General features: G+C 39.1%; 3 protein-coding genes across 3 annotated transcripts; 1 reads left to right on the forward strand and 2 right to left on the reverse strand.

The window, feature by feature from the left end:
- Positions 1 to 313: 313 nt before the first annotated feature.
- LOC124775068 (coatomer subunit alpha) lies at positions 314 to 4,967 on the reverse strand. Its single transcript, XM_047249871.1, has one exon. The coding sequence runs from the start codon at positions 4,902 to 4,904 to the stop codon at positions 1,236 to 1,238; it is 3,669 nt and encodes a 1,222-aa protein (XP_047105827.1). The 5' UTR covers positions 4,905 to 4,967; the 3' UTR covers positions 314 to 1,235.
- Positions 4,968 to 5,223: 256 nt separating this feature from the next.
- Positions 5,224 to 61,137, forward strand: LOC124777009 (cyclin-dependent kinase 8). The gene is made up of 10 exons (XM_047252257.1): positions 5,224 to 5,497; positions 5,721 to 5,796; positions 5,932 to 6,042; positions 6,149 to 6,289; positions 19,285 to 19,474; positions 35,252 to 35,465; positions 35,551 to 35,623; positions 43,947 to 44,044; positions 54,074 to 54,179; positions 60,450 to 61,137. The coding sequence occupies exons 1-10, from the start codon at positions 5,370 to 5,372 to the stop codon at positions 60,777 to 60,779; spliced, it is 1,467 nt and encodes a 488-aa protein (XP_047108213.1). The 5' UTR covers positions 5,224 to 5,369; the 3' UTR covers positions 60,780 to 61,137.
- Positions 61,138 to 79,299: 18,162 nt separating this feature from the next.
- LOC124776495 (transmembrane protein 147) lies at positions 79,300 to 98,536 on the reverse strand. Its single transcript, XM_047251513.1, has 4 exons — positions 98,306 to 98,536; positions 97,947 to 98,076; positions 81,278 to 81,499; positions 79,300 to 79,814 (listed from the first exon to the last, which is right to left on the reverse strand). Exons 1-4 carry the CDS (start codon positions 98,380 to 98,382, stop codon positions 79,569 to 79,571), a joined length of 675 nt encoding a protein of 224 aa, XP_047107469.1. The 5' UTR covers positions 98,383 to 98,536; the 3' UTR covers positions 79,300 to 79,568.
- Between the last annotated feature and the right edge of the window lie 4,544 nt (positions 98,537 to 103,080).

Raw genomic sequence — 103,080 nt, forward strand, 5'->3', positions numbered from 1 at the left:
TTGTTCGTACAACCATTCATATGCCATTACCTTATACTTTTTAATGTGTTTGCCATTGGAATAGCAGCTTAAGAAAATAAAAACTTAAGAATTCCACAATGAATACAATATTAACAACATGTGAACCAAACAACACAGACAGCACAACTGCATGCAAAGTTTTAAAAATTACAGGGTTTGTGAAATTAAATCAATCAAGTACGAATAGCGCCTTTCATTAAACAAACAATACCATTTAGTGTAACAAAGTAACATTCTTGGATATTATTAAACTACAAGATGTCTGAGCAAGAATGTGAAGGAAACACAGGCATGTAAAATAATTGTTTATTGGCAGAGTATGTTATAAAAATGTTCATTCTTATCCATTTATGAAACTAAAGTAGCATACAGAATAAATACTGATATGAAGTATTCATGGAAACTGAAATGTTTTGTACACCTGACTCATATTCACTCATCAGACATTCACATTAGTCACTTCCTGAAGTCACAGTTTTTCCACTGGAAATATAATGGCAACATAATTTGCAAAAAGTTCCACACTTGTGACAATAAGATGATATTTTGAAGTATTCACAAAGTTGTTCACATTATATTACATTTATGTTTATTTTATAACATTTTATTCTCTTAACGAATCACTAGATTTCAGAAGTTTATTGTGACACGCAGCATTGAAAAATTTACAAAGTATCTTTTGGTGCACAAACAGTTACATATTTTGATTTGACTACACAGACTGATGTTCTTGCTGAAATAATTTTATGATGTCATCATGACAAGAAGGTAGCATTTGAATACAGACGTGGAAAATAAACTGACTGGTAGTGACAAGAATGATATTGTGAGCATAATAACAGTGAACAATATACTATATAATTACTAACATAATTTCTATAAATGAAATATACATACATAGATATGACAATAAGTAACAACTTCAAAATGTAGCAAAGATAGGTCACAATAAATTTTAGTCCCCCTTACAAGAGAACAACAACATCAGATAAAAAGAAAACAAGGTCAGTGACAGCTGGTGAGGCTATTATGGCAGCATAAGAACATAGTGCCTCTAATTAACTGTGGTGACACACTCCGGCAGCTAGTGTTCAGATGAGATACAAACATTTACTTCTTCATGGCTTTCATCAAAATGACACACACACACCCCAACAGAGGTGTACCAATACAAAATAATATCAACCAACTCATAACAGTTGACAAAATTACAGTCAACGCCGACTGAGGCATATTCTTAGACCACTGGCACTGTGACCAACCTTTGAAATAGTACATACAGTGCATATAGTGCCCTTGAATTGTGGCATAAACGTTGCTTGGCAGAGTGGGCATCGAACTTCAGGTTTCCCACGATATACTGGCTGGAATGTGCGTGCACAGAGCGAAAACGGGTTGTGTTCATCATACACCAGTTGGTGTTCATCGACAGGATTTTTATCACATGCTTGTAATATTTTCCTTGCTTGCTGAGCCACTTCAGGCCTTGGACCCAACTCGAGGAGACGTCGAGCAAAAGATGCAGCTGTCTTGTAGTTTTTGAGACGGAAAAACAAATTCAATGCTGTACGGAGGGTCAAAATCTGGTGAACAGGTTGAAGGTTGCAGTGAGTGAAGTACGCAGCCATTTCACAAACCCTCTTCTGCTGTTCAAATGTTTCCTTTGGGTGTTCTTTACGTTCTAGTTCCATGAGCATTCCAGTAATATATTCTTTACATATCTCTAAAAGCTGATCAGCTTCAGCCACTTCTTGCTTAGTGTCAACAACCAGCAGTGGGACCCTCCATATGATGGATCGCATCTTCTGTATAGCATCTGTAAATTTTCCCAGGGTGACAAGTTGGTAGCTCATTTGCAGTGCAGATACGAGAGTACTAAGTTTGAGGCCTATTGCTGGAAGCCCATTTCTGGGTCCCGCATCCTTCCAGTTACGTTGTGGGTAAGCACTGAGAGACTGCAGAGATGGCAATGCAGCATATGATGTACGTCGACAAGCGTAGGACTTCATCACCCAGTACTTGATGGGTTCAAAGACTACAATTGCAGCCTGATCGAATAAGAGTCTACAAAGAGACTCAAAGTTTCCTGCGAGCAAATGGTCCATTGGCAAACCAGAATTGTTCAACCAATGCTGAGGTGGAGCAAGTCCCCTGTGAGGTGTAGCAAAATAGCCTTCTCCACCAGATGGACCAGTTTCTTCAAGTTCAGGCGGTAGTTCCAAATCGTCATCACCAACATCCCATCCACCACCCTCTGTGGCTGTTGGTCCCTTTACATCAGTTTCACCACCTGCACCTTCCTCCTCTTCTTCCCAGCCCAATTCAGCATCAGCACCCCAACCACCTGCATGCACAGGTTCTTCTGCTGCATCTTGCATTACCACAGCAGAGACAGTCTTTCCACGTGAAAGAGCTGTCCCATCAAAGAACCCTCTTGAAATTGTGAGAAGTGGCCAATTAGTTTCAGCTTGTAGAATTGGTACTGGTGGTTTGAGAAAAGTTGCATTTGGTAAGACATCTGGTATTTGTTCTTTCTCTGGATCAAATTCAGTCGCCAAAGCTTCAGCTGCTGCAGTAAATCCATGTGTTGCTGCTGTAAGATATGCTAGAGTTTTTTGCCCACATGTCTTTAATATTTGTATTCTCTCTGCAATATTTCCCAGCACCAAAGCTCCTTGATATTGGCCAGAATAATCTTTCCGTATTTCAGCAATCTTTGTCATTTTGCGAAGTTTTTCAAGATTTCCGGTAATTAAATACAAAAATGAAAGTTTATCAAAGTTTTTAGTTCTCTGGTAGCACATTTCAACCACTTGGTGATTACCTTGCATTAGTGCAGCCTGTCCCAATTTATCCCAGCAAGCTTTATCATCTAAAGCTCGTGCTGCTTCCAGTGCAACTTCAATGTTGCCACATTCCAAAGCTAGGCCAAATCTAGTTTTCTCCTCTTTTACAAAATGTAAAGCAACCTCCGGGTATCCCTTCTGTTGAAGGTAGGCAATGATTGACTGACCAACAAGACGGGCATTTCTAACCATGTGAAGCACTTCCTCATATCTGCGATTAATCAGTGCAAGCTTGAATTTAAACTCTGTTGGATCAATGCTCAAAACACGTGGTTTGCACTCTCGATCAAGGCAGAATACTTGATTACCTTTCACTCTAGTTATATAGATAGGGAGATCCAATGTACGTATTATTCCATAATCCCCATTTGATATGGCATACTTAATGTGATTGCTTGTAGTATAAATAAAAACACCACTGTCGTCCCATGCCCCAGACTTCACACGTGCTGTCTCATGAATAGAGCACAATGATTTCAATTTGCGGTTGCATATATTGACAGTATGTTTTGCAAGCAAGGCAACATGAGTCATATCCACTGACCATACAACATAACGACATTTGCTTATTTTTACCTGTGCTAGTGTTCTTTTCTGCTGCACATCAAATAATGTCACCCCATCTGCATCACTAAGCAACAGCATGCCTGTTCCAGCATAGAATATTTCATCACAGTTTGGGGTCTGAATCTTCTTCGTTACTTCATTTTTCAGATTTTTGATAAGAAGTGAATGTGTTCTGTCCAACACAGCAAATCTGTTCCTTGCAACCCATATTGCAGTGACACCTGAAGATCTTTTACCATCTGGTGAATCAGGGTTTTGATTATCAGTTTCTTTGGGTATCGTATACAATTCATATGTGCAATTATCAACACTTGCACTGCGAGTACACAACAGTATAGCATTCTCTGCAGGATTGTAAGACATGCTGTGGACTGGTGCACGGGTTCCACCTCTCATGTGCATTACTGCTACATCTTTGGTGCTAGTGAATTCAAGTTTGCGCAGATAACGATCTTTAACATAGAAGAGCACATTTCCATGGACAGCGTATGCTGGACGTTCACGCTCTAATTTAAAAATTATCATGCCAGAGTCATGTCCTGCAGCAAAAAGATTCAGTGATGGATGTGCAGCCAGCACCCAGAACCGCTCATGTTCTCGGCGGAAAGTGTGCAAGCATGTTCGCTTTGTGACATCCCAAACGCGGATGCTCTTGTCCTCGGAATTTGAAAGTATCAGTTCCTGACGGGGGTGAAACAGTACGCATGACACATTATTGTAATGACCGCGGCATGTATCTACTTCCCATGCTTTTGCATCGTTGGTGCGCCAAAGCTTGATCTGGCGGTCGTCAGCCCCGGAGATAATTAGCGGCACTGTGGGGTGGAATGCAGCCCAGTTGACACCACGATCATGGCCTTCTAAAACATGCTTAACCACAGCATCAGCCTGCCCAAATAGGTCAGTTGCAGCCGGATTCTTCAAATGCTCGTCCAGTCCTCCTGGTCCAGGAGCAACGTTTTTCTTCCTTAATCCTGATATGTCCCACACTCTGACTGTTTGATCCAGGGAAGCAGACACCACCGTATCTTCAGAAGGGTGAAACTGGGCACACATCACATAATGATTGTGACCAGTTAGAACACAGATACATGTACGGCTTTGCCAATTCCATATACGTATTGTCTGGTCGTCGGAAGCACTTAATATCCATGGATATTCGTGGTGGAAAAAAGTTGTACGGATGTAATCCAAATGCCCTAGTAATGTAAATATGCAACGTCGCTGTTTGTAATTCCATACTTTAATCTTGTAGTCATCACCTCCGGATACGAAGAGCGGTTGTTGGTTATGGAAGCATATACCTCTTACCGGTCCGTCGTGTTCATCGAACTTGTCCAGCAGCGTGCACATACGATAATCCCACAACTGAATAACGCCACTGTGTAAGCTTGCGAGGACCCATGGTCTCTTCGGGTGAAATGACAGGCCTTTCACACGAGCTGATTTAGTTTCGAACTTCGTCAACATTGTTACTTCACCAGCTACAAACACAGTTGACACATCACACAAAACGTACGTGTGCAGGTTGTATCATCTTTGGCAATCAAAGTCTATAAAACAGAGAACCCCAGTTTCCATAGAGCCTCGGCTTTCTTGCGATATGACACAGTTGTATTTTAAAGTGAGTTATTGATGTTGCCACATGGACTACAGAGAGATATTGTATCCTAACTTGTACCTTTAATTATTTATTTATTCAGATTACATTCAGGAAAAAATAAATACATCAGACGAATAGGTAGGTTTGAGCATGTCAAAGATTTTATTTTACTTTCAAAGGTTTTAATGTGAACATGTAAACTGTAAAGTTTACCAAACAATATGTAAACAAGATTTGCGTCCGGTGTGAAGCAATGAATGAAATATATTTTACGTCTTTATGCATTTTTTTCTGTCATCGTTAGCGAAGTGCGCGTCGGAAAATAGAGAACGATGGATTACGATTTTAAAGTTAAAACGGCAGCGGAGCGCATCAAAGTAGAAGATTTATTCGAATTTGAAGGCTGTAAGGTCGGGCGAGGGACATACGGTCATGTTTACAAAGCACGGAGAAAAGACGGGTATTAACATTCAGCTATTAGTGTTGTAATTGTAACAGATAAATATTTTGGATTAGCCATACACTTTAAAGATGACAAAACATCAGACTGTGCTGTCTCCAATTCAGATATTGTGTAGTTCGTCTGCCAATAACGAATTTTTTGTTTACAGTTATTTGTTGTATTGTATTGTATTGCTTAGTTCTCAACACTTTCTCATTGTTCTTTCTTTAAATTTACATAGGACAGATACCAAAGACTACGCCTTAAAACAAATCGAAGGAACAGGTCTATCTATGTCGGCTTGTAGAGAAATAGCGGTAAGTACAGCCCGTCTGTTCGGGAGATACATCTTATGCCGCTTATTGTTTACTAGTTTTTTTTAGGTCTATGAATAGCCAAAGTTATATTTCAATTTTGTTGCAATGTTTATGCTTTGTTGCATCTCCTTTCAGCTTCTACGTGAACTGAAGCATTCAAATGTCATTAATCTTATTCGAGTATTCCTTTCTCATAACGATCGTAAGGTATGGCTGTTGTTTGATTATGCGGAACATGATTTGTGGGTGAGTAAGCGCAGTAATATTTTAGAGATTTGATCTAATGCCAATGATTCCATTATATCGAACAAACAACTAATAAAACAAACAACTAATAATTGTTGTTTTTCAGCATATAATAAAGTATCATCGTGCAGCGAAAGCAAATAAGAAGCCAGTAATGGTACCAAAGGGCATGGTTAAATCATTGTTGTATCAAATTTTGGATGGTATTCACTACTTACATTCGAACTGGGTTCTGCATAGAGATCTGGTGAGTAGCATATTGACATGAATATATAAAAAAGTACATGGAATTCTGTTTTCTTCTAACTTACATTGTACTGAGGTGAAACAAAGCAGCTCAGTCTTCACATTTCCATAAATCATTTACTCGTTCTTTGGACTTAATTCAGACCAAATAAGCCTTGCTGTTATTTGTCAAATTCTCTATTCTACTATAATTTTGATTATTCCTCAACCGGAAAAATCCACTTAAAGGACACAGTTTAAACCAAGAGAAATATTATTTGCAATACAAGAGTTTTGCTGTGTGCCGTTCCAATAGATGCATTGGATTGGATTGATTTGGGGGGAGGAGACCAAACGGTGAGACCATTAGTCTCATTGGATTAGGGAAGGAAGTTGGCCTTGCACTTTCAAAGGAACCATCCCGGCATTTGCCTGAAGCGATTTAGGGAAATTATAGAAAACCTAAATCAGGATGGCTGGACATGGGATTGAACTGTCGTCCTCCCCAATGCGAGTCCAGTGTGCTAACCACTGTACCACTTCGCCCGGTCCCAATAGGTGCATTCTAGTATGTGTCCAAATGACAGAACTCCAAAGAAGATTGCGACTTTTAAGTGATTTAGTGTTTCAGAAGTTCAAATCAGTAACTGCCTCTTTGCAAATGAATGTTTTAATATTTCAGTAGAATTTGAACAGATCTCCATGTATTTCCTCTTTTTAAACATTGTCTATAAACACACACATACATTTCGTATAAAGCCATAACACAACTACTTCAACCTCCAATCAGTCTTGCTTCTACAACTTCAAGCCATCCAGTTCTGTCTCCATGCTTTTCGCTTCTTATGGCAGCAGTACCTTATTACCTTGTAATTAACCTGCTGAACCAGCCATTAAGCAATATTTGTGTCATGTTAAGGCAAATGTTATCTTGATATGGCAAAACTATATTTTTATTCATTCCATGTAGGCTTTCACGGCCGGCGTCTTTATCAGTAAACTCTTCCGGGCTAAGTTGCCGTGGTCGATCTGTAGAACTTCTTCTCCCTGACGTTTCGTTCTCAACTACGGAGAACATCTTCCGAGGTGAGTCGACGACTGGCTGCTAGGAGCTGGGGCCGCCGCTTATATAGAGATCGTAGGGGGCGCCACCACACGTCACGTGGCGTCGATGTGCAGCTATCTCTGGCTATCGTCTGTTCTCTCGATTGCAGGCAATCGATTGTCACGTGATGATATATTTTTATTACTCAATGTGACTTTATCTTTTTTCTGTGCATTTGTAGGATTATGTCTTTTTTGTTTCATTACAGTGAATTTCCAGCTTATGAGTCCTGTAGATGTTGTCGTTGTTGTCTTCAGTCCAGAGACTGGTTTGATGCAGCTCTCCATCTCTTGAGTAACTACTGCAACCTACATCCTTCTGCATCTGCTCACAATTTTCATTTCATCTCTTTGTCCTCCCTCCTCTACAAACCCCCCCCCACACACACACACACGCTTCCTCCAGTACTAAATTGGTAATCCCTTGATACCTCAGAATGTGTCCTACCAACCGATCTCATATTTTAGTCATGTTGTATCACAAATTTCTCTTCTCCCCAATTCAGTTCAGAACCCCCCTCATTAGTCACATGATCTACCCATCTAATCTTCAGCATACTTCTTTAGCATCACATTTCAGAAGCTTCTATTCTCTTCATGTCTAAACTATTTACTGCCCATGTTTCACTTCCATACATGGTCAACACTCCATACAAATACTTTCAGAAAGGACTTCCTGACACTTAAATCTATACTCAATGTTAAAAAATCTCTCTTCTTCAGAAACATTTTTCTTGCCATTGCCAGTCTACATTGAATATCCTCCCTGTTTGGACCATCATCAGTTATTTTGCTTCCCAAATAGCGAAACTCATTTACTCCTTTAAGTGTCTCATTTCCAAATCTAGTTCTCTCAGCGTCACTTGATTTAATTTGATTATGTTCCATTATCCGCATTTTGGTTTTGTTGATGTTCATCTTATATCTTTCTTTTAAGATACTGTCCATTCTGATCAACTGCTCTTCTGAGTCCTTCACTGTTTCTGACAGAATTAAAATGTCGTCAACAAACCTCAGAAGTTTTTATTTCATCTCCTGGGTCTTTAATTCATGCTCCAAATTTTTCTTTTGTTTCCTTTACTGCTTGCTCAGTATACAGATTAAATAACATTAGGGAATAGGCTACAACCCTGTCTCACTACCTTCTCAACACTACTTCCCTTTCAGGCCTCTCGTCTCCTATAACTGCCATCTAGTTTCTGTACAGATTGTAAATAGCCTGTTGCTCCCTCTATTTTACTCCTTCCACCTTTAAAATTTCAAATAGAGTATTACAGTCAACATTGTCAAAAGCTTCCTCTAAATCTACAAATGTTATAAACATAGGTTTGCCTTTCCTTAACCTATCTGCAGTGAGAAGTCGTGGGGTCAGTATTGCCTCATTTGTCCCTATATTTCTCTGGAATCCAAACTGATCTTCCTCGAGGTCAGCTTCTACCAGTTTTTCCATTCTTCTGTAAAGGATTCATGTCAGTATTTTGCAACTGTGACTTGTAATATACAGCCACTTTAAAGAATCTTCTAAAGAAATGGAGATTACTGCATAATAGGTGTTGGTGGTGGTGAGGGGGGGGGGGGGGTTGTTTGGGGGAGGAGACCAGACAGTGAGGTCATCGGTCTCATTGGATTAGGGAAGGACAGGGAAGGAAGTCGGCCATGCCATTTCAAAGGAACCATCCTGGCATTTGCCTGGAGTGATTTAGGGAAATCACAGAAAACCCAAATCAGAATGGCTGCATGCGGGATTGAACCATCATCCTCTCGAATATGAGTCCAGTGTGCTAGCCACTGCACCACCTCTCTCGGTCATAATAGGTGTAAAATAAAGTGTAGGGCTATAGATAGAGAGATGCTGAATAAAACCCATTGTGCTGTTGAGAGAGCAATGCGTTATGCCTTCAGTGAATACCATAGCAGAGTATTATCAAATGACATTTCACAGAATCCAAAGAAATTCTGGTCATATGTAAAGGTGGTTAATAGCACCAAAGTTAGTGTCCAGTCCTTAGTGAATGAGACGGGAACTGAAATTGAGGGTAGCAAAGCAAAAGGCGAAATGCTTCACTCTGTTTTCAAATGTTTCTTTACAAAGAGGTACCCAGGAGAATTGCCCCAATTTAATCCTCGTACCACTGAAAAAACGAAATAAATAAATATTAGCGTCAGTGATGTTGAGAAACAGCTGAAATGTTAAAACTGAACAAGGCTCCATGCCCCGATTGAATCCCTCTTAGAATCTATACTGAATTTGTGGCTGAGTTAGCCCCTCTTCTCACAATAATCTGTCAAAGATCCTTTTAACAAAGAACTGTTCCAAGATTTAGGGAAAAGGCACAGGTCGCACCCGCCTACAAGAAGGGTAGTAGAAGTGATTCACAAAACTACCGTCCAATACCCTTGACATTAATATGTTGTAGAATCTTGGAACTGTCAAAACATCGATCATGTGAAACCCAGCTTTCACTTTTCTCACGGGACATACTGAAAGCTTTGATCAAGGTAACCAGGTACATGCAGTCTTTCTTGATTTCCAAAAAGCATTTGACTCAGTTCAGCACCTATGCGTTTTGTCAAAAGTATGATCATATGGGGTATCAAATGCAATTTATGACTGGATTGAGGACTTTTTGGTAGGGAGGACACAGCATGTTGTGTTGGATGGAGATTCATCATTAGATATAGAAGTAACCTCGGATGTGCCCGAGGGAAGTGTGTTGGAACCAATGGCTGTTCTTGTTGTATATTAATGACCTTGCAGACAGTATTAATAGTAAAATCAGGTTTTTCATAGAGGATGCAGTTATCTATAATGAAGAACTATCTGAGAGAAGCTGCACAAGTATTCAGTCAGATCATCTTGATTAGATTTCAACATGGAGCAGAGATTGGCAACTTGCTCTAAAAGTCAGAAATATAAAATTTTGCACTTCGCAAAATGAAAAAAATGTAGGGATATGGAATGGAATGATCACGTAGGTTCAGTCTTGGGTAAAGCAGGTGGTAGACTTTGCTTTATTGAGAGAGTACTGGGGAAGAGCAATCAGTCTACAAAAGAGATTGCTTACAAATCACTTGTGCGACCCATCCTAGAATATTGCTCAAGTGTGTGGGACCCATGCCCAATAGAACTAAGAGGGGATATCGAATGTATACAGAGAAGGGCAGCATGAATGTTCACAGGTTTGTTTAATCCATAGGAGAGTGTCACAGAGATACTGAAGGAAATGAACTGGCAGAGTCTTGAAGACTGACGTAAACTATCCTGAGAAAGTCTATTAACAAAGTTTTAAGAACCAGCTTTAAATGACTACTCAAGGAATAACAACCCCTATGCATTGCTCACACAGGGATCGTGAGGATAAGATTAGAATAATTCTGATTGCACAGAGGCATTCAAATGATCGTTCTTCCAACACTCTATATGTGAATGGAACAGGAAGAAACCCCAATAACTGATACAATGTTTTGCAGAGTGTAGATGTAGATGTAGAACTCGTGACATTTTGCAGTGACGCTGTGAGGTACCGTTCACACAGGCCGTGCAAATTTTATGATGTAGTAGTGCAATTTGCAAAATGGTGTCATCCGTCTCACCTGACATGATTCAGGCATGTGTTAATGTAGTAGATGTACTCCTTCTGTTACCTGATCCCATGATGGTCCCAAAATGAAACTTTCAGAGGTGTAAGAGTATAGTGCAAGGAAATTTTATGATTTTTTTTCAAAATTTTAAAAATATGACCCTTTTAGAAATTTTTAAGCACCATCATGTTGCATATCAAATAAAAGCACATCTAAAGAGCGTTAAAATTCTGTATCTCATCTGATTCCTGAGAAAATGGCAATTTACTACTCCAGGATGCAGCAATTTAAACAAAAGAAATTGAAAATTCAAGGCTTCATAAATGTTTAGTTAAATTACGAAAAAAAAATTTGTGGTTTCCATTCATAACTATGTAGGGACACAAGATAACTAAGTTTCATCAAAATCTAAGGGGTCAAGGTAAATTTTCATTCAAAATTGTGTTGATTTGACTCAGAATGATTCCATTCAGTTATTGATGCAACTCTGTGACACTGTAAATTATGGCTAATACTTCCTTTTCCAGCTGACTGTAGTTGATTCCAGTTTTGTTCAACATTTTAGGCACGAAAGCTATGGTCTGTTTCATGTTGTCAACATTGTGGGATAAAAGTGCACTTGTTGCATATGGTGATACATCAACTGCAAGGACTACTGGATTTTGTGGGTCAAAATACGTAAGACATGGGTCACTAAGCAGTGCATGTTTCAGTTTATGAAAATATTGGTTTGCATTTCAAGCCCATTTAAACGGAACACTTTTACATCAGGGGCAATGCAGAGGAATAACAATTTGTGCTGTGTTCAGAATGAATTTGATGTAGTATGTCGTGCCAAGAACAGCTTGGAGTTGTCTTACATTTCTAGGACAAGGTAATCTCCACATGGTCTCCAATTGCTTAATCAAGGGACAAGCATCATGGGTGCCAATGACATGTCCCAAATATTCAATTTCAGTATTGAAAAATGAACATTACACTCGAGTCCTGCATCAGTCAAAACATGAAAGGGAGACTCCCAACTTTTGAGAGTCTGTTCTGGTGTTTGTGTGGATAAAACTATGTCATCTAAATAGTTTGAACAGGGAGGAACTTTTGATGTCATTTGTTGCAGGAAGCACTTAAACGATGAAGGAGCAGAGGCATTTCTGAAGGGGAGGTGCTGGTATTGATACAATCTGACCAGTGTATTTACCACCACAAATGGTTTTGTTTGTTCATCAAGGGGAAGTTGAGGATAAACATTGACTAAAGCAATTGTTGAAAAAATTGTTCTGCTAGGCTATCCATAAACTCATCATTTCATGGAAGCGTGAAGGAATAAGCCACTGTTTGAGCATTAACTGTAGCTTTAAACTCAGCACAAATTCTGATCTTCTCATTCTTTTTTCTTGTGATCACAAGGGGAGATGCCCACTGACTTGCAGAAATAGATTTCATTAATCTCCAAGAACACTTGCAAATGATATATCTCAAATCATGACTACCATGTCACCAGATATCAATGTTACGAAACAAAATTGCTATCTGGGGCCGTGATGATCACATATTCAATATATGTCACCTGCAAGTGTTCTTGGAAATTACAGAGGTTCCAAAACTCAGATTTGTTCTACGCTGCTGAGTTCAGAATCAACTTCATCACAAATGGCATAGGATACCGGACAAGTGTGATAAAACTTAGGTTTTTCAATGACCGTGGGAGTAATATATGTGAAAAATGGTTTGCATGTCCAGATGTGCCAAGAAACAAATGTCCATATTTTCCACACACTTGATGAGTACTGACATGATATCTAAACCAAATACGGGACATAATGTGACTGGACTACTGTGAATGGCACTGGGATAGCCATGTGAAGGTGTGATTTTTGTAGTTGAGTGTGTCCCAAATGCTCATAAGTATCTTGATTAACCAGTGTTACTCAAACAGCGATATTGCAAATCTGCAGACAGATGAACAGATTGTAGTCTGTCCTCTGAATGGGACTACCTGTCTTTATTTGCAGAAGACTGTCTTTGTCCAAATTGTGATTGATGAAGCTTTTAGTTGTATGTCTGTTGGAGGAGGATTGGTTAGAATGTCGCATGTTTTACACTGAGCACTTGGCTGTACAGTTCTGTTGCCTTCATCCACTGTTTCTGTGTGCGTTGGCAGGAGGAGGGGGTACAGATTCAGAATATCGTATTTATTTCCTTTTTCTCAAGTGGAGATTTATGTGGAACTGAATTACATGTGTCTTGAACTTCTTGAGCTTCAATTATTTTAAGCACCTCATGCGACGAGGATTGCAATGTTCTAAAATCTCAGCCTGTATTCATTTACCAAGGTTTTGAATAATGGCATCGCGAAGGATTTCATCTTGAAATTAGATTCAACAGGAGCAGTTAAATTTACAGTTCCTAGTCATGCCCTTGAGTTCAGCGATCCATTCCTTATAAGATTGATTGTTATGGTGACGTACAAAAACATTTCAAACTGGCAGCTGCTACATGAATCTGAATTTTGAAGAAGTTGTGTAATACTCAAATGATGTTTTCATAGGGTAGGGTTTGGGGCTCTAACTGAGTGAACAACTTGTGACACAGTTGGAAAATATGCACTGTTACCCATGAAAAGAGAAAGAGTGCTGTGATTCACCTGATATGTTGTATCCAGCAGTGTGTTGCTCTAGCCGCATGTGGTACTCTGTGTTCTTGTTGTGCATCAAAATAGGGGAAGGATTGAAGAAGCGGCATCTGGCCACAGATATTCTGTGCTACGTTGGTGATGTTTACTGTGGTGATTGTGCTTCCATCAGTATGCCAATAGCTGCTAATAATGATCTCATTTGTTGACCCTGAAAGTAAATAAGTCCAGGGATTGCTCTCCAGAAGTTGCCATTGCACACACTGTTTAAAGACACCTGAAATAAATTTCAGTTCTACACACAAAAAATTATGAAAAAATTTTATGATTTTCTGAACACTGCCAACTCAAGCACCAGACAAATCACCAACAGGTGGAAAGAATCAGACTTGTTGCCAATTGATGTCTGTTGTGGAGGCGACCAATAGACAGTTAGACAGCTATGGAAAGGTAACACATGTATCTTCACCTACACCTACATCTACATGCATATTCCACAATCCACCATATGGTGCGTGGTGTAGGGTACCTTGTATCACTACTAGTTATTTCCTTTTCTGTTTCATTTGCATATACAGGGTGTCCCAGCTATCTTGTCCACCCAAAATATCTCTGGAACAGTAACAGCTATTGGAAAACGACTTTCACCGGTATCAATGTAGGGCTGGGGCCCATGAATATACATATTTGGAAACATTATAAAACGAAAGCATATGTGTTTTTTAACACAAACTAATGGTTTTTTAAATGGACCTCCTATATTTTTTCTTCAGCAATCCATAGCATGACAAAGCACATACACAATGGCGTTGATTGCATCACAATATTCCCATTACATCCCAAGACATTGAGACGTGAAGTTGACACTTGAAACACCCGACATGCGCTGCTAGCGCACATCCTGAGGCTCAGGCGTGAACCCCATGCTGCCCGTAATCATTCACGCTTGAGCCTCAGGATGTGCACTAGCAGCGCATGTCGGGTGTCTCAAGTGTCAACTTCGCGTCATAATATATCGGGATGTAATGGGAATATTGCGATGCAATCAATGCCATTGTGTATGTGCTTTGTCATGCTATGGATTGCTGAAGAAAAAATATAGGAGGACCATTTAAAAAAACATAAGTTTGTGTTAAAAAACACATATGCTTTCGTTTTAGAATGTTTCCAAATACGTACATTCATGGGCCCCAGCCCTACGTTGATACCGGTGAAAGTCGTTTTCCAATAGCTGTTATTGTTCCAGAGATATTTTGGATGGACAAGATAGCTGGGACACGCTGTATAGCAAGGGAAAAATAACTGTCTGTACTCTGCGACGCAAGCCCTAATCTCTCTAATCTTATCTTCATAATCCTTACACGAAATATACATTGGTGGCAGTTGAATTATTCTGCAGTCGACCTCAAATGACAGTTCTCTACGTTTTCTCAATATTGCTCCTTGTAAAGAATGTTGTGTACGCTCCAGTGACTCCCATTTGAGTTCCCAAAGTATCTGCGTAATACTTGCTTGTTGTTTGAACATACTGTTAACAAATCTATAGGCCACCTCTGAATTGCTTCAATGGCCTCCTTTAATCCAACCTGATGTGTATCCCAAACACTCGAACAGTACTCAACAGTGGGTCGCACTAGTGTCCTATATGCAGGCTACTTTACAGATGAACCACACTTCCCTAAAATTCTCCCAATAAACTGAAGTCGACCATTTGCCTTCCCTACTAATGACCTTACATGCTTGTACCATTTCATGTTCTTCCACAATGTTACATCTAGATATTTAATTGACATGTCAAGCAGCACACTGATAATGCTGTACTCTAACATTACGGGTTTGTTTTTCCTATTCATCTGCATTAACTGGCATTTTTCAGCATTTAGAGCTAGCTGTCATTCATCACACCAACTAGAAATTTTGCCTAAGTCATCTTGTATCCTCCTACAGTCAGTCAACGACTCCTTCCCATACACCCCACCATCATCAGCAACAGCTGCAGACTGTTGCGTGTCTGTCAACCAAATCATTTATGTATATAGAAAATTTGGGAATTTAAGGAGATGGGACCTGGATAAACTGACAGAACCAGAGTTTGTAGTGAGTTTCAGGGAGAGCATTAGGGAATGATTGACAGGAATGGGGGAAAGAAATACATTAGAAGAAGAATGGGTAGCTTTGAGGGACGAAATAGTAAAGGCAGCAGAGGATCAAGTAGGTAAAACAACAAGGGCTAGTAGAAATCCTTGGGTAACAGAAGATATATTGAATTTAATTGATGAAAGGAGAAAATATGAAAATGCATTAAATGAAGCAGGCAAAAAGGAATACAAACATCTCAAAAATGAGGTAGACAGGAAGTTCAAAATGGCTAAGCAGGGATCGCTAGAGGACAAATGTAAGGATGTAGAGGCATATCTCACTAGAGATAAGATAGATACTGCCTGCGGGAAAATTAAAGAGACCTTTGGAGAAAAGAGAACCACTTGTATGAATATCAGGAGCTCAGATGGAAACCCAGTTCTAAGCAAAGAAGGGAAAGCAGAAAGGTGGAAGGAGTATATAGAAGGTCTATACAAGGACGATGTACTTGAGGACAATATTATGGAAATGGAAGAGGATATAAATGAAGATGAAATGGGAGATGTGATACTGCGTGAAGAGTTTGACAGAGCACTGAAAGACCTAAGTCGAAACTAGGCCCCGGGAGCAGACAACATTCCTTTAGAACTACTGACAGCCTTGGGAGAACCAGCCCTGACAAAACTCTTCCATCTGGTGAGCAAGATGTATGAGACGGGTGTCATACCCTCAGACTTCAAGAAGAATATAATAATTCCAATCCCAAAGAAAGCAGGTGTTGACAGATGTGAAAATTACTGAACTGTCAGTTTAATAAGTCACAGCTACAAAATACTAACGTGAATTCTTTACAGATAAATGGAAAGCCTGCCGACCTCGGGGAAGATCAGTTTGGATTCCGGAGAAATATAGCAACAAATGAGGCAATACTGACCCCACGACTTCTCACAGAAGATAGGTTAAGGAAAGGCAAACTTACATATCTAGCATTTGTAGAGTTAGAGAAAGCTTTTGTCAATGTTGACTGGAATACTCTATTTCAAATTCTGGAAGTGGCAGGGGTAAAATACAAGGAGCGAAAGGCTATTTACAGTTTGCACAGGACCCAGATGGCAGTTATAAGACTTGAAGGGCATGAAAAGAAAACAGTGGTTGGGAAGGGAGTGAGATGGGGTTGTAGGCTTTCCCCGATGTTATTCAATCTGTATATTGAGCAAGCAGTAAAGGAAACAAAAGAAAAATTCATAATAGGAATTAAAATCCATGGAGAAGAAATAAAAACTTCTAAGGTTTGCCGATGACATTGTAATTCTATCAGAGACAGCAAAGGACCTGGAAGAGCAGTTGAACGGAATGGACAGTGTCTTGAAAGGAGGATATAAGATGAAAATCAACAAAAGCAAAACGAGGATAATGGAATGTAGTCGAATTAAGTCGGGTGACACTGAGGGAATTAGATTAGGAAATGAGACACTTAAAGTAGTAGATGAGTTTTGCTATTTGGGGAGCAAAATAATTGATGATGGCGAAGTAGAGAGGATATAAAATGTAGACTGGTTATGGCAAGGAAAACGTTTCTGAAGAACAGAAATTTGTTGACATTGAGTATTGATTTGTGTGTCAGGAAGGCGTTTCTGAAAGTATTTGTATGGAGTGTAGCCATGTATGGAAGTGAAACATGGACGATTAATAGTTTAGACAAGTTTGGACTAGAAGAGAATAGAAGCTTTCGAAATGTGGTGCTATGGAATAATGCTGAAGATTAGATGGGTAGATAACATAACTAATGAGGAGGTATTGAATAGAATTGGGGAGAAGATAAATTTATGTCACAACTTGACTAGAAGAAGGGATCGGTTGGTAGGACATATTCTGAGGCATCAAGGGTTCACCAATTTAGTGTTGGATGGAAGCGTGGAGGGTAAAAATCATAGAGGGAGACCAAGAGATGAATACACTAAGCAGATTCAGAAGGATGTAGGTTGCAGTAGGTACTGGGAGATGAAGAACCTTGCACAGGATAGAGTAGCATGGATAGTTGTATCAAACCAGTCTCTGGACTGAAGACCACAACAAACAACATATAGAAAATAAGAATGAGCCCATCACACTTCTGTGGGGCACTCGTGATGAAACCCTTGTCTCTGATGAATACCCACTGTCGACGACAACATACTGAGTTCTGTTATTTAAGAAGTCTTCAAGCCACTCAAATACGAGGGAACCCTTTCTGTATGCTTGTACCTTTATTAACAGTCAGCAGTGGGGCACTGTGTCAAATGCGTTACTGGAATCTAGGAATATGGGATCTCCCTGTTGCCCTACATCCATGGTTCACAGGATCTCATGCGAGAAAAGGGCAAGATGAGTTTTGCACTAGCGATAGTGTCTAAAACCTTGCTGATTGTCGACAGAGGCTTTATCCTCTCAAGGAAATACCTATATAAGTTTCCTTACAATATGTACACTTAATAATTGAGATACACGTAACTTTGAAGTGCTGTAGGTTCTTCTGTGATGCTGAGTTATATTCCAAGGGTATAAAAGTTTTTGATTGTAACAAATAGTCTCGAATGCTGATACAATTATGTAAGGCTTAGTAGCCTTATACTGTGTTGATGTAATCTCCTCACAGCAGTTTTCCGTACTCATGTTGATAATGTAGTTAGTGTGTTACTTAGTCAGTCAGTCAGTCAGTCACAGTCAGTCAGTCAGTTGCATGTTCCATTCATCATTTTGCATGATAAATTGTAATGATGTAGGACAAAAGAGTCTATAGGTCATCGAATCTGGGGACAAGCTCTGAAGTGTAGCTGCTTAAAAGAATTTGTCAGCCAGTCAGAGTTGTGTGCAGTGAAGTGATGTCAGTTTAGTGTCCCCTGGTGGTGTGTGTGCATGTTGCCACCTGATGGAGAACAGTGAGTGACGGAAACATGTATCCGCCCGGTGGAGGGCCGACAGGAAGTTTAAAAATCTGTCTCCCACATGGCTGTGAGCAGCACCCCACATGCAGGTAATGAAGATGCCATCGACACTGCAGTTCCTTAAAGTAAGTAAAGCTGATTGACCTTAGTAGAACTCTGAACATAAACATGGCAGGAGAAGGAGGTGAGTTTCAAAACACTTGGAACATGTAATGTAAATCCCATGATGTTATTGCTACTTACTTTGTGATGTAGTGTGCGTGCAACACCTCTCCATAGGTCACACTTCCTTACTTCTTTTTGCCTGTTGTTGAAGTAATTTTCATTTTTTTCTCTTTGTTTTGGAACATCTCTCTTTGTTATTTTCTGAATATCTCTCTTTCAGCAACAACATTTCATTGCAGCTTCCTTTCTTTTCCAGAATACATGTGTCTTAACTCCCGGAAAATGGGAAAACTTTGAGAATTTTCTGTAACTTTTATTTGATGTTGGCTACACCATAGGTGTTTTCAATTTATGTGATTGTCAGCTGTGGTCTTAAATCAGTTGTTTGATGTTTAACAGTAAGATATGTGTGAAACATACATATAGCTTCTAGCTGCATATTGGTTTGTGGCTATAATCAATTGTATTTGCTTGTACATTAGGCAGAAAAGTCAAGTGTATGTAACTGATCTTTCTTTAATAATTTATTTTCAGAAACCAGCAAATATCCTTGTAATGGGAGAAGGACCTGAGCGAGGCCGTGTGAAGATTGCTGATATGGGGTTTGCACGTCTCTTTAATGCTCCACTCAAGCCTCTAGCTGACCTTGACCCTGTGGTAGTCACATTTTGGTACAGAGCTCCTGAGCTGCTACTGGGTGCACGCCACTACACAAAAGCCATTGGTAAGGTTCTCTTGGTACACTACTTGTTAGACTTATTTGTTTGTTGTGCTTTCTTACCTGCTTAATGAGGAAATAACTTTAAGTATTGCTCTACTTACAACACAGGCTGTATTTATAACTACTGAAAGTAGAATTGACATAATCAGTTTTGAACCAAGTCACTAGATGTACACATTTTTACTTAGGCCAAGTTATAAATGAAGTATTGTGAAATATAATAAGCAATTGACATAACACGAAATCAGTTTTGTGGAAAATTTTACTGAGCAGTCTAGAACTGTCTGCTTTCTGTAGATTCCTGGTACAAGAGACAACAAACGACGCTAACTGAACTTCACTGCACAGAAGGAGAGGTACTGAATTAGGTGTTTCTCATGACATACACATTACGAAACTAAATTTTGAAACTACAGATGGGCCATGTTGGTGAGGGAGGTGTGTACACTTACATGAACTTCACCACATGACTTACATGTTAGGAAAGTAAATTTGGGATGCTGGTGAGTCTTATGAGGGAGGGGAGGTTTGTACCTTATGTTAACTTTGTAATAAATTGCAACTTTTAAAATTACCAGAAAATGTACAAACTAAGTTAAATAATTCAAAAGTGTGCTTTCTTGTAGCAGTTCGTATAAACAGCTAAGCATTTGTTTTGAATGACTAGAAATGGTTTTGCTTCAACACAAGTGGTGGTAAATGTGAAATGTCATGAATGTTGACACCATCTCGAGGGGTCTCTATGCTGATTTCCAAAATATATACACTTTTTTCCTATTTTGTTACTTTCTATTTGTAATCATTGTCTGCTGTGGTGGCCATTTTTATTGACTAGGGAACAAAACAAACACAACATTTTGTCTAGAATTAGGGATCAGTGACATTCATCGTAAAGTGATTGAAGGTTGTGTCCTGTGCCAACCAGAATGAACATATTGTTGTAACCTAATGATATGGCACAGTGGTAAGACACTGATCTCATATTAGGAAAGATAGCAGGTCAGATCCCTGTTTGGCCATCCAGATTTAGGTTTTCTGTGATTTACCTAAATTATTTAAGACAGATGTTTGTTTGAAAGGTGCAGCCAGTTTCCTTCCCAGTCCTTTCCCTATCCAGGATTGAGCTATATCTGTAATGACTTCATTGTTGGTGGGACCTTAAACCCTAATCTTCCCATCTTTGTTATACTGTTATGGATGAAATGACTTGTGGCTGAACCCAGACCGAGAAGACTCTTCATAATATTCTACGAAACACATAAATATTTAAATCTCTACATAGTATCGTATAAAGTTATATCACCTTTATGTATGTATGTATGTTTTGTATCCATATACAAGATATTGCTTATGGTTAGTAACAGCAGGAATGCAAATCTGTTGCCTCTCTTGACCAGGACATATCCACACCATCGTCATCTATTTGAATGTGTTGCTGTATGGATTCAATCATCTACACTGCATCACATTTTGTTCATTCACCTCTCTTCTGTAATTTAGCTGGTATTGTGTCGATCATCCCACTACATTTTTGGGTATTCCACCTATAAAATAATGTAGACAAAAATGTGTTCATTTTAGCTGCTTGAGCCATAAACTATTTCCAACAGTGAGACCAGATATTACAATGTAAATGTCTTCATTCTTGTGAGTACAGAAATCAAATTGATACATCCTGTATGAATTGTGTTTGTGAGCAAATGGTGGTAGAAGAAATGGACCAACACCTTTATCATGATTCATGAAGAGAATTTATTTATCACTTGAAGCCACAAGTTATATTGACTTGTGAAGCACATTTGATAGCTACTGAAACTAGGTGAGCCATTTTATTTGGTTTTATTTTGTGCTTTTGGATTATGGCTTTGTGGCACTATGACTGAAACATAGCTAACATTTTTCCTCCACACTTGTATGAATTATTCTAACTGTAAAATGACAATGTTTGTAGATCATGTTTCTGGTACAAATCTTTGCACTTGTAAGCTAAACTTTATGTTTAAAAACTATGTAGTTATTTGAACTAAAGGTACTCTAGTTTGAGTTCTAGTTATCAATTGCTTTCTGCTTTAGGATGATTATTGGCCAAGTTAATGTACCAGTATGAGCCAAAGGAGCTCTGCCGGATGTAAGTACACTAAAACTCAACAGCCATTAATGTTATTTATGTTAGTGCCTGTGGTACTTTTACTTTCAGGAAAAATGATGTTAGGCACAAATTCTTATGTTTATGACAATATATCTGTGCCTTGATTTGGCATTTATGTTCATCTGTTTCTGTTATGTCACTGAACATTTGCCAATATGTTAAAACAGTTATTAGAAACTCTTATTTTTAATATTTTCCTGTTTTATTAATATAAAACACACTAAATACACACAAAAAATTCAAACGTGTAAGTGAAACTTATTCATTATGCTTGGTGAAATGGGTTCACTGTTCTGATTTAGCACTGTTTTTAGGAAATGTAAAACAATAAATCTGTAGCTTAAATTTTTGAAATATTATTAAACAGAGTATGTTAGGTTTACATATGCTCCTTTCATTATTTCTTTTCCACCAAAGACTTTCCATTACTGTATCATAAAAATCATCATGGCTTTGAACCCTCTTGTCCTGTATATGGTTGCAGTGTCTTAAGCAGTGTGCCACCTGATTGGATAAGAAATACCAACAAACTCTTTCATACCAAATTTTAAATAGTACTGTCAGATGGCATTTAAAAGCTAATTCACGCGTGAGAATAGTACTGCCATACCATTGTTAATTGTGGCTAAGTGTGTAAGTATCAGGCCACAAATCCAAGGATCCGTGGTTCAGTTCTTACTGAATCCTAAGATTTTTGTGTTATTTATGATTTATTTCAACTTTATAGATTATTTGTCTATGTGAAAAATCCGCAATTGCACCATGGTTTCAAGTCCATGTTTAACTTATTTTTCCATGTAACTAGCTGGTTAAGTCGTGTCACAGGTTGAAGTAAGGTAAGGGCATACAAACTCCAATAAAAACCATAGTTAGTTAAGCATTGCTGGAGTCAAAGGAGCCATTGATTTCAAGTAAGTATTAGCTGTTTCATTGTTAGTCACTTACCGAGAAAGCCGGCCGGTGTAGCCGTGCAGTTCTAGGCGCTTCAGTCTGGAACCGCGTGACCGCTACGGTCGCAGGTTCGAATCCTGCCTCAGGCATGGATGTGTGTGATGTCCTTAGGCTAGTTAGGTTTAAGTAGTTCTAAGTTCTAGGGGACTGATGGCCACAGATGTTAAGTCCCATAGTGCTCAGAGCCATTTGAACTATTTTTGAACTTACTGAGAAAGGTGGCACAGTGGTTAGCACACTGGACTTGCATTCGGGAGAACGACGGTTCTAACCCACATCCGGCCATCCAGATTTAGGTTTTCTGTGATTTCCCTATGTCGCTCCAAGCAAATGCTGGGATGGTTCTTTTGAAAGAGCACGGCTGATTACCTTCCCCGTCCTTGGCACAATCCGAGCTTATGCTGTCTCTAATGGCCTCAGTGTCAACTGGACATTAAACCCAATCTTCCTGCCTTACTTCCTTCCATTGTTGGTCACTGTTCACACTCAAAAGTGAGATATTAAAATAAGCAATTGTGCTATTGAAAAACTGTTAATACTAATCGTAGTGGGCAAAATAGCTGACTTAGGCAAAATTTCTAGTAGGTTTTACATTGAGTATGCTGTTAATAGTTCAGTGTGACAGGAAGAGGAACATCGGTCACTCCAGTTTATACAGAAGCTAAAAGAATGGATATGCAAAATGACAGACAAGTAGATGGTGTGTATGTGAAAGTAGAAGTGCCACATCAACCTATTGTGGCCTAACACTGTTCACAAGTATGTCTACAGTACCACCATCATTGAAACTTGGAGTTTGAGGATAGTGCCAGGTATTGGTTGCGACCGGCACCCGTGCCCATAGACAGGCACTACAGCCAGAAACAGTATTGCATCAGAAAAGTGCTGCTGCTCCTCTAGGCAGAGGAGGTGAAATATTGTCCTTGACTAGCACTTGTGCGGGTTCTGAGTACTTGTGTTCTTCATATTCATTGGTATTGTGTGCTTGTGAACTGCATAACTAGGATATTGTAATTTGCCTCTTGTAGTGCTCTTGCCATTTTTACCTTGAAGATACCACAAAGTCTTTCATCTAAACTGTTCAGTGAAGGATTTAATGAAGATGAGAAGAGATGGCAAAAGTCATTTAATCAGCAAATGATAGTGAATGTGTGGCATGCAATTGAGTCCCATTGTTGGAGATTATCATTTGTTGTAACCCACCTTTGCCTAAAATATATTCCAAGGCTCTTGTCAGTGTTTGTACTGACATTGATTACATCTGCACAAAGTGGGAGATATATGATAAGGCATCCACAGAATGAGCTACAGGGGATAGGCAAAATAATGCGAACAGTGGTAGTAATGGGATGGTCGTGTTTGATGGTCAACAACACGGGTAAGGCACGTGTCACACTGGACTGTGCATGTTCAGTACAGGCTAGGCATCAGTGCAGGTTGTTAATGAGTAGTGCACACTTTGTATTTGCATTCAGAGGTTGAGGTCAATGTGCAATGAAAGACATAAGAGAGGTCAGATTGTGGGGGCCTGATTAGCTGGAGCATCAGTAACCAAGACAGCCAACTTATTGAATGTTTCAAAAGCAACTGTTTCAACAGTCATGACAGCCTACACAAAACATGGAAAAACATCATCATATAAACGTAATAGTGGGCACAAATTGAAACCAAATAACAGAGATCATCGTATGCTAACACGAATTGTGTCACAACAACACAAAACTAAGGTGGCTAAAGTGACTGCAGAGCTCATTAGCCATCTTCAAACTGGAGTGAGGAAAAAATGACTGTCTATAAGCCTAAGTATGAGTTCTAATTTCTCTTATCTTGTCCTTACGGTCCTTAAGCAAAATGTATGTTGGTGGCAGTAGAATTGTTGATATGTGAATTGCTTTGATATCTTCTTTTAATCTGACATGGTAGTGATCCCAAACACTCAAGAGGTACTCAAGAATGAGTCACACTGGTATTCTGTATGTAGTCTCCTTTGGGAATTAGCTACACTTTCCTAAAATCCTTCCAATGAACTGAACTTGGCTGTTCACTTTTCTTACTCCTGACCTTACATGTTTGTTCCATTTGATGTCGCTTTGAAGAATTTAGCATATAAATTTAACTGACATGATTGTGCCAAGCAACACACCACTAATACTGTATTCTGACATTTGAAAATTGTGTTTCCCCAATCACCTGCATTAGCTTACATTTTTCTACAGTTAGAGCAAGCATCACAGGAAACAAAAATTGTGTCTAAGTCATCCTGTATCCTCCTGCAGTCACTCAACAACAGCACTTTCCTGTACAATACAGTATTATCAACAAAGAGTCACAGATTTCTTTTCACTCTCTACACCAGATCATTTATGTTATCTGGGGAACTCCTGAAAATACCTGCATCTCTGGTGAACACAGCCATCCAGTCTGACATACAGAGTTCTATCAGTAAAGAAGTCTTCTAGCCACTAATATACCTGGGAACATATTCTATATTCCTGGACCTTTGTTAACAGTCTGCAGTAGAGCACTGTATCAAATGATTTCTGAAAATACAGGAATATGGAATCTGCCTGTTCCTGATGTAAGATATCATGAGAGAAATGGCCAAGCAGAGTTTTGCACAAGTGATGCTTTCTAAATCCATGCTGATTTGTGGACAGAAGTTTTCTTGTCTCAAGGAAATTTATTGTATTCAAACTTAGAATGTGCTGGATAATTCTGCAGCAAACTGATATTAAGGAGATTGGTCTGTAATTTTGTGGCTCTGCTCTTTTACTCTTTGTATCTAAGGGTCACCTGCAATTTTTCACTTGGGACTTCACACTGGGCGAGAGATTCACTATAAATGCAAGCTAATTAAGGAACCATAGTCAGAGAGTACCCTCTGTTAAACCAAATTGGGATTCCATCCAGACCTGACAACTTATTTGTTTCCAACTCTTTCAGTCACTTCTCAACAGCAGGGGCACCTGTTTCTGTGCCCTCCCTGAAGGAGGCCTGCTACACCAACCAGCATTTTGGAGTCTTTCTCTCAGCAATTGTATTTTGAAACTTCATGTTTTGGATGTTGCGTTACATCTTCATTGTATCATTTCGGGTAAATGCTGAGTTGTTCTCTGTCTAAAACTTAGTGTGCTGTAGGAAAAAAAAAATCTGAAGTAGAAATTTATCACAGTGAAAAACCCAGTTACAGAAAACATATGTTTCTCAATTGTTCTGTTGAAACTGATCAAATTGCAGTACTTCCTTAGTGAATTTTTTTTCTCCCACCTTGCCCTACCAAAGGACAGGTCTCTGTTTATAATATTATCCTCAGCAAAATGTCTAACTCTAACCTACTTCCACCTTATTTGTAGTGATAGTCTAAATTATATTTGAAGTTCTTGTAATGTTTCAGCATTAACGACTTTCCATCTACAGAACTATTTTGTAACTTTCTTGTTCTTAAACTGTTTTCATCAGTTTTGTGCCTTGTCTTTGTGCATCCTCTGCATTCTGTACTTAGAATTTCTATCACTTTACCTACCCATGCAATTGCAGAAAGATTTGTGTGTAACATAGCCAGGAATCAAGTTATTCTAGAATTTTTACTGCATTTACATGAAAGGCATTTTAGAAATTCAGTGCTCATACTTTTACTTGGAAATAAAGATTATCTATATGTCAGAAAACAGTACCTTCCAGATAACAGTAGATTTGAAGTTGGTAAATGTACCTCGTGTGAGACAGTAATTCTAACAACCTAGACGGTTCTCATTAAATTTTAGATCATTAATGTGTGTCTACTTAATGATCATTTTGTTGAATTGAGTTGTACTGTAATCTATAGTGCACCATTAGACTGTAGTAAAAGATACTTCAGTAATTCATTTGTCATGGGTTTCTTCACTTGACTTGTATGTCAAGCTGACATAAATTTTGATAAAAAAAGCAGTCAACTTCTTCAAAAGAATGTAGGACAGGCTGTATTAGTTTTGTTAACTGAGATAGATTATAACAAGAACTTGTGACAAAATACTGAATAAGGAAAAGGAAAATGTTTTTGAAAGAGTTAGACAATTTCAAAACAGAAAAGTAATTGTTTTTACATCTCACTTCTTTCACATATTGGTAGGTGTCTCTAGACCTGGAGTTTGAGAGGTTTTCAGCTTTTTCTGTTTTGTTTACAGTTTACAACGAAGCAACCAACAGTTCCAAAAGATAGTTTTACGTTTTTTTAGTGTGTGGTTCAGACTATTCATTATGATTGATTGCTTGTTGATAAGTAATAGTTGGATCACACCATTGAATGGATTCATATAAATAAAAGGGTTCCTTACATCTGACTGGGTGATCCTATTCTGAAGTTAGAACAAAGCAAGGGCATAACGCCTCCAATAAGACTGCGTCAAGTAATGTGTTGTGATATTCATATTCAAAGCAACATTTGGGTTGAGCACACTTTACTTTTTTTTGTCACATTTTTAATGCTTCCACTTTAAGATTATGATTCCCGGATTATCTTGCATTAGAAATTTGTTGTTTTGTATTAAAATTATTGATGCTTTCTTAAATATTTATTATTATAAATTATGCACAAATTAATTTAGAAGTTTGTATACATCTTCCACATATCTCACAATGTTCTTTTCAATTTACTGCTGCATTATTTGGGGCTTTTCAGATCCCTAATTCTGCAAGGACCTATATAAATATGGAATAGTTTCTATTTTCCTGTATTGGTACTAGCAGAATTAAAATGCGATTGCACTAATTCTAAATCCTCTTTTTGATAAGTACACACATCAAAAAAAGTTTTGCATCACCCAGGTTCCCAGAACTCTTGAAGATAAATGTTCACTGTGGATATTGTATCATGGACACAGTCCCTTTGACTGTTCAGAGATGTCACTAAAACCACCCAGAGATGTAAACAACTATGCATAAGCAGCACCTATTAGATGGAGGGGTCCGACAGCCGATCAGTTCCAGTCATTCCACCAGGAAGGAGGTACACGGCCCATGTTGTCTGTAGTTCAACCATGCCTAGATGGACGATACCATGGTTTGAGCATGTCCGCATTGTTACTTTGTGCCAGGAAGGGCTCTCAACAAGGGAAGTGTCCTGGCATCTCGGAGTGAACCAAAGTGATGTTGTTCGGACATGGAGGAGATACAGAGAGACAGTAACTGTCGATTACATGCCTTGCTCAGGCTGCCCAAGCGCTATTACTGCAGTGGATGACTGCTACCTATGGATTATGGTTCGGAGGAACACTGACAGCAACGCCACCATGTTGAATAATGCCTTTCGTGCAGCCACAGGACATTGTGTTACGACTCAAACTGTACACAATAGGCTGCATGATGCGCAATTTCACTCCCAACGTCCATGGCGATATCCATCTTTGCATCCACGACACCATGCAGTGCAGTACAGATGGGCCCAACAATGTGCCGAATTGACCGCTCAGGATTGGCATCACGTTCTCTTCACCGATGAGTGTTGCATATGCCTTCAACCAGACAGTCATCAGAGATGTGTTTGGAGGCAACCCGGTCAGACTGACCGAGCTAGGTGGTGCAGTGGTTAGCACACTGGACTCGCATTTGGGAGGACGATGGTTCAATCCCACGTCCAGCCATCCTGATTTAGGTTTTCCATGATTTCCCTAAATCGCTCCAGGCAAATGCCAGGACGGTTCCTTTGAAAGGGCACACCCGACTTCCTTCCCTGTCCTTCCCTAATCTGATGAGACCGATGACCTCACTGTCTGGTCTCCTCCCCCAAAACAACCCAACCTGGTCGGGTTGAACGCCTTAGACACATTGTCCAGTGAGTGCGGCAAGGTGGAGGTTCCCAGCTGTTTTAGGGTGGCATTATGTGGGGCTGACGTATGCCGCTGGTGGCCATGGAAGGCGCCGTAACGGCCATACGATATGTGAATGCCATCTTCTGACCAATAGTGCAACCATATCACCAGCATATTGGCAAGGCATTCATCTTCATGGAAGACAATTTGTGCCCCTATCGTGCATATCTTGTGTTATCTTCAGGATAACGACATTGCTCGACTAGAGTGTCTAGCATGTTCTCAAGACATGAACCCTGTCAAACATGCCTGGGATAGATTGAAAAGGGCTGTTTATGGACAATGTGTGACCCACCAACCACTCTGAGGGATCTATGCCGAATCGCTGTTGAGGAGTGGGACAATCTGGACCAACAGTGCCTTGATGAACTTGTGGATAGTATGTCACGATGAATACAGGCATGTGTCAATGCAAGAGGACGTGCTACTGGGTATTAGAGGTACCAGTGTGTACAGTAATCTGGACCACAACCTCTGAAGGTCCCACTGGTGGTACAACATGCAATGTGTGGTTTTCATGAGCAGTAAAAAGGGTGGAAATGATGTTTATGTTGATCTTTATTCCAATTTTCTGTACAGTTTCCGGAACTCTCAGAATTGAGGTGAGGCAAAACTTTTTTTGATGTGTGTATTTTCTTTTATCATGTTCAGTTCTTTTTCCATAGGTTTCAGCCTGCAGCATGTAACTTCTCTGCCAACTCTATTTGCTGTCTAGAGTGTATGCAACTTGATTTATTGATATACTCCAGGGCCTTTCCTTTATTAAATGTCGACACAGTAGAAATCCTGTTAGTGAGTGGCCTATATTATTAATTATGAGCTCAATGTATTCTTAATACTTTTCCTGTATGTTTATGTTGTGTCTCTCACGGCAATATATCCTGCAAAATCTTCGTAACTCTGGCTTTACTCTTTCATTGGATTGGAGTTGGGGGAGGGGTGGGGGAGTACATGGAAGTATATATTTCCTAATGTATTTCTCTGATAGCATAATTTCCCAATGTTTTTACACAAATTGACTTGCTTGTCGGAACACACTTTGGTGTACTGTAATTTATAAAATAACTCTTAGCTTTTTTCACATGTCTTGCAGTCAGTGTGTCCCTGGAGATAGAACTTCACTAATGTGTCTACATAGACATTATCTATAGTTTTAGGATGTAGCAATAACATCGTGTAACACTTTTAAGCTGCTGTTCAATTTATTCTTTATTGTGTGAGTGGTTTCTCTCGGAGACCTTTTTACAGCTAGAGTTATGTCATTGTTGTGGTCTTCAGTCCAAAGAGTGGTTGGAACAGCTCTCCGTGCTAGTCTGTCGTGTGCATGACTAACACAACCTACATCCATTTTGAACCTCATTGTTTTCAAGCTCCGAGGATTTGTCCAGTGTTACCTAATGCTCCCTCTGAAACTCTCAGCGGTCTTTGTTTCCTTCAGATTATCTAAGTCCTTTCTCCTGAATTTCTTACCTTTTTGTGGTTTATTCAGTTTCAGTCTTCAGTTCATAAACAGTAAATTATGTCAGGATCCACATCTGCCTCCAAAAATGTCTTACAGTTTAAAATCTGGTTTGAAATATGTGCTTTACTGTTTTATAACCGCTGTGAAACTTTCTAGTACCTCCTGGCCTCTTCCACATATACAACTTTATTTCAAAATTCTAAAAAAAGTGTTATGAATTATGCTCCGTGCTACAGGTGGCTTCCTGTTTTTGTTCCGTTCCCCCAGTCCATTTTCTCCTTCTGTTTTTCCTTCTCTTCCGCTTCCTATTACCCAGTTCCACTCATCCTTCATGATTACAATTTCATCACATTTAACTATCTAAATCATTTTCTATATCTCATAAGTTCTTTCAGTTTCTTCATAATCTGCTAAGCTAGTTGCTCACTATAAAGATGACATGTCAAGTTGCAGACATGCACAATTAAAAGGCACTCACATATAGCTTTTGGCCACAGCCTTCATCAGAAAACACACACACACACACACACACACACACACACACACACACACACAATTCAGACACAAACAAGCAAGCACATCTCACCCACACAAATTGGAACTCTGCTTCCATTTCACCAGATCAGAGCTCTTGGTTGTTCTGGTTGCATCTTTGAACCTTTCTTATCATTATTGACAGACATTTCATCACAGGCTGTCAGTGACTGTAACTTATAAAAACATTTTTGTTATTACTACACTGTCTTTAGTCATAAAGTTTTATTTTTCTATTTTAGTCCAACACGTTTGGGAACTACATTTCCACTATCAAGGACTACTTTGATGTTTTTGGGTGTTACTTTTTGGGTAAATGAAATAAATAACCTGTTTCTCACCATATAGCGGAGATGCTGAGTTGCAGATAGGCACAAGTAAAAGACTGTTCCAAATAAAGCTTTTGGCCCGTAAGGCCTGCGTCAAAAATGACGGCGCGCGCGCGCGCGCACACACACACACACACACACACACACACACACACACACACGCACACGCACACGTGACTCATATATAATTATATTATTTTATATTACATTACATTATATTACATATAATATCATAATATTGCTACATTCCATCCTGGATTTTCCATTGTTTGAAATAAACTGTTTCATTATTTGAAGTGTAAGTGTGGAAGTTTTTCACAATTGCATTCTATCATTGCAAAATGAAGTGCATCAATGGAAGCAGATGTAATGACTGAAGAAAAATCAGTGTAGTCCTTGAGAAGTGTGTTGGTCTGATGTCTGTCGTTTTTTGCAGTCTCTGAAAGGTACCATTTCGCAGGACTTTATTTATGACTGAGACTGCCTACTTTCTTTCCTTGTTGCATCAGTTTCTGTTTTTAGTCAACATGTTCACCTGTTTTCTCCTGTAATTTTCAAGTTGCTCATACTTTTCCTCCTCCATTCTGTTATTTACCTGTAGTACTGCTGTACATATCTGTAAGATTCCTGTATGCTTCCTGTCACACTCCCCTCTCACCCCCACCAGCTGCATGGGTAATCCCATTATACTCAACTTCCTTTCCTCCACTTCAGCTGTACAGTTACTTTCCACCCCATTTAGAGCTTTCTTCGACTCTATAGTACTGCCTATTATTATTTGCACCATGTGTTCTAAACTGTGGGATGGCATTTCAGTCATGGTTTTCTCCTTTGCATGTAATTGCCTCTTTACTGACTACAAAACTCTCTGGTTTGGTAGAGTCTACTTCTGAATCACAAACTGTCTGACAACTCAGAAAAAAGTATTTCTTCTTGATCTTGACATATTTGCAGAAACAGTCAATTACCAAAAATAATAAATGAAATTAAACAAAAGGATGCAATACATCACTCAAATACCACTTAAGGGAATCAGGAAATGAAAATCTGCCAAAATAACAATTTTTTTTATTGTGTTAAGCTATACCTCATTCCTTCCTGAACCAGAATATGTATGGCTTTTTATGTTTGGTATATATTAATTGGTGAGAAAGAGCATTTCTAAACAATGACATGCCCCCTTCTGTCACCTGTCAATTGAGCTGTGTTTATCCCGGTTGCAGCAGCCTATCTTTGTCTTTACTATATATATTATTTGACCACTACTTTGGAAAATGTTTAACCTGATGCTGAGTGAATGTAGGTAACAGCTAAACATCAGTTCAGTGTTCTGTTTTTGTTTTATGCATCATAGTGATTTGAAGTAATACTTAAGTTTAGAAAGTAATCTTATTGTGTTTATAGTTATATTTTATCTGCCGCATGGAGTGGCCGCGCGGTTAGAGGTGCCATGTCACAGATTTCATGGCCCCTTCCGCCGGAGGTTCAAGTCCTCCCTCGGGCATGGCTGTGTGTGTTGTTCTTAGCATAAGTTAGTTTAAGCTAGTTTCAATAGTGGGTAAGTCTAGGGACTGATGACCTCAGCAGTTTGGTCCCTTAGAAATTCATATACATTTGAACATATTTAATCTGTGCAGATTGTGAATATGAACAGTTTAACAAAGTTTAACAGTAGTAGTAAATTTAAAGGTAACAGAGGGCCCTTGTCATTCTCTCTGTCCAAAGAACCCCGAGTCACGGTCTATAAGAGCGCTGGTATAACTGGTGATGGATATAGAGATAACCATCCTCCAGCAATGTCAATAGTAGATGTTACAAAACTTATCTATAGAAAGTTGGCTACCAAAAACTTGATTGCCAAATGTATCCATGGGAGAACTCAAATTCCCAATAAAAGTCTTAGTAGCTGTGTGTGGGAACATTTACCTAAAATAGTATTTGTGGACCTCACAGCCCAAAAAACTGGTGTCATGGATGCAGTGTTGTGTTTCAGTGATGGGTCAGCCAATAGGCTGAAAGTTTTTACTGGTATGGGTGTAGAACCTGTGGTGAACATGAAGAATGCACTTCTATCAGTTGACCTGCTGAGGGTGCGAGATGCTGAGAAAAATGCCCTACTTAAAAAAAAGAATCCAGAATTGAACAGAGGGCCTCCAAACATATGCTGGAGGATACAGAAACCCACAGTGATGACAGCTATTGACCTGGCGAGTTTTAACTTTGAGTATCAATTGAAAAGACTGTATAGAAACTTTAAATATATATCCCCGAAAGTATGAAATTTTTAGATTTAGATACAATTTTCTCTGAAAACAATACATGTATGTCAATGACACTTGGTGCAGAGATTAAGTACACCACTTCCATTAAAATGTACTAGAATTATGGCAGTCACATAAAAGGTTTGACAAATACTTGTTTTGTAGATAAAACTGCCTTTTATTGCTGTTAGTTGCTTTATTTATCCCATACGCATTTCACCTTCTCCTGTTCTAAGGCATCATCAGTGGGATCTATAATGATACAGTTTTGTTAGTTTTAGGTTATTAAACAGTTCACTTTGCGATATACGAGGTGTGGCTAGAAAAAAACCGGACTAGTACTGGTGAAACAATAAAACGAATGCAATAAGGCTGAAAGTCGCGTGGCCTGTCACGTGACTCTCGCTCCGCCTACTGCTCGAGTTTCATCTGCCTCCTGCACTCAGTCTGCCCGTGGCGTCTGTTTTAAGTAGTTGACGTTTTGTCTGTGGGTCGGAAAATGTTGAGTGTACAGAAAGAACAGCATGTTAACATCAAATTTTGTTTCAAACTAGGAAAATCTGCAAGTGAAACGTTTGTAATGTTACAACAAGTGTACAGCGATGATTGTTGATCGCGAACACAAGTGTTTGAGTGGTTTAAACGATTTAAAGATGGCCGCGAAGACACCAGTGATGACACTCGCACTGGCAGACCATTGTCAGCAAAAACTGATGCAAACATTGAAAAAATTGGTAAACTTGTTCGACAAGATCGCCGTTTAACAATCAGAGCAGTGTCTGAGTTAACAGGAGTTGACAAGGAAAGTGTTAGGCGGATTCTTCATGAAAGTTTCAACATGAACAAAGTGCGTTCAAAAATGGTTCCAAAGTGTCTCACAATTGAACAGAAGGAACGCCGAAGAATGATTTGTTCTGACATCCTGGAAAACATTGAAAGTGATCCCACCTTCTTACAAAATATTATTACTTGCAATGAATCGTGGTTTTTTACTTACAATCCCGAAACTAAACGCCAATCGATGCATTAGAAAACTCCTGGTTCTCCACGACAAAAAAAAGCACGAATGTCAAAATCTAAATTCAAGGCAATGATGATTGTTTTTTTTTGACATCAAAGGGATTGTGCACATTGATTGGGTACCAGAGGGACAAACAGTGAATCAGCATTACTACATTAGCGTCCTGGCTACCCTACGTTAGCGAGTACGGAGAAAACGGAACGATTTGTGGAGAAAAAAGTCATGGATCCTTCACCAAGACAATGCCCCAGCTCACAGTGCGTTGTCAGTGAAGACGTTTTTGGCAAAACACAACATTCCCATCTTAGATCATCCACCCTACTCACCTGATTTGGCCCCCTGTGACTTTTTTCTTTTCCCTAAAGTCAAGTCAGCTTTGAAAGGAACTAGATTTGAGACTGTTGAAGCAGTAAAAGAAAAAGCGACGGAAGTAATGTATGGACTTACCGAAAATGATCTGCAGCATTGCTATGAACAGTGGAAAATTCGTATGGAGCAATGTAGAGACCGAGGAGGAGAGTACATTGAAGGAGATATCATGAAATTGTAAATAAATGTTTTTTCCAGCATCAGTCCGGTTTTTTTCTAGCCGCACCTCGTATATATATTCCACGTGGGAAAAATATATCTAAAAACAAAGATGATGTAACTTACCAAACGAAAGCGCTGGCATGTTGATAGACATACAAACAAACGCAAACATACACACAAAATTCAAGCTTTCGCAGCAAACGGTTGCTTCATCAGGAAAGAGGGGAGGAGAGGGAAAGACGAAAGGATGTGGGTTTTAAGAACTAAATTTCTACTCTTGTGAAAACAATAAGTTAATGTACAGCTTGACTGTAATTTGTCTAACATCTTCTGTGAAAAGTCTTACTTCTCTCTCTCTCTCTCTCTCTCTCTCTCTCTCTCTCTCACACACACACACACACACACACACACACACACACACACACACAGCTTGACTGTAATTTGTCCAACATCTTCTGTGAAAATCCTTACTTCTCTCTCTCTCTCTCTCTCTCTCACACACACACACACACACACACACACACACACACACACACACACACACACACACACTCTTATTGATAAAACGTATCGGTCTTGGGTGTAATGAAAAATGTATCATACATTTTATTTTTTCATGTACGCTTTAATGTAAAAATGCTGCAATATTCTTGGCATTTTTGTGAGGCATGACATGTTTTTATTTTGTTGTAGATATATGGGCAATAGGCTGCATATTTGCTGAGTTGTTAACATCAGAACCAATTTTCCATTGCCGGCAAGAGGATATCAAAACAAGTAACCCGTATCATCATGATCAGCTGGACAGAATATTTAATGTGATGGGATTTCCATTGGAGAAGGATTGGGAAGATATTAAGAAGATGCCAGAACATCCAACACTTCTTAAAGATTTTAAACGAGCCAAGTATGTGGATCTGTGGTATAATTTTCCTCTTGATTAATGTGTCCGAATAATTTTCAGTTGTTAATAATGTACTTTTTGTTTCCAGCTATTCAAACTGCTCATTGGTGAAGTATATGGATCGACACAAAATTAAACCTGATAGCAAAGCATTCCATTTGGTAAGCACTTATATGTGACAAATATTGTTAATCTTTTACTTGTATGATCTGTGACAGGAAGTTTCTGGAAATATGACTATTCATGATCTTTTTTCTGATATTTTTACAGTCTTAACTCTCTTCCCCTTTTACTTGCACACACCTCCCCTTTGTGTATTTAGAAGGGAGTTGTTTACTGTGTTATTGTTTACTCACACCTCGTGTCAGTTGGTGTTGTGCGTCGGGGAGAGCTTCTCTCTGCGATTGAGTCCTGAAAGCCCTACATGTCGCTTGGACTGACATGTGGCCTGATTTTCTGCCTCTTTTTACATTTCCTGAAACTGCTTTTAGCTCTTAGCATTGTCAGAGTTCCTGACATCTATTCCTTATATTCTCCTTTGTCTGTGTGGAAGATTGTTATTTATTAGATCACGGTTTTACGCACCTCTCGTGTTGGCGGGGGGGGGGGGGGGGGGTCAGGATTGGCATGGGAGAGAGGGGTATCTCTCACCACAGATGAGCCCTGAGCGGCCTTCATCTGGTTCAGACTAACTTGCTGGCGTGATTTTAAGTGCCTTTATACATTTATGGAAATTCGTTTTAATTCTCAGCACTGTCAATGTTCTAGACATCCCTGTCATATTGTGGTATGGTATGCTAACACCTTCTCTCATGAATGACAATCTGATGAACTTATTGTTGGACTCTTAAGGTGTCATAGGATACAAGGGAAATGACAAATTAGGTGTCTTTGCAGTTTTTAAATACTAGTTACAGGTTAACAGCTATACAAATTTAAAGCAAATGTAACCATCATCTCTAGTTTCCAGCATGGTTAATATATCAAATTCAGAGCAGGAGAACCATTGGTCTCAGCTGTCTATGTAAGTTGAAATATATCTGTCTTTCTTAACAGTATGGTTTGTGGTGTAATAGCTTGGCTGGGTGGAAATATATGTTGTTGAAGCAAATGGGAACCACTGGTACTATTGAAAAGTGTTGGAAAACAAGCAGAAAAAGAAACATATATTGTTGTTTAGAGTGATGCCATATGCTACAGGAGGTGAAAAAATTCTATTTTCTAGAGCAGTACTTTATTATCTTTAAAAATGAAAAAAAAAAAAGAAAAAACGGTGCATCCTATGACTAAAATGTCAAAGAGTAATACTTGGAACTGGTCAGCTCTTACAAATATCTGGTGTAACAGTTTGTAGGAATAGGAAATGGAATGATCACATAGCATCAGTCACAGGTAAAGCAGCTGTCAGACTTTGGTATATTGGTAGTTGTGTTGTTGTTGTTGTCTTCAGTCCAGAGACTGGTTTGATGCAGCTCTTTATGCTACTCTATCCTGTGCAAGCTTCTTCATCTCCCAGTACCTACTGCAACCTACATCCTTCTGCATCTGCTTAGTGTATTGATCTCTTGGTCTCCCTCTACGATTTTTACCCTCCACGCTGCCCTCCAATGCTAAATTTGTGATCCCTTGATGCCTCAAAACATGTCCTACCAACCGATCCCTTCTTCTAATCAAGTTGTGCCACAAACATCTCTTCTCCCCAATCCTATTCAATACCTCCTCATTAGTTACGCGATCTACCCACCTTATCTTCAGCATTCTTCTGTAGCACCACATTTCGAAAGCTTCTATTCTCTTCTTGTCCAAACTGGTTATCGTCCATGTTTCACTTCCATACATGGCTACACTCCATACAAATACTTTCAGAAACGACTTCCTGACACTTAAATCTATACTCGATGTTAACAAATTTCTCTTCTTCAGAAACGCTTTCCTTGCCATTGCCAGTCTACATTTTATATCCTCTCTACTTCGACCATCCTCAGTTATTTTGCTCCCTAAATAGCAAAACTCCTTTACTACTTTAAGTGTCTCATTTCCTAATCTAATCCCCTCAGCATCACCTGATTTAATTTGACTACATTCCATTATCCTCGTTTTGCTTTTGTTGATGTTCATCTTATATCCTCCTTTCAAGACACTGTCCATTCCATTCAACTGCTCTTGCAAGTCCTTTGCTGTCTCTGACAGAATTACAATGTCATCGGCGAACCTCAAAGTTTTTACTTCTTCTCCATCAATTTTAATACCTACTCCGAATTTTTCTTTTGTTTCCTTTACTGCGTGCTCAATATACAGATTGAATAACATCGGGGAGAGGCTACAACCCTGTCTCACTCCCTTCCCAACCACTGCTTCCCTTTCATGCCCCTCGACTCTTATAACTGCCATCTGGTTTCTGTACAAATTGTAAATAGCCTTTCGCTCCCTGTATTTTACCCCTGCCACCTTCATAATTTGAAAGAGAGTATTCCAGTTAACGTTGTCAAAAGCTTTCTGTAAGTCTACAAATGCTAGAAACGTAGGTTTGACTTTTCTTAATCTTTCTTCTAAGATACGTCGTAAGGTTAGTATTGCCTCACGTGTTCCAACATTTCTACGGGATCCAAACTGATCTTCCCCGAGGTCCGCTTCTACCAGTTTTTCCATTCGTCTGTAAAGAATTTGCGTTAGTATTTTGCAGCTGTGACTTATTAAACTGATAGTTCAGTAATTTTCTCGTCTGTCAACACCTGCTTTCTTTGGGATTGGAATTATTATATTCTTCTTGAAGTCTGTGGGTGTTTCGCCTGTCTCATACATCTTGCTCACCAGATGGTAGAGTTTTGTCATGACTGGCTCTCCCAAGGCCATCAGTAGTTCTAATGGAATGTTGTCTACTCCCGGGGCCTTGTTTTGACTCAGGTCTTTCAGTGCTCTGTCAAACTCTTCACGCAGTATCGTATCTCCCATTTCATCTTCATCTACATCCTCTTCCATTTCCATAATATTGTCCTCAAGTACATCGCCCTTGTATAGACCTTCTATATACTCCTTCCACCTTTCTGCTTTCCCTTCTTTGCTTAGAACTGGGTTTCCATCTGAGCTCCTGATATTCATACAAGTGGTTCTCTTCTCTCCAAAGGTCTCTTTAATTTTCCTGTAGGCAGTATCTATCTTACCCCTAGTGAGACAAGCCTCTACATCCTTACATTTGTCCTCTAGCCATCCCTGCTTAGCCATTTTGCACTTCCTGTCGATCTCATATTTGAGACGTTTGTATTCCTTTTTGCCTGCTTCATTTACTGCATTTTTATATTTTCTCCTTTCATCAATTAAATTCAATATTTCTTCTGTTACCCAAGGATTTCTACTAGCCCTCGTCTTTTTACCTACTTGATCCTCTGCTGCCTTCACTACTTCATCCCTCAGAGCTACACATTCTTCTTCTACTGTATTTCTTTCCCCCATTCCTGTCAATTGTTCCCTTATGCTCTCCCTGAAACTCTGTACAACCTCTGGTTCTTTCAGTTTATCCAGGTCCCACCTCCTTAAAATCTTACTTTTTTGCAGTTTCTTCAGTTTTATTTTACAGTTCATAACCAATAGATTGCGATCAGAGCCCACATCTGCCCCTGGAAATGTCTTACAATTTAAAACCTGATTCCTAAATCTCTGTCTTACCATTATATAATCTATCTGATACCTTTTAGTATCTCCAGGATTCTTCCATGTATACAACCTTTTTTTATGATTCTTGAACCAAGTGTTAGCTATGATTAAGTTATGCTCTGCGCAAAATTCTACAAGGCGGCTTCCTCTTTCGTTTCTTCCCCCCAATCCATATTCACCTACTATGTTTCCTTCTCTCCCTTTTCCTACTGACGAATTCCAGTCACCCATGACTATTAAATTTTTGTCTCCCTTCACTACCTGAATAATTTCTTTTATCTCGTCATACATTTCATCAATTTCTTCATCATCTGCAGAGCTAGTTGGCATATAAACTTGTACTACTGTAGTAGGCATGGGCTTTGTGTCTATCTTGGCCACAATAATGCGTTCACTATGCTGTTTGTAGTAGCTAACCCGCACTCCTATTTTTTATTCATTATTAAACCTACTCCTGCATTACCCCTATTTGATTTTGTATTTATAGCCCTGTAATCACCTGACCAAAAGTCTTGTTCCTCCTGCCACCGAACTTCACCAATTCCCACTATATCTAACTTTAACCTATCCATTTCCCTTTTTAAATTTTCTAACCTACTTGCCCGATTAAGGGATCTGACATTCCACGCTCCGATCCGTAGAATGCCAGTTTTCTTTCTCCTGATAACGACGTCCTCTTGAGTAGTCCCCGTCCGGAGATCCGAATGGGGGACTATTTTACCTCCGGAATATTTTACCCAAGAGGACGTCCTCTTGAGTAGTCCCCGCCCGGAGATCCGAATGGGGGACTATTTTACCTCCGGAATGAACCAGCAAACACTTCAAGACAGATGCAAACTACTTAACATCTGAAATAAGTGACAGTTCAACACGAAAAGTAGTCTACTTCGCATATTTTCATACACTTATGTCGTATGGTATTATTTTTTGGGGTAATTCTTCTGATTCAAAAAGGGTATTTTTGGCTCAAAAACGGGCTGTTCGAGCTATATGTGGAGCAAGTACGAGAACCTCTTGTTGACCCCAATTCAATAGTCTGGGGATTCTGACATTGCCCGTACAGTATATATTTTTTTTAATGTCGTTTGTTGTTAGCAATATTAGCCTATTTCCAAGAGTTAGCAGCTTTCACTCAGTTAATACTAGGCAGAAATCAAATCTGCATGTGGAATGCACTTCCTTGACTCTTGTGCAGAAAGGAGTGCAGTATTCTGCTGCATCCATTTTCAATAAGCTACCACAAGAACTTAAAAATCTTAGCAGTAGCCCAAACTCTTTTATGTCTAAACTGAAGTTTCCTCATGGCTCCCTCCTTCTATTCTGTCGAGGAGCTCCTGGAAGAGCTAAAAAATTAAGCAAATTCCAGTGTTACATTGTTGATTTTCTTTATTTAAACTTACGACTTGTCGCCTGAATATTTTTTTATATTTCATTTTATCTATTTCTACTATCGTGTTAGAATTTCATGTATTGACTTGTTCCATGACCATGGAGACTTCTCCTTAATTTGGTCCCACAGAACAATAACAAGGGGACTCTGCATACTCATCATCACTCAGTTCATCCAAGTTTATGGTAGATGGGCAGAAATGAAAGTGTTACAAGTGGAAGCTCCACATGCTAAATGTTTAAGGGGAAAAAAAAAGGCATTTTTGGTGCTGGTCAGATGAGGCATGAGCCGTTTATGTTAGTGTAGATTCCAGACAGCAGTTGGACCAGCAGCAAGAGTCAAACAGTAATCCAAGGGGTGTGAGTTTGAGTCCCTATGTGGAAACCTTTTTTTAATATTCAGTTTTTAAGTTACAACACAAATAATCTGAAATAATGCTCAGTATATCGTATTTATGAATATTTTCGTAAAAGAAAACACAAAGGACAATTTGCGATTGCAAGTAAATTTCCATAAAGGAATTTAACGTGTACATGAGGACTTCGTATATGACTTTAGAATACTTTTATTATTCTACGGTTGACAATTCACACATGCCAAGGTAATAGTCATCATAGAAATTTGGAAATCAGTAATTTTCTTGGCATCATGCAGACATTATAAACACTTTATTTTCACAATTACATGAGTGTTTTAAAGCTTCTATAGAAAAACAAACGTGGTTGATATTCATAAAAGGTTCCCTATCATCACACAGTTTGACAGCAAATCATGTGTAATGCATCGTTTTGCCAAATACTGGCAAGAATAGCTGTTGATGTACAGTGGAATGTATTTCGACACAGTCTTCTCTAAATGTGCTTTCTTTTTTCCTCTTGATGAGATAAGAGTAATTTTGAAGCTTTTCCATAAAATTCTTTAACTGATGATAAAATTGGACATTGCAGGGTTGCACTTAGTGGAGTACATTTGAGGAGGAATCACTTTAATAGTGCAAGATGCCAATCCTTCATCTTGAAAAACCTCATCATGTTTTCTCTTGCCACTAGTCAATTTCAGAAGAAATTTGTTCTCATACAAATAGGGTTTAAGCACATCAAATACACTATATTGATTCTTGTCTTGGTTTATTTCCAGTGTAAGTGACATAAAAATGGAAAATTAAAAAAAAAGTTTTGCATAGGAGCTCAATCCCACGCCCCTCAGATTACCATTTGCACTCTTTCTGCTTCAGCAACTACTGCCTGGAGTCTACACTAACATAAATGACTCATGCTTCATCCGACCTGTGCCAAAACTACTATTTTTTCTAAACACTTGGAGCTCCCACCTCTGTCACTTTTATTTGTGAGCAAGCCCTGGATATACCATAAATTTGGACAAAATTGATGATGATGAGTAGGTGTGGTCCCCTTGTTAGGAACTTTCAAGAACTAACTTTAAATGATGATTCTTAGAATGTACAACCACCCGCTACATATCACTCCCTTAGGGGTCTTGACGACAAGCTTAGACTTATTACAATGCTCACAGAGTCGTTTAAGAAGTTACTCTTCTCTCACTCCATATGTGAATGCTACAGTGCTACTGCATAGTAGCTAAGAGTATGGGTGCAGATGTAGACTGAAAATCTGTGGGCTGTTTTGAGAAGACAATAAGAGGTGAACTACACTCATGCTCATAAATTAAGGATAATGCTGATACATGATGAAACAATGCTCTGGTGGGCGGTTTGTGGGTTTAAATCACCTCGGGGTATGACCATGCGATACATTCGACCTCCAGTCCTCGCACGGTGGCGCTGGCAGCAGTCCACATACGCAGAGGTGTGTTGGTGCATGTCAGAGTACGGTGCAGCGAGTAAGTGTGCAGACATTTTCAGATGTGCTAATGGTGACTGTGTGTTGAAAATGGCTCAAAGAACACATATTGATAATGTTATGAGGGGTAGAATACTAGGGCGACTGAAGGCTGGTCAAATACAGCAGGTCGTAGCACAGGCCCTCTGTGTGCCACAAAGTGTGATCTCAAGATTATGGCAACGATTCCAGCAGACAGGAAACATGTCCAGGCGCTACAGTACGGGACGTACACAGTGTACAACACCACAAGAAGACCGCTATCTCACTATCAGTGCCCGCAGACGGCCACGGAGTACTGCAGGTAACCTCGCTCAGGACCTTACCACGGCCACTGGAACAATTGTCTCCAGACACACAGTCTACAGACGACTGAACAGTTTATTCACCCAGAGATGTGCAAAGTGCATTCCACTGACCCATGGTCACAGGAGAGCCCTTAAAGCTTGGTGTCAAGAACACAGTACATAAAGCCTGGTGTCAAGAACACAGTACATGGTCATTAGAACAGTGGGCCCAGGTTATGTTCACGGACGAGTCCAGGTATAGTCTGAACAGTGATTCTCACCGGGTTTACATCTGGCGTGAACCAGGAACCAGATACCAACCCCTTAGTGTCCTTGAAAGGGGGGCTGTATTGAGGCCGTGGTTTGATGGTGTGGGGTGGGATTATGGTTGGTGCATGTACACCCCTGCATGCCTTTGACAGAGGAACTGTAACAGGTCAGGTGTATCGGGACGTCATTTTGCACCAGTATGTCCGCCTTTTCAGGGGTGCAATGGGTCCCACCTTCCTCCTGATGGATGATAATGCACGGCCCCACCAAGCTGCCATCGTGAAGGAGTACCTTCAAACAGAAGATATCAGGTGAATGGAGTGGCCTGCCTGTTCCCCAGACCTAAACCCCATTGAGCACGTCTGGGATGCTCTCGGTCGATGTATCGCTGCAAGTCTTCAAACCCCTATGACACTTCAGGAGCTCCGATAGGCACTGGTGCAAGAACGGGAGGCTATACCCCAGCAGCTGCTCGACTACCTGTTCCAGAGTATGCCAACACCTTTTGTGGCCTGTTTACATGTGCATGGTGATCATATCCCATACTGATGTCGGGGTACATGCGCAGGAAACAGTGACGTTTTGTAGCACATGTGTTTTGGGATGGTTTTCTCAACATATCACCAATACTGTGGACTTGCAGATCTGTGTCGCGTGTGTTCCCTATCTGTCTATGCTATTAGAGCCAGTTTTCTGTAGTGCCATGTTGTGTGGCACCACATTCTGCAATTATCCTTAATTTATGAGCATGAGTTTAGTTTCCAACTAGCCAAAACTGGTTTAAGGGTTGAGTCATCAGGAAACCGTGAGAAACTCAAATTAATGAGATTTACTGTCAAATCACTTCCCTTATTTGGTGAGAATAGTGATGTGTGAAGTATGAATACTCAAAAAATACCGTATGTTAAGAACAAACAAAATTTGGTAAGTAAATATGAATGATGTCAAATGGCTTGTTAATGTTTCTGACTGAGTTATTTGATTAATTTTCCGTTGCCATTGACGAAAATGTTTCTCATTTTTGTAGTTACAAAAGCTACTGTTGATGGACCCAACAAAGAGGATAACATCTGAGCAGGCTATGCAGGATGCCTATTTTCAGGAGGAGCCACTTCATACAGCTGAGTGAGTGCTCTAAACTGTTTCAAATGCCATTTTCTTTTATTTAATTACCTTCAAGTGTCATGTGTGATTCTTTACTTAATTTATCAAATACTGTTCACATTATGGTTAATGTTCGTAGTTAGTAATGTGTATGTACAGCTGACTATTTGATTGCTCATGTTCTTGAGTGCATTTTGAAGTTAAATTCCTGTATAAAAACTGCCAAGCATAAATGTCCATGTTACATGCCTTGGCGGCCAGACTGTGATCATGTACGTGTGTGAGTTGCATATGGATGTGCATGCAAGTGTGTGTGTGTGTGTGTGTGTGTGTGTGTGTGTGTGTGTGTGTGTGTCTTATTCCACCCTGGATTTTCCATTGTTTGATACTCAGATATTCAAACCATCTTGTACATATCAGTGCTAATTTGTGGATGTTTTCTTGTATTTATATAGTTCGTTCTCTCTCATAGTTTATTAGATATTAAGCCAACAGTCCGCCGCTCATGGTCTAGTGGCTAGCGTTGCTACCTCTGGATCACAGGGTCCCAGGTTCAATTCCCGTCTGGGTCAGGGATTTTTCTCCACCCGAGGACTGGGTGTTTGTGTTGCCCTCATAATCTCGCCATAATTCGGCAAGTGGCGAGATTGGGACTAAAAAGAATGGGAACTTGTATGGTCACTGATGACCCCGATGTTGAGTGCTCCACAAACCATCATCATGATTAAGCCAACAGCATTGTGAACCACCATCTTTCCTTTGGAGATATTCATTTGCCCTTGGGAGAAATTCTAAACTGATTAGTGAGTACTGCAAAGGTGGTACGTCTTGTTACGTTCCTTTCTTTCTCAAGAACTGGGTGACAGTTACCCAAACATGAAATGAACTTGATGCATGACTGTGTAGCTTTCAGGATGATTTATGCAGACATAAGCAAGAAGAAAATAGGTAAAGATAAAGAAGGATTCTATTGATGCTAGAAAGAAAATTGTTCAAATGATAGACACATGTGATCCTAGACTTTAATGAGAACTCTAAAGAGCAGATTTTAGTGTTTGTTTATTCTTCTAGTTTATATTTTGCATGTGTCCCAACTTGCTCCACAGCCATGTAATGTTCTCTTTTGCTGGAGTCTACTTGTTCTTTCTCAGTTAGTTCAGACTGCTTTGTTTGTATTTTATGAGATTTCATACAGTTTTCACACAGTTTGATATGGATAGTGGTGTGCTTGTTATGTGCGGACACAAGGGTAATTGCCTGCTCTCTGTAAACAGCTGGAAGCTGTGTTGGCCGCAGTCAGCATGCTTCTTGCTATTGCTCAAAGCTGTGATGAGATTGCGGCACTGGAAACGAGACCTTTGGTTCCACTGGAATCCGTTGGTGACCTGTTTGTCACTGCAACTTCTGAAACACATCTGACTGGTCTGTCCTCGGTCAAGAGTGAGTGGCGGACATTAGTGGGTTTGTGCATCACTCTGCGGAAGATGAAAGAGGGAAGTGGGTGCGTGGTTGCTCCTTTTAACTTAGCATCAGGTATGATCAGTGTCTGATTTTCCTATGCAGTCCAGACCGTGCAGGTATGCTGATCATTGGGAGCTTCAGTGTTAGGCAGGTAATGGAGCCAGTCTGGAAAATAGTGGACAGTTTGGGAAAGAATGCCATTGTGCACTCGGTATGTTTGCTGGGAATTCCCGTCCGGTACTTGGAGGAACCTGTATCACTGGCTGTCAAGCACACTTGCTGCAGATGGCTGCAAATCTTGGCTTATGTTGGCACAGTGCTTGGGTTTTGAGACCATTCTCCGTTCCTGCAGTTGATGGCTAATTTTGTGAAGACGGCCATCATCAGACACAGAGTGCTCGCTAAGCTCAGTATTTGTAGATTGTACCCAGGGGTGATTGTGGTCCTTTGTTTTGGAGCTGAGTGGAAGATCAAAACTGGAGACTCAGGTGATGCTGGTACAGTATTGGATGCAAATTTCTTGACCTCCGCTGTTGGGTGGAAAGTTTTAGGGTCCCTCTTAATTGGCCAAGCATGCACTGCATGAAGCCAACAGCCTTGCCGCAGTGGTAGCACCGGTCCTCGTCAGATCACAAAGTTAAGTGCTGTCGGGCTGGGCTAGCACTTGGATGAGTGACCGTCCGGTCTGCAGCGCTGTTGGCAAATGGGGTGCACTCAGACCTTGTGAGACAAACTGAGGAGCTACGTGATTGAGAAGTAGCGGCTCCATTATCGTAAACTGACATACAGCCTGGAGAACGGTATGCTGACCACATGCCCCTCCATGTCCGCATCCAGTGAGGCCTATGGGCTGAGTATGACATGGTGGGTGATCGGTACCTTTGGGCCTTCCAAGGTCTGTTGGAACAGAGTTTAGTTTTATGCATTACATTTAGGAAGGGGCTTCTAGGGTAGTGGAGTATGTGTTGCATGAACATGGAGGCTTTTTACATTAGAGAACCATCCCCGCCACCTCCCTTGAGTTCAAAGATGAATTGTTGCCAAAATCGAAAGTACATCAGCTACAGTATTCTCAGAGAATTCTGGTCCCCACAGATCAGGAACAGAAAAGGTTCATATGATATTAGTAAACTGCAGGAGCACCCATAGTAAGGTCCTGGAATTTGTTTCTCTTATTGAAGGTTATAATGCCTAAGTAGTATTAGGGACAGAAAGTTGGTGGAAATCAGAAGTGAATAGCAATGAAATCCTTAAATTAAAATTGGAATTTTTATTGTATGGATAGGTTAGTCACCAACAATGGTAACACATTTATTTCGGTAAAGAATTTGATAATATATACTGAGGTTATCACAGATTCCAAATGTGAATTAATATAGGTGAAGAAACTGGATGCTTTTCTAGACCACTTTTGTCAGGAGCTGTAGTGGTAGAGCACTTGTTGTAATAAGGGTGACTTCAACTTGCCAGATTGGGAGAGTCATGCTATCAAAACTGGTGCCAGAGACAGAGATTTGCAGGACATTATTCTGAATGTCTTGTCTGAAAAGTACTTTGAGCAGATGGTTAGAGAACCAACTTGTGAAAGTAACATTGTAAAGCTCCTAGGAACAAACAGACCTGAATTTCTTGAATCAGTTAACGTAGAAGATGGTATCAGTGACCATAAGGCTGTGACAGTATCTGTGACTACAGGTATTACAAGAAATGTTAAAAAAAAAGTAAGAAAATATTTTGGCTAAGCTGGAGCACAAATGGAGAAAATTCAAAACCATCCTGCAGTATGCCTTTGGCAAGTGTGTTCCAAGCAAGGTCTTCAAGGGCTAGGAAAGCCCTCACCATGTTTTAATAGTTGTGTTAGAAAACTGCTGTGTAAACAAAGAGAGCTTCAGTGCAGATTCAAGAGAATCAAAAGATAATTGACAAATGAAACCTGAATGAAGCAAAAATGAGCATAAGGAGAGCAGTGGGAGAAGCATTCGATGACTTTGAAAGTAAATTTATGTCAACTGATCCGAGTGAAAACTGTAAGAGGTTTTGGTCTTACATAAAATCAATAACTGGTTCGAAATCATCTTTTCAGTCATTCAGTGACCACAATGGAACCATAATGGAAAATGACAGAGAGCAGGCTGAAATACTGTATTTAGTCTTTAAAAATTGTTTCACAGCAGATGATCGTAGTACAGTCCCTCTTTTCAGTCATTGTACAAACTTCAAAATGGCAGATATAGAGATAACTTGACCATGGAATAGAAAAACAGCTACAATCCCTTTGTAGTGGAAAAATATCAGGACCAGATAAGATACCTGTAAGATTCTACAGAAATTGTGTGAAAGAACTTACTCTCCTTCTAACAGGAGTTTATTATCGATTGATGGAGCAACAAAGGGTACCTAGCGACTGGAAAAAAGCACAGATCAATCTCGTTTTAATAGTTGTGTTAGAAAACTGCTGTGTAAACAAAGAGAGCTTCAGTGCAGATTCAAGAGAATCAAAAGATAATTGACAAATAAAACCTGAATGAAGCAAAAATGAGCATAAGGAGAGCAGTGGGAGAAGCATTCGATGACTTTGAAAGTAAATTTATGTCAACTGATCCGAGTGAAAACTGTAAGAGGTTTTGGTCTTACATAAAATCAATAACTGGTTCAAAATCATCTTTTCAGTCATTCAGTGACCACAATGGAACCATAATGGAAAATGACAGAGAGCAGGCTGAAATACTGTATTTAGTCTTTAAAAATTGTTTCACAGCAGATGATCGTAGTACAGTCCCTCTTTTCAGTCATTGTACGAACTTCATAATGGCAGATATAGAGATAACTTGACCATGGAATAGAAAAACAGCTACAATCCCTTTGTAGTGGAAAAATATCAGGACCAGATAAGATACCTGTAAGATTCTACAGAAATTGTGTGAAAGAACTTACTCTCCTTCTAACAGGAGTTTATTATCGATTGATGGAGCAACAAAGGGTACCTAGTGACTGGAAAAAAGCACAGATCAATCTCGTTTGCAGAAAGGGTCATACATGCTCATACTTATAATCTTACACTGTTGACATCAGTCTGTTGTAGAATTATGCAACATGTTTTATGACATTTTGGAGGACCTACAGAGGATTCATGAATGGTGCAGGAACTAGCAGTTGACCCAGAATGTTAATAAATGTAGGAAATATGCAGTTCATCCACTAAGGAAGTGGCTTGCAATTGATTATGAGTATTGTTCATCTTCTCTGGGATCATTACCAAGTAGTAGTGGTGGGCGTATTTTGTCACAGCATCACTGAGTATACATGAGAATGTTACCGAGATGCTCAATAAACTCCAGTGGCAGATGTTACAATAGAGGTGTTGTATGTCACGGAGAGGTTCACTCTCGAAATTTCTAGAGAGTACTTTCCAGGAAGAATCAGATAACATGTTAGTCCCTCCCTCTTGTGTCGTGCAAAATGACCACAACAAGAAAATTCAAGAAATTAGAGCTAATACAGAGGTTACCTTACCGATAATCATTCTTTCCACATGTCATTTGTGAATGAAAAGGGAAGGGTTGGATCAGTCTGCAGTGCCAGGAAGCACGCTCCACCACGCACCGTTAGGTGGCTTGCAGACTATTGATGCAGTTGTAAATGTAGAAGTGGAATGTTGCCAACTTTGCTTTCAAGTGGGGGGAGTGCAATTTCTTTTTACTGCTTTCTTTAACAGCCCATCCTCATTTTCATTTTTGTATTATCAGAGGAATCTTGTATTGAAGGTTATACATATAAGGACGAGAATGACAATAACAAAACAAAATTGTGTAGGGAGAAAACTAGTTTATCACACATCCTCAGCCACACACTGACATTTTTGAATAGGTAGTCATTATTCAATTACTGAACAAAAGAGAATACCAACATCTGTAATACATTATCAGATTATAAGACTTCAGAGAATTGCTCATGAATTCTGACATTGAACTATTTGCATTTAGCAACTAAATTCTGCAATCAATGAAAATACTCTGGGCATGTAATTTCAGACACCTCTCCATGCAATATGTAGTTGGGTGAGCAAACTTTTACATAAGATCCAGATTCCCCAAAATCTAACAGCAAGCATTGGATGTTTACAGGCTGACAGTAATTCGTAGACCATAGGAGTGAATACAGCTTCTGCTGAAATGCATCTATGTGTGAGTGCATTAATATGGTGATGAATCCTACAGACTATGAAACAAAATAAAAGAGACACAAATTTTGAAAATTATAACTGAATAATTACCTCGCAGCAGTGTGGTCCAAATCCCCAAGTGGTCATCCAGATTTAGGTTGTCTGTGATTTTCCTAAATAGTTTAAGGTGAATGCAAGCGGTGTGGTTCCTTTGAAAGGATACAGCCAGTTACCCACACTATCCATCCCAATCGGAGTTTGTGCTGTATCTCTAATGGCCTCATTGCTGACAGGATGTTAAACCCAAATCTTCCATTCTTCTTACTTCAAAACAGTGCAGTGTTGCAGAAATGTTGCCATCAGTGTGAGAAAACTGTTGGGCTACAATAAGAAATGATTAAATGAATGGGGGGGGGGGGGGGGGGCGCTACATGGATAAAACTTATAAAGACAGAGTCAAGCAAATAGTTATAAAAAGAACAACTAAAAATGTAATGCTGAAAAACTTCATCATATTTTTTTGGCAATGTACTGCTGCATTAACCCATTAGTGCCCAAATAAACTTTTTTTAAATTTATTACTTTTACCACGTTTGTTACATTGAAAAAGAAGTATTTAATTTAATCTATCATACCAAATATGTAATGCTAAGCAGTGTTGAGAGCAAAACATAAATTTATATGAAAAAGTTACACATTTTTGTACTGAATGAAATAAGTTAAAAATGAGTACAAATTACAAATAAAAAAAAGTATAACAAATTACTTGATATGACAAGCAATGAAATATTCAACACAGTGTCCCACATTACATTTTTTTGCTTGGGTACAAGCCTGATGTCGTACAGTTTATTCCAACACATCATCTTGTTTTGAGTTTTTTTCACAATCAGATGGTTCATTCCATCAGTCTGCAGCTCATCTGCTAACAGTACTGGAGTGCAGTGTTCGTCCAAGTCCTTTTGGTACCGTCGCATAACTCCCCAAGTATAACTGCACAATTTATCTTTGAAAATTTATATGACATTATATTTCCACTGTTGTGGTAGAGTATCCAGGCACTGTGTACAGTGGTATCCAATAACTAACTGAAAAGAGGCCAGTACTATATTTTATGGACTGTAAGAGACACTTTAATTTTGAAGCAATTTTTTTTAAGGAAAGAACATTTTTACCATTTTTGTTATTAGACTGCAGAGCCAAACTAAAAAAATTCTTAGTTTATAAAACTGAATTGACCTTTAAAATCCCTGAAACTTGTCATCTAAATTTTCTTCTTCTTCTTCTTCTTCTTCTTCTTCTTCCTCCTCCTCCTCCTCCCTCCTCCTCCTCCTCCTCCTCCTCTTCCACTTTGTTATCACCGTTGTCCTCTTCATATATAAGATGATCCTCACTGCCATCAAGAGTGTTACATTCATCACAATTCTTGAAAGATTTAACAGTAATGTCTTCTCTTACTCTAGAACATGACTGTTTTATCCACTGACACACTTATTTGATTGTAGGTCACTTTAAAGCTTCCTTTCGTGTGAATTCATGTTGTGTTTCATCCATCATCCATTTGTTCCATTCTCTCTGATATGCACTTTAAATGGTTGATTTATCGAGACATCAAGAGATTCCAATTGTGAAGTAAGTCCTCCTGCAATAACAGAAAGCTCTGTATTTCCCTGTCTCAGTTTCTCTTTCACAGAATTTTTCAAATGACTACCAAACTGATCTAGCATAAGAACAGAACTCTTTTCCAATAAAGTACCTTTCCTTCTCTCCTGCACTCTTTTAATCCATAATTTCATACCTCCCATGTCCATCCAACTCTTGTCATGTACGTGAACAACACCATCTGGTGATATTTCAAAAGGTTTTGGCATTGTTTTACATTTGAAAGTTATCATTGAATTAAGTTTAGTACCATCAGCACAACATGAAAGGAAACCAGCGTAGTGCAATTTTTCTTGTCCACTTCTTTTTATAGTTACAGTTTTAGCATTTTTCATGGCAACAGTTCTGTTACTCAGCACATCAAATGTCAGAGAAGTTTTGTCCATATTCGCTATTTGTCTTAATTCCATAGTGGTTTTCTTTCGATGTTGAATAATAAAGCAATGGAAAGATAATATTTTCTCTTCATACTCTTTTGACATTTTCTAAGGTATTTTGGCTTTGGTTCACATGCTAAGTCCATGTCACTTCATAAACCTGTAGTACCAACTAACTCCATCATTAAAGTCTGTTAAGTTCCACTGTTTGCACTAGCTTACTAGCGTGTTTTTGAATAATTTTTGTATCAATTCCAGTGCCATTTTGACGATGTCCTTGACTCCATTTCAATACACCACTATCTAGTTTTGGCCATTTTGCATTCAGTTCTGTATTTGCACATTTAGTCTTCCTCATTTTTTTCAGTTCTTCTTTACTTTTTTTTCTGTTGGTGGAGGACCAAATTACCACTCAGCAGTTCTGTTTCCATGTTCTTCTGCATATACATTACTTTCAATTTATAGCCCACATCATATGAATATCTTTTATTTTTTTCTATTACGAAACTACCAACTAATAAAAATATTGCACTGTTCCCAATAACACAAATGACTTTGAATTCAAGTACACTGGCACCATAGACTGCAGTGACACATCGTAGGCTAGTCAATGTTCTCAGTTTGTGATGGCACGGCAGGAGAGAACAAGCTTGTTAATCCCTGCAACTCATGTTGTTTTCATCAGTGCACTGCTGCTGCCAGTTGAATCCAATGTTGCCAGATAGAGATAGACTTCCATGGCTGTGGCACCTAATATGTGTCCATTTTTAAGAGTGGCAGGAATTTTAAATCAAATATAGGTAATTATTACATTAATCTCGAGTATAAGATGCACCTGAATTTTGAAGGCAATTTTTTGAAGAAAAAAGTGTCTCTTATAGTCTGTCAAATATGGTACCATTTCCTCTTATGGGTATTTATCCTGTTCTGTTTGTCGTTTTTAGCCATTCAGTCAGTTCTACCCAGTATGCTTGCATTCAGTCAGGATAGAGTGTCAAGAAACTTCAGTGTGTTTCCTTGACTGCTGAGAATACCTTTTAAGATTAGTTACTGGGTTTTCATACCATTCGTATTTGGTGCTGCAGAAACAATGGAATTGTCATGCCATTCATACAGCAACAGACCACTTTTTTCTTTTGTAAGGCAGAATGAGTGGTACCTCTTTCATCTTGCCATATTTCCTCTTTTGGAAGAGAGGAGTTTTGGGGGATACAGTTTTCTCTCAAAGTCCCAGTGCCCTTGAAACCTTATTCGCCACAAAAAAGTTAACAAATCAAGACTTATAGAAAAAGTGTCAAAACTGAGGTAAGAATTATTAAAAGTGCTTTTATTAGTTGTTGGCATTACTTTTATGTGACACTGAAAATGTAGTATGTGTCCCTGACATTCAAATAATGTTGCGTAAATGTCAATAAATGACATGTGTGATTGTTTGTTTATTAAGGAACAAATGATAAAATATTTTGATTATTATGCATACCCAAAATCCATGATGTGAAGAGATTCTAGTCATTGAAAAAATGTTTAAATTCATTTGTGAATTGTTTCCAGTAGTATGGTGTGCTTTTAATTACTACTAACAGAAAACAAAGAATGGATATTCAACAATCCTTAAATAGCCATAGCAGGGTTATAGAAGTTCACTGTGGTCCAAAACTTCAGGAAAAGTTCAGTCCTAAATGTAAAGCTGGGCTGTAATGTGTTAGTACTAATTCAGTGTCAGTTTTCTGTTGTGTGCGTTTGTATCTGCAGAAGAAAACACTTTGGATGAGGTTAAAAATGAAAGCGGCAGTTTTCACAAGCAAGAAACATTTTTTTTGTTTTTCTAGTAGTTTTTGGGTGTGTAGCCACATCCTGTTGACGTTCTGCCATGATGTTTTGGCCCAGAGACATCCAGCCATCTTCAGGTGAGTAAGCAACTACCAAAGAGCCCAGGTGCATTCATGGTATTTATGCCGAATTCAAGCATGCGAAATATTCTGGCATCTTCTGGTGCATGCGTCAGGTGATGATGACATGTGTGGGACAGCCATGTTGTGTGTGCTGCCTTTGGTAGTGAAAGTGAGAGATGATCTAATCATTGATTATCGAATGACCCCGTCGCATACACATATGCTGAAAGATGCAAGCACGAGATTTGGTATAAATAGCGGGAAAGTACCTAGGCTCTTCAGTACTTGTCTACTCATCTGAAGATGGCTGGATATCTCTGGGCTGAAATATAGTGGCAGAATGTCAACGAGATCTGGCCACACACCTGAAAATAATTAGAAGAAGAAATATGCCAGGAAAATTTCAGGAGTTGTAACTTTTTGTTTATTTCTTTCTTATCACATAAGTATGTGGGGTGAATACTGTGTTTAGATAATGTTGTTATCTTATGTTTAGTGTGTTTGCTGGCTGTGCAATTCCATATCCAAAGAGGGAATTCTTGACTGATGATGACAACGAGGATAAGTCAGACAACAAGGCTCGACAGAATCAGCCGCCCAATGTAAGTAGAGTCTCTTGCATGGGCTTGCCATGTATGTTCCTTGCTTCTGGGTTTATTGTGAAACAATAATTGTGTGAGAGTTCAGCAATTTGTATAACACTCATGTTATTCTTAATTCAGCTTCAATAAATGTGATGACATATGCGTCTTTAATTTTTATTTCATGTTTGTTGCTGAGTAACACGTACATGTTAGTTCATACATCAGTCATCATTGTATTTTTCATCTCCAGTTTGTAGGAAGTGACGTGTCACAAGAGAATGGTGGTTCAAATTCTTGTCTTGCCATCCAGGTTTATCATTTCCATGGTTTCCCTAAATTGATCAAAGCAAATAGAAGGATCGTTCGTTTGAAAATGATGTGCCCAATTTCCTTTTCTGTCCTCCTACAACCCACAAATAAAACAGTGAAGCCATGTTGTTTAGAGCAATAAACAAATGAGTTTCATTTCTTGTTATCCTATTGTCGTCATACTTTTTTCATATTACTATGTGAATCCTCTTCTCCATAATCCTACACCCACTTTTTGCAGACATATTTTCCTTTGCCCTCCTTAAACATCAATACAGTCCTTCTAAATGTCCAGGAACATCACCATGATTTTTTTAAAAGTATTTGCAATCCATACTCATTATTGTTGCTAAAAAAATATAATCTTTTTTTGTTTAGTTGTTTATTGACCAATGGTGATCTTCACATGACAGTGCTCATTTGTGTTCCTGTCAGTCAGTACATATTATAATTTTGCAGCACCTACAAAAATGTAAAAGTAAATGGTATCACCCCTAAATGTCAATTTTTCATCTTAGTAAATCCAGCTTTGTGTAGAACTTGAAAAGAATTCTAACATTCTCTGATACTTTGTTGAACTTACATGATTTCAGCTCCTTTTCATTACTATTGAATATTGTGCCATCTAAATTTTGCCAAAGTAGAAAAAAATGAATGGGATAAGATATTTCAATTTTTCTCTGCGAGGAAATGTTTAAGACAGAATTCACTTGATCTATCATTTCAGTTTTATATATTTTTATTATCTGCAAGTGTGTGGGCACTAATTTTTGTTCTACTGGCGATCTTCACATTGGACAAAATTTTTAGGCTCTGGGGAGAGTTTATGTGGTTATATATTAACAGTGTGTTTCTGGGTGTTCTGCCAAGTTGTTGCTTCCATTTTATGCACAAATTTTGATGATGAACAACCCAGCTGTCTTCTTTAGGTGCTGTGAGTTTTGCTGGACTTCAAGCAGTCTGCAGACTGTTGTTGGTCTCACACCACTATTTAAAGCCCGGTTCAGTTCCCACCATACACTATGCCTTTTGATGGTCTTTTGTTTTCCAGAGCTTGCATTGATATTCCATAAAACACAGATTCTCTTACTGTTTTCCAATCTGGTGAATATGATAACTGGTGAGATTTTAATATATTGAGTGCTGGACCCCAAGCATTATTTAAATTGAAGCTGCCATTCCTGTTTATTAGGTTTTCTGACATGCTTATTTTGATAGACTCCTTAGTTATGCTGTCCCAGAAACCTGGCATTTGCACCACGATACTGGTCTCATTGTATCTCAAGATTATATTTGAGGTAGTGCTCAGTGACAGCTGATTTGCTTGGTTGTTTTGGACGGGTATGTCACTGATGTTCCTTGCATCTCCTCTTGACTGTTCTGATTGTCTGCCCCAGTAAGACGTGCCACATTTGCATAGAATGCGATACATGCCCAGGTGTTGGAGACCTGGATCATCTTTAACATTACAAAGAATACCTTTTTATATTGGATGAAGGGAGCAAAATAACACTGGAGGGCATGTTCCCGTAGGAATCTGTCCAATCTTTTCAGATATTGGGCCAGCATAATGTAGATAAGTGATATTTGGCTTCTCCCACTTGGACTCAGTATCAACGTCTTTCTCAGGTACACCTAACAGTGGAACTCAGTGTCTGAAGAAGACGGCTCAGTTGGTCATCGAAATACTGTGTATAAAATGGAAACAACAACTTGGCAAAACACACAGAACCCCACTAATCAGTCACTCCAAGAAAACCTGATAGACGAAAATATATTGTTGTAATTATTGCTGAAGGCTTTGCACAGTGTCCATTTGTTAGCCAGGCATGTAATGTATACCCATTAGAAGATATGTCATTGGTCGTACCTGTTGTGCAGTAAAGACTGCTTCTGAAGAAACTACTTGAATTGTTTGTACACTGAGGGATGTTTCTGCCCACGATCATTTTTTCATGAGCAAATTAATTTTGAGTGCTGTACTATGGTGGTCCCACGCCACATACTATAATGATCAGATCTGATCATTTCCAGCAGTGAACAATGTCTTAATAAAATCTAAGCTGAACACATCTTGTCAACTAATTAAAGAAGATTAAGATGATGAACTCATTAGAGATGGAGCCAAGCTCAGTTTGGGGAATTATGAGTAGGGAGATCAGCCATGTTCTTATTGCAGAAACCATCGATTTAGTGAAACTGCAGGAAACATAAATCTAGACGGTCGGACACGGATTTGAACTGCCTTACTCCTAAATGTGAATCCAATGTCTTATCCACTGTGACATGTTGCTCACTTGCATCACCAAATTAAAATCTGGTACTATTATCTAAGTACATGAGGTTGACAATACAGTTTCTGGGTCCTTAATGACTGTTTTTGACTTTTACAATGTCCTTAGGCTTACAAGTCTCTTGCTTTAACACTTTTCTCCCATCCTCCTAAAAAGAAGGCACCCCTTCCTTTGAAAGCATGCAAAATGCCAATTTTGCCTTCCTAAGCGGTTCTGTGTGCTGCTACTTGACAAAGATTATTCTCCTTCCACATTATAAATATTTTTGTGTGGCTTCATAGGTTTACATCTTTAGCATAACAAATGTTAATGTGATACCAGCTGTTATGAAACCTGATACAATATTTATATAATGGAAGGAAACATTCCACGTGGGAAAAATTATATATAAAAACAAAGATGAGGTGACTTACCGAACAAAAGCGCTGGCAGGTCGATAGACACACAAACAAACACAAACATACACACAAAATTCAAGCTTTCGCAACAAACTGTTGCCTCATCAGGAAAGAGGGAAGGAGAGGGGAAGACGAAAGGAAGTGGGTTTTAAAGGAGAGGGTAAGGAGTCATTCCAATCCCGGGAGCGGAAAGACTTACCTTAGGGGGAAAAAAGGACAGGTATACACTCGCACACACGCACATATCCATCCACACATACAGACACAAGCAGACATGGTCTTTAAATATGTCTGCTTGTGTCTGTATGTGTGGATGGATATGTGCGTGTGTGCGAGTGTATACCTGTCCTTTTTTCCCCCTAAGGTAAGTCTTTCCGCTCCCGGGATTGGAATGACTCCTTACCCTCTCCTTTAAAACCCACTTCCTTTCGTCTTCCCCTCTCCTTCCCTCTTTCCTGATGAGGCAACAGTTTGTTGCGAAAGCTTGAATTTTGTGTGTATGTTTGTGTTTGTTTGTGTGTCTATCGACCTGCCAGCGCTTTTGTTCGGTAAGTCACCTCATCTTTGTTCTGATACAATATTTTGTATATATGATGTATCTGGATTTTAATTGGAGTCACTAACATAACTAGTAAACACAAAGGATTCATTAACGCAATGATGACAGTGCACAGCACAGTTCCACATGTCAGTGAAGCTGATGTGAAAAAGCTATCGCTTGGTATATGAAACACCCTGGCTGTTGTATACTTAAAGTGGAGCATTGAACAATCTGTTACCAGGTCATCTTCAGCAGTGTTAAAGAATACACGTCAGTGTTCCAGTCATAGTACAGGTGAATAGCAATCAGTCAGAGGTCAGCGTGTTGACTTGGCGTTGTCCAGGAAGTGGAGTCAATGGCGAATGTGCCGCCTCCTTGCTGTACGCTTGTTTTATAGCCCATACAAGCATGGGCGAGTTATCATGTGATGTTGCTTATCAGTAGTCTCTTTCTCTAGTGCTGCTCATACTATGAACGGGAAACACTCTTCATAGTGTCCCTTGGCCATGCAGTATCTGGTGTATTCTTGTTGTGTATGCTGTAGCCGTGGAGACTTGCATATACATCATGTTCTGTTTAGAGCAAACATAGCACAGGGTTACATAGTTACCTTAAAGGGCATTAAACACTCGAGTCAGGTACCAAAGCAGCTGTGCAAGGAATGGACACAAGAATGTTTTAGATTCCAGTCACTATAAACAGTGCTGCAGAGGCCTTCAAAATGCACATTCCAGACTCCAGGGAATATGTGTAGTTGGTAAAAATAGTAAGATATTGGTAATCAAGAGTAAAAAAGTGCACAAGTTGCAAAAGGACCATACGCCATCACTGACAAGATGATTTGGGATGGAGCTCAATCTTGGGTTGGACAAGTATAGAGAAGAAAATCAGCACAGTCTTTTCAAATGAACCATTCTGTTATTTACCATAAGTGATGTAAGAAAACAACCGAAAACATAAATTTGAATGGCTGTGTGAGTGTTTGAACCTCACTCCTGCTGAATGCGAGTCCACCGCCATGCCACCTCACTGTGCACTAGAGTTTGAAACACCATTGGAAATATATGGAGTTCACATAATAATCAATTATGGGAGTTGGTTAGTAGCAGAAACTGATGGTAGTGGAATCTTTCCGATCAAAAAAGATTCAAGGGGATGGAAGGTGATGTATTCACAGCATTGCATGTATACAGTTATCAAGAAAAGAATAGAAGTTGTAATTTCATTAAGCTGTCAACTTCTAGACTAACTTCTAGATGTAACTGAGAATGTTGTGGAAAGCCTTAATACACTAATACCTACATTCCCACAAGGAACCAGAAGAGTTGAACGAGATTTTAACCATCCCCCAATATATTCATTAAATGTATAAACAAGACATTTCCTCATTCCTCAGACAGGAGATAGAATCATTCAATTTGGGCAAGAAATATGTAGTGCTATCATGGATCAGTTTCAAGCAAATGCTGATAAAAAAAGCCAGAAAAGCTAGGTTGTTCAGTTTATTGTTCTTGAACTCAGAGCTGTTTTTGGGATACCATATGAAGGCTGCCTGAAATTGTGAAGATGATATTGAGCACATGTCAGAATGCAAGGGAAATAAAAAAAAAAAAAGGCTCTTGTAAGAGCCACTGAGACCCTGGTTTGTGAAAATGGTGCAGAAGGCAACATGAGGAAGGGTGTCACTATTGAGAGACCAGCAGTAGATATTTTTTAAGTATCATTTATATATAAAAAAGATTATACTTACAATTTGAACTCTCATTTCTTTTTTAAGTTGGAAAAGAATTTATATATTGTTCCCTGAGGTACTGAATACAGAAGTGAGAATTTCATATTATAAAACATTAATATAGTGTCAAGACACGATTTTTTAAGGAGTTATAAGCAGAAACGAAGAAAGTTTGAAAAAAAAGATTTGCATAAGGTTATTTTGCCAAAAGGTGGTGTGTAGTGAGCTGAGGGCTTTTTGGAGACAGCATGAAATATTGTCATTGTGTGAACCTTGAAGCAGCAACACAAGTGTAATGAAATAAGTGAATCACCTCTGGTGTAAGGCATAAGTTTGCAGTAACTTGAAGATACGTGACACTAGTGTAATAACATGCTGAACTGACACCAGTTAAATTGGAAATGTAATAATCCTTTATTTCCTCTTGATTTCCCAGTCATTACATCTGTTGTGGTTTTGCCTTTGATTAGCTGTTTCCCAGTCATTTTCCTTGTATTTTTTCCCTCATAAATGATAAGCCATTATTTTGTTCTAAGTAATTTCTGAAGGAGATAAGATGCTTTTTCCAGTGCATGAGAGTTTGTCTTGGTGTTACATGTTCTCTATATTCCTGATAAATGGAATTGTAAGTAATAAGATTTCCAGAAAAATATTCAGTGAAGCATGTACCAGAAGAGGGCTTGGTAAATTTGCTTATGACAGCTTTGAAGGGAAGAATTGAGGAGATACCAGAACATGGGAAAAGTGGATTGAGCAAAAAACAGACAGGATTCCACATTAAAATGATCAATCCTCACCACTGTTTGAGAGAATGAAATGAAAATAGAAACAAAAACTGCATGTGTGAAACTGAAGCTTGCTAACAAGCATAAATTATACCCTTCTTAAAAAAATATAAAACTTTATATTTGTGTGTCTTTATTGTGTTCTGTAATTGTGATGCTTGGAAAAATGTATTTTTAAGAAAGAAAGGTGGTGCCTCTAATGTGCTCATATATGAAGGATTCTCTTCAGGGCAACCAAGGTGGTGGAGGAGACCAAGGCAATCACAACCACCACAATGGCCATGGGCCAAGTGCAAAACGTGTACGTCTTCAGCAGCCAGGTGCAGGAGGGCTCTCAGCTCAGCAGCAACAGCAGCAACAACAGCAACAGCAGCAAGCCCAACAGCAGCAACAACAACAAGCACAGCAGCAGCAGGCACAGCAACAACAGGCAGATTTTCATCAGCAGCAACAGCAACAGCAACAACAGCAAGCAGCAGCAGCTGCAGTCGCTGCTGCTGCCATGATATATACATCCACTGCAAACACACAACCGCAAGCATCGTTCCAGCGTTTCTGACTGGCAGCAATATTGCCTTGTGAATGACTGTTGAGTGCCAAAAATTGGTGCTATTTTTTAATGCCATGATTCATTGAATAGACTGATGATAGTGCACAAACCATTGTGTTGATGTCTGTCGTTCAGGACTGCGGGTGACTTTCAGCACCAACATTTTTACTGAATGCGTAAACGCTACAAACGCGCTCTTGAGAGACACAAACTTATAGGTTGCTGACAGGACATACAAGGCACCCACCACTCACATAAAGTGCTCTTATGAAGGGAAATGACTTTTAACTGAATGATCATTTAAAAATACTGTACATGTGACGGGTATGTCTTACACAAGTGCAATAAAAGTTTACATCTAAATTCAGTTCCATGTTATTGATTTCTCATGTACATTTCTCAGCATGCATACCATGTTATCTTTTAATTATTAATGTACATTGCAAATATACATAAAGATGATACACTGAACAACAAAATTCTAAGTGCACGAGGATGGAGAAAGACCACCATAAATATCTAACCTGCAACTGCTGCTGAATTTCAATATCTTTATTTATTTATTTATTTACTTATTTTTTTTTTTTAAAAAAGAGAGGGAACTGATAAAAGAGCAAAAGAGGAGTGATAACACAAATTGGAGTAGACATACGACTTTTATTACTTTGGTCTATCGTGTGCCGGAATGCAGTGTGAAAGGTTCTCCACCCCGATCCCCTACCTCTCCCCACTCCCTGTACATCAGCTTAGGAGGAGGAACCTTTGTGTCTGAAAGCTCACTTTTAATGCCTGCTGTTAAAGACTGACATTAAGTATTGGTGCACATGGTCTCCTTTGTCTATGTTTACGTTAACATATCTTCATAAAAGATTAAAATGAAAGTAAAGACTTCATAAAAGCAGTTTTCAAATTATGGTTATTCATTGTGCAATTATTCTGTAGTGTAAATAAATTTCATCATTTTTCTTCTTATTACCAATGGAAAGCAATTTCCTCTACCATGATGTGTTTAGCTGTTTTTTAGTACTCATTTGACAATTATTGAAGGTGAAAAAGCAGTATATTAATGTTGCTGAGAAATACAACAAAGAAATCATTCATTCTTTCATGCATTGTGTTCCATAAATCCCATCATCAAAAGTGTTATTGAGGGATGTGGAATGAGTCAAGTTATACGTAACAGGTAAATCAAATGCAGAATCATTATTTAAGTGATACTCAGAAGTAAAGAGATATTCAGAAGGAAGAATACATGTCGTTAAAGACTTAGAAATTTTGACTGTTACCCAGAAGCTCTAATCCCAGTGATGGTTGCAACTACTTGCATGTAACAACATTTTGTATTTTCATAGAGCTGTGTATTAGAAGTTCTTTGTATGAGAAGTATCAGGTGCCTGGAGGTCTTCCACTATCTACAAACGTATCAGGGTATGTTTACAGCATTGTGTGCCTGCTATTTATTGTTCCTACAGGGAATCAGTGTGTTTGCAGACATTTAAGATAATATTTGAATTCATGCTCCATTGAAATCAATATAATTGCTGTGTGAAGTACTTTCAAATGATAAGAAGGTCTCTCTCTGCCTTCCCACATTACAAAATATTAGGATACAAAATATTAGCACATTCCATCCATATATTTTTAATGAAACAGCTGACAAAATACCAAGGATGGTAAATTTTTTGTTCAGTAGCAAACATAACTACATCATCTCTAACATTTCTTTTTATGACATCCAGCCGCATTATAAATATTTGATAAACCTCTTTGAAGAATGATGTTCTTTCTCTGTCCAACAAGAATAGTGGTAGGTTCCAAACTCTTCCAGAATTATACCCAGTGATAACACTGTGGTGCTCAAACCAACCTTTAGTTACAGACAGTTTTAAAGTTTCTTCTTCCCTTGAATTTTCGTAGACTGTCATTATGTTTCTTTTGATAAACTATCTCACAACTATATTTAGCATTACTGCTGTCTCTCTCTGTACTTTCATGGTAACTGTAACAATATGTTTCTTGTGTAATTGTACTTCATGTATGCACACTACTTTTCAAGAAAAATATACACAATTAATATATCTGAAGAAATCTCAACATATGGAAACCTAATTTTCAGCAGAATCATATGGTCTTACACAAGACACAAGTACACGGACCTAGAAAACCGTTGTCTCTTTGAAGGCAACAAAAAAATATCACAGTGATTATTTGTACTTACAAAAGCTTACTTTCTCCTTCATTAGTTATATGAATTTCACAACTATGGAAAATATGAAAACACGTTTATAATTTCATTTCTAAATTCATAAATAGAAATGGGAGGGAACTAGTTAGCATCCCATTGATAACTAAGTCTTGGAGGGAGGGGGGGAAGAAAGAACTGCATATGTAGTTGTGTGATCATGATTATATTTGTAAGAATGTAATGTGGTGAACTATATGCATATTTGGGAATAATTTTTCATGTAGTGTCTCATTTTAGAATTGTTAATCAGTTGACACAGTTTATATATTCAAATTTGCAGACTAAGCACTGGGATACTTTCCTACATGTAACTGATTTGTGTAAGAGCAGTTTGTTCTTGACAAGCACAAAAAGCATTTTGATAGTGGGTTTATATAAATCAATGTCCCAAACATTCAAAACTACACTGTGTTGTACAGGAAGGAGTATGTATTTATTAGGTGTGCACCGAAAATTTGTGCCAAGACGTATGAATCTAATGAACATCATTGTGAATTTTTGTGAACTGTGACTTTCAAGATGATTGTGCATAGATTTTAATAAAAGTTTATTCACATTGCTGGTCTTATTTATATATGTCTTGTGAAACTTTACATGTAATGACTACAAATGAACAGTATTAAACAGACTTTTAGTCACATGGTGTCTGCTGTTATTGTAAACTTTTGATATCTCCAGATATGATACTGTTTGATAAATTTACACTCCATAAATGGTGTATTTGTACATGTGAATAGTTGGTGGAATGAAATAGGGTTGGCTTTCATGGAATTTATGTGATTTCATGTATTTAGAGCAAAATTCCAAAGTAATACTCAGGACACTGGGCTACCGTAGTATGCATTTTTGTGTTTTTCTCTTTCTATCTAAGGCGTCACTATGTGACACTAACCTAAGAATTCCTTTGAACCAAGTTCAGTATATTTTACTAACAGTGTAGCACTTTAAACTGAGTTTCACAGTTAGAGAAAACATTATTCTTGTTTTATAGAATAATAATCATAATTGTACACAAATAGAAAAGACTGAGGGAGTAACTGATTCCTTAGGTTCTGAGATTTATTAAGCCTTCCCTAAAAGATACAGAGCACTGTGCATAAGTGAGTATTCAGAAGGCCATGGTAGGGAGAGCATGATCAATATGTTTAAAGGAAAAACTATATTACACCCAATGTTAGTAAATTTAACCACTTGGTAGAAAGTGAGTTTATTATAACTTATCAGTGGTTAGCCAGTATTTTTGTCTGAAAATGGGGGTGGTTGATAGTCACAAAATTGCCAGTTTCTTAAAATTTCTACCTGCATGTTTATGGACACTGTTACTGTTATGAGAATTCCATAATCCCAGTGGTGCAGAAAGATATGGGCTACTGTCATAACATGTGGAAAACAGTAATCTATAGTGGTTAACTTGTTTCTAGTTTCTACCTGACAGGTACATTTTAAGGGACGTAAGCAAATATCATTAGAAATCTGCACAGTAGGAAGCAATGAACAAGGGCTCCAAATGGGAGGCTGTGCCAAGTATGGACTGATTGTCACGGAGAGTGATCATATTCCCAGATATATTTTAGATGTCTTCTTCTCAATGAAATTTTGTGTAGTATATATGTAGAATAAGAACTGACATTATTTGTAGTTTTCTCACTAAGCAATATTATATTAGGCTTGTGGCTATCTTACACCAAAAACATCTATGTAAAAACTGGTATTTATTGTGGTTATCTTGCTAAAAAAAATTCGACATGTTATATGTAAGCATCAATCAAAAAGAACTGTTCGAAGACCATACAGTCCAGAATTGGTATGCCAATTGGACATAATCACTGTGAACATTGAGGTAATCATACCACCGATGCACCAGTTCTAAGATATCTGTTGATAAAACATTGTGTCCTGTTGCATGAAGAAGTCCATAAATGCCTGCTGTACATCCTCATCTGACTGAAATTGTTGACCTTTCAGGGCCTTTTTTAAGGGACTGAAGGTGTGACAATCACATGGTGAAAGATCGGGACTATAGAGCAGGTGCTTGAGTGTTTCCCACTTGAATTGGCATAAGTTCTTTGTTAGAACATGTGCCATATATGGCTGTACATTATTATGAAGCAGCTTTCGGCAGTCTTGATTGGAATGCACTCTTTGAAATTCTGAAAATAGCAGTTGATAAAACACAGGGACCAAAAGGTGATTACGGTTTATACAGAAACCAGGCTGCAGACTAAAGTTGGAGGATGTAAAATGGAAGTTGTAGTTGAGAGAGGAGGGAACAGGATTGTAGGTTGCCCCTGACGTTATTCAGTTTGTACATTGGACAGAAATGAGGAGAGGGAATGTACGCTCAGGGAGAAGAAACAAGAGCTTTGAGGTTTGCTGATGACATTGTAATTCTGTCAGAGTCACCAAAGGACTTGGAAGAGCAGTTGAATGTAATGGATAGTTTCCTGAATAAAAGATTATAAGATGAAAATCAACAAAAGTAGAAAGGTCAGCGGAATGTAGTAAAATTAAATCAGGTGGCACTGAAGGAATTAGATAGAAAATGAGACACTAAAAGTAGTAGATAAGTTTTACTATTTTGGCAACAAAATAACATGATGGCTGAATTAGAGAAGATGTACAATGCATGCTGCCTATAGCACGAAAAGCATTTCTGAAAAAGGGGAAATTTTTTGACGTCTAATATTAATTTAAATCTTAAGAAGTATTTTCTAAGGGTATTTGTTTGCAGTGTAGCCTGGTACAAAAGCGAAACATGGATGATATGCAGTTCAGACAATAAAAGAATACCGGGTGGTTATAATCAAACTTGCCCTATTTAACACATTATCACACAGAAACTAGTTATCGTATGAGGATCAAACTTGGTAGCATTAATGTCAAGGGCATGGGGAAGAGAAATAATGCAAAATCAATTCAATTGAAACACTTTTAATGTGCTGCTACGGTACATCATACCAATACATACTGGTACCATTACTGCTACAAAAGGGGCTCAATATGGCACCCATCATAATCCAGAAGAGACTGAAAGTGCAGGATTGCATTCTACACAGCAAATGAAGTATCTCCTTAGGTATGCTGGCTGCCTCTGTTGATATGCTGCACTTCAGATCAGCACATGTGTGAATGTTCCCCTGGTAAACCCTGTTCTTCAGGTAGCCCCACAACCAGAAATCAATCACAGGGAGTTAGATCAGATGATCGTACCAGCCACGCATTTGGAAACGATCAGCTGATAATTTGATCATTTCCAAATGTGTTTCGGAGAAGCGGGTGAACTTCACTCACACTGCATGTCTTTGGTCCTTGAGAGCCAACCTGTTCAAAAAATAATGGGCCAATGACGAACATAGCCGTGAAGCCACACCATATGGTGACACATTCACCATACAGAGGAACTTCATGCACGCACATGACTGAAGGTGAAGATCCCCATACTCAGCAATACTCTGTGCGCTCACCTCACCCGTCAGAGAAAAATGATCTTCGTCTGACCATAAGATGGTTCAGGGCCAGCCCTCATCAACTTCAATCCTTGCGAGAAAGTGGAGAGCGAAGTCGATACGTCATTGCGCATCCTGTGGTGCAGCACCTTCCATACAGTGGACCACAGGATATTCAACTGTCATGACACAGCATGTGCATTGTCTGAAGATCAGGAATTGCATGCAGCGTTGTCTGCCATAGCAACAGTGACTTCATCAGCCTCCTGTGGTGCGACTGGTCCTCTGTCTCTTCATGGAGGGACACCCAGTTCTCCAGTTGATTCGAATATCTTCATCTTGCTCCGCACAGGTGGCACTGTGGCGCATGGAAATCATCTTAGGAGAAAGTGATATGTAGGTTTTGAGAAACATATAAACCTCTATACCTAAAAGTCTCAAGGTGAGTGTGTTACTTTATGTAATTCAGTTCTGATATGTTGACCAGCCATACAAAACTTTGTGTGAGCAAAGACCACTTGTTTCTTCAGTTTGAACAATATATAATAATAATAATTGTGTGTTGCCATTGGTCACTGACTGCATTGTTCAAGCACCAGGTGTCATAAGACTGGTGGAATTAGGCATTACTTACAAGTACGTGTTAGGTATTTTGTTGTTATTCTTCTGTGAATCAAACTCTGACACTTAGTTTCACTGCTAATCACTGTGCTAAATGTGTAACCCATGTAGTTCTTGTATCAAATCTCACGGGAGAGTTATTTTTCAATAAAACCCCTTACAAAGTTATAATATTGGATGCATCTGCATAGAAAAGAATTCAGAAAATAGTTTGTTAGTATGGAGAAGAAGAAGAAGAAGAGGAGGAGGAGGAGGAGGAGGAGGAGGAGGGGGGGGGGGGGGGGGTGAGGCAGTGTCAGCAGATCTGTGGCAGGCACAGAATCTCCCAGATACTATTCTTCATTGGGCAATATAAGAAGTTACTAATGCTCCCTGCATCTGTAGCATGCTGTAAACTAAAAATGCTCCATGGTAATACTCTAAAAATAACATTAATGTTAATTCTGTCTGACAAGTGTGATGATCTTCCTGCCCGACTAATAGACTATCTTAGAACTCCTACAGCAACTACCATACCTACCTATAAAAACATCATGGATAAAGAAACCAATAAATCACTGAAATCAATGGAACATAAACAGGTTAAGGATATGTGGAAAAAATTGAAACTTGTAGCACAGGATAGACCTGATGACAGCTGATACATGCCCAACAGCATAAAAGTAGGTTCCATTTGTCTACCACCTCAAGATGCCCTTGACCCAAGCACAATACGCAGTTCTCTTGTCTATTCCTCCCTTTTGGGAACTATATTGTCTCCTCTAGCACCTGTCTCATTAACTAGGCTAATGTGCTTTGGGACCATATTGTGCTGTCAATCTTTCATTGCATTTTAATGTTCTCAGAGAGGTGGATCAATGGTAATTTTGGAAGAGTTCAATGACATGCGCACTGACAGCCAATCCAATGTAAATATACCTTTGCTACTAATTTCTAATGGCTTGGAGGTGTTCTTTATCAGCTCAGATGCCTGCTGCTCATGATTTCTTTTCTAATAAAATGGCACTTCCTTATTTTAATCGTCTTGACCTCCTCTGCCTCCATTCTCCAACTTAACTTTCGCACTACTTCATAATGTTCTTCAAAAGTATGAGAAGCCACTAAAATAGCACCTACACAACACTAAATGTGTCTCATCTCAGGACCCAGCAATTTATCTAGAGCTCAAATGAAGGATAATACTGAAAGATTAAGGCCAAAAAAAGGATGTAAATATGTAAGCTCTCCACCCGAATGTAAAAGTGTTTGAGATTTTTATTTACACTCACCTGCCAATAGCATTGTGTCAAATCTGTGGAGAAAAGAACTTGGTTCCTTTGAATTTCTTAGTGATAACCCCATCATTGGCAGCATTGCACACAGATGTAGTGATTCAGCTCTGTTGCACCTGACATCAGTCTCACCTCCCTATTATCTTCATCTATTGCTGCAAGAGGAATCAAATCTGTTTGATTACCTGGCTACCTGCTTCCCTCCATCTGAGTAGGATACCACACTGCTTGCTGGCAAAGATGGTATTATATCTATTCTGGAGTAACACTCCACTCTACTCAGGTTAATGTGGTGATGTGAAACTATTCCTCCGGGTGCCAGAATGTATTGAAATGGTCATCTCTAGCTCTTGGTTATTTTTCCTCCTGTTCCAAACATCTCCAGCAATTATTCTTCCTCTGAAATTCTTGTTCTCCATTTTCAATTATACTCTCTTCCTGCCACAATATAATTTCATCCTTGTAGCTTGGCCCTAGTATCTGTCCATTTCTCTTCTCTTCACTTCACTTCACTTCACTTCATAAGAAAATTAATTCAGCACCCCCACCTGCTCTTGTGCTATCTTGTTAAAGTCAAGACTTACTTTGGCTCTATTCTTCCACTTGGCACCAAGAATTACAGGGACTGGTTAATTCCTCTAGTACTAGAGGAATCATTCAATTCATACAAACACTTGAGTGTAACAATTTGTAGGGATATGAAATGGAGTAATGACATGGCGTCAGACGAAGGTGAAGCAGTGGCAGACTTCGGTCCGTTGGTAGAACACTGAAAAAATGCAATGTCATGAAAGGAGATTGATTACAAAATACCCATGCGACCCACTCTAGAATATTGCTCTAGTGCACGATCCACACCAAATAAGACCAACAGCAGATAATGAATGTATGCACAGAAGGGTGGCATGAATGGTCAGAAGTTTGTTGGAACCATGGGAAAATGCCTTGGAAATACTGAATTGGCAGATGCTTAAAGATAGATGCCAACTATCTATGAAAGCTTAATTCCAGCTCTATGTTCCATATCTATTCTTCATCTGCCACTTGGCAATACATCTGCATAATTGTCAGCCTGCTTATTAGCTCCATTTTTACTACAGGAAAAGTCTCAATATGTTTCTTTCTACCCTTTTGTTAAACCAGTGTCCAGAAGTCCATCTTTTTCTGACATCTTGACTTCTGTTTACTAGTATTGGCCTCCCAGCCCCTTCTAATAACTTCACAAGTGGATTACCAAGAAACCAGCGAGCTGTCTATTGCTAATTTCTTGGACCTGGCCTTGTCTTATAGGCTTCCCCATCTCCAATAATCAATTAATGTTCATTGTGGCTGCCAGTTTCTCTTTACTACACTCCTACTTTCTAGTATCAACTATCTTCTCAAAATATCTGTATTCTCATGGAAAGATATTGCCGCTTCTCACTTTATTATCAAGGCAAAATTGGAATATGACTTGATTTCTCCAGGATTGTCTCTAACAGGTCCGTCTCTCCATTTGTCCAGGTATTGGGATCTTTTCACCATCTGAAAGCACATTTGTTCTGGGTACCCAGTTAGAGACGTTAATTTTCGCCCATTCCAGTACTCCTCTAATAGTGCTCTTGCCTGCTGTCCAACAAGAACTATTCTTTAACAGATAGTCTTCAAGCACACGCCCCCCCCCCCCCCCTACAGATATTACACCCCCACTTAAATTTTGCACCATAGAACTGAAATATTCATGGCCATGGACACCTCTTCCTTTACAAGTCCATGGCATTATTGTAAGAATTCAACTAGTTTCAGTTGCCTTTTCCCCAACACATTAGAAAGATTACATATACCTTGCATATGTGACAAGGTTGGATATCTCTGCAACTCTGTGAGGTATGGGTTTTCACTAACGTCGGCCTCATTTCAAAACATGACTCATAGAATTCAAATTTCTAACACAGCAACTAATTAATGGGTTAGACTGTGTTGTGAAATGAAGGGTACATTCTTCTCTTTTTTGGCTTCGGCTGAATCTCAGAGCCAGTGTGATGTTTGCACACAATTTCATCTATGAGGCTAAGGTGCCCAGGGAATTACTGGAATGTTAAGTGAAGGAGTCTGCTTGATAACATATTAGTGAGGACTGACACAACTTGGACTGATAACAGATGCCAAGATTGTATTGCATAGTTTGCAAGTTAAATCCATTCACAGAGGACATTAGCTTGTGAATGTTTGTTTGGAAAAATAAATTGAGACTTTCTTTTATTTTTTTTCCTAAATTTAAATGCATTTATATTTCATGTATGTACACTCAATTCCATTAAATAGTGAAAAGTTATAGTCTGGCAGACACTGAAGCATTTGATGTGTGTGTGGCCCATTGTTTATTGCATTTATATATACTAAGACTGAAAGAAGGGTTGATAACTGGATTATTGTAGATTACGCTCAGATGTGGATAAATAAAATGTTTAGGCCTAGCTGTGTTCTTTTCACATAATCTGTGTTGTAACTCACCTTAAGCAATTTAAGAAACAACAGGCAACTTAAATCTGGGTGGTTGGACAGAAATTTTAACACAATCTCCCCCCCCCCCCCCCCCCCCAAAGGATGGCCATACTTAACCAATGCACCACTGTCCTTAGCTGTTTCTAGAATATTGTGTGTTCTAATTAAAAGCAATACATCTTCAGTATGTTTTATAATGTGCAGACTTTGTAATTCAGTGGATAGGAGCCTTATTGACCCCACGCACTGAAACAAAAACAGTTTATCAACTCATGAAGAATTTGGTAACTATTTATGCACAATTATTTGGACAGCTTGAAACTCACTGGAGTTCTTCAGAGACAGGCTCATCACATTTCGACATGAGCCTATGCAACTTAAATTTGCTTAATTAATGAACTTTAATATGGGTATCAAACTGAAACATTAACTGGGCATACAATAAATCACTGTGCAAGTTTACAAAAGAATGTGAGTGAACTCAGGAGATAGAATGAAAGAGAGAGGATGCTTAAGAAATGTGGCAGCTGTCAATGCGAAGCTTCTGCTATTGGGAGTGATAATCAGGAAGGAAAAAAAAAATCATCTAAAGAAAAAAAGACTAACACAATAACAACCACATTAGAGCTGAATAACATTTGAATAGGAAAAGGACAAATAAAATCTTGAGCTATTGAGGCTTAACAGTATTTAATAGTGTCCTCCCGAGTGTCCAGCTGAGTTGTTTCCATTTTATGCATATTATTTCAATGACCGATCCATTCATCTTCAGGTGCTGCAAGATGTGCTGTTACATATACGCACTGCTTGGACTCCAACCTGAAGTATACTATTTATCAACCAAGCTGAGAAAATGAGAGATCTTAACAATATTTGTAACATTGTGAGGAAAAACAGAGTAAAGTTCTTTGCAAATTTTCTGTCTGTGTATTTGTTAGCCTCATTATGGCCACTACTATTTCAACAATCAGCAAACACATACTGTTTTTCTGTTTCTTTTAGTGTCATGTCAGTTTTATATCATAGAAGCGTTTATCTATTTCAGAAAATTGAGAAATTTTGGTTCATCATGAGTCAGATGCTAATGTGATTTACCCCTGGAGCTGAACCAGTTCAGTGGCTGCCTGGGCTTGAGCAAACATCTTCCCTTGCAAGCTTATCAAGAAGTTCACTCATCATGAAGTTATTGTGGCACTCTTGCTTTGTTTGTAAGTATGGGTTTTGACTGTTAAATAATTCCATACTAAATTAGAATTCATAATGGAGAGGAGTGTGGCTTGGTGCCTCAATGAGTAGGTCGCAGACTTCTAATCCCAAGATCCCCGGTTCAGTCTCTGGTCAGTAAAATGAGTTTTTTACCTCTGGCAATGATGTGTTTACATGAAAATTGCAAAGTTGAAATGTAGTTCTAAGCCCACATTAAACTATTGCCACCCTTTAACTGATTGGGTACGTCAGTTAACAGTTTGAAGGAACGCAAGGGCATACCATCTCCAACAGGACCGTGCTTCTCAAACCAATATTTGCGTGTGTGTGTGTGTGTGTGTGTGTGTGTGTGTGTGTGTGTGTGTGTGTGTGTGTGTAGAAAATGCAACAGAAATCAAAAGCCACCTGAGATAAAAATCACACCCACTCTCTCCCAGTCCCTACTGAATAGAGGCACGGAATAATGTACTGGAAGAGCTGAAAAACAAAACAGTTCACACAGACTTACTATATGGGAATGATGTTTGGTGAGAATAAGAGATGCAGCACAGGCTCATAAATGATTTATACAAATCAAGGAAAACTTAACTCTGGATAACTTAAGGAGCATTTGTACAACAACCCTCCCAAATGAGAGTCTAGTGTGCTAATCACTCCACCACCTCACTTGGTATTTAGGTAGACCGTATTTGTAAAGGAGAATGTCATGCAATTATATGTTGAACAAATTGTGAGAAACAGATGCTGAAAACTATGAGAACTATTTAAGAACGAATAAAGAAACATTTGATGTGTTGCTCTATATCGCAATACATTTTTTTTAAATGTTCAGAGGGGCAATACTACCAAAAATAACTCACTGCTGTACTCTGATACCTAGCAACTGACAGCAGCTTTGAAAGACCTTAGCTCTTTATCTGCATGTGAACTTGGAGAAATCTTAATAGAGATGTGTTTGACAATATGCAAAGGTTTGAAAGGCTATATCTAGGTGAGTGTGCATTTCAAATGGCAACCAATTACAATTGTAGAACACATGTGAAAATAAACACATTTAAGCCATTAAAGGAGCGTATTGAATTCTTATTAGCTTTACAATGTTTCAAGAAAATTATTAGTGTTTTATTGTGTGCGTCCTTCAGCTTCAGAAACTGTTTAACTTTGAGTAAGCATCATCTTGTCCATTTTGCATCTTTGCAACTAAATGAAATTTACTGACAGTAGGAAATGAAATATAATTACAAAAATGGACAATGCCTTCATGAACATAGAGTAATTGTTCCAAGATTGGCTTGACAATGGATTGACTGGAGTTGTTGAGGATGTTAATGTCCACCTGCTCAATTCTTCAGTTTTGCATCCAATAACGCTTCATTTATTATATGAAGAGAAAAAATCTTCCTTCTGTAGATATGATGTAGCCATAGAAAGATATTGTGCATAGATAGGACCAAGATTTTTTTTTTTTTTTTTTTTTTTTTAAACCAACTGGTTGGGGCAGTTTTTGGAGCAGTGATGTGTCACAAATGCCCTCCAACACCTTCCAAAAATTGTTTTTCAGTCTGCATTGGGACATTTTACTGCAGAGTACGATATTACACTGAGGACAGGTCAGCACTTACTTCTTTACACAGTATTCTATTTGGTTATTCTCTGTTTAGTATTATTTTACAATTTCATGCTTTGGAGAGAGATTTTCTTATGAAGTGTAACCTGGAAACTAAACATACAACATGTTGACATCTATTAAATGTGTACCATCAGATTCCACATGATGAAGAACAATGGAAATGGCTAAGTGGAGGAATTCCGCACGGTATGGTAATTTCCACAATGTCTAGGATCCGGGACTATGAATTACATTTACAAAGGTACATACTGCATTGTTTTGTTAGTGATTCGTAGTGTAATCCTCTTAGCTGATGTTAGTACTAATGGTAGGATATCAAACAACAGTGTGATCAGAAGGGAATCACGATCCTCAGCCTTCTTGGAATGTTGACACATTTTGGTCTGACATTTCTTGGTTGACAAACATCATGTCCTTGAAATAACATAGTGAAGCAATGTACACTTTGTTTCTGGCAGCCCAAATTCTTTGGTATAATTTACCTTTCAAAATACTGGCATGTTGAATGCCGTGTGGTCCCTGGTGTTCACAGCAGAACTGCACACTTGATGCCTTGTGGGTGGCAGCAGCTACAGCAGAGCCTCATGCCCAACTCTGTGTGTATGGCCGGGTGGTGAAACATTTCATCACTAAGTGTGCGGCGATCAATGTGTTAAGCAGAAGTTATAGGCTTTCCCCTCCCCCTTCGCATGGGAACATCAGTTACCATCAGCTTATGTATAAGACAGTCATAGGTTGCTGTTATTACTATAGTGAGAGTGTTCTAGGTTCCAGACTTAAGGTAGACCTCCATAGCTCTTTAATGCAAGAAGCACCCCTCATACCAGAGTCATGGCAGGTAGTCAACTGAGCAATTATCTGTGCAAACTGCAATTCTCTGCCTGAAACAGGTTCCATTTTCTCTGCTCTTTGGCACAGTTTACTTGAAAGCTTGACATTATCCAATTCAAATGGGTGTGTAGGCCTATAGGGCCCTAAATACTCTCAGAGATACCACATGGAATATTGAGTTACCTGAAGAATGTTGAGAATATTAGTCACTTTGACCCGGAGCTATTTGCACAGCAATGTGAACACCTTCTTCAGGCCGCATCTAGTGCTACCAATCAAATCACTATTTATTTTGCTATCGATATCCTACACATCCAGGTATACTGTTTAATTTTCAGTGATGTGTATAGTATGGCTTGCTATAATGCAACATGGGCATTAATGGGGTGAAAGTGCTGCCACAAATTGTAGCGTGGCTGTATGCCAAGAATGTGTGATGTGAGGCCTCACCATTTTTCATTGAGCAGGGATCCCACCCCCTGACTGTGGATAACTGATGATTGATTGTATAGTGTAGTGTTGGATCAAGGGGACTACTGAGCTTAACATTCGTATCTACCGTATTTACTCGAATCTAAGCCACACTCGAATCTAAGCCGCACCTGAAAAATGAGACTCGAAATCAAGGAAAAAAAAAATTCCCGAATCTAAGCCGCACCTGAAATTTGAGACTCGAAATTCAAGGGGAGAGAAAAGTTTTAGGCCGCACCTTCAAATCGAAACAAAGTTGGTCCATTGTAATATGAGACACAATTTAGGTCGAATGAAAGACGATACAGCTACAATAGTATGGTTCAAGTCGGAAGCTTAGCAGTTAAGCTTTACCAGGTAGCCATTGCTATGCGTCAGGCGCTCCGTCCGTATTTATACGGGTACCCTTCCTTTTTCACGTGCTTCGTGTGGTTTGAATCAATTGCTTATTTTGCTTTGATATGATAAGTACCGTTTTTTTTGTTATAGGCGTTTACGTCACTCTAAGCTGTAAATGCATTACTGTACTGCGTCATGCATTGTTTGTCGCATTCTGATAGTGCGTGTTTACGGCCTGTCGCCGCCTGCGGCATGGCTTGCTTTTGTGCGCGCTACCGCCGCTTACAATTAAAAAAAAGAGAGGAATTGTCTCATTAGCGAAACAATGGCAAGTGACTGCTACTTGTTGTTACTTACACTGCTGTTTTCTTTGATAATGATCAACAAGAACCAAATAATAGACTGCGTTTGATAGAACATGTTCTGAACGAGAGTTAGGCGAAAATTTTTCTCCGTTTGGTGGTGGTGGTGGTGGTTAGTGTTTAACGTCCCATCGACAACGAGGTCATTAGAGACGGAGCGCAAGCTCGGGTTAGGGAAGGATTGGGAAGGAAATCGGCCGTGCCCTTTCAAAGGAACCATCTCGGCATTCGCCTGAAACGATTTAGGGAAATCACGGAAAACCTAAATCAGGATGGCCGGAGACGGGATTGAACCGTCATCCTCCCGAATGCGAGTCCAGTGTGCTAACCACTGCGCCACCTCGCTCGGTTTTTCTCCGTTTGAAAATCTTTGCGGCCGCTTCTTTAGTATATCAAATTCTGCATAGAAATTAGTCATTTTAGATTTAAAAATCTAGTCAGTTGCCGTGCTTCATTTATGACTGTATCACTATTAGGCATAAGAATAATACGAATATAAACATGACACGATACGTATATTCTTCCGCGTTTGCTGTTGTCTCACTCTAGTTTCGTAGTTTATTAGGCAGACAGGATTTAAATGAGATAGCAGCAAACACGAAAGAATACATGGCAAAATGTTTATATTCGTATTATTCTTAAGGTGAAGAGAAAACTGCACGTGATTCACATTTCATCAGGTTCCTATTAGCAACAGTCTTGCCAGTCGGATTTTCGTAGTATATTGAAATTTTACTACTTTCGAAGATGAACAATACGGAATTTGTATTTACTTCGTTGGATAATGTATGAAAATGCAGTGGTCGAAACTCGGGGCAGAGAAAAAAAAAGGCTCGTCTCCACCTTTTTTTTTTTCTTTTTTTTTTTAAATTTATTAACTGACGCAGAGGTTTTGGCGCCAGTATTTATCTCTGTGCCTACAAAGCATGCCTGTGTAGCGCCACATATATTCGACGGCAGAAGTTAGTTGTGGTGGCACCCACCAACATTTTTCAGAACTTCCGCTTGCTTTGCACTCGATTCTAAGCCGCAGGCGGTTTTTTGGATTACAAAAACCGGAAAAAAAGTGCGGCTTAGATTCAAGTAAATACGGTAATGGATAGATCACTGTTTACAGTTTTGTGATGCACTGTGGAATTGTTTGGAATTTAACTCCAGACAGTGGCAATGAGATTTGTAATAACAAACTCTACACCATCACTTCTCCTTGCCAGTTGAATAATAGTGATGATTTCTTCTACCATTAGGATTTTAACCTGCTTTCTATGGGTTGAGTGTCACTGCACAATTATGCGTCAGTTACAGAGGTAGCTTTTGAGAAATGCGCATGCCTAATTCTGACTGACTAACTTTAGTCACTACATAAGAGTTCCAATTTTGGAAGGACTGCTGCATAACAGCAACTCGAGTTCATAAGTTTTCTGGCCATTTTCAGATGTATACTGGCAAAAGTAAACTACCCTGGTGTACTCTAACTTGGTATGCAGACAATATTTGAGCACAGAAAATTCTACTACTGCCCTATCATTTTCTGATCAACCATCTTTACTCAGTGAACTCACAAAAAGACAGCAATGCAGCACTGGAAGATTCCCAATGACAGGCTTACATGTACTGTTACACTAAATCACAGTCTTGATCCAATCAAGTTCTCAGGTAGTTGTATTTCCATCGATTCCATATGATAGAGTCCCAGAATTTCGATTATGGCAACAATTTTTGATTCATTGTAGTTCATTTAATGACCAGCAGAAACACAGTGAGTGACAATAGAGAATTGCCTAGTTTGGAGGGTGTAAGTATACTGCTGGTGCTCCACAATGCACTTCTAAATAGTACATGCAGTTTGCCTTATACAAGAATTAAAACTTGCATGGAGGACAGAAGACCACATTAACATGATGTTTCCTGAGCACTCTATTTTTGCAGATATATTCACGACATTTGGAAGGTAAGCTGTTGACTTGGCGGACCTCATTCTCATCCGTGTTCTGCCATTCATACATCTGTAGCACCCTCAGTATCTGACAAGATGAATATCTATTTTGTGCCACAGTTTGGCAATCTCCCAATTCCATCAGCATCTCAGATGGTATAGGCTGGACGAATCAACATCTTGAGAATGTCCACTATCCATGCCGGGTGACAGAAACTGGACTGATTTTAGCCAAATATGGCACACATACTGCTTATTGGCTGGCAAGAAGTACTGTGGGGATAAGAATCACCTAGCTCCCATCGGGGTGGAGGTAGTACAGTCGGTAACCTCTCACATCTAGGTTGCTCAGCACAACAGTAGTATTGGAATGTGTTCCAGAGACTGTACGAGTGGATGGGCACAGCTGAGCAGAGAGAGGGGGCCACAGGGGGGGGGATTTCAAATTAGAAGAGAGAGATTTAAACTTTTCCTGATTATTTTTATGAAAGCATTTCACATAATTCTATATATAAACTGATGACTCATATTTTGTATAAAAGTAATGTGGAAATACTTCTACTACCCAGGAACAGGAATGAGAGTAAGAGGGGGTTGATCTGTAACAACATTCTGAAACAGTCTGTACGTATTAAACAGCTTTTGACATTCCTTTCCTTGTATTTAATTGGAGTACTTTAGCAGTATGAAGCGTAATTTGTGTAAAGTGTATCAACCAGGTCACAAGAATTGGCCCTACTGGGAGCTAATAGTTTTACAATGTGTTTTGGTACCAAAAATCATGCAACAAGGCTGAATTCTACAAATAAATTTAACATCCTCTTTGGAGTCATGTATAGGAAAACAGAAGGGGGTTCAGACATATACGGTATGCAATATATGTGACATGAGCTTGCGTGGGTGAAGCTGCAGATGAAAAGCTGGATTTACATATAAAGGTAATGCAAGAGAACACTCATTTTTACCATTGCACCATACTAGGAAAGGAAATGATTAAGGATTCAAAATGCACCACGGGGCACTTTTGAGTGTAGATTAAACTGTACAGCCAAATCAAGCAATTTTTAAACTTTGACTAGAAATCAATTTTGTCTATAAATGTCAGCCATTTTCATAGTTTACTACCAGCACAAGGGCAATAAATTTTACTTCAAGATTTTCTGCACTATAAGTAAATAAAATGAAAAAGGACTTTTTAGTAGCAGTATTATTCTCCTGATGCATAAATTATCTTTGCACAAAACTAAGAGTAATGTGAAATAAATCAACCAAAGCTGCATACATTTCATGGCATTTCTCCTCATGACATGTACAAATCTAGCAAACACTATTCTGTTACAAAGGTGCCAAAATAATAATTTTGTTATATATCTGGATTTAAAAGGCGCCACAAAAAAAAGTCTATGAAAACCTTTTGGATAACGGAATATCTCAAATTCACAAGCATATTATTTCACTCTAAAATCACACTGCACTTAGATCATTCCTCTTCTTGGTGATAATTTTCACAACTATAACATATAAACAGGGGATGAAGGGACAAGGAACAAAAACACCAAGTAGTAATGACTTTCCTCAGCTATACCAAAACAATTATAAACTACCCGCTGTCGTCAAACTTAATATGCAGAAAATATGAGACTGTAATTTTGTGTAGAATTTTTAGTATACAACGGAAAACAGGAAGTAGGTGTGAAGTTGAGTGTTTCCACTGAAAGGTTCCTCATTTAATTTACATCAAATACAACTATCACACAATTCATTACCTTTTTCTATCGTTTAGCAACATGAGTACATGAAAGTTTGGTTCATTATTGTTTCTGAAACTGCAGGGAGAAACAAGCTCAATTGTCTGAGTCCATATGATGAAACTGCTGCACAGCAGTTCAGCTTCACTGACAGCACACACAAGTTGTGTACTCAAAACAAACTGAAAACTGTGTAGGTGTAATTACACTACGTATTTGCCCCAGCAAGTCCTGCATAAAACCAAAGAGCTGCAGCTGCAAGGCATAGTGTAGACACGGCACGAACCAGCAGTGCCATCCAGGGTCCCACATTTGCAGTGGCTGCTATCACATCACACAGTGGGAGTTGGTAGGCACAGAGCAGCAGCAATGCAGACACAGCAGGAAGTAGTGAGCGTTTTAGGTCATGACGAGACCACAACCAAACCAACACTGCACTTGTAAGATGCCGAACCTGAAACAACGTACACATATGTAGCAACAAGTAACACTCATACATAAGGGGTAATAGGAGAGAAGTTCCTTGAGAAGGGAGTACGAAAAAGGAAGACTTCAGAGAAAACTAGGGTGATAAGAATCCACAAAAATACAAATCTAACAGAGAGTAGTAAACAGATTGAGTTGGGGAAGGAGATGGAGATAGTCAGGAGCAGAGTCAAGTATAGGATGGAAATTACTGGAGATTCAGGGTAGATGGATTCTAAAAAATATGATTGTAGAGAAGCTGCTATATGTAGATGGCTTCTTTCACAGGCAACCTTGCCATGGATGTGATAGAATACACCACTAACAGGCTTGAATAGGATGTACTGAGGATTTATGTGGAAATCTTGCAACTTTGTTTTTAGTAGGGATATGCCCCAGATGAATGGGATTAACAGTGAAAGTGGAACACAAAATTTTGTAGATTGGGAAGAAGTTTCAGACCCAATAGGAAGCCTCCCCTTTATTCCCATACCTAAATTGAACCTTGCTGCACCAGTCAAGGATCTGCACTTCCTACAGTGGAGATATTGCTTTGCCATCTAACTTAAGAACCAAAACTGATCCTATGCCCATATTGCACAATGCATCACCCATTTCATTTCTTTCCATTTGAGATCACCTGCCAGTTACCATACACCCTCCTAAATTTCCAGAAATTTCTCACCTCCATTCCTAGGAGCCTTCTCAATAGCACTTACCTTCAAAAACTGGGTAAAGGAGCAATAATCCATGGTGTCAAAACAGATCTGAAGTCTACCAGCCTACATGCAGACAAAGGCCCCAATACCTCTGTGATGAAACAAAGTCTGATTGTCAGATGAGTTTGATAGTACCAGCATCCTATTAGTATGTCTTGAAAGAAGCATTGTATGTTATAGCTGAAGGTTTCACCCTGTCCTTTACTTTCATTCTGATAATCATGCAATCATTTCTAGAAATACCATCTGTAAGTTGCAAGAAGGCAACAGCAAACCAGCTGCAAAAAACTGAATGTGTAATTTGCCATATTATCCCTTTGTATAAGGACTCAGTCAGTCATTACATCATAAGCACTCTTGTCAGTACATCATGCAGCTTTTGGGTGACAATACAGTTAATGATACCAAAAAAATTTAAAATATTACATTTCTTTTAACTACCACAAGCCCTAAGCCCTCATTACTCAGCTATGATACTTTAAGGTGCCGTCCTTCAAGCAGATCACAGAAAAATTCTGGGAAATGCAACATTAAGTTCAAAGAATCAAAGACATCTGGAACTCCCAAACTTTGTCACTGTACTGTACCAAGCATCAGAACAGTAATAGGACTAGTGTATCGTCACCTACTAAAGAATAATAATGACTTAAGGCATATATTGCTGTTGCCACTTAATATAAGCGATATTGTTAAACATATTTTTTACAGATTTTACATGGAGATGACTACTTACTAGACTGATATTTGAGTCCAGAGAGGCACGTATATAAGTCCAGTCAAATTCAGCACCACGAGCTCCTACCCAAAGCAGCAGGAGACGTGTCAGCAGTACATCAGCACCTGCCCAACCAATACCAGCTGTCAACACCTTAGCATGACCTTTGCCTGGTATGCCTGCCAGCACAGCATACATTCCACAGAGGTCTGCAACCTCAACAGATGCCTTAAGGAATTCCTGTGGGGGAAAAAGAGGGCAGTTTCATCATCCTGTTGCTTTTAATTTAAAAAAAAAAAATTTAAAAAATTAGAACAGAAAAGGAGCACTTACAGCCAATTGCCAAATTGTAACAAGCATAGCAATATTATCAAAAGACACAAACAGAAGCAATGCCACTACATGTTTTTTAAAGCAATGTTGGCAGCACTTTATGTGAGCTGTTTGAAGGAGGTGAAAAGGGGGGGGGGGGGAGATGATGATGATGATGATGAGTTGGGTTGAGGGGGCGCTTGACATCACGGTCATCAGTGCCCTGACGAAAAGTCAACATGAAATCTCATGGGTAGGGACAAAGGCTGCCCCACATGCAGAGTAGTTTGTAAGTCTGCCGCCCTTCCCCACCGGTTTAGGGCTGAGGCCTGATAGTTCACAAAATTTCACAACTGTTTTAACACTGGGATCAGTATCTGCGAGGACGGTGGGCAGATCTCCAGCAAGACCAAGGACTGCCCTATTATCAGTATACAGGCACACGTAGCCACAATATGCTGAACTGAAAGCGGCATGCCACAAACTTCACAGAAAGATGGATCCATGCTTAATCTGTATTGGCTGTGATGTGATATTATTTTAATTTGTTTGGATATTAAGTGTGCTTTTCCAATTTTTCATTACTATGTTTAGGAACTGTATCAATTTAGGATCTACTTTGTATATTTCCAATATTTGTAGTAACCATGAGTGGGGTACACTATCAAAAGCTTTTTGGTAATCAATGTATGCGTAGTGCAGCGACCTTTGTTTAGTTTTAGCTTGATATGTCACCTCTGCATCTATTATCAGTTTCTCTTTACACCCTCGTGCTCCTTTGCAACAGCCTTTTTGTTCTTCATTTATAATTTTGTTCTGTGTTGTATGTGTCATTAATTTCTGTGTAATGACTGAAGTTAATATTTTGTATATTGTTGGTAGGCGTGTTATGGGGCGATATTTAGCTGGGTTTGCTGTGTCTGCTTGATCTTTAGGTTCCAGATAAGTTATTCCATGTGTAAGTGTATCAGGGAATGTGTATGGGTCTGCAATGTAACTGTTAAATAATTTGGTTAGATGTGAACGTGTTGAGGTGAACTTCTTTAGCCAGAAATTTGCTATTCTATCTTTTCCAGGGGCTTTCCAATTGTGTGTAGAATTAATTGCTTGGGTGACTTCACGTTGCAAAATTATCACTTCAGGCATTTGTGGTATCATCTTGTATGTGTCTGTTTCTGCTTGTATCCACCGTGCATGCCTGTTATGTTGTACCGGGTTTGACCATATGTTGCTCCAGAAGTGTTCCATGTCTGTTATGTTTGGTGAATTGTCTATTTTAATGTGTGTGTTATCTATTGTCTGGTAAAATTTCTTTTGGTTTGTGTTGAATGTTTGGTTTTGTTTCCTTCTATTTTCACTTTTTTTGTATCTTCTAAGTCGTTTGGCCAACGCTTGTAATTTCTGCTTCTTTTCATCTAATTGCTCTATCGCTTCTTGTTGAGAGATTTTACCTAACCTTTTTCATTTTTTTTCTGACATTTCATGTCTTATAAATTGTGTTAGCTGTCCGATGTCTTTTCTCAGTTTTTCTATTCTGATCTGTAGCCTGTGTTGCCATGCTGGTTTTGTGGGTTTCTTCTGTGTGTTGGTTGGTTCTGATCTCTGCCTAGTGTGTATATTTAGTGTAGTGAGTGCTCCTATATAAACCAGTAGTTGTAACTCTTCCATAGTTGTGTTTTCATTTATTTTGTTGTGTATGATTGTGTTGATAGTTTTTATTGTTGTTTCGACTTGTGGGTTATTTGGCGGTCTATGCAAGAATGGTCTAATGTCTGTATTTGTGTCTTTGTATTCTATATATGTCAGCTGAAATTTTTCTTCTATATCTAACATGTGTGTCACTTCATGTTCTATTTGTGCTTGTTCTGGTGGCTGTCTTAAGATTTCATTTTGCTCTGATTGTTTAATTGATGCGTGTTGTTCTTTGTTTGTTTGCTCTGGGATGTTTGACTCCATTACTGTATTTTCTTCTTCTTCTGATTGCACATTATTTTGTTCCAGTATTTGTTGTACTTCTTGTTTGATGTTTTCTAATTCTGACTGGGGTATCCTGTTATTTTTGATTATTACACGGATCTGATCAGCTAGTCGTTGTTCTGTTAAAAATTTTAATTCTGGGTATCTGGTAATAAATGTTGTGTATACTTGTGATCTGTATCCAGTTGTGTTGGTTCCTAGGTTTGTTGCTTGGTAATAACAGAACATGAGGTGTCGATTAACTTCATCTGACCATCTCATCCTCTGTCTTTGTTTTCCTTCTAGGGTGGCTGCAGGAAGCATATCCTGCAAAACACCTCTATTTGGATTTAAATCGTTTTCCAGTTGGCTAGCAGTGTCGTTATCACTGTGGGCGGGCATAGGGTTCAAGCGTCGTCCCCGACCATGACGGCGCTTATCCGAGGCTTCTTTAGTTCTGCCCTGAACCAACTAATCACACTAAAAGGGGGGTTAGCCCTATTAGTGGTTTGTTCTTTTTGTCGCCTTTTACGACTGGCAGAACATACCGGAGGCCTATTCTTTTCCCGGGCCTCCATGGGGATTATTATTGTCAGAAATACATATTGCACAGCAAAGGGGTAAAAAAATGTATGGGAGAGAAAAACGAAGGTTCCCTGAAACTGGACGAAGGAACCTACACTAGTCTGAAGAACTGAGAAAGTAGCATGGTATGGCAAAATTTTACACAAATTATAAATATTCAAAATAAATCTGCACGTTTTGTTAAAGTGTACTAGCTGTCATGCATTATTAGCTTCCTGTGATGGTGGCAGTACTAGTAGTATGTTGTGACACTTCAATATCTACAGAACTGTTTCTAATAGCCAGATCACGAGTACTAGCAAAAAATCAATTGTCTTGGAGAATTGTGTAAGAATGTGTGCAAGAGATCTGCAGCCATTCAGCACAGTTGCAGGAGAAAGCTTGCGCAGATACCCAAAAGTAGGAGTACAGTACTCCACTGCAAGTGAGAGAGATGTGCTTCCTTATCCATTATAATTTAACAACAATTGCAAACTAATATTGCACAGCAATGCCCCCACCCCCCAAGTGCTGCAGGATATGAAGGATGGTGCATGTGCCTGTACAGCTGACAGACACACACACTAAAAAACATTAGTTGGCTCTCACTGCACATTCAATATTGCAAGAGTTGAAGCGGAAAAACTGGGTTCTGTTTGTTGCAGAGTTCCCATATGATGTGAAAAACAGTGCTGCAAATATATAGGAGGAAACTGAAATTAACATGTGCAAGTTAGGATATGTACAAGCCATCTATCGCATCTATCGATGGGTGGGCGGGTCGGTGGGGGGAGCCGTGGCTGGGTGGCGGCGGGTGGCGCAACTGTGGAAAAGGCACTTGAGAACCATCACCACCTTCTGTGCAAAAACTACTGCCCTGGCACTGGTCTAGACCACACCATTGATGATAAATGGTGGCAGGAATACTGTCAAAATGTTGGAATACTGTCATAATGTTCAGACACTGTTGGAAGCAATGAAAAATGCCATTATTTATTTAAAAAGGAGTGGCCCTGAGAAAGGCTTGTGGTTGCAGTTTATTGTAAAGCAGCATGTTGATACTCGCTGGAATACTTTGTATCACATGCTAAAATCTGTGTTTATGCAGCATGGACAAACAACTGAAGTTTTACATGAATTCAGAAAATAAACTTGTTTGGGAATTGGGATCAGTAGATAGTTGACATATTAATTCAGCTCCTTGAACTATTTCATGAGGCCATCAAGGCAATGGAAGCTGACAGTGGTTCAACACAGCAGCTGCTGGTGCCATGGGTGAACCAGCTACAGGAACACTGACAAGAATGCAGACAATGCAGTAAACACTCCCATAAAACAATGAATTTATAAACAAATATATTTTAAACTTTTTGTTATACATTTTAAACACTAAGAACTGGATGAGAGATTGTATTTAGAGAAGACAGTGTTTCTCAGTATATCACTTGCAGAAAATAGCATTGCTAAAAGCACCTTTCTTGAGATCGAAACAAAGCCAGTGCGCTTGCTTGCATTATTTCTAGTACCACATGTGCCTCATCTGAAGCAGCTTTTTCTAATTGAGAGAGATGAAGTTTATGTTGGAGCACATTCAAGATGTGCTGCTCTTCAAGGTATATATATGATGTCAAGTAGGTTTTCTAAGTAAACATTTTATCAGTAGGATCATCCTCAAAGGTTGAGTCTGTAATAGTGGAAAGAAATAAATTCATATGAAAACTGCAACAAATTTATTATCAGCTATGCAACATAACACATTCATCTTCCATGCAGGATGTTGTATTACTACCAGAATTGCATACAGAGGATGAAGCCACAGCATTGATACTTTCTAAATGTGCAAAGAGTGCCTCTGTATAGTGGGCGGAGGAGGATGAAACTGTTGTTGAAGTTTCCATGTATCTGATGATGGAAAAGACCAGATAAGGGAAAGTCACTTCCGGAGTGGTGAAAGTCAAGAGTAAAAACTTACCCAAGACTGTCTCTAGTAGATGGGCAGTGTCTATAATGAAAGGGTATTTAGTAGAGCTGGGTATCATTACCAATGAACATAGTGGAATATCTATGGAGTATGTGAGCTACCTGCAATATCATTGTAAGTTTCATAATACCTTTCCATAGCATCCAATTTCTGTCATAACATATCTCTAATTTCTTAACTGCTTGTTTCAGGAATAAATTCATCCAGAAATCTTCTTGGGTGATCAGCCAAGTGGTGGCGTCATCTTGTGGCAACGTTTCAATGGGTTTCGTACCCATCATCCTCAAGCGAGGTGTCGGGATGCTGTGCTGCACATATCTGTGTAGTTACTTGACCGCTGTCCTCTTCTGTTAACAGGTTCCAGGCGGCATGGCTGGTGGTGGGGGGGATCACAGCGTGGCTCTGGTGTGGGCATTGAATCCTGGTCGCTGTCCTTTCTGTCTGCGGACACCGCCATGTTCAGACTGGAGCGTTCCTGACACATCTTCCTAACTTCGGAATCCCATGCTGCGCTAAGTTGAAATCCACTATCCTGGTTGACCAGATTGTTGTGAAGACGTATTTCCACTGCCTCCTTGAAAGAGGAGTCCCAAAATTATTTGGCACTGCATATCATCTTCATTTCTTCAAAGTTAAAGGTGTGCCCCCATTAACGCTATGCTCTGCTACTGCGGACTTGCTTATTTGTCCTGAGCGCACATTTCTGATGTGCTCTTTACAGTGCTGTGATTTACACCATTGCATTTGTCCAATGTACTGCCTCCCACATTCACACTGTATACTGTAGATGCCTGGTGCCTGCAACCTTAAAACGTCTTTGGTTGAGCCAAGTACGTCCTTTACTTCTCACATTGTGTGGAAGATGGCTTTTATACCGTGCTTTTTCAGTATCAGATGTAGTGGAATCTTCTCCTTAAGAATCTTCGGGAGGCCATATAATTGTGGAGACGTTGGTGCCATGGGGTAAAGCCTTCTGATGGTGTACTTGTCTGAACACCGCAAATGCACCAACGTATGGGATAGCCAAACACCTAGCACAACTACCTAAACTACTTGAGGCTCACCGCCCACACCACATCAAGAATTCGACAGAATTTGTAAACGTACTCCAAGAGCTGTGCATTGATGAGAAGAACCTACTAGTCAGCTTTGATGTTATGTCCCTTTTCACCCACATGCCACCGGATGATTCCTTAGCACTTCTCGAGGGACACTTCACTGAAGACACAATCAGACTAACTACCACCTATTTCAAATGTGGCGGGGAAATTCTATGAACAAATAGATGGGGTTGCCATTGGCTCCCCCTTAGCTCCGAGTATTGCCAACCTTTACATGGAGCACTTTGAAGATGTGGCACTGGCCTAAAACCAAAGGCATTCCATAGATACGTTACCAACACTTTTGTGGTGTGCCCACATGCCAAAGAAAACCTACAGGAGTTTCTATGTCATCTCAATGGCATACATGAGAATTTAAAGTTCACCATGGAAGTAGAAGAGAATGGATGCCTACCCTTCCTGCACATTTTAACCAGGAGAAACCTGGATGGTACGTTGGGACACACTGTCTACAGTAAAAAGTCGCACACAGTGTAATGACACTTCCTCGGACGAAAAATGAAAAAATAGCAACCAATACCCCAAAATTTTCCCCCAAAAAAGATAAAAATTCTATGAAAAGTGAACAAGTAACCAAAGTTCCATTTAACACTATTATTTGGACAATAACCAGTAATTGAAAGAAGAACCTTATACTTAGTCATTTATCAACTTACAAAAGAAAGATAGAATCTCAGTAAAATAAAACTCAAAATCATAGTAAATCGCAAAATCATTATAATTAAAATTAGCAAAGTAGAACCAACGATCACATAGAATGCTTTGTGTGAGTACTCTTCGAGAATCGTGAGTAACGGCTAAGGAAAATTTTACCCACTGTCACTACATTACGGGAGTTAGCCGAAGCTGGTCAGACTTGTTTGAATACTCGTATATGTAGGCATGGTTAGATTATTTTTCAAGGATAGATAATTGCGATCTACTATGATGCAGTGAAACGAAACATTGACTTCAACTATAACATTGTTTAGAATTCAGATAGAGGACTACCTTGTATAAGACTGAAGTGAACTTTTTAATTAGATAACTCGAACTCAACTCTAGATAGGCATTGAACAGTGATAGACAATTAAGTTCATTCGTAATTATAAATGGACTCTGGAACTTGGCAATAGTTTTAAAGCAGATAATTTATAAATTCCCCCCCCCCTCCCCCCACCTGGGGGAGCATCTTCCTCACGGAAGTAATTGTTATTGTGAAATAAACCACCCTTTCATGCCAATTTACGCATTTGTTATTCCAAATTACAAAATTGTTTAGAGACATAACTGTGATCTTTCGCGTGCTGCGATAATATTTGACTGAAGTGCTCGGCGCATATATAGAAACTCTTTGATGTTAGGAAGTAATCGCACCCTAGGTCATGGGGTGTATCGGAAGACTACGCACACTGATCTGTATTTGCACGCAGACAGCTGCCACCACCCTTCACAGAGGAATGGGGTACTTAAAACTCTAGTACATAGGGCGCGCACTATCTCTGACGCAGAGAGTCTACCCCAGGAATTGGAACATCTGAGAACTGTATTTCGGAAAAATGGGTACTCAGAGTGGCAGATTCAACGTGCTCTCCGCCCAACCACTGCAGCACAACCTCTTGAGATGGATGAAGTCACGAGGGAGGAGGTAGGCACTGCATTTATTCCATACACAGGTGCACTCTCGGGGAAAATCGCTCTCATTCTGAAGAAACACCGGGTCGGAACTGTGTTTTGTCCTCCAAATAAAACTCGTGCACTGGTGGGGAGCGCCAAAGATGACCTCGGTTTGAGGAAGGCCGGCGTGTACCAGATTCCGTGTCAATGTGGCAAGTCGTATATTGGTCAGACGATGCGTACCGTCGAGGATCGATGCCGTGAACACCAGAGGCACACTCGCCTGATGTATCCGAGCAAGTCGGCGGTCGCTGAACATTGTTTGTCGGAAAATCACGCCATGGAATATGACCGCACGAGGATTCTGGTACAGACGTCGAGATACTGGGACAGCGTTGTTAGAGAGGCCATCGAAATTCGCACCAATGACGACCTCATAAACCGTGACTGTGGCTATAATCTTAGCAAGGCTTGGGAACCAGCGATCGGGTTAATCAAGAGTAAATCGAGCAAACGTATAGTTGTGACGACCACGGCGGACAGAGCCACCACTCCGACGTCATCTCAGACGCCGTCGCAATCTGTTCCACCGCGCGACCGTGGCGCGGGGCGCGGACGGCGGAGGGAGCGCGCCGCGGGCGGAGGGTATTTAAATCGGCCGCCGCCGCGACCGAACCCAGTTCCCTCTGAGCAGCCATAGCGTACGGATCTCCGTGCCGGCACGTTCACAGGAGCTCAGTCCGTCAGTTCACCTGATGATGGCGACATGTATGATCGCCGAAATATTGTGCCCGTTGGACACTATAGACCGGCAGCACACCCGTGGATATTTTGACTAAGTAATCACAATGTTATGACTTATTAGAGATTTGAAATTACAACCAAACTATGGGGAGGTTGGTGTCGGTGGAACTAAATTGAACTCATCAGTAATGTTTTTACAGAAGCTGTTAAACCATCAAATATAAACGAGTTAATTACGACGAGTAGCATAATATTAGTCACAATTGGTGAAGTAAATGTCACGAACACGTTGAGAGTTCAGTTCAGCACTGTTTTCTGTAATGTCATCTTTACCTAATAACAGTATCATCGCTCTACAGACTATCGCCGAATTTTAGCCAGGGCTGATCAATACTAATCTATCAACTATCAACTAGAAAAACCGGTGACGTTACAACAGACCTTTATCTCAATGCTCAGAGCTGCCACCATCCAGCAATATGCAACTCGGTACTAAACATGTTGGTACATAGAGCCAGGTCCATTCGTGACAGAGGGAGTTTGCCACAGGAGTTGCATCATCTGCGTGAAACTTTCTGAAAAAACGACTACAGCAGGACGCAGATAAGACTTGTTTTATTGATAGACCAGAGGGAGGAGACAAGCAAGAAGAAGATGAAGCAAATTGTGTGGCATTCCTGCCCTATGCTGGCCCGCCAACAGCCAAAATCCAATAATACTGAAAAAGCACGGTATTATAGCCATCTTCCACACAACGTAACGGACATACTTGGCTCAACCAAAGAACCTTTAGGATTACAGATGCGGGGCATCTACAGTATCCCATGTGAATGTGAAAGGCAGTACATCGGACAAATACAATGGTGTATACCACTGCACTGTACAAAGCGAATCAGAAACATGTGCTGAGGACCAGTAAGCAAGTCCGCAGTAGCAGAGCGCAGCGTTAACAAGGGGCACACCTTCAACTTTGAAGAAACGAAGAAGATATGCAGTGCCACAATGGATTCTGGGACTCCATCTTCAAGGAGGCAGTGGAAATACGTCTCCACAACAATCGTCAACCAGAATAGTGGATTTCAGCTTAGCACAGCGTGGGATTTTGAAATTGGGAAGATACGTCAGGAATGCTCCATTCTGAAGGTGGCGGCGTCCATGGACAGAATGGACAGCAACCAGGACTTGACACCCACACTAGAGCTGCGCCGTGATCCCCCACCACCGGCCAAGCCGCTCGGCACCCCTTTCCAGAGGCACGTGATTGGCCCGCCTGCAAAAAGAGGACTGTGGTCAAGCATCTATATAGATATGTGCGGCACAACATCCCAACACCTCGCTTGAGGATGATGGGTACGAAACCCACTGAAAAGTTGCAACAAGATGCCACCACTTGACTGGTCACCCAAGAAGAGGTCATCACCGGAATATGCCGAGAAAGCCTGCAATTGCAATTCATCCAGAAGGTTGTAAAAGTGTTATGAGAAGAGAAATATTTTTTATTTATCTGAAGCAAGAATATTTATGGAAAACTTTCTTACTTCATTATGTTGAGCAACACAGCTGAATTGAAGCTAATTCTAATGATCAGTGAAAACCACCTCAGCTATATTATTATACATTTACTATCAAAGAGATAGAGGGGCTGGCCAGTACTTACCTCAGCTCAGTACAGCCGACAGATACACAAAACAGAACAGAAAATTTTTACAATCCTAGCTTTCGGAACTTTGTTCCTTCATCAGGGAGGAGAGAGGGGAAAGAAAGGGAAGAAGGGAAAGTGGATTCAGTTACTCACAACCCAGGTTATGAAGCAACAGGGAAAGGAAAACAGGGAGGGTAGCAAGGATGGACGCATGGGAAGCCAAAGATATTCTGTTCTGTTTTGTGTATCTATCGGCTGTACTGAGCTAAGTACTGGCCAGCCCCTCTATATCTTTGAATATCTTTGGCTTCCCTCTGGCAACCATGCCCCCATCCTTGCTACCCTCCCTGTTTTCCTTTCCCTGTTGCTTCATAACCTGGGTTGTGAGTAACTGAATCCACTTTCCCTTCTTCCCTTTCTTTCCCCTCTCTCCTCCCTGATGAAGGAACAAAGTTCCGAAAGCTAGGAATGTAAAAATTTTCTGTTCTGTTTTGTGTATCTATCGTTTGTACTGAGCTGAGGTAAGTACTGGCCAGCCCCTCTATCTCTTTGATAGTATTTGTTTCACATCTTTGTATGAGATTTTCCATTAATCATTTATTATACATTTATTGGGTTGGAACTGGTTTCATCCTATGACACCTACAGGTTGCTGCCATGTCTGCAATTGGCTGCTAAACTGCTCACCTGTTGACAAACCTTTGATTTTCCTGGCAAAATATGCTTTTTCAGGTGTGATTGTGCTTTACTAAAAGAAAATGAATCCGGACAAATCTCCTAGACAAGCCAAACAAATATTCCCTATCAGAAAATCTATATTTTTGCATTTCTTTCTCACTCCAGATTCATCAGAAGTACATGAATTTAAAATGATTTGCTTCTAGCAAAAATAATCTTCATTGAGGAAGAAAGAATAAGATAAACAACTAAACATTAAAACTTTGTATCCTTTTCTTGTTCATTGTTTACTTTAGTTTTTAATTTTAACAAATGTATTTGCACCCAACGGATAAGTTAGTGGCTGTATCATACTACTATTATGTCATGCTGATATTCTTTGCAAATATCTATGAGTAATGGTTCCTAACTTTTTTCAACCAGCGACCCCCTTTCACAAAAATCTAGTATGTGCGAAACCCCGACTTATAAAATCAATTGTACTTACTATATCATGCAAATAACTTAAGTACAAGCAAATGGTTTAATAGTTCTACTGCTTTCATACAGATTATATTTCAGTTGTGTAACATCAGAAGAGCTGATGAAGGCTTTCGCACAATGGGTAGGTTGAGTTGGTAATATTAAAATATTGTACACTTCTCTGTTAACCCACAGGGGATTAACTTGCTCAACCCGTCCTTGGAATTCTGTGAGAAGGATCCATCTACTTTGCCTGGTACATAAATCCGAAGTCGGGATTCACGGACGTTAAAGCCACACTGAAATTACTTTCAGCAGAAAGTTTGTTTCTGTATTTACTGTTTATTAAGTGTAAGAAAAAAGAAACTTTTCACACAAATATGCAGATGAGACATAGCATAGTTGTTATGGCTTTATCTGATAGGAAATCGTTTGGGGAAAACTTTCCAAGTCTCTTCAAATGTTTTTTAATTACGTTCCTGACATTTTCATCCCAAGAAAGATCAATTTCTACTACAAAATTGTGAATGGTATCAAAGAACTGATTTTGATCGGAATTTATACAGATCACCTACATTGTTAACTTTTAAACTAATGATTGATAAAGTCTTGCACAGACTTGTGTTAGGTCCATGAAGTAATAAATTTGAACTGTTGATTTTTAGGAAAATACCTGCCAAATATGTCCATGTCTGGCTTCAGAAAGATGTAGCTGATGAGAAAATGATAACTTCATACAATATGAGAACAATTCTGCCATGAGATAAGCACCTAACTTCCATGTGTGTCAATAAAAACTTAATTCTTTACACAGTACTGCAAAAATTTGATAATTAGTCAGATCACCTATAACAAAATTATCTGTTTTCTACTGATGTACAAAGTTGTTTTCACACAAATGTATCAAAATGTTGCTACACCAATTACAAGCAGTGGAGAAGATTAAGGAATCACACTGTTCCTGACTTTCCTGTTTATATAAGTGTAAGGAAGAAAGCCTTTTCACACAAATACAATTTAATACAAGACCAGAGTTGAAATACTGCACTGGAAAGTAGTGTGCGAAGTAAAAACTGCTTGCAAATGGGCCACAGAGAATTTTGTATTTCCCTGTCTGGTGGTCACCCGAGTCAATGAGCAGCCAAGCCACATGGGCCTCTGAGTGAACCCGGGCTATGATACTGTGCATTTAGGTGGGTCTCAGTGCAGATCCACCACCTAACCAGGAAGTGCGAGGCAAGGCTCGTCCAGCTGTCACGGCTGTAGCCGCACTTGGGTCACACAGGCTCGATGCATGCCTCTGCCAATGGCTTCAAAATCTTAAATTTGTTGCCTCTGTCATCTTACTTCCTGTTCTTGATGCAACCTGTTAACATTTTAAACTTGTTGTGGCTGACTCAAATTGATATCTGATGATCTATTTACAAAGAAGATTGTAGTTGTACATACTATTGATGACCACACCATTAAAGCTGTAGCACAAGCTCTGAGGGGCCAATGATAGAGAAGGTTATTAGTCATGTCCTTGTCAAAGGAACTGTACCAGCATTTGCCTTAATCAGTTCAGCAAAATAATGGAAAACATAACTGAGGAGGACCAAAATGGGGATTTAAGCCCTATTCCTCCCAGTCCAATGTGTTCACTGCTGGACTAGCTTTCTCAGAGGCTTGACGAGCATGCTTGAGTACGTGTAGGATAAATCTGCGCAAGAATCGGCACTGCACACACAGTTTGATGCTTGATCAAGTTTCGTAAGCATGTGATGCTTGAGCATCTGTACCAAGAATAGGGAGGCTTGTGGAATCATTTTTCAGTGATCTGCTTTGATTTAATACTTATTTGGGCCTGTTACATTATATCTGTACAAAGATCGTAATGTAACATAGGTCTAGTCAAAGATTACAAAGAAGTAAATCAACAGTATTGTGACACAGTTTACATAGTGTGTTTACCACAGTCTAATGTCTCTACCATGAATAGTTAATATGGGAGCCATATTTTCATATTTTTAGCCACTCTATACTCCACATATCATATTCTCTCTCTCTTTCTAGCATAAGTAATAATAATAATAAAAATAGCAAACCGAAAGCCAAAGGTTTAAATTTTACACCTCAGAAATCATTCCATCAGGAGAATCATAAAAACATTCTGTTGTTTGACCATCGAACAGATTTCCATAGTAATAGTAGACACAGTAACATGCATCCCTGGCACAGAGAACTGAAAGAGTTGAAAACAAATAAGTTGCCAGGTCCATACAGAAACCCCGTTCAGTTTTACAAAGAGTACTCTACAACTCTGGCCCCTTGCCTAACTTGCAATTATCGTGAATTTCTCACCCAGCGCAAAGTCCCAAGCACAGGTGACTTCTGTGTATAAGAAGGACAATAAGAACAGACCGGCAAAATTACATACCAATATCCCTAAGATCGGTTTGCTGCAAAATTCTTGAACATATTCTCAGTTAGAATACAATAAATTTTCTTGATACTTCGAAGTTTATGTCTGTGAATCAGCATTGTTTTTGAAAGCATCACTCGTGCTACTATGTTCTAAGATTTCCAGAAAGCATTTGACATGGCGCCCCACTGCAGACTGTTAACGAAGGTACGAAGTATGGAATAGGTTCCCAGATATGTGAATGGCTCAAAGACTTCTTAAGTAATAGAACCCAGTATGTTGTCCTCGAAAGTGAGTGTTCGTCAGAGACAAGGGTATCATCAGGAGTGCCCAAGAGAAATGCTGCATATAATCTGTCAGACAGGGTGGGCAGCAATCTGCGACTGTAGGATGATACAAGATGACTTGGACAAAATTTCTAGTTGGCGTGAGGAAAGGCAGCTTGCTGTAAATGTTGAAAACTGTAAGTTAATGCAGACGAGTAGGAAAAACAAACTCGTAATGTTCAGATTTATCCATGCATAACTTTGCAAAGTAATATGAAATGCAACAAACATGTGAGAATTGTGGTAGGGAAGGTCAATGATGACTTCACTTTATTGGGAGAATTTTGGGAAAGTGTGGATCATCTGTAAAGGAGGCCACATATAGGATGCTGGTGCAACTTATTCTCGAATAGTGCTCAAGTGCTTGGGGTCTGTACCAGGTTGGATTAAAGGAAGGTATCAAAGCAATTTAAAGATGGGCTGCTAGATTTCTTACCGGTAGGCTAAAACAACACACAAGTATTTCTGGGATGCTTTTGGATCTTAAGTGGGAATCAGTGGAGGGAAGATGCAATTCGAGGAGTACTACTGAGAAAATTTAGAGAACCGGCATTTGAAGCTGACTGCAGAAGATTCTGCTGTCACCAACACACTTCACATAAGGACCACAAAGATAAAGATATGAGACATTAGGGCTCATACAGAGGCATATAGACAGTTGTTTTTCCCTCGCTCTATTTGTGAGTGGAAGAGGAGAAGAAATGACCAGTAGTAGTAGTAGTAGTAGTAGTAGTAGTACAGGGTGCCCACCTCCCCCCCCCCCCCCCCCGACATGCTCCATATGGTGGCTTGCAGAGTATGAGCATTAATGTAGGCCTAAATGTAAAGCCAGCACCTCGTCATCTGAGCTTGACATTTTCTGGTAAACAAACTAACACTTGTACAAGCATACTAGAACCATGTGGAGGTGCTAGGAATTTGTGCATGCTTGCTCAAATGTGATTGTCAAGCATAGAGTTACATGTGTGCCTGCCTTAATATACTGCAGGAAAAGAAATATAGCTAGAAATATACAAAAAAAAAAAAAAAAAAAAAAAAAAAAAAAAAAAAAAAAAAAAAAAAAAAAAAAAAAAAAAAAAAAGAGAAACAGAATTGTGGGAATATTTCATTAGCAAAACTGAATATGACATTCATAGGGGACAATAAATAGAATACAAATTAATAAGATACATGAATTAAATGAGAAAGATACAGGCACAATAAATATAATGACTCTAGAATAATGAGAACGCCATTATCAAAATTCTGGGTTGACAATTCAGCAGAAGAGAAATACTGCGAAAATTGTGCAATCAAAGAAAACAAATGTCACTGAAATATATGAATTAGACATAGCAACGCAAAAATTGAAGGACAGAAAAGCAATGGGGTCAAGAGGAATATTGGATACGAGTGACAATGCCTGTTGCAATCATTTTGGAGTGTATACTCAGTTTTGTTGTTACTAGGTGAAGCCAAAAAGAGTGAAAGCAAAGAAACTTGGCTGTTCGGAAAGACTGTTCTGTGCTTTGCCTGAGGTCTTGGTTAGGTTGGGAGGTGACAGTTTGGTAGTGTGTTGGTGAAGCCAATGAATGTGAAACTCAAAAAGCCTGGCTGTAGTGACAGACTGATCTGTATCTTGGCTCAGTTGAAGAAACAGCCATCTATATCACTTTAAACTGCCATGTTGTTAATGACTTTTGTCGAGTAGTTCCTATGTCAGTGGTCAAATCTGACAGCTCATATTGAATATTCTTCTTTATCTGCAAGTTGGACAGATGGAATAAATATCAAACTTTTTAAACATGGAGTTACCTGGTTAAAATGTTCTCCATATTTGAGAAAGACAAGAAAAGTAACCCAAACACCTGTAGAGGAATCAGCCTCATTAACACAGGCTATAAAATCTACAGCACTGTATTAAAAGATTGCATCCTACCTCTGATACAGTTTTACTTGAGGAACAAATACAATTTTGAAACAGATGATCCCACATTCATGATATTAGTATAAAACAACAATTCCAGAAAATTAATAACTGCAACCTAGTGACACACATAGTGTTTGTCAATTATGAAAAAGCTTATAACAAAGTCAATATACACCTACAGTAGCAGATTATGAAAGAAAATATCTCTGTAAAAGCTCTTTAAAAAATTTTAAACATTAAATTGAAGATCTAAACAATTAAAGACGACACAGGTAATTAGAAAAGGATGTGGTGTGTCACCAACTCTATTCAAGAACCACAGACATGATATAAATAGGGCTTGGAAAAAAATTATTGTCTATGGCATAAAAACATCTGTTACACTCATTTGATCAGATAACATATCAAGAAAATGAAGATAATCTTCAAAGAACCATTTAGCACATTAATTTGTTGGCTTCTAAAAAGTTTTGGCACTTGAGAGAAAATTGCCTGTAAGATCTAAAATTATAACAACTGAATGTTGGAACAGACAATAAAATTGTTTCATTAAATGTTTCGACAGCTTTATAATAGAAGGGTCTTTCATCATTAGCTTTGAATAATGATGTATGGTACACAAAATATTGCTATAAATAATATAAAAAGGAACTTTAAGGTACTGATGAGTCACCAATACATTTGTCAGTAAAAGGAACTCTTACACTGTCCTCATATTGCAGTAACTAGCAGTAAATATTACTGATAAATTTAATTTTTTCCAATACGGCCACGACGATATTCCATAGGCTCTTTATGCCCATTTGCACAACTAATTTGGTTCACTACGTGAACATGAAACCATTTTTTTCCAAAAAGGTAGTCTCTTCCAATAGTGTTTATTCTCGTAAATTAATATTTCAAGTTGTTTTACGTATTGTCAAGAAAACATTACGGTGTTTTTCGTTAGAAAACTGGCTCAGATCTGGTTGGAATTAATTAGTTCCACATACCGCTATCACGTCTTGTCCACCAACGTCGCTAGCTGGGAAAAAGGTAGCCAACACAAGCATTTTACAAAGCTGAGTAAACACATATATGCCTCCTGCCTGAACACATTTCCAAAAGGCACCATATTCGGATCTGTAACACAAGAAATGAGACTGCATTCGCAAGGTAATAGTAAGGGTGAAAACAATAAGGAACCGGTACACTTTCCTGTGTACTCTCAAGTTTCCATACTTTCAGAAATACGTACTATATTAGATATAGATTATTGTGGCAGAATTTTATGTAGTGGTTGTTCATGTAAGTTAACAGCTACCGGTAACACGGCTTAATCAATACAAAGAAAAACATTGTGTACACTCACAGTCCGGAATATTTGTAAGTCAGATAATAAGGAACATAAACGAGAGCAACGCAGTTTCCAAAATGGTATAACGTCATTCTCTAAAACACACTTCGACCAAATGCCCTAAATAACTTGTATCAGCTACATATAAATATTCCTAGTTACGTTTACATTAACCTAAATATTATCAGCTGTCTAGTTTCTTCTAATTTCGGAACCTTCCAACCAAACATCGTAGGAAAAAAAAACAAGACTTTTGTTTATTCATTGTAATAATCGATCATTTTGTGAAATCGACTGAATCTGGGCTTCCATAGGCAATAAAAACTTGCACATGATTACCGCCATCGCCTCCCGTGCCAGACAGTTTGCCTGAGGAAACATCGTACTGCCTCACTACCATGCCAACTGGCCAGATATTCCGAGAAGTTAAATTACTAGCTTGACGCCCGTAAGTTTCAGCAACTTTCGCTTGTTCGAATTTCGAAAGGAGAGGTCAGCACCAGTACACCTTCCAAGTGATCCTCTTGTAGCAACCGTTGAGGCATGCACGACGACGCTGTGGCGTTAGGTGGAAGACGAGCTAAAGGTATGAGTGCCCGTAGTCCCATTGCTAATAACCATTTGACAACTGTTGGTTTTGACACGTCTGGGCTCACAAGCCCTTTTGTCTGTGGTGTGGTACTCGTAGCTGTATGATATGCCATTGCTGCCCTTACAATACGACGATCCTGGTAGGTGTCTTTGCTCTATGGACGTCCAGGAACTCATCTACGGCTGTGAGAATGTTGATGTGAGCACGGATACCAGCATCGTTGCACAACTGATGCAGTGTCCAACTTGTGTGGCAATTCTCTGAAAGGACCATCTCGCCATTCGGGTGGCCACAATTTGACCCCTTTCAAACTCGCTCAGTTGGCTGTAGGAAGCAGTAGTGCATCTCTGGGACATGGTTGCCTACTTGCTTCACATGTTTGCACCACACAGAGACTCTTGGTTGCGAGCATTCTCTATTATAGAGTAGACAAAAATGGCGCTCTTGTAGCTATGCCCCTACGTTATCTATTGAAAACGACGTTGAAACCATTATCAATACATCTGCTATCCCCCAGGTGACACAGTCTGTCATCACATCAAAATTGGTGTTGTCAGGTGTACTAATTTATTGTGGTGGTGTAGTTGGCAATACTTTCTGGAGTTTCGATTGGACAGCCTCGTAAGTCATCGACCTTTGTTTGAATACCGCTGGTTTCGTAATCAAAATATTGAAGTACAGTTGGGAACTTTTTCAGTGCACCATGATTACTTGCCTTTGTCTCCAGGCAGAAACATAGAACTTTTTCATTCAAATAGTCTGCTATTTGGATTTCCACTTGGGGACTATTCAGGAGGATGCTGTCATGAGAAAAAGCAAAACAGGCATTCTACTGGTCAGAGAATGTTAGATCTCTTAATCTGGAATCGGAAAAGGGAAATGGATAAACTGAAGTTAGGTAATTAGTGAACTGTGGGGGTCGGGTGAGTATAAGGTTATAAACACTAAACCAAAATGGGGGTATTGGAGGAGTAGGTCTAATAATGAACAAGAAAGTAGGAACGATAGTAGCTACTATGAACAGTATAGTGAATGCATTATCATAGCCAAAATATATGCAAAACCAACACCTACTACAGTAATACATGTGTATGTGCCAACTAGCTCTGCAGACCATTAAGAGGTTGAAAGAATGTGTGATGAGATAAAAGAAATTAACTAGATAGTTAAAGTAGACGAAAATTTATTTGTGATGGGAGACTGGAATTCCATATGAAAAGGAAGTGAAATTTTGGAGTACTCTGTCTGTTACATTTGCACTCTTTCGTCAGTACAAGCTAACCAGCGAGTCTGACGTTCTGGAGCTTTCAGTATGCTAGGTGCCTGTTTTTGTGGGGAAACATTGTCGAGTCATTCCAACATTGTTTCAGTGCATAACGTGCAGGCTGGCTTCGGAAGATAGAAATGTAGATTGGACAATAGGATAGGGATTGGCTGTGGTAAAAGTTGAAGGCAATGTTGAGAGGACAAACAAGTGGTTATTCTTTAATAATTACATATATGAAAGTTAATCATGATGAGTGAGAGTTAGCCTTTCTAGTGTGAGTTAAACTGAAGTTACTGATTAGTATTTATTTGTATTAATGACCTGTAGGAGACTATAGTAAAATTAGAAACTGGTACAGATGAAAGAATCAAGCTCACTTAAATAGTGATTTGTCCACAATGGTAAATTGTCAGTGTGAGTTGCAAAAATGTGGGTGTGGAAGGCACAGTTAAGAATTTTCATTGCTGGGAACCAATAAACAAGTTTGTATACATAGTGTTGCCCTTTATAACCGATCCTGATAATGTGTAATTACCAAGTCGATGGCTATTAATGAACAATAGATACATGGTTTTTTTCCTCTGTCATACATGATGCATTGTTAACTGTCTCCCTGAAGAATCTGATCACCAAACAGTAGGTACACAGTCCATAAAAAATTTCGAAGGGAGAGGTTACAGAAGGAAAAATAGTAGCACATGGACTGGGGGATATTAAAGAAAGCGAAAGCTGACCAGCAGAATTTACATAAGCATAATTTATCATAGCTAACACTTGATTTAAGAATTGTGGTAGCAGGTTGTGTACAGAAAGGGAGAGGATAATGATGTCACAATTACAGACAACTATTTTTAGTTTCAGGCTTCTCAAAAATACTAGAAATCCTTATGCTCAACAGTGCATCTGCTTACCTGGAAAAGCATAACGTAATAAATCCAGCACAGCAAGGAAACCAGGAAGGATAATCAATGGAAACAGCAATTGAATAATTACCAGAATTTATTGTACAGATCTTGAACTACAGGACGGTAGTGTGTGGAGTTCTTTTCACTTATCCAAGGCGTGTCACAAAATCATGCAGTCCTAATAATGAAACTAGAGAATACTCGTATTCATAGACATATAACAGATTGGATAACATCATATTTCAATAACACAGGGCAATACGTAACCACTGACAACTTACACAGACCTAAAGTTACAGGTGTTAAATATGGTGTACCTCAAGGATCTATAATGGGGCCTATACTGTACAATTTATTTGTAAATAATGTACAAACACATGAAAATGAAAATAAGATACTGTATGCATATGATATGACAGTGTTAAATGTTTCTAACAATTCTGAAGCACTGCAATCAAAATACAGCACAATGGCTCAAAGAAAATGAGCTACCTATTAATCTGATTTTCAACAATAAATGCATATACAGTTTTATATGGAAAAGGACTGGAAGAAATAGCTTAAAATAAGTTTTTAGATGTAACAATAGACAGTTAGTTAAACTGGAAACACCAGATAAATACTTTTACTAAGCAATATGCGCAATGAAACAGCTTTCCTAGTACACACATCAAGATCTCTTCTGCACTGTCTATCATGGACTTTTCGAGGCATGTATGCAATATGGAATCATAGAACGAGGAAACATCACCACCTCAGGAATGAAAAGAATATTCATACTATGGAAGAATATTTTGACATTTCCATAACTGTATACAGTCAAGACAGTTGTGTCTGCATTATGAGATCCTACAAAACTGGAGACCAATAAGACTGTTAATTCTCATAATACAAGGAACAGAAAACAATTGCAGTGCATTTCATGTAGACCACAGATTTTTCAAAAAGGACCTAAATAATCCTTATCAGGTTAATATAAACAATACCAAGAGAAATTCACAAGCTCAAAACTGAGAGCATGATCCCTGCAATGCCAAAAATTTTCTAATAGAAGGTCGATATTAAAGCATCACTGAGTACATGAGCGGACAGTGAGCAAATGTCTACCGTGTGAGTGATAAATTTTATGTACCACATTGAAAGAAACTAGCATTAGAAAAAATTGGAAATTTTCAGTAAGTTCCTATGGGACCAAAATGCTGAGGTCATTGGTCCCTAGGGTTACACACTACTTAATCTAACTTAAACTAACTTACGCTAAGGACAAAAACACACCCATGCCTGAGGGAGGTCTCAAACCTCCGACAGGGGGAGCCGCACAAACCGTGGCAAGGTGCCCCAGACCATGTGGCTGCCACGTTTGGCCTAGCATTAGAAATTAGTGTTATAAACTAAATTACAACTAGTACCACTCATATACAATCAAGGATAATATTATGTCACAAAATTGTGTCTTTTTAACTCTTGTATAGTAAATCATTGTGCATTATGTAACACTATGTGTGTGCTGTGCAAGCTATTATATTTATTTACTGTGTATACTACTATATGTATATATTGTCTTATGTTACAAGTACATAACTGTATAAATGTCAATCACAATTTCATGGAAGAAACTTGATGAAATTGAAAAGTTTGAGAGTGACAAAAAATGGTAAGACATAAATTTCAAAACCAGATTTTAAACTAAGCACTGGTGAAAGGAGGTTGCCAAAAATCACAACTTTGTTGTCTCTGACAATTAATTAAAATGATATCAGTGTCAAATATTCAAAAACTTATAAAGTTCTGTTAGGTTGACTGGTTTATGACTCTTATCAATTGGAGAAATGTTTTGACATAACAGTTGAGCTGCGAATACTTTCGAAGAAAAATAGTTAACTATGTTAAAAAAGAGGTCAAAATTATAGAGAACACTGTTTAGTATATAGAAATCATGGTAGAAGAAAATAAACAGAGATGTAAACACAACATTATTAAATCCTATGTTATACAGTATTTAGATAATACTATCTCAACAGAGAAA

Source organism: Schistocerca piceifrons, chromosome 2 (assembly GCF_021461385.2).
Source record: "Schistocerca piceifrons isolate TAMUIC-IGC-003096 chromosome 2, iqSchPice1.1, whole genome shotgun sequence".
In the NCBI taxonomy this organism is placed as follows: domain Eukaryota; kingdom Metazoa; phylum Arthropoda; class Insecta; order Orthoptera; family Acrididae; genus Schistocerca; species Schistocerca piceifrons.

What these genes read in the sequence shown, in the direction of transcription:
- LOC124776495 (XM_047251513.1), bottom strand. Translation starts at nt 98,382, where the DNA reads ATGACGTTATACCATTTTGGAAACTGCGTTGCTCTCGTTTATGTTCCT. An exon ending in ACTTACAAATATTCCGGACT is followed by an intron (nt 98,077 to 98,305) that starts GTGAGTGTACAC and finishes CTTGTGTTACAG; the next exon opens with ATCCGAATATGGTGCCTTTT. An exon ending in GTGGACAAGACGTGATAGCG is followed by an intron (nt 81,500 to 97,946) that starts GTATGTGGAACT and finishes TTTCCCCCACAG; the next exon opens with GAATTCCTTAAGGCATCTGT.
- LOC124777009 (XM_047252257.1), top strand. Translation starts at nt 5,370, where the DNA reads ATGGATTACGATTTTAAAGTTAAAACGGCAGCGGAGCGCATCAAAGTA. An exon ending in CGGCTTGTAGAGAAATAGCG is followed by an intron (nt 5,797 to 5,931) that starts GTAAGTACAGCC and finishes ATCTCCTTTCAG; the next exon opens with CTTCTACGTGAACTGAAGCA. An exon ending in GGGTTCTGCATAGAGATCTG is followed by an intron (nt 6,290 to 19,284) that starts GTGAGTAGCATA and finishes ATTTATTTTCAG; the next exon opens with AAACCAGCAAATATCCTTGT.
- LOC124775068 (XM_047249871.1), bottom strand. Translation starts at nt 4,904, where the DNA reads ATGTTGACGAAGTTCGAAACTAAATCAGCTCGTGTGAAAGGCCTGTCA.